The sequence below is a fragment of the Quercus lobata genome, chromosome 10 (genome assembly GCF_001633185.2).
Source record: "Quercus lobata isolate SW786 chromosome 10, ValleyOak3.0 Primary Assembly, whole genome shotgun sequence".
Taxonomy (NCBI): domain Eukaryota; kingdom Viridiplantae; phylum Streptophyta; class Magnoliopsida; order Fagales; family Fagaceae; genus Quercus; species Quercus lobata.
This window is the reverse complement of record NC_044913.1, coordinates 41127605-41241893: the sequence shown is the minus strand read 5'-3', so window position 1 is coordinate 41241893 and position 114289 is coordinate 41127605. Positions and strand designations below refer to the sequence as shown.

Genomic DNA, 114289 nt, shown 5'->3' with positions numbered 1-114289 from the left:
AAGTTGGGTCTCTATTTGTGTGTCCAAGACTAGTTGGCCATCTAAGAGAGACGTTGATGAAGTTGGTTCTATACTTGATAATAGAGCTAAGTATAATGACAATTTGACAAACATGGTTGCTCAAAACAAAATGACACCATTGAGGCTGAATTCGGATGTGGATGAGTATATTTTTGCATTGTTTAATGAAAATATGAAGCCTGTACCCACATCTAAGAGGAATTTTGGGGCTATATCAACCTAATGGTATGCCAGTGTATTCCCATTTGAGTCATTGGTGGAGTTACTAGTTCTTTTGCTGTTGAAAGATATAATCAAATTGGGCTTTTGTTAATTTTGCACAGCTCTAGAGCCGATTGAATTGATAAAGAATGTAGAAGGCGGAAGTGCATAGAATCTAAAGCTGATTAGTTTGTTATTGAAAATTGTACTTTTTATTTTTTTCCTAGAGGAGGATGAATAGAGAGCACAGAACATGTAAGTTTGAGGAAATTGGACATGTTATACTTGTACAACATTGTTTTTTAGGTTGTCTGGCACATTGTTAATTTGCTATTTTGTACTTCGATTTTCTTTTAAATTGTGATTGTTAATATTCAGTTGCTTTTTCTAAGTTTTACTATAGTTTTCTCCTTTACTTTTCTAAAGGTTTCTACATCCTCCTATTGGAAAGAATGAAAAAAATTGATTAAAAAAAAGAACCTATAAACACGTGCATAGCTTATGTAACCAAACTAGTGTTCATAATTCTTTTGCTTAGATACAATATTGTTCTCTGTTTAGTTATTACTTCACACCCAAACACTTTTTTCACACCATCCATAAAATATGGACACCACTATTCACATTCTACACATGATGCGAAAGAGTGTGTGCAACTGTTTATTGTTAAATTTGAAGTACTCAAAGCTCTTGTTTCTCTAAGCTTTAAGAAAACGTAGTTTTTATCCCTAAAGTTTAAAGTGTTTGCTTCTAATCCCTTAAATTACATGACAAAATTAAAAATTGACACGACATGACTCATGAGTCCATAGGGACTAATGACTTTTGCTTTCAAGTTTGTTAGGGATCAAAATCTAATGTTTGATGGTTCCCTTATAACGTAAGATACAATATAAGTCACATTCCCATCAAATTCTATTCCAAGAACCTAACATTCTGATATTTGGTATTTTAAAATAACTGTAAATGGTTAATTCATAACTATCTTAGTAATAATAAAAATTTAAACAATGAGTTCTCCCAAAATGCTCACAAAAATAAGGGAAAACTTTCATTCTTATGGTTTCACCATTGTAGTAGTAAGGAGTGGGATGTCTTGCACCCACTCATTTGTAAAGCGTATCTGATTTGAGAGGTTGGTCTACCCAAGAAGAAGATGAGGAAGGTGCTTAGAATCTGATGAGCACTCGAGTGGGAGAAATAGCATTCTAGGAGAGGATCAGCATGGTGGGAGGAAGCTTCTTGAAGGGTATACCTTCCACCTCCGCATTGAATGCTCTGTAACAACCTTATCAGCTGCATTAATGAAGAAGTGACCCCTGAACAGTGTCTTCACAACTAGCAACCCCTTCTTCCACCTTCAGCAGAACCATAATGGGACAAGTATCCAGGGAAGAGTTTTCGGGCGAACAAGTGGAGGGCTAGGATGCCAAGAATGAGGATATATAAAGGGAAAGAAACTCTTCAGGGAGGGGGGGATTTTTTGATCTGAGAGAAATAAAGTGAGAGATAGAAAAATGAACAGTGTATTGCTTGATAAAATTAAAGCAAGACATATATAAAATGATAATAAAAAAAATAAAAGAGATCAAATACATATCAATAATCCTTGGTTAAATTGTAGTTGCAGCTCTAAGCAAACTTGGATATGGTTAGAAGCCCTTAGTTGTTTGAGAGGCATTGGGGTAATTTTTTTTTCTTCCTTTGATGGGCAAGATAAATATGCATTAACCCTTGGTTTGGGAAACATGTTACTAAAGAATGCAAGGAATGTTCAGTAACTTTCATCTAGATGGTGTGTGGCAAACCCAGAATTATTTATCATCATGTAGGAAAACCTATTTAACTTGCCTGTAGCTGATAGAATACGATTGTTATCTAGAGATGTCCAAAATTATTCTAGGTATTTGATTGGCTTATTTATTGATATGGATAAAAATAGTGCTTACTCATATTAAGGCATAAGCAGGCAAAACTATCAGCTTCCATTGCAAGCTGACGATTACAGGTAAAACCATTAGCTTCCATTGGTAGTTGTTGACAAGAGGAGATCTGATAGGGGTAGTGAAGGGAATCGACAGGTAGTACCAAAAGGCTGACGGCATCAATAAGCTGACACCTATAAAGCTGAAGGGAGTGCAATAAGCTAACGATCCTGATAGTGGTTTGCTTGCTACCCACGATTGCATATATAAGGAAAAGTCTTGCCCTCCACGTTTGGTGCTACTCAAAGGGATTCCTATAAGGAAATGATTCCGCCAAATACGTCCAAAGAGACTCCTATAAGGAAAAGACTTCTAAACCAAAGAAGAGAGGTCAATCCCCTACTACTGTAAAAGCACCAATACCCTCGCAAACTAAGGTACGCATAATTTACCCTCTCTGGCACTCTAGAGTTGTGAGAAGTTCTAACTTGACCTTCGAAGGGTATTTGGTTGGCACCACACCGGTGCTCTCTGCGAGGTCTTCTCTTTTTGTTGTGCAGGTGTCGTTTCGAGTGTGTAAAGATCGTGTGGCTCACTGGTGACATTTTTGGCATCATTAGTTGGCGTCGTCTGTGGGAAACGACTTCACAGTAGATTTGTAAGTCATAGCAAATGCTTCCCGGACAAAGAGCTGCATGGTACTTACTTAATCGATGGCGACCACCAACAACGTTCAGGGAGACGAACCATGCGCGGCGGCCCTTGAGAGACAAGTGCAGACCCTTGCCGCGCCCGTGGAATGCCGTACTAAGCAGAACCACGATTTGGAAGAGCAGTTACGCCAAAGGAATGCGGGACACGGCACCTAGGAAGAAGACCAAGAAGGTACTAGCGTCGAGCGATGAGATTGAGAGGGAACAGGAGGTAGCAATGCCCCAAGCAAACCGGAGTGACAAAATATGAGCCTTCCATCCCTCACGGATACGGCTCCACCACATATTGTCGCAGAGATACAGGCAATAAAGGAATAGATACAGGTTATGATGAACGCCCTCAAGGGACGAGTGTCCAGCAATCTTGACGATCTTGTTAACCGAACTGACTCACCGTTCACCGCCTCCGTCAATTCATTCCCTCTACCGCATAAGTTTCGCATGCCGCAGATAGATAGTTATGACGGAGTCAAGGACCCTCTAGATCACCTAAAGACCTTTAAGACCTTGATGCACCTTTAAGGAGTAGCAGATGAAATCATGTGTAGGGCCTTCCCTACAACGCTGAAGGGCCCAATGCCTTAGGATTAGATTGACCAACAATTTTGACGTGAATCAAATATCGGCGTTTTGGCTTGAAAACTTGTAGATAGCACATTAAGAGGTCCAAGAAACAAATGCAAGAAAAAAAAATTGTATCAATTTTGTACGAATATGCCCAAGGGTCAGATTGGTCATGATTTTTTACCTGAATAAAATCTCAGAATTTTTGCATGAAAAAATTGTAGAGAACGCATGAAGAAGTCCAAGAAACAAATGGAAAATTCTTTAGAATGAAAAGAAAAAAAATAGAAAAAACTGGTAATAATTTTGTGTGGTTTAGTCGATTGACACCCAACTCCATCAGCATTTTTAAGGAGCTAAGCACTCAGTTTACTGAGCACTTCATCGAGGGACATAGGTATAAGAAGTCCACGACGTGCTTGATGAGCACCAAGTAGCGAGAGGATGAGATGCTGAGATCCTACATAACCCGCTTCAATAAGGAAGCACTCTCGATCGATGAAGCTGATGACAAAATACTTGTAGTAGCCTTCACGAATGGATTGCGGAAGGGTAATTTTTTGTTCTCCTTGTACAAGAACGACCCAAAGACCAAGTCGGAAGTACTCTACAAGGCCACCAAGTACATGAATGCTGAAGATGCGTTGTTGGCTTGAGAGGAAAAGCCTAGGAAGAGGGAGAGACAGGAAGACACATGGCAGGACCAAGGACAGAAGAAGGCAAGAACAGGAGGCTGAAGGGATGAAAGGCGCTCTAAGCCCTTAGGAGAAAGGTTCACAAGTTTCACTCCATTGATCGCCCCGATAGATCAAGTCCTAAGGCAAATCAAGGATGAGGGGGCTCTGACATTCCTCGAAAAGCTGAAGGGAGACCCCAACAAGCGATCTAGAGACAAATATTGCCGCTTCCACCGTGATCACGGTCATGATACAGCCGATTACTATGATTTAAAGCAGTAGATTGAGGCCCTTATCAAACAAGGAAAATTGTAGAAGTTCGTCAATAAGGAGAGAACAGATCCACCCCCTCAATAGTAGCACCCCCGATGGGATAATGAACGTCCTAGACCCCCCATAGGGGACATAAGAATGATCGTAGGGGGAATAGCGACTACTGGGTCGTCCAAAAAGGCCCGCAAAACTTACCTTGGGATGGTCTAGAATGTTCAGTTAACGGGCTCCGTACCAAAGATAGCATAGAGAGAAGGCTCCATTATTGGGTTCTTGGAAGAAGATGCGCGACGTCTTCACCACCCGCATGACAATGTGCTTGTTGTCAGCATACGAGTAGGAGACTACAACATGCATCGGGTGTTGGTCAACAATGGCAGCTCGCAGATTTCCTATACTACTCGGCGTTCCAGCAGATGAGGATTGACAAGGAACGATTGGTTCTAACGAATGCCCCGCTCGTTGGTTTTGGAGGAACAAGGGTGTTCCCTCTGGGCGCGGTCACATTATCTGTAATGGTAGGCGACTACCCTCAGCAGATCACCAAGGATGTAACATTCCAAGTGGTCGACTGCTCATCTGCCTACAATGCTATCATCGGACGACCCACCCTCAATTCGTGGAAGGCTGTAACCTCAACCTACCATCTGATGATTAAGTTCCCTACCAACTATGGAGTGGGAGAGCTACGCAGAAATCAGGTGGTTGCACGCGAATTCTACGTGGCCATGATGGAAATGGATGACCACTTCCAAGCTATGAACATAGAAGAACATTGGATGGTGACGAAGCCCGTAGAGAAGCTTGAAGAGATACTTCTTGACGACTCCATTCTTGACTGAACGACCAAAATTGGAACCCTCGCTAATCCCGCGGTCCTCCAAGAGCTCACAACTTTTCTTAGAAATAATCGGGATGTATTCGCCTAGAACCACGAAGACATGCCAGGGATAGACCCTTCAGTCATGGTATATAGGCTAAATGTGTCACCCTCCTTTTCACCCATCCGAAAGAAGAAACGGGTGTTCGCCCTAGACCAAGATCAGGCCATAGCAGAAGAGGTCCGCAAACTACAGGATGTGAGTTTTATTAGGGAGGTTTATTACCCCGATTGGCTGGTGAACGTAGTGATGGTTAAGAAAGTTAGCGAAAAGTGGAGGATGTGCGTGGACTTCACCGACCTAAACAAAGCGTGCCCTAAAGACATCTATCCTCTTCCCCGGGTCGACGTTCTAGTAGACTCTACGGCTTAGCATCAGTTGTTAAGCTTTATGAACGCCTTCTTGGGTTACAACCAAATTCGAATGCACGAAAATGATCAGGAGAAAACTTCGTTCGTGACTAGCCAAGGCCTCTTTTGTTATAAAGTGATACCATTCGACCTAAAAAACGCGGGTGCGACGTATCAGAGGCTTATGAACAAGATGTTTGCGCAGCAAATCGGGAGAAATGTCCAAGTCTACGTTGATGACATGCTAGTAAAAAGCTGAAGGGAGGAAGATCACTTGGAAGACCTCAGGGAAACATTCAACACCCTTCGCTCTTACAACATGAAGCTTAATCCAGGAAAGTGCGTCTTCAGAGTGACGGCAGGAAAATTCCTAGGATTCATGGTGTCCCAAAGGGGCATTGAGGCCAACCCGGACAAGATCCGGGCCATAATGGAGATGGCGCCCCCAGGAAATGTGAAGGAAGTACAAAGCCTCAACGGCAAAATAGCAGCGCTGAATAGATTCATGTTGAGGGCAATGGACAAGTGTTTACCCTTCTTTCGCACACTAAAGAAATCTTTTGAGTGGACTGCCGAGTGTCAGCAAGCATTTGAGGAATTAAAAGCTTATCTATCTTCCCTGCCGTTGCTAAGTCCCTCGTAGCCAGGTGAAGAGCTTTTTCTCTACCTGGCCGTCTCCCCTGCCGTTGTCAGCGTCGCCTTGGTCAGAGAAGAGGAAAGAGTGCAGAACCCCGTGTATTACGCTAGCCGGGCGCTTTGCGGTGCCGAAGAAAGATACCTGCCCATGGAGAAACTCGCCTTCACATTGGTTACGGCAGCCCGCAAGCTCAAACCATACTTTCAAGCCCACACGGTGATTGTCTTGACTGACAAGCCCTTGATGAGCTTCAATGAATCGGTGTGTTTTTCTTGATTTGAAAGAAGCAGATCTTCATTTCATGATTCAATGTGTTTTTCTTGATGAGCTTCAATGAATCCGAGCCTTCTATTTATAATGAAGAGATGAAGAACGATAGATGGGTATGTTAGATGAGAATGGTGGATGAAAATTGTCAGTGTGAATGGTAGGTGAGAATGTTTGGCATCGAATGGGAATGGTAGGTAGGAGACTAATAGGCACTAAATGGGAATGGTAGGTTCAATTGGTAACTCAATGTAACTTCAAGTTTAGGATATGCTTATGAGGATTCTTTTTTTCTTTGAAAAGGAAGTCTTGATGAAGTCTGAAGGATATCCTAGAAGGAATTCGGACTAAATGGATGAATCTCAAACTTTGATTTTGAGAGCTTGAGTTTTGGACAATGCGCGATCGGCATAATATACTTGGAATTAATCATTGGAGAATTGGCAAGCAACATTAGAAGATTTAGAAGCATAGAATTAATTAAATGAATCCTCACAAGCATATCCTAAACTTGAAGTTACATTGAGTTACCAATTCAACCTACCATTTCCATTTGGTGCCTATTAGTCTCCCACCAACCATTCCTATTTGGTACCAAGAATTCTCATCTACCATTCCCACCGACAATTTTCGTTCACCATTCTCATCTAACATACCCTTCTACCGTTCTTCGTCTCTCCGCTATAAATAGAAGGTTCGGATTCATTGAAGCCCATAAAAAAAAACACACTGAATCATGAATTGAAGATTTGCTTCTTTCAAATATTAGAATCCTCCTTCTCATAACCATTTCTTGCTATAGCTTTGTCATTCTCAACACCTTGCAACCATTATTACATTCGTTCCATAAACACTTATTTTTTTCAAGGTTCGGTGCAATATCTTTTGAAAGCGTGGTATTTTTAACTACTTATGCCTCTTTCTCCTTTTGTCCGTTAGTTTCACATGAAGAACACGAAGAATAAAGAATTTCTAACACACTTATAGTCAGAGATTCGTTGTAATTATGTTTCAAGGGTCTTCGATCCATCCTTTAGCCAAATTGAGAGACATTGGTGTTCGAGTCGAAATCACATCACTACAATTCCAATCAACAAATCTTTCAGGGAGATCGAATTAGATGATCACTCTTTTGTAATTTTAGAGAATTGTACCACATATTCATCAATACAAATTCATATTTGTGAAACTATTTTACTTGTTTGATTTTTTTCAAACTCGAAATTTAGTCGTTTACAAATTCTGGCACACCCAGTGGGACCTCTAGTGAGCATATGAAATCTCATCTTTTGGGTTCTCTACGGTGGGAGAGAAATCATGCGACCAACTTCTTATGGAGGAAGAATGAGATTTGCCCCTATGAGGTGTTCTAAGGTGGAGATGTCCTTGTTGACGACCTTGTTTCTTGCAAGAGGGTCTAACGAGATGATTGTCTGGACCTTGGCTTCCTTGGTTGATTGAGGTCGAAGTTGATTGCGGGTTTTAGATTGGCTATGAGTGATTGCACCAATGTAGTTGTCAGTGGTAACAACACCAGGTCTAACTTTAAGCGGGAAAGGTTTCTCCCCAAAAAAAAAAAAAAAAATTTAAACTGGAAAGACTACAAATATGTGGGATAAACTAATTATCCCTAATATATATAACTGAAACCTTTGACTTTTTATTGACCTCTCCAGAGCTTGCCACATCATTATCATTTTTTTTAAAAAATAAAATTATTTTTATTTAGTCTAAACTTAACAAGGAGTGAAACTCTATCTCTCTAACAAGTTCAACTTAAACTCAAACTCATCATTATCATTTTTTTTTAAATAAAATTATTTTGTTTAGACCAAACTTAACAAGGAGTGAAACTCTATCTCTTTAATAAGTCTAACTTAAACTCAAACTCAAACATTGATAATTTATCTTCAAATTGCGAGGTTGATCATGAACACTATAAAAGCAGTGCAAACCCTAATATATATTTTTTAAAACCGAGTAGAGGTATGAGCTATTTTTCTGTTATTTTTTTCTCCTCTACTTTGTAAAAAAAAAAAAAAAATTTATTTTATGGTTTTTCATGTATTTTTTAAAAAGTGATTATTCTTTTGAATGTAACTCATCTTTCTCTTATATTTCTCTATTGTTTAGTTATATATATTTTGTTTTGTTTCAATAATTTCTAAGCAGTGAATCATCTGATTCTTTTATATCTTTTGGTATTTCTTCAGAAGTTTTAATATCTGAATTTTTGAGTTATTTTTTTTGCAATATATTGCACGTTTAAGCAATAACTTCTTTATCAAATTACAATACAAATTGAAGTCATACAAGAACAAATCATACAATGATGTAATTTCTTAATCAATTTAAGATTTTATAAAATTATTTTAGTCTAACTCACAAATAAGTAGTTTCCATATATATTACGAGTTAGCGACTAATTACAAATATTTGGGTTTTTAAGCCCAAACCGAACATTGAGTTGGAAACAAACAAAAAGCCCAAAGTCGATAGTTAGGTTTAATTGGGGTTTTTTTAAAAAATAACTATAAAACACATACTATATTATAAGTTAGACAAGGTTTCAAACTTATTGCATTTCTAGCAATTCGAGTCTAGTGGACTCGATTTACCCAGAAAAATGACGTGGACAAAATAGGAAATCGAGTTTGCTGAACTCGATTTCTATACATAGAAATCGAGTTTAATAAACTCAATTTCTGTGTACAGAAACCAAGTTTAACAAACTCGGTTTCTATACATAGAAACCGAGTTTATTAAAATCGATTTCTATGTATAGAAACCGATTTCAATAAAACAAACTGAGAATGCTCATTTCTGCTCAAAAAATCTCAACATTACACCCAACAAAAAAAAAAAAAAAAGAACATAAGACCCAGAAACCACATAGAAGATCAACCCAAAAACCACATAGAAGATCAAATGAGAAAATGATACCGGTTGTTGGGACGGCGACGGCGACGGAACGGAGGGGCAACGGCATCGGAGCGGAGGGGCGATGTCGACGGAGCTGCAGGTATGAACTGTGAAACCCCACTGGTCATTCTCAGCTCAGACCACCCAACTTCATTCTTTCCTCCCCTCCTCCACATTTGACCTTTTCCCACCTCCATCCATCTTTCCTATATCCATCTACCCAAAAAACACTCAAGTTGTCGCAAAACAAAAAATGGGTGCCGTGGCACGTCTACGCCATGAATTGGAGCGTCCGCCGCGACAAGAAGTACCGTCTAACCATCGCGAGCCTCCTCGAGCAGTTCCCCAACCGGGTCGAGATAGTCCAGCTCGACGACTCCAACGGCGAGATCCGATCCGACCCGAACCTCTCTTTCGAGCACCCGTACCTGCCAACGAAAACCATCTTCATCGCCCCTCCGCTCCGATGCCGTCGCCCCTCCGTTCCGTCGCCGTCGCCGTCCCAACAACCGGTATCATTTTCTCATTTGATCTTCTATGTGGTTTTTGGGTTGATCTTCTATGTGGTTTCTGGGTCTTATGTTCTTTTTTTTTTTTTTTTTTTTTGTTGGGTGTAATGTTGAGATTTTTTGAGCAGAAATGAGCATTCTCAGTTTGTTTTATTGAAATCGGTTTCTATACATAGAAATCGATTTTAATAAACTCGGTTCCTATGTATAGAAACCGAGTTTGTTAAACTTGGTTTCTGTACACAGAAATTGAGTTTATTAAACTCGATTTCTATGTATAGAAATCGAGTTCAGCAAACTCGATTTCCTATTTTGTCCACGTCATTTTTCTGGGTAAATCAAGTCCACTGGACTCGAATTGCTAGAAATGCAATAAGTTTGAAACCTTGTCTAACTTATAATATAGTATGTGTTTTATAGTTATTTTTTTAAAAAACCCGTTTAATTGGCGCAAAAAGGTTTCGATTTAATTTTCGAGGGTTGGGTTGGGTTTCCGCCATTTATTACTTTTTATAAAGTAAAATATCTGATAATTTTATTTCATTTTCCATTTCTTCACACAGAGCGAAAGAGAAACACCGAGAGAGAGAGAGAGAGAGAGAGAGAGAAAGAATCAGAAGAAAGAGAAAGAGAGAGAGAGTGATAGAAATGGCTTCGGGGTTTAGGGGAAAGAGAAAAGAGGAGGAGGAGTACGCATCGGAAGGCGAGCTTGAAGGCCAAGCGCCCCCTAAGAAGAGAACCTTCAACTCCAACTCCAAGAAGGACTCTGACGATGACTCTGCTGACAACATCGTCGTTTGCGAGGTCCTTATCTCTTTCTCTATAGCTTCGTATCTTTGTTTCTATGTATGTATATATTTCTAGGGTTTGTAACCTAAATTGCTTTTGTTTTTGAAATAATGTGTTCGTTTAGATATCGAGGAATAGGAGAGTGACGGTGAGGACTTGGCAAGGCAAGGTTGTTGTGGACATTCGTGAGTATTACAACAAAGATGGCAAGCAACTCCCTGGCAAAAAAGGTCCCTTTTTAATTATTATTTTAGGATTCATGTTTCAATATTTGGTTTTGTTGAATTGGGTATGTGTTGGATTCTGTTTGTTTGTTACTGTTGGTTATTTATGTCCAGATTGACACTTTTATATGCTTTCCTATAAATTTGGGTACTGCTTAGGGTTTTCAATACTGTTTTGTGTGATGGGTTTTCTCTTAATTTAGTAGAAAGTATAGGGACGCAGCTTCTGTGCCATAACTTTGAGGTGCTTGATTGTGAGTGGTGGAGAAAAATTGTTGGGTTCATATGGAAGTAATTGTTCATCACTGACAGCCGACCACTTCATCAAGTTGTGGTAACTGGTGTTAATTTGGTGAACAAAATGGAGTCTTGTAGCTCAGTAGAATTATTTGACATCCTTTACAAAGAGAGCTCACTTGCTGTAACAATTGACTTATGGAAAAAAAAAAGTATCCGTTGAGCCAGCCCTATTTTAGAGTGCAATCTATCACTTACTTTTGCCCAGGAGACATCCTGTATAAAACATCACTTCTAAATCACAATCCTTTTTCTAATAATGTTAGAATGACTTTATCAGATTGTGTAATGGGCAATAGGCTTGGCCTTCTGCGACCATTAAAGATCAATTAGTCACAAGGGATAGAATGGCTACATGGGGTTAGAAGGGTGACATGCTGTGGGTTTTTTATTTTTTTGTTGGTATAAACAAAATGTAATCAAGAGATCATATCTTTTTAATGTTCTGTTACCAGGAGAATGTGGAGGGAAATTTTGATCAAATGTTGTTGTGGTAGGCTCATGGCAGGTTGACAGCTGAAGTGATGAGCTAAATTAGTTGAACAACCTTAAGGATGATAGTTTGCAAATTCTAATAAGTAAATTTGCTTGGGTTGTTTAAATTTATCATATTTGGACAGATAGGATTGCGACAATACATAATGGGAGAGATGGAACTGAAGCAGAATTGTAGAAATAGTTAACTCAATTGTGCAAGATGTTTGAGGAAGAGTAACAGCTAAGAAGAAATTCAGGATTTTATCTTGGAATAGAATTCTTTGCTGAATTTGGAGAATTCTTTTAGATGTGCTGCTCAAGTAGCTGTTGTATTTTAATGTTAGGTATGGTTTTGCTTCTGTAGGTTGAGTTGTGGGTCTGGCTTTATTTTGCTGCTTTCTTGCTTTGTTCTTGTTCTGTGGTAGGTGCCCTTCGCAGCTTGGTGTTAGTTTTGACTTGGGTTTGTTCGGGGTTTTGAAGGCAGTTTAGCATTTTCTTGTTGGTTAGTCTGGACTCAAGTTTGTGTTTGTCGGTTAGCCTGGACTCAAGTTTGTGTTTGCTGCTTATGCAGCTTGTACTGTATTTTGATCAGTGAAGTTTTTTCATTCATAAAAAAGGAAAAAAAATGGCAGAATGCCTTCTTATTCCTATAGATGACCCTCCTTTTGATCTCAACATTTACCGATGTTGGTAGTATGTTGTTCCTTGGCACCAATTCTTATATGTTTAAAAACCTCTCTTGTATTACATATCTTGGAAAATTTATAAATAAAAATAGTAAACCAATTACAGAGACCATGAAAACTTCTATTGTATCATGATATATCAGTTTTTTTACATTCAATCAAGCTTACCATCTTCCAGCACATATTGTAGTACATTGAACTTTCAGTATCTATATCTCCTGAGCATTTCACAGTATTGCTCAACTCTAGCTTAATCTTGGAGGAGAGCACTGCTGGTTCTGATCAATAATTATCATGAAAGTATACAGATCTTTTTTATTTATTTTTTCATTCTTAATGCATTTGCCTTTATTTCTACTTTCCATTTTAGACTCCAATCCAATAGCATCAGGTTTTGAATTCATACATTGAGTTGGCAAGGAGCACCCTAGTATTTCTTTGTTGACTTCCTCTAATTGGACTCAGTTATTGGGACTTCAATGTTGTTTTCACAGGGTAGGGGTTGGGGGGAGTATCATTTTTCTTTCATCCCTCTAGTGTACTTCCCATTTTCATCATGGGTTGTGTCTTTCCATATTTCTTCCAATTAATTTTATTAGTTTTCAGGGGGGAAAAAAGTATTAAGTCAGGTATTTCATCTTGTCACCTGACCCTGTAGAATGACAATGTCAGCCTATAATTATAACTTGCTTTCTATGAAAAAGTCACAAACCTTGTGAGTAGCCAATCTTAATTTAGGGTTGTTCCTTTTTGTTTTCTTTTCTTTTAGTGATTGGGATTTGTGACTGATGTGTGTTTCGGTTGGTTTTTTACTCTTGAGGCAAGTATTCATTAAAATTAATCAAGAAATAAAGACTCTTTTTTTACTATCCCAAATTGTTTTACACATGATTAGCATCTAGGAAATACATATTTCTCTCTTTTGGAGAGCCTAATAAAATTTAAGATTGCTTGTAAAGCAAAGAAAAAAAAAACTTTTTGAGTTAAAAAAGGCTTTTTCATAACACATCTTCCTTTCAAATGGGCTTTGTCACATTATGTCTCTTTTTAATAAGTTGTGAGTTGTCTTAAGTACTTTTGTGTTTTCCTGTTAAAAAAACTACGACCCACATTGATGTTCTTGTACTTGTTTTCAGGAATCTCACTTACCATGGATCAGGTATGTGTCACTTTGCTTTTGCTTAGTTTAGTGGTTTATGAAGGCAATTCACTCATTGATTCTTTTTTGTGCAGTGGAATGTACTCCGAGATCATGTTGAAGAAATTGACAAGGCTGTTAATGAGAGTTCGTAGGGGGGTTTTGTTGATATTAGGAAAAAATGTTAGCCTGTAGGGTTCTTTTGTTTTTGGCGACCAGAAACTTTGGATGAAGTATTGATGTTTTGTGCTTGCCCGGGGATGATAACTTGGATTGTGGTTGCCAACTTTATGGTTGGATGTAATGGAAGTGAACCTTTGACTGATGTATGTAATTACTTAATCAACTATTTCAATGAATAGTTTATCTATGTTTAATGGTTGAAGGAGTAAGTTTAAAAAGTTTAATTAGTGTTTAAACATTATTTGGATTCTTGGGAATTTAGGCTATACAATCTCATGATTTATTAGAAGTCCATACAACCTTAAGGGGTTGGTCTGGTGGTTCCAAAGGTCTCGCGAGATCTATAAGGCCTTAGGTTTGAAATATTTAGAGTCTTAGACAGCAACTTGGGTCTACTCCCATGGGATCCCTTCTTGTAATACTCGGTGTGTGGAATAGGGATTATACCCATGAAAGAATAGTTAGGTTTTTAAAGAGAGTTTTGGACACCCCCATTACCAAAAAAAGGTCCTAGAATGTTCACTTTTTAATGGGAATTTGTTAGATCTTTTAGTTTGACATTATATGTTGCCAAATAGGTTTTTGGTAATGATTTTTTATTTTTGCATATTCGTTTTGTGTCATGCATTTTTCATATTTTGTGAGATAAATGTTCTAAAAATATATGACAAAAATTTTAAATTTAGCTTATCTTGTAACAATGCATTTCTATAGTAGTTATAGACAATTGCATGGCAAGTAGATCGGTGATAACGTGTTAATTATGGAAATAATAGAGGGGGGCTTTGAATAGAATGGAATGATGAAGAATGATATGGTGAAAGCTTGATTAATATGTTGAAAATTCATAGTTGGCCTAAAAGAATATGGATGTATGGTACAGTTAATGAGTTATAAGCCAACGGGGGCTTGGTTTAGCTGGTAAGGCTCGGACGCTTCGTCTAACCCAACTAGGTTTGAGTCCTGCTGCCAGCAGGAGTCTGTTGGTGGGCATCCAAATGAGTTGGTTCGCACCTAAGTCCAACTCTAGCGCCTTACCCGGGGGCTAGCATAACCTAGCAAACCTCTATTTTTTTTAATCAAAAAAAGAAAAAAAAAAAAAAGATTAATGAGTTATACAATGTCCGGCTCCCATTAATAAGAGTATGCAATATGCTCAAAAAAATAATAATATAAAGAATTCTTGCAGAACACCCGACTCATTTGTTAGCAAACAAAATACGCTTTAGGTGTTGAGCAGTATGTATCTTAGAATGAAGAGTCTTTGTTATTTCAACTAGTGTAATTTATTTTCTTTCTGTTTAATGAAATTTTAGTCTTTTTATAAAAGAAAATTAAAGATTGACTTTTATAATTCGAGCCAACTATACCAGCAATAGCTAATTTCAGTCTACCAAATACAAAGATCAACTCCCACTAACCAAAAAAAAAAAAAATACAAAGATTACCCAGGATTGGGATATAATATTATTAGTTTATTACCAATAGTCATGTTTTGCATGCATATCTGTTTGCTCTAATAATCATACTTTCTTAATAGCTTCAAAGAACTACAAAAATGTAGTTACGAAATAATGCTTTCTTAAAAGAAATTTTTTTTTTTTTTTTTTTTTTTTTTTAATGCATAACTTTTCTTGATGAATAAGACTTACACTCACAGCAAACTCAAACGTCTAGGTTTTTTACTGTATAATTGCAAAAGACCAGTTGAGACAAAGTTTTACAGCCAAGTATCAACTAAAATTGCTCTAAAAAAGAAAAAAAATAGCAACTGAAATCCCCAAACAAAACACCAAAGTGAGTCTAAGATTTGACTCTTGTGTTGTGTGTTTAAAACACAACCCAAGTGCCCAACCAATAAGTCAGCAACAACATAAAAGTGTAATTTGGGTCACTTACGCTTTGTTTGTTTCAATGTAAAATATTTTTCGTAAAATATTTTCCCATTTTCAAGTGTTTGATTGCATGTAAAATATAGTCAAAGTTGTAAAATATCTTCCTTTGACTAAAACTTTGTTGTTAAAAACTTGTGAAATATTTTACCAAAAAAACAAGTGTAAAATATTTTACTAAAATCTCACAGCCTCACACTCGAGTCTCTCCCTTTCTCATACTTTACTCATCATCTCTCACACTAGCCCAAACCAGCAACAACACCTAACAGCCACTCTCTGCCTCCACTCCGCTAGCACCTTTCGCCGCCCTTCACCTCCATTCTGGTGGCACCAACATCAGATTTCGGTCTGTTTTGTCATTGGAGAAGTCGCCGTGAGAGGCTCGAGGTGAGCCTTATCACCGCTGCTCGTTGGTTGGATCTGGTTTTGAAAGCTACAAACGCCACTGCTAAGATCTCTTATCTAGACTGTGGGTGACTGGGTGGGTTTGTGGGTAGTGGTGGTTGGGCAGGCTGTGGTGGCTAGTTGGCTTTTGTTATTTTTTTCTCTCCGATTTGTGATTTAGGTGGCTGGTGGTGACTATGGTGATTGGGTTTGTGGTGGTTGGCGGTTGTTAGTTTGTATTTGCATTTTCTAGTATTGAGGTCAATCCAAACACTTGAAAATTTTTTCCTGCAAATAGTTACATGTAAAATTTTTTACATGTAAAATATTTTACATTTGAAAATTTTTTACGTCGAAACATACAGAGCGTTAAGAGAAGTTGGAAGCTGATGAGTTGTGGTGAAAGAAATCAATGAAAGAAGAAAAAACAAAACATAGAAATGCCTCCTCACCCTCACCCTCAGCCCCCAATTCCCAAACCCTAAAACTAAAACCAAAAAATTAAATTCTACTTCTTCTACGGCCACCGTAAACCCTCCCAACACCGCCCCACCGTCCGCGGTGGCCTCTTCTCCAACCGCCAATCCCTCTCCCTCCATAAACCCTCTCCTCCCCCCAATCCCCAACCATTCAATCTCCACCACTGGGACCCACAACATTCTCCCCCCACCAACACCACCAAAAACTCTTCACCCTCCTCCTCCTCTTTCATCTGCCTCTCTCCGATCGCCCGATACATCACCGACTCATTTCGCAAAAACCAAAACCACTGGGGCCCACCCATCGTCTCTGACCTCAACAAACACTGCCGTGTCATTCCGGACCTTGTCGCTGAAGTCCTCAAATCCCAACCCGACCTGAATCTCGCGTCCAAGTTCTTCCACTAGGCCTCCAAACAAAAAGGCTTCCACCACACTTTCGCTTCCTACAATGCCTTCGCCTATTGCCTCAACCGCTCTAACCGTTTCTGCTCCGCCAATCAATTGCCCGAACTCATGATCTCCCAAAACAAACCCCCCACCGAAAAACAGTTCGAAATCCTTATCCGATTCCACTCCGACGCCAATCGGCCCCTTCGGGTTTTCTAGGTGTATCAGAAGATGAAGAAATTCAATGTCAAGCCTTGGGTTTTTTTGTATAATAGGATCATTAATGCTTTGATGAGAAATGGGTATGTGGATTTGGTGGTTTCGGTTTATGATGATTTTAGGAATGATGGTTTGGTTGAAGAGAGTGTTACTTTTATGGTTTTGATTAAAGGGTTGTGCAAAGTTGAGAGAATTGATGAAATGTTGAAGGTTTTGAGTAAAATGAGGGAGAATTTGTGTACGCCGGATGTGTTTGTGTACACGGCGATGGTGAGGGTGTTGGTTGAAGCAGGGAATTTGGATGGGTGTTTGAGGGTTTGGGAGGAAATGAAGAAGGATAAGGTGGAGCCGGACGCGATGGCTTGTACGACTTTGGTTACCGCATTGTGTAAAGGTGGGAGAGTGGAGAAAGGGTATGAGTTGTTTAGGGAGATGAAGGAGAAAAGTTGTTTGATTGATAGGGCGATATATGGATCATTGGTTGAGGCGTTTGTGGCAGATGGGAAAGTGGGGTTTGCTTGTGGTTTGTTGAAGGATTTGGTGGATTCTGGGTATAGAGCTGATTTGGGGATTTATAATTCGATTATCGAAGGTTTGTGTGGTGTGAAGCGAGTTGATAAGGCTTATAAGGTTTTTCAGGTCATGGTTCAGGAAGGTCTTGAGCTGGAGTTTGTGACTGTGAATCCAATTTTGGTTTTGTATGCAGAGATGAGAAGGATGGATGAGTTCTGTAAATTGTTAACCCAAATGGAGAAATTGGGATTTTGTGTCATTGATGATCTTTCAAAGTTCTTTGCTTTTGTGGTTGGGAAGGAGGAGAGGACAATGATGGCTGTGGAAGTATTTGAGGACTTGAAAAAAAGAGGTTATTGTAGTGTTTCCATATACAATATTCTTATGGGGGCACTTCATAAGAAGGGGGAGTTCAAAAAGGTGATATCACGCTTTGATGAAGTAAAGGAATCAGATTTTGAACCTGACTCATTGACTTATAGTATTGCTATTGAATGTTTTGTTGAGATTTGTGATATTGAAAAAGCATGTCTGTGTTATAATAAAATCATGGAGATGTCTTTGGTTCCTTCTGTTGCTGCTTATTGTGCTCTTGCTAAAGGGCTCTGCAAGACCGGAGACATTGATGCTGCTATGATGCTTGTTCACGATTGCTTAGCCAATGTTACGAGTGGCCCTATGGAGTTTAAGTATACACTTTCTGTTGTCCATGCCTGTAAATCAGGTGGAGCTGAGAAGGTGATTGAGGTACTGAAAATGATGCAACAGGGTTGTCCTCCTGATGAGGTTATATACTCTGCTATCATCTCTGGCATGTGTAAGTACGGGACAATAGAGGAGGCAAGGAAGGATTTTTCGAATTTGAGAGACTGCAAACTTTTAACAGAAGCCAATATGATTGTCTACGATGAAGAAGAAGACTGCAGACTTGGTGGTGTTTGGATTGAAGTTTTTTGGTCTAGAGTCCAAGTTGAAAGCAAAGGGTAGTACACTGCTGTCAACTTGAACATATGCTGTTAGGTTCAAGTTTCATTGATTTGCCTTGTTGGTAACTAGTCAAATATATTCGTAAAAGAAAGAATCTGCTTGAGAGAGCTCAACTCTCTATTTCTACCCCTTTTCAAGAAAAATGTCACTGAATGAAAGTTCACCAATTTGCCTCTGCCCAGAAAGTGGTGAGAGGTGTGTTAGCTCTCTGATCAGAGAAATTCACATTGAGAGGGCAAAGGTACAATTCATTCTTGCTTGCACCTTTGGAGCTTTTCTGTGGTTTCCTTATCAGCTGTGTTTTTACTCAAAAAGAGTAATGCCGAGGGATTATGTTGTGATTGGTGCTAATAAAGGTGATTTTAATAGTGAACTCAATATGGTGTCCTGAAGCTAATTTTTCCGAATTGAGGCTACTGCATGACTTGGGATATTTTGCCCGAACAATATGTATATTTGTCATATATTTATCCGATAATTATGAGAGGAAATTATGATGTAGGAATCTGATTACAAGATATAAAGAAGCTCAAAGGAAGAAAATGTATCTTCCAAATACGTTTTAGTAGATATAATATCAAGGATGAGCTTGAAAATTTGTGACAAAGATTTATGTATGAGACAACATATCAGACCCGAAGAAAGAATTTTGTGTCAAGAAAAAGATACAAAACCCACTTAACTGCACAATTAAAACCTTTCATTAAAATATCTATTACCTCTAAAATGAAGAATAATTAACATATCAGCTAAATAATGCAGGGGTGCAAACATGACTGTATGGGGCACTGCACGGTGCAATTTTCCCAAAACCCTCAACGCACTGCACTTTTATAGAACAGACACCATGTGATGCAGCGCATTTTGGTAGGTTTTCATATATATTACAAATATATACTAAATATATTTAACATATGTTAAATTTTAAAAAAATAATATTGAATATGAAATAAAACACACACACACACACACACACACATATATATATATATATATATGGGTGCGGTTGTGTAATTTTCTTAATGATGAACCGCAAACCACACCGCATCACATTGTGTTGTGCGGTTTTTTCACCTCTACCTACAGGTCAATGTGGTTACTCCATTTTGAAGGTAATTTTGGTCAGTTTAGGTGCGCTCCAAGCTGTTTCATGAACACCCCTAATTGCTACTCCTTAATTTCTACCCTTTTCCTCCCACAATTTTTTTTTTGTGGAAAAATTTTCCTCCCACAATTCTTAGTTTTTAGAATTCAAAAGGCATGTTGTATGAATAGATAATTATGAGAATATTTATTCTTAGTGAATTAGTTCAAAACTTTTTTTGAATTCTTGACGCAAAAGAGGGCAAGGCCTAACTCCTTAAGTATTTGAAAAGGCAAGGACCCCAAGAAAAATTCAAGTTTGAGGCCAAGAAAAAGGGGCTCAAGATTAGGAGCCAAAGCAGACCAAGCAAAAAAAGAAGTGAAATTAACCCAATAAAATAGAGAATAATTAACATATCAAGTAAACAGTGCAAGCCCTTCTAAAAAAAGAAAAAAGAAAAATGTAAACAGTGCAAGCAATTGCCAATGGAGCTTACTGAAAACCAGTACTTTGCATCAAAAGATGAAAACATGGACAAGCTCCCCAACTTCAAAAAATTCATTGCATACCATATAGTCAGAAATTCATTCTTGGTATAGGCAACAATCTCATGTCCCTTACTTTAACAACAATACTAATAAAGGTAATAAATAAAAAGCTGTTGCATGAAAAATTATTAAACTAAGGATAATTAACAACTCCAACATGTTATTCTGCATCACATGTTACAGAGGCAAGCAACCTTTCTGTTGATGTCATGGAACATCAAGGTGACGAAATTGCTTGAGAGGAGTAAAACTTCCACTGACCACTGCAAATCAAGAAGCATGCTGATGACGTTGAAAATTGTCACCAATGAGTCACACCGTACTCGCGACTCAAAGCGAACCTGCACACCAAGAACGAACGGAAGAAGACCTTTAGAGAGCACCGATGTGGTGCCGGCCAAACACTCTCCGAAGGTCAAGTCAGAATTCGTCCTTTTTCCTCTAGAGCGTTAAAGAGGGTCAATTTTTCGTACCTTGATTTGCGTGAATGTTACTCCTTTTATAGTAATAGAGAGTTGGCTTTTCTTCTTGACCTCCAGATCTTTCCAATGTGGGACTCTGATACAATTTCCCTTATTGGATCTTAGGGCTTTTTCTAGGCAATAGAGATTTTGGATCATGGGCCCTTACTGCACCTGTGAGCGATGGGCCTTCGAGGCGCGTGGGACCATCTTTACACAGGCCCAACAGTTTCAATCCGTCCGGCCCATTAAGGTCGGCCCATCAGACCATTTTATCATCTCCAGTTGCCTCCTTCACCCCAATGGTCCGTCCGCTTTAGGCTAAGGATCAATGGGGTGACGATCCCAACGTGGTGTATGACGGGTCCTTTTATGACGGAATGCACTCCGTGATACGTCAATGTTTAAACTGGTCGACGGATTCATGCAAGATGTAATGACGGTTGCAGATAGATAAATCCGTCAGAAGAAGATTCATCAAGTTGACGGTTACATGAAGGGTACAATCCGTCGATGCGTACTGACAGGTTGTCAGCATTTATTGAGCATGCCACGTGTCAATCTCTGATTGGCCGTTGTATGGGATCGAAGTGTCGCTTCGTCTTCCATGCATCTTCTATATATATATAAGGCGCCTCAATCCCATTTACACAATTTTCAACCAGAAATCGTCTGTCAGAGCGAAACCGTCAACTTTGTCAGAGCACCCCGTTGAGGACGAGCATCCCCCGATTACAACAACCGGCACCCATCCTCCGCCAAGGGAGGTAAGTATTTACTTTCATACAATAATCAAGTTACATTTCCGTCCAAGCATTGTTGTTAGGATTACTATACCCGTCAATGTTTTCAAACCCGTCAGTCTTAGGTTTCATCGTCAATTGTAGGAAATGTCTATTGCGTCAAGTAACCAGTCGGTGGTTCGTGACGGGGCGGAATACGAAGATGTATACCCGTCCGGTCATAAAGACCAAGAGAGCCCCGGCGAAGATAGGAGTCCGTCTGCCTCCTCTTCGTCCTCAACAAATGAGGATGTGGAGATAGTCGAAATGGAGGGTTCTGATGACGACGGGAATCAGAAACCGGAGTCCGTTGTAGGTGCTGATGGACTAAGGCAGTTCATCACGCTGCCAGAGTGGACAGTGCATAGGTTCACATCCGTCATCAGGGAGAGACATTTCAGTACTTTCAGAACCAACTTTCAAATACCAGACTATGTTTCCATCCGTCTACCCTATGTGTCGGAGAAGTGTTACTATGAAGGGGTTGAGGGTGTCGGAGTATACGAACAGGCGTTGAAGGCAGGACTTTGGTTCCCGCTCTCAACACTTCATAGAGAACTCTTGCACTATCTGGGGTTGTCCGTCACACAGATATCCCCTAACGCTTGGAGGGTCTTCATAGCCATGGAGATTCTGTATAGTGCCATGTCGAATGGAGAAAGGAGACTGACGGTCCGTGAATTTCTTCACTGTTACCGTCCAGACGAGATTTCTGGATCAAGGGGAATGTATAGTTTTGCTAGTCGGAGCCCCTTGTTGAAGGTGATCTTTGAGACCCCAGACTCAAACAGAGACTGGAAGAGTCGTTACTTCTTCCTTGAGGGTGACAGATGGATGAACCGTCCAAGGGAGACGGAGTATCTGCCCGTTGACACAACCTGGGCAATGATAAATCAATCGCGTATGCACCCGTCTTAATTTTGCAATGCTTTTCATATCCGTCCATTTTTTTTGTATGTCTTAGTCGTCTCTCTCTCTGCAGGTAGACGGCGCCCGCAAGTTAGCCTTGAAGAATTCAGCTTCCTTGAAAAGATTTGCAGAAAAAGTAAGCCGGAAGAGAGGACCTGGGCCAAGTTAGTGAATCCGAAAACAATACACTGGTATTGTGACGGTCCAGAACCTACACGCGAGGCCATTGCATACGACGAAAGAATACACAAACGTAAGTCCGTCAGCTTTTACCTTTGAAAATAGCCTTTAATTTTGAGAACATACTCATCCGTCCTGTATTGCAGAAATGGACGACGCGAAGAGAAGGGCAATGATAAAAACGCTGGCCGTCGAGCAAAAGAAGACGGGTGAGGTTGTAGTTCCCAAGGCGCCGGGGTCGTCGGCCAAGAGGAAGCAACCGCCGAAGTCCGACCGTCCATTCAAGCAGCCGAAGGTTTCATTGGAACCCGTTGTGGGCCTGATGGCTGAGGGTTCTAAAGCCGTCACCCCAGCCAAACACAGATCTGGTAAGGGCTTCATGCAAGCCCCACCCGTCAGCGAGGAGAAACCCCCTCCCCTTCTCCGTGACGACTCGAAGTTTGCTTTGGAGAAGCTTTCGTCGATAATTTCCGCAGAAGACTACGAGGACCTGGGGAATCATTCGACGGAGGCAATGGGGGAGACGGGTTTATTCACCGTTGGACAGGTAACCTTTTTATCCGTCAGCGTTTGTCCGTCCGCTCTTAGTTTTATATTTAACCCCTCTTAATTTTGTTTATTTCAGTCCTTGGTTATGATGAAGGGCTTGATGGACCGTTGCCTCAACCGTGAAGCGGCTCTGGAACGTGTTCGGTCAAAAGCTGGGCAGACGGAGGAGGAGCTTAAATTTGAACTGTCTGAGAAGACCAGAAAAGAGCTTGAACAGAGGACGGAAGAAGCTGGGAAGGCCTTGAAGGGTAAGGATGATGAAGTGAAGGATTTGAAGAAAAAGCTCCGTCAGGCCAGGGAGGACGCCGTCAAAGAGTATCGCGACTCTGAGGCTTTGCTGAAAGAGCTTGGGGGATCGTTCCTTCAAGGTTTTGACGATGCACTCCGTCAGGTAAAAAAGGCCTACCCAGATCTGGACGTGTCCATGATAACACTCACTGATCAAGATCAGACGTCTGCTCTGCCCGTCGCCTCAGAAAATACGGAGGACCTCTTTGGAGACGAAGCAGCTCAGGGTGACGGAGAGTCCGCTATGCCGAATGAGGTTCCTTTAATCGGACCCGTCTATGACGTATACGATATACTATCCGTCCACTTTTATGGGCAGTTTTTTATCAAGTCGATGGTCCGTTCACCTTGTGGTGGTTATACCGTCCAATTAATGAACTTATTAAATTACTCACCGTTTTGGGTGATCCGTCCACTTTGTGGCGGCTACACCGTCCGCTTTATGTATGTATATAATTTATACAACGTTTTGGGCGATCCGTCCCCTTTGTGGCGGCTGTACCGTCCACTTTATGGACTTGTAGAATTACTCACCGTTTTGGTGATCCATCCACTTTGTGGAGGCTATACCGTCCAATTTATGGACTTGTATAATTCTCACCGTTTTGGTGATTCGTCCACTTTGTGGAGGCTATACCGTCCAATTAATGAACTTATTAAATTACTCACCGTTTTGGGTGATCCGTCCACTTTGTGGCGGCTGTACCGTCCATTTTATGGACTTGTAGAATTGCTCACCGTTTTGGTGATCCGTCCACTTTGTGGAGGCTATACCGTCCAATTTATGGACTTGTATAATTCTCACCGTTTTGGTGATCCGTCCACTTTGTGGAGGCTATACCATCCAATTTATGGACTTGTATAATTCTCACCGTTTTGGTGATCCGTCGGACGTTCATCTTGTAGATTTCAAGTAATCATCTATGTAGGATGGTGACACCCGTGTAAGATGGTCCGTCCATCTTGTGGACTTTATTTTGTGTCCGTCTATCTTGTGGACTTTTAACTAGCATTCGTTAACTTTGAGGACAATTGTAATGACATCCAAGTAGAAGAAGATGATAATTGTATCTAATTATAGAGATGCGTAAAGGAAAAGTGCCTGCCCCCTTGGGCTTAAAAAAGGCACGACAAGATTGTAGCAAGAGAAACACAGTTTAAAGAAAAAACTTATAAATAGTTAATAAAAGCCAAATGGAAAATTGGTTGCCGTTCGCCGTGTTACTATCACTGGTAGTATTTCCTCAAATGTTCAGCATTCCATGGATGCGGTAGCTTCTCCCCCTCTGTAGTCTCCAGGTGGTATGTTCCTTTCCTTTTCCATGCCGTGACTCTGTAAGGTCCTTCCCAGTTGGGGCCGAGTTTTCCCTGTGTAGGGTCTCTAGCTGCACCCATGACCCTCCTGAGTACCAGGTCTCCTACTTGGAAGTCTCTGTGTCGGACCCGGGAGTTGTAATGTCTGGCCATGCGATCCTGGTATCTTGCGATCCTTTGCTCCGCCGCCGACCTTACCTCATCTATCAGGTCCAGCTGTAGCCTCATAGATTCGTCGTTCCTGCCTTCGTCATGGTTGTGAACCCTGTAACTTGTGAGACCAACTTCTGCGGGGATGACCGCCTCACTCCCGTATGTCAGTCGGAATGGCGTCTCTCCTGTCGGAGTCCTCGCCGTTGTCCTGTATGCCCATAGTATGCTCGGTAATTCTTCGGGCCATATTCCCTTTGCCCCCTCGAGCCGAGTCTTGATAATCTTTAGCAGGGATCGGTTCGTGACTTCAACCTGGCCATTGGCCTGAGGATGGGCGGGTGATGAGTAGTGGTTTTTTATTCCTAGCTGTGTGCAGAAATCCCGGAAGTGGCCGTTGTCGAACTGCCTCCCGTTATCCGAGACAAGGACTCTAGGAATACCAAACCTGCATACGATGCACCGCCAAACAAAACTTCTAATGTTCTTTTCTGTAATGGTGGCCAAGGGTTCCGCTTCTACCCATTTTGTGAAGTAGTCAATACCCACTACCAAGAACTTTAGCTGCCTTACCGCCGTTGGGAAAGGTCCCATGATATCCAGTCCCCACTGAGCGAACGGCCATGGAGCCGTCATAGGGGTCAGCTCCTCAGCTGGCTGTCCGATAAAATTGCTGAACCTCTGGCATTTGTCGCAGCTTTTAACGTAAGACTCGGCATCCTTCTGCATGGTTGGCCAGTAATAGCCAGCCCGTACCAGTTTGTGCACCAACGACCGCGATCCAGAGTGGTTCCCGCATATTCCTTCGTGTACTTCCCTCATTACGTAGTCTGCCTCCTCAACCCCGAGGCATCTTAGGTAAGGGCGGGAGAAACCTCTCTTGTAAAGAATGTCTTTTATCAGGACGAATCTTGCCGCTTGGACTTTCAGCTTCCTCGCTGCCTCCTTCTCTTGTGGCAGTAACCCGTCCTTCAAGTATGAAGTTATCTGGGTGGTCCAGTTTCTTTCAGAGCGTATCTCCTGCATATTGTCGGGGTCTATTAGTGGAAAGAGTTGAACAAAGGAAAGTACATTACCCGGTGTCGTCACATGTTCTGCTGAGGCGGCTTTGGCTAGCCGATCGGCGAGCTCATTTTCTCCCCTGGGGATTTGGACGACCGTCGCTTTTAGCCCGTTAACTCTTGCCCTCACTTGATCAAGATATCTCTTCAACCTTTCCCCCTTGCATTCATAGTCTCCGTTTACTTGATTGGTCACGACCTGAGAGTCGCAATGGACGGCCACACTTTCAGCTCCGGCGGCTTTGGCTAGGTCTAGTCCTGCCGCCACCGCTTCGTATTCTGCTTCATTGTTGGTAATGGGGAAGTCGAGACGGACCATACATTCGATCTTGTCTCCTTCGGGTGACAGCAACACTATGCCGGCCCCTCCAATTCGCCGATTGGATGACCCGTCGGTGTAGATGCTCCACTTGGGGGGTTCCTCTGCCCCCTTGTCCTCGTCACGCGTAAACTCTGCTATGAAGTCGGCTACAGCTTGTCCTTTAATGGCCACACGCGGACGGTACTTGATATCAAACTCACTCAATTCTATTGCCCACAGCGTCAGTCGACCTGCGGCTTCAGGATTACTCAGTGCCCTTCGCAAGGGCTTGTCGGTCATTACGTTCACGGTATGGGCTTGGAAGTAGGGTTTGAGCTTGCGAGCCGCCGTGACCAATGCGAAAGCCAGTTTCTCCATAGGTTGGTATCTTTCTTCGGCACCGCGGAGCGCCCGGCTGGCGTAGTATACAGGCTTCTGTGCATTATCCTCTTCTCTAATTAAGGCCGCGCTGACGGCGACAGAGGAGACAGCCAAGTAGAGGAAAAGTTCATCACCGGGCTGCGAGGGACTCAATAGTGGTGGTGAAGATAGGTATGCCTTTAATTCCTCGAACGCTCGCTGACACTCGTCCGTCCACTCGAAGGATTTCTTTAATGTGCGAAAGAATGGCAAGCACTTGTCCGTGGCTCTCGACACGAATCTATTTAATGCCGCTATCTTGCCGTTAAGGCTTTGTATCTCCTTCACATTTCGCGGGGGGGCCATCTCTACTATGGCTCGGATTTTGTCCGGGTTAGCCTCAATCCCCCTCTGGGATACCATGAACCCTAGGAATTTGCCTGCCGTTACGCCGAATGCGCACTTTCCCGGATTGAGTTTCATGTTGTAGGATCGAAGCGTACCGAACGTTTCCTTAAGATCTTCCAGGTGGTCTTCCTCCTTCCGGCTCTTTACCAGCATATCGTCGACATAGACTTGAACATTCCTCCCGATTTGCTGCGCGAACATCTTGTTCATTAGCCTTTGGTATGTTGCCCCTGCATTCTTCAGGCCGAATGGCATTACTTTGTAACAGAATAGTCCTTGGCTGGTTACGAACGAAGTCTTTTCCTGATCGGCCTCGTGCATGCGGATCTGGTTATAACCCGAGAAAGCGTCCATGAAGCTTAATAATTGGTGTTGAGCCGTCGAGTCTACTAGGACGTCGACTCTTGGAAGGGGATAGCTATCTTTAGGGCACGCTTTGTTAAGATCGGTGAAATCCACGCACATCCGCCACTTGCCGCTCGCTTTCTTCACCATTACCACATTCGCCAGCCAATCGGGATAGTAGACTTCCCTGATGAAGCTTGCCTCTTGGAGTTTGCGGACCTCTTCCGCTATTGCTTGGTCTCGTTCCGGTGCGAACACTCTCTTCTTTTGTCGGACGGGTGGAAATGAGGGCAATACATTCAATTTGTGTACCATGACCGAGGGATCGATTCCCGGCATATCGTCATGGCTCCAGGCGAACACATCCTTATTGCTCCTCAAGAAAGCTACGAGTTCTTGACGGATTGCGGGTTTGGCAAGCGTTCCGATCTTGGTTGTTCTGTCCGGATTGGAACTGTCGAGAGTTATCTCCTCCAGCTTCTCTGTGGGTTCCGCCACCGTTCGGTGCTCTTCTATGTTCAAAGCCTGGATTTGGTCTTGCATCTCCATCATAGCTACGTAGCATTCTCGTGCGGCAACTTGACTTCCGCGTAGCTCTCCTACCCCATACTCCGTTGGGAACCTGATCATTAGGTGGTAAGTTGACGTTGCCGCCTTCCACGAGTTGAGCGTAGGCCGTCCAAGAATAGCATTGTAAGCGGACGAGCAATCGACCACCAAGAATGTCACGTTCCTGGTTATCTGTTGGGGGTAATCTCCTACTGTCACCGGTAATGTTACCGAGCCCAAAGGGAATACCCTACTCCCTCCGAAACCAACGAGCGGGGCGTCTGTCGGTATTAGCAGCTCCCTGTCAATCCTCATTTGCTGGAATGCTGGATAGTACAAGATGTCGGCCGAGCTGCCGTTGTCGATCAACACTCGGTGCACGTTGTAGTCTCCTGTCCGCATGCTGACGACGAGGGCATCGTCGTGTGGATGATGTAGGCGCCGTGCATCCTCCTCCGTGAACCCAACAATAGGGACTTCTCTGTCTGCTATCCTTGGCACTCTGCCCGTCGACTGGACATTCTGTACCATCCGAAGGTATGTTTTGCGAGCCTTCTTTGACGATCCGGTCGCAGTAGTTCCTCCGATTATCATTCTTATGTCTCCTATTGGGGGTCTTGGTCGCTCGTTTTCTCGGCGGAGTTGTTGTTCCTGCGGGGGTTGATCCGTTCTCCCCTTGTTGACGAACTTCTGCAGCTTCCCTTGTCGGATAAGGGCTTCGATTTGCTGCTTCAAGTCGTAGCAATCGGCCGTGTCGTGGCCGTGGTCACGATGAAAGCAGCAATATTTGTCTCTGGACCTTTTGCTGGGGTCACTCTTCAGCTTTCCTGGGAACGTCAGGGACCCTTCGTCCTTAATCTGCATTAGGACTTGGTCAATCGGCGCGTTTAGCGGGGTGAAACTTGCGAACCTTCCGCCCATGGGTTTTGGACGTCTGTCCTCCCTTCGGTCTCCCATCCTTCCTTTCTTCCGCCCCTGGTCCTGTCGGGAATCCTCCTGTCTGTCTCTTTTCTTGGGTCTATCTTCTCGCGATAATAGTGCGTCCTCAGCGTTCATATATTTGGTGGCCCTGTAAAGCACCTCCGACATGGTCTTGGGGTCGTTTTTGTATAGGGAGAACAAAAACTTACCCCCCTTCAGCCCATTCGTGAATGCTGCTACCAATATCTTGTCGTCGGCTTCGTCGATCGAGAGCGCTTCCTTATTGAAGCGTGATATGTAGGCCCGCAGCGTCTCCTCCTCTCGCTGCTTGATGTTCATTAAACAAGCCGTGGATTTTCTATACCGATGTCCTCCGATGAAGTGCGTGGTAAATTGAGCACTTAGTTCCTTGAAGGTGCTGATGGAGTTGGGTGCTAGTCGGCTGAACCAAATCCTTGCTGCGCCCTTTAGGGTAGTAGGAAAGGCCCTGCACATAATCGCGTCTGCCACTCCCTGAAGATGCATCAGGGTCTTGAAGGTCTCTAGGTGATCTAGAGGGTCCTTGACTCCGTCATAACTATCCATATTCGGCATGCGGAACTTATTCGGCAGGGGGAAGGAGTTGACGGTTGTTGTGAAGGGCGAGTCAGTCCGGTTGACAAGGTCGTCAAGATCACTTGACACTCGACCCTTGAGAGCATTCATCAATACATCCATCTGTTCCTTAATCGCCTGCATCTCCACGATGATGGATTGTGGAGCTGTATCCGTCGGGGAAGGGATGTTAACGTCCCGTTGCACTGGTCTGCTCGGGGCGTTACTCTCCTGCTGTCCGTCCTGATCTCTCCTTTCAGCGCTGGTCCCTTCTTGATCCGCTCCTTGGTTATTGACCACCGCATTCTTTTGGTTCAGCTGCTCTTCTAGGTCGTGGTTTTGTTTGGTTAGGCGCTCCACGGCTGCGGCGAGCGTCTTGACCTGTTTTTCAAGGGCAGTCGTGGGGGCTTCTTCTTGAACGTCATTCGTGGTTGCCATTGAGCGTGTGAGTACCATGTAACTCTTTTGTCTAGGAAGCGATTAAGCGCTACACTTTCCCACAGACGGCGCCAACTGATGACGTTGAAAATTGTCACCAATGAGTCACACCGTACTCGCGACTCAAAGCGAACCTGCACACCAAGAACGAACGGAAGAAGACCTTTAGAGAGCACCAGTGTGGTGCCGGCCAAACACTCTCCGAAGGTCAAGTCAGAATTCGTCCTTTTTCCTCTAGAGCGTTAAAGAGGGTCAATTTTTCGTACCTTGATTTGCGTGAATGTTACTCCTTTTATAGTAATAGAGAGTTGGCTTTTCTTCTTGACCTCCAGATCTTTCCAATGTGGGACTCTGATACAATTTCCTTTATTGGATCTTAGGGCTTTTTCTAGGCAATAGAGATTTCGGATCATGGGCCCTTACTGCACCTGTGAGCGATGGGCCTGCGAGGCGCGTGGGACCATCTTTACACAGGCCCAACAGTTTCAATCCGTCCGGCCCATTAAGGTCGGCCCATCAGACCATTTTATCATCTCCACATGCCATAATTAAAATGGGGAAAAAAATGAACTTCTTATCAAAATGATGGGTTAAATGTCCATAGGAGTCCCTTTTTAAAAAAATTTTAAAAAAATTATGTTATATATTTATTTCTAAATTAATACTGCTAAACCTGGGTAATTAGCCATTTGATGTCCGAAGAGCCCTATTTTCTTCCACAAACGTGCATTTGAATATGTAAGAGCAATTGCATCAATGCTTGTAAAATATAAAAAAAGTGATAAAATTTACACAATATAACATGAAAAGCTCTCACATCAGCTTGTCTATAGTTATGCAAATATACAAAGGAACTACAGTAACCGTGTAAATATACATGGTTACTATAGTTTTGTATAAATTATTTTATTAATTTCCTTTACTTCTCTCTTTTTGCTCTCTTCTTGCCAGTTGCCATAGTCCTAAAATAATAAAAAATGCAATAGAATGAATAGTTTATTAAAATAAATGTTTAGAATAGATAAACTGATGTGTGTATTTTATAAAAGTGATGGTGTAAAATAGAAAAAGTAAGTTCTTTTTGTAAAATAGATAGAAATTTTTAGAAGTACTGATACAGTTGCTCTAATCATACACTTCCCAAAGCATCTAGGAGGAAAAACTCAAGAGAAAGGCTTTTTTACTCTATACCAATTAAGTCTAGAAAAATTCTTCTAAAAAAAAAAAATTTAAGTCTAGAAAATAAAATTTCATGATTTTTTTTCACAACTTCTAAAGTAAGATGTTCTAATTGGTGTTGATATAGGTTGGGTTAGTAATAGATTCATACAAAAGTGTAGTTATTACAATCACAACTTATCACATAGCAATCGTAAAAAAATAATTATTTAATGTCTATTTGCTAAGCTGTTTTACATATCATTTAAAATAAAATAAAAAAATGAAAATATTCGTTAACACTCATTTTACTTACACTGTTTAACATAATATCCACAATTGCAATTGATGAGCTGATGTACAAATTTTAAAAGGTGAAAAATGAAATTTTCATATTTAAAACATGAATGTATATGTGAAAAATGGATGTCAAAGAATCATTAGTCTTTCCTATAGACATGATCACTTGCTACATCTATACATGTCCATTTGCATAATAAAATTTATAGCTAATTGACAATTAGTAATTGTATATGAAAACGTGTTCGTTTGATATAATTTTTCAATAATGTTCAGTGCGAATACGAAATAGTTCGAACATCTTACCTGACAAAGCTCGCATCGAATAAACATTAGTGCCTCTGCATTCGAATCCTATGTCGTTGGACTTGATGGTTTTTTTCCCACCTAAGGTACAGCTGAGGAAAGATCCTGAAAAAAATGTCATCAGCGTGTTTGTAATACCGTATCCTCCACCTCTTCCAAAGCACAAGCGGCCCAATGACCATCCCAAAGCCTAAAACAAATCCCAGTTCAACACACAGGTAATTCCAGTCAATCAAAGGCCCAGATTTTAAGTGAATATCTTCAAATGGAGCTGGCGGTCTTCTGTCTGCAGATCCGCATTCTGCCTTCAAAGGTTGCCCACATAATCCTTTGTTCCCTTCATAGGAATCTTCTGAAAATGTTGCAAATTGCTTGATATATGGAATTGGCCCAACCAATTGATTAAATGAAAGGTTTAAGACTGATAGGAAATTGAGACTATCTGCAAGTTGCATAGGTATCCCACCGGTAAGCTTGTTGCTTGACAAGTCCAATGACTCAAGTTTACTTAATTTTCCTAGAGATGGTGGGATTCGGCTTGTGAAAGCATTGTGTGACAAGTTGAGACCATACAACGATTTAAGTACTTCTATTTCTTCTGGTATTGGCCCATCAAGATTGTTGCATGAAAGATCAATTGAAGTGAAAATAGTCGGAATCTTTTTCAACTCCCTCTCTAGACCCTTAATGAAAATTGCTATTTCATCTTGATAATACGCTTCAGTGATTTCCGAAGGCGTATTGGATCCAACCGTGAAAAACGTCTCTGCACTAGCCACAAAATGGAGGTAATTGAGCTCTGACTGGACTTCATTATTAGCTATCATTGCCTTTGAGTTAGCGATGGATTTTATTGATAACTTACCACTAAAGTTATTTGAAGCAAGGTCTACAATTTGAAGTATCAACCAAGTTGCATTCAGCCCTCCACAACCAACAGAACCATAAAATTTGTTTGATCTCAAGATAAGGACACGCAAACTGGATATGTCTTTCAAGTGACATGGGAACTCATCTTGTATCCGGTTGTTCCCAATGTCCAATAACTCCAAATTTATGCAATTGGCAAGAGAATTTGGTACCATCCCTTCTAGTAGGTTTCTATTGAGACTCAAAGTTCGTAAACCACAATTGCTTGGAAATACATCTGATATTTTGCCAGTGAGGTTGTTTCTCCTTAGATTTAGAACCTTTAGAGTTTCACTCATTGCAATGAGGCAGTGGGGAATTGTGCCACTTAAGGAATTATTAGACAGATTTAGAATTTTAAGAGATGTAGCATTGCATATTGCTTCAGGGATATGCCCATTAAGTTTATTGCTTGAAAGAGATAAGAATTTAGTGTAAGAAAGAGAGTTACCAAAGCCAGCTGGTATAACAGAGCTAAAATTATTCCATGACAAGTCCAGATACGAACAAGATGGTAGGGGAGTTGGGAGTTGCCCTTGGAATTGGTTGGACCGAAGGTCTATTATACCTAATGATGAAAGATTGAGTAGAGGTCCTTCAAGGTAGTTATATGAGAGATTTAAATGTGTAAGATCAAGTTCCCAAATCCAGTTTGGTATCTCTCCATGTATCTGGTTTCTAGAAAGGTCTAAATATAGTAAACTGGTTTGGTTTCTCAAGAAACTAGGAAATGTTTTTAACTTGAGAGAAGCCAATCGCAATGACTCAATAAAGGAAAAGGGGGATAATGAAGAATTCGTTCCATTATATTCAATCAACAAGCCATTGTCAGAAAGATCAAGCTCAATAAGATTTGTCAACTGAAACACATTAAGTTGAAAGGAGCCATTAAAATTATTTGAAGAAAGATATAGGATCTTAAGATATTGGAGTTTACCAATAGAAGTGGGTATGGGCCCTTCCAAATAGTTCCTACTCAAATCAAGCCATTCCACTGGGAAAGAAGAATTGGAAAATTCATGGATTTGACCAGACAATTTGTTATTGGACAAATTAAGGAACACCAGACTTGGAAGCTCTTTCCAGTGAGTGAAAGTAAACTGACCTGTCAAATGATTATCAGAAAGATCTATCATGTCCAGATTCTTTGCCATGTTGAATGATGGGATTGGTCCGATGAAGCTGTTTGATGACATATCAAAATCAACCAATTGAGTAAGATTTGCCATGAAGTTTGGGATAGATCCAGTGAAACTGTTTGATGATATGCATAAAACAAACAATCGGGTAAGATTTGTCATGGAGTTTGGCATTGATCCAGTGAATCTGTTTAATGATAAGTCCAAATGAACGAATTGAGGAAGATTTGCAATGGAATTTAGGATAGATCCAGTGAAGCTGTTTGATGATAAGTCCAAATGAACCAATTGAGTAAGATTTGCCATGGAATTTAGGATAGATCTAGTGAAGCTGTTTGATGATAAGTCCAAATGAACCAATTGAGTAAGATTTGCCATGGAATTTGGGATAGATCCAGAGAAGTTGCACCCTGAGAGATCTATTTTGGACAACCTTTTAAGGTTGCCAATAGAATCAGGAAGTGCCCCTGAAAAGCTTGTACCACTAAGCACCAGCGACTGAAGAGAACCATTTGGATGAAATTCAGGCAAAGAACCGAGAATTTCATTAGATGATAAGTCTATCGTCTGCAAGGTTGGAATCTGGAAGATCTTTTTCGGAAATTGTCCATTCAATCCACAGTTACTGAGACACAAGGATGTTAAATTTCTAAAATAGGAAAAAAATTCTGGAACTGGAGCAGAAAAATTGTTCCCATCGAGACTAATAATTGAGAGAGAGTGAAGCTTGAGTAAGGAGGAATCTGGAGGCCCCTGAAGATTGCAACCTATCATGCTCAACACCCTTAGATTTGGGAGTGAAGATGATACGGCCTGGCACCACTCATTCCCTTGAGATGATATATTAACACCATCCAGATAAAGTTCTGTAAGCGACGTAAGGTTGTGAACTAACGAAGCTAAATCTGGATTCTCAAGTTTCAGCATACAGATAGAAAAAGCAGACAAATCGAGAGAAACCAACCTTGTGAGACGTGAAATCTCAATGGGAATCTGCCCCCCAAAGCTAGCATATGATAGGTTTAAATACCTCAAATTCGTCAGATTTCCAAACTCTGGAGGAATTGGAGAATCGACGAGTTCGTTATCAGCCAAATTCAGGTTTTGGAGATACTGCAAGCAGAAAAGGCTACTTGAATTGTCAAGTCCGTCAGAGATTGATTCGTTGGCCAAGTTGAGGCCAACAACAAGTCCCCCATTGCAGGTGACCCCTTCCCACGAACAGCAATCAGTACTTTCAGTCCAATGCACTAGTTTTGTGGACCCAGTTGTGTCGAATTTGAGGTTTTTCTTCATATCGAGCAAATAGGATCGCTGATCACCGCGACATTGGCCAGACACCACAAAGACAGGAAAGTTGACAAAAAGTGAGCATATTGGTATCAAGAAGAGCCATGAAAAGAACGGAATTTTCATTGGGAGGTTGTAATAAGAAACACTCATACAATCAAGAATTGAAGAGGTGATGATATTAATCTCTGGCTTTGGAATTTACATATAGCTTTTTTGAACTGTGGCTCAAGTCTTGGAAGACCAAAAACCACTCGGGTTTGGCACGGCAGTCAACAAGAGTGTAGAATGGGAGGTAGGTGACAGCAACATCACTTCAATTGGAATAATGGTGACAAGCTCATGATGTTCAAGAAAAAATTGGACCTCATCATTTATTTCTGACAAATTTCATATTCAACAGAATCAACTCGTAGGTGGTTCTAGCGCACACAATGTTGTTGAGTTGTTGTCACTCATTGCTGCTGATTTTACAAATCATTCCTAAACATTTTGCCTGCCTACAAACTTTTTTTTTTTTTTTTTTTTTTTCTATTGGAATCTTATTAACCAAGGCTTAGGATAGTTTACTTTGTATGTGTTTGGATTTGGATGAACATGCACTGGCGTTTTGAGTTTTCCTCCTTTCTTTTTCTTTTTTTTTTTTTTTTTTTTTTTTTTTTACGCGTTTCAGCTTCAGAGGACAAAGTGCATTGTTTATGAGACCCACAACAACTTTATTCAGAAAAAGAAATATTAAAAATGGGTCCCACAACACTATTGATATAATTAAAAATTATTTTGCTACAGTGTCTTCAGTTTTCAGCGAAATAAGCTATATCTAAACGACCTTTTATTGATGGTTAATCTTTAGTTTTGGAGTGTGAAGACTAAAGACCCATGGAAGTGGCCTTTTAAACCTGTGGCTGAAGTCTTGGAAGACCAAAAACCACTCAGGTCTGGCACGGTCAACAGCGTGTAGAATGAGAGGTAAATAACCCCAACTTTGCTTTGATTGAAATAATGAGGATAATTTCTGACGAGCTTCATATTCAACACGGTGGCTCTAGCGTAGGCAACGTTGTCAATCATTGCTACTGATTTTTACAAATAATTCCTAAAAATTTTGCCTGCCTACAATTTTTTTCTATTGGAATCTTATTAACCAAGGCTTAGGATAGTTTACTTTATTGATGATTAATCTTTGGTTTTGAAGTGTGAAGACTAAAGACCCATGAAAATGGCCTTTTAGACCTGTGGCTTAAGTCTTGGAAGACCAAAAACCACTCGGGTTTGGCACGGTCAACAGAGTGTAGAATGGGAGGTAAATGACCGCAACTTTGCTTTGATTGAAATAATGAGGATAATTTCTATTCAACACGGTGGCTCTAGCGTAGGCAATGTTGTCAATCATTGCTACTGATTTTTACAAATAATTCCTAAAAATTTTGCCTGCCTACAATTTTTTTCTATTGGAATCTTATTAACCAAGGCTTTAGGATAGTTTACTTTATTGATGATTAATCTTTGGTTTTAAAGTGTGAAGATAAAGACCCATGAAAGTGGCCTTTTAGACCTATGGCTGAAGTCTTGGAAGACCAAAAACCACTCGGGTTTGGCACGGCAAATCAATAGAGTGTAGAATGGGAGGTAGATGACAACAACTCTTTTTTGATTGGAACATTGAGGATAATTTCTGACGAGCTTTGTATTCAACACGGTGGCTCTAGCGCAGACAATGTTGTCAATTATTGCTACTGATTTTTACAAATAATTCCTAAAAATTTTGCCTGCCTACAATTTTTTTTCTGTTGGAATCTTATTAACCAAGGCTTAGGATAGTTTGCTCGTGTGCCAAAACAACAAATATCCATATCAAGTGAATATATATAGTGTCGGTTTTCCGTGAAATATGATGAATAAAAAAATGGTGAAGAATCTATGAATCCCTTAAATTTTCAGTGGACTGTTGCATTTGAGGTTCTTCTATTCGTTAATTAAATCATTTATTACCTACTTAAAAAACACACACATACAAGGAAAATAAAAAGAAGTCACTATACATCCACACATAAAATGGTGTATTTAACCCTGTACAGAAGGCAAATTGTAACTTCAAAATAAAAACTGTTTGAAGAGGGCTCCCTATCTGACATGACCAAGAATTCTGATTTTTTTTAATAAATCTTCCTCGTCCCAATAAAAATTAAAACCAGTAAACTAACAAATATTATTTTTTTCAATTTTCTAAAGCAGAGATAGAGATGCTTTTCAATGCTCTCATTACAAAAAACTTTTCACTTCAATCTTCTCCACCCTAGACCAACCTTAAGACATAAGAGACTTACAGATCAATGATCAATACTTTCTTCCTTTCTTTACCCAAGAATTGTATAAATTTTCAGGCTGTAGGCAATATATTTTGACCAAAAGAGGTGTTAATAAACCTGTAATTCCCAGTATCTTGATGTAGCCTTTAAAATCTTAAGGCTCATCTCTGTCAACTGAACTTGTAAATTCATGGGAGGGTGGCTGTGTCCTGCATCATTTCTGAATGCCAAGGAAATGAAAACATTATCCCATTTAAGTCAGATAACCATCCTTCAAATAGAAGTCATCTGTCTTGAGAATGACAAAAGAATAACTTAACAATTGCAATTAATATTAGTAATTTGCTGAAACCATTCCAAGTCCATGTGGTGCCCAACAACCATCAAAATCACAATTAGACGAAAATTATATTTATGATTCAAAGGTGCCTCATTCCAAGTATAATCAAAGGAGAGCAAGGATACCGAGAGATCCCATGTCAAGCACTCTTGGCAAGATCTGTAACAATACAAGGAAAGTAAGCACTGATAAAGCCAATAACAGTGTAAAGAACTAGTGGCCAAGATGATCTCAAGAAACTATACCTCTCCTAATCGAGCATTGATCTTCAAGGGCACAATATCATCAGCCCGGGTTACACCCACGTTCACAATCGCAGTAGCTGCACCTGCCTCATGAGCAGCTCTGTGGAATTCAATGTTAAAAGTCTTTCAGCTAAAGAATAAAATACTAAGAGAAAAATGTGTGGGTGGCTCCTTCTCTATCAGCTTTATTGCTTTCTAAATCAGAATCTTGATACTAAAATCAAACAGTCTTCTAGTACTTAATTAATCTGAGCTATACAGGATATCAAAAAGTGATTATAACATATATGTATTCAGACATCAAACTGTGTAGTTACTCTAGCCCAAATAAACATTGATATTAAAAACCATTCAATATAATCTTTGAAACGCATGCGGGCTAAAATTACTCTGCAGTTTGAGCTTTAGCCACAAACTAGTACAAGCTTAAGTAAATTCAATTTTTAATATGCACATGTAAAACAGACATAACTGTACAACAGAGGATGCATCAACAGCATTGACTTAATCCCAACAATTCAAATAGAAAATAATCATAAATTTAGTGTATTTAATTCTTGCGAAAATACATTTGCAACTGCTGAACTATGATTATGTGCTGTTAATTCATATATCGTTGCTCACTCTCTTCTTGACAGCGGTCCTTTATTCAATTTTCTATGCTGCAGGTTTTGCATACTAATTAGGATAGACCAAGCACAATAGAGAAAAGATATTTCCTTATGTAGAGGTATGCAGCAAGCATTGCCTGTGTAATATTAAACTTTTCACTCACTTCAATGTGAAACATGTGTACAAAATAAATATGTACCTGAGAAGCCGGAAAGCAGACATGGTCATCATAGATGATCCTAACACAAGAAATGCGTCACATCATTTTGCAGCTTCCATTGCCTTATCAGCTCTAAATTGAGTTTCCAATGTACTTAAGAAAAGTTATGAAATGTGTGTAAAACTGCTGGATGCAAATGAGCAGTACCCCCCCAAAAAAAAAAAAAAAAAAAAAAAAAAAAAAAAGAACAAACAAAATGGAAATAAAGGCCCTCATTTTATTGCATGTAATGTAATCACCCAGCTTTCAAACAATTTAAATAAATTTATAGACCTACAATGCATACTCAAGATGCAATCTCCCCTTTATTTGTACATAAAATATATAAGAACTTTTCCATAGCTTAAAGGGGACATGTGTTCATTTGAAGGGAATAAACAGTATCAAATACTTATTTTCTAGCATGAAGATCTAGGCCATTTTTCTGAAGTTGAAAACTGCTTTCGGATCTTTCTAACTTCTTAATTCTTTTTTTTTTTTTTTTTTTAACTAACAATAACTATAATGTCCAGACCCAGTCAATTCCATTATAGTTGTGTGATGGTGCCTTTGCCAGCTTGTCACATGGATATGCACCTGCGGGCCACATTCATGATCCTACTTCTGTTAAATTATGAGTGCTTTCAGAAAATGTAGACTGAAAACTTTTAATTTTATAAATGCAAAAAAAAACTTACATCAGGTTTGAGGACACCATTGCATTTTTGGCAAGTAGGGATATGAAAATCCTCTTCCCAAAACTTTTCGTCAATTTCAATATCACCATCAGGCCTTTGCTTCATGCCAAAACTCTTGTCCGAACCAGGGTTTCCATAATCAAAACTTTCAATTGCTGCTGCCCACTGCAGTAAAAATTGAAATCTTGCTAATCAGTCATGCATCCCAAATAATATAAGAGAAAGAAAACAAGGGTTTGTGGCCAGATGAAACATTAGATTTTATATTCCAGGCATAGACAGACAGTTAAAGGATTCATAAATTAGAAGGCCAGAAAATCTAAATTTACAATGCAAAAGGATAGATCTTGCCTACAATTATGTTTTTAGATTGTGAATATAGCATTGAATTCTTCTCAGAAGAGCACAGCCTTCCATTGGACATAGATTAAGGCTCACTCATAAATCTCCCTTCTTAAGCATAAAGAGAAGATGACAACGTTCTGAGCCAAAAAAGGTGACAATGTGAAAGTAACAAATTATGTGATATGAGAAGCCTAGATTGTTGCAACTCCAGGAAGAATAAATTACTCAAAATTAACCTTTGGATTGAGCTCCTTCACTTGATCTTGAAACGAATTCCGACAAAAAGAAAATCCACAATCTAGACAAACTACAGTATACACAGTCCCATGTAGTTCAAGTGGGTTGCTACCAGCTCGATGATGCAGCCTGAAACAGAATAAATGATAAAACTAACCCCATTGGCTTTGCTCCTGACACAAGTAGAGTTACACATTTGAAAGAAAAGGACATACAACTGCTAGTTACCTGTCAACGTTTTTTGTAATCATAAAATTTATCCGGCCAGCTTTCTCTAGAGATGCTAAAGCAATATGAGCCGCACCAGGCTGTGCTGCAGTAAACCGTCTCCATCCAGCATAACTCCTTGCCCAATACCGCCTGTGGGCCCGACTTGATCGGAGAAACTCCTGTTGAGAAATTCACAATACTAACTTAAGAAAACTTGATATTTAGAAACACAAACAGCAGTAATTTACAAGATGAACATTCAGAGCTTTGATCAATTGCGTCAATGTTTTGTGAATTAATTTTAACTCTTCTTCTCCCTCCACTCAATCTTAAAAACAACGGCATGTCTTTAGAAAGGAATCGGAAATAGTCACTATAAAACATAAGATACCAGTATCATAATCCAAATTAACACTCCCTTTGTCACATAATGAGTGACCCAGTTGGAGCATGCACAAATTTAATAAAAAACAGAAGAAAAAATAAAACAATCTTTTTGTATAACTTTCCAAATTTTTCCCATTAAGATTAATCAACACATAAATTGAGGGACATGCATTAGATGTATTGTGGGAAAGAAATTCCTTGATAGTTGGAATGGAAATATATTATGGGACAAAAAAAAATGCGAATTGAGCACTCATTATGGAATTGAGGAAGTAGTAACTAATGAAAATATGCCAAATTATTGGGGCCATTGGTTTGAATAAATGATTATTTTCAAGTTCTTAGCATGTTCATTGAGTTCTGAATAATATTAAATTTATCCAAATATAACTTATATGCTACTAAGCCGCCCTATTTAGTCTTTCTCTTTTCAATAAACCTTCAAAATTAAATGTGTGATCCCTCCTTATTAAAAATTGATTTAGGGTGTGACAACTTGCAGCTGAACATATATAGGGAAAGAAATTAAGGAGAAGAAGATTTAATGCCAAGAACATTGTAGCAAAACTGGCGCCTTTTGGTGTTTCCAACACAAACATCCAAGGCTCAAATCCCTTCTCCTCCAAACTATTGATTTATCAAAATAAATAAAAAGGGAGGATTTAAGAGAGAAGATGAAACGGGTTGGAGGGATGGAACAGATCAGAATATAAGAAAAGCAAGAAAGTAGAGAGGAGAGTATATCCAAGAGGATTAGGGGTATAGAAAGCGATGAGATATAGAGAAATATCATACCAAGAAAAAGAGAGCAAGATGAATAAGGGAGCAGTGCACCAGAAAAGAAGAAATGAGATAGCAAGGCAAGAGGGGAGACCAAAAAAAAACTAAACATATAGAAAAGTTAAAAAAAAAAAAAAAAAAAAAAAAAAGTACTCATCTATTTTACTCTACTGAATCAGAAAGATGCCTTCTAAAGGCTTTGCAGTACTTGGGGAACAGGAAAGTATACTCTAGATCTATAAATTGTCCTTATAAAAAGATACATCAAGACCTACATCTCCTACTTCAAGCATTGAAGAAAGTTTTAAAATATAAATATTACAGAAATCACTAAAACATTTTCCTAATATATCTAAATACTTTTGTGGGGTAATCGTAATACATAAAAAAACATACTGCTATAGGGGATAAATATCACAGCACATGCCTTCAGATCACCTGATGAGTAATTGGTTTGAAACCAGAACTATAAGTGCCATTGGGGCTGCAACATGATAAAAAAATAAAAAAATAAATAAGCCGATATTATTTAAAAAGTAGAAAAATATTACCATTTAGGGAAAATAAGGAAAAAAAAAAAGATTTGGCATTTGATAAACTTTAAAAGGAAGCATCACTTTACAGGTATGATTAATTCCACCACAAAGCCTTAAAAATATATTTAGTGTGACATATTGAGAGCAAGAACACTTTAATCAACCCAAAGCCCACTCCAAAAAAAAATAAATAAATAAATAAGGTTTGTCTTTTTTTTTTTGACTAAACACAATAAGGTTTGTCTTGGGACTTGGGTTAATGCTAAACCACATAATTAGATGAACCAGAGGCTTATGCAGTTATGTATATTCAATTTAACAGAAGTGTGATTTTTTTGTCCTGTGATAAAATCACAAATGAGAAAAAAAAAAAAAAATATATATATATATATATATATTGAGATAATAGGTGAGTCTACCTCTAACAGGGGCTTGCTGAACAAATTTGTATGAAAACTGAGATAGCTAGATCTATTCATTTTCTTTGCTGATGACAACCAGCTACCAAAATGCAGCATAGGCCACAAACATCATATAAGAGTACACATATTAAACAGTATTGGAAGCCTATAAAACCTTTGATATTCATATGGATAATTAATATGATTTGAAAGGTACAGCAATAGTCAAAAGAAAATGCGGATTGACTGGATCAATGAGACAATTGAGAAGAAGTATCAACTATTACAAACAATTATGCAAAGTAATTGAAAATGTTTTGGGTAGAGTCTATATATGCCAACGAACAAAGAGCACATGCTTAATGTGATCAATATTAGGTGCTGCATCAGCAATATTAAAAGGTCTTTATTAGAAACATATAAAACACAAAGGTAGAAACATCCTTTAGTTCTGTGTGCTTATGTGAAATAGTAATTTGGGAAAAGTTTCAAGAAATTTGTGGATCTTATAAGCTTACAAGATCCAAAGAGGAGGTAGAACCTTCTATAATCAGGAATTCCACATTCTGTACTGATTCCAGCCCCCGTTAATACCATGAGCTTGTTACTGCATGATAGCAAATAACCAATGAAACAGAATCTGGCAACAAAACTACTAAAAAAGAGATAAAAACTAAGCACTAGGATTCATAAGATAAACTTCATAAGAAACCTGGAATTTTAAAATATAACTATATATGAGAACATCTAAGATTGACCTTTGATCAAAGAATTGATATAAAAGGTTGACATCACTAGTTCTAGGAGGATCTGAATCAGGAACCAACTTCTTGTCCCTCAAAAAGTTTGAAGGTGCTCTTTCTCCTCTCTCTGATGAGGTCCCAGGAAATGAGACCCGGCATGAAGTTTTAACAGACTTTATAGAGCCCTGAAACAAAATGACTCTTCTTCCTCTACTTGGAGATTTCCAATTACTGTGACTTGATTGAGGAAAACCTAAAAATAAAAAAGAGTTTGCTAGCACTTAATATCACCCATTTATACAGAACATAAGTAAGAAATTTATCTAATAACGCTAAAGAATTTGGTGGATGGCATGGGCATACTTGCCTGTCATAATACTCCCCAGCACTTCACTTGCACTTCTAGAGGTCTGCTTATCCAAAGTGAATAATTCAGCATTAAAAAAATTCAATCCATAACTGAACAGATTCATAGAGAAATGATGCCAAAATTACATATCAAACAGCACAGACGACTTTTCTTGTAGACTCAAATGGATAGGCATATATGAATTTTGATGAAATTTTATTCAAAGAAGCTTCTGCAGAATGTACATTTCATTTGTCCACTATAATAAAATCTCCAATCATTATTTTTGAGAACTAAAAGTTATCAATATACTCCTCAGATATGTTCGCATAAGATTGTGAATGGAGTTCTTATTTGCTTTCAATTCAACTATTTGGTACAATTCCTTTTTGACATTATTTTTTTCTATACTCAACATTTGATGTAATCTAGACCAATCTAAAATGCACCTAAATAAATTCTTCTCTTTGGAGCTGTGTACAAAATAATTTGACAATGATGAAAGATTAATATTATTAGTTTATTACCAATTGTCATGTTTTGCATGCATATCTGTTAGCTCTAATAATCATGCTTTCTTAATAGCTTCAAAGAACTACAAAAATGTAGTTATGAAATAATGCTTTCTTAAAAGAAATGTTTTTTTTATTATTATTATTTTTTTATGCATAACTTTTCTTGATGAATAAGACTTACACTCACAACAAACTCAGAAGTCTAGGTTTTCTCCTATATAATTTCAAAAGACCAGTTGAGACAGTTTTACAGCCAAGTATCAACTAAAATTGCTCTAAAAAAAAAAATAGCAACTGAAATTCCCCAACAAAACACCAAAGTGAGTCTAAGATTTGACTCTTGTGTTGTGTGTTTAAAACACAGCCCAAGTGCCCAACCAGTAAGTCAGCAACAACATAAAAGTGTAACTTAGGTCACTTAAGAGAAGTTGGAAGCTGATGAGTTGTGGTGAAAGAAATCAATGGAAGAAGAAAAAACAAAACATAGAAATGCCTCCTCACCCTCACCCTCAGCCCCCAATTCCCAAACCCTAAAACCAAAACCAAAAAACATAAATTCTACTTCTTTTACGGCCACCGCAAACCCTCCCAACATTGCCCCACCGTCCGCGGCAGCCTCTTCTCCAACCGCCAATCCCTCTCCCTCCATAAACCCTCTCCTCCCCCCAATCCCCAACCATTCAATCTCCACCACTGGGACCCACAACATTCTCCCCCCACCAACACCACCAAAACCTCTTCACCCTCCTCCTCCTCCTCCCTCATCTGCCTCTCCCCGATCGCCCGATACATCACCGACTCATTCCGCAAAAACCAAAACCACTGGGGCCCACCCATCGTCTCCGACCTCAACAAACACTGCCGTGTCCAAGTTCTTCCACTAGGCCTCCAAACAAAAAGGCTTCCACCACATTTTCGCTTCCTACAATGCCTTCGCCTATTGCCTCAACCGCTCTAACCGTTTCCGCTCCGCCAATCAATTGCCCGAACTCATGATCTCCCAAAACAAACCCCCCACCAAAAAACAGTTCGAAATCCTTATTCGATTCCACTCCGACGCCAATCGGCCCCTTCGGGTTTTCTACGTGTATCAGAAGATGAAGAAATTCAATGTCAAGCCTCGGGTTTTTTTGTATAATAGAATCATTAATGCTTTGATGAGAAATGGGTATGTGGATTTGGCGGTTTTGGTTTATGATGATTTTAGGAATGATGGTTTGGTTGAAGAGAGTGTTACTTTTATGGTTTTGATTAAAGGGTTGTGCAAAGTTGAGAGAATTGATGAAATGTTGAAGGTTTTGAGTAAAATGAGGGAGAATTTGTGTACGCCGGATGTGTTTGTGTACACGGCGATGGTGAGGGTGTTGGTTGTTTGATTGATAGGGCGATATATGGATCATTGGTTGAGGCGTTTGTGGCAGATGGGAAAGTGGGGTTTGCTTGTGGTTTGTTGAAGGATTTGGTGGATTCTGGGTATAGAGCTGATTTGGGGATTTATAATTCGATTATCGAAGGTTTGTGTGGTGTGAAGTGAGTTGATAAGGCTTATAAGGTTTTTCAGGTCATGGTTCAGGAAGGTCTTGAGCCGGAGTTTGTGACTGTGAATCCAATTTTGGTTTTGTATGCAGAGATGAGAAGGATGGATGAGTTCTGTAAATTGTTAACCCAAATGGAGAAATTGGGATATTGTGTCATTGATGATCTTTCAAAGTTCTTTGCTTTTGTGGTTGGGAAGGAGGAGAGGACAATGATGGCTGTGGAAGTGTTTGAGGACTTGAAAAAAAGAGGTTATTGTAGTGTTTCCATATACAATATTCTTATGGGGGCACTTCATAAGAAGGGGGAGTTCAAAAAGGTGATATCACTCTTTGATGAAGTAAAGGAATCAGATCTTGAACCTGACTCATTGACTTATAGTATTGCTATTGAATGTTTTGTTGAGATTTGTGATATTGAAAAAGCATGTCTGTGTTATAATAAAATCATGGAGATGTCTTTGGTTCCTTCTGTTGCTGCTTATTGTGCTCTTGCTAAAGGGCTCTGCAAGACCGGAGACATTGATGCTGCTATGATGTTTGTTCGCGATTGCTTAGCCAACGTTAAGAGTGGCCCTATGGAGTTTAAGTATACACTTTCTGTTGTCCATGCCTGTAAATCAGGTGGAGCTGAGAAGGTGATTGAGGTACTGAATGAAATGATGCAACAGTGTTGTCCTCCTGATGAGGTTATATACTCTGCTATCATCTCTGGCATGTGTAAGTACGGGACAATAGAGGAGGCAAGGAAGGTTTTTTCGAATTTGAGAGACCGCAAACTTTTAACAGTAGCCAATATGATTGTCTACGATGAAGAAGAAGACCGCAGACTTGGTGGTGTTTGGATTGAAGTTTTTTGGTCTAGAGTCCAAGTTGAAAGCAAAGGATAGTACACTGCTGTCAAGTTGAACGTATGCTGTTGGGTTCAAGTTTCATTGATTTGCCTTGCTGGTAACTAGTCAAATATATTCGTAAAAGAAAGAACCTGCTTGAGAGAGCTCAACTCTCTATTTCTACCCCTTTTCAAGAAATGTGTCACTGAATGAAAGTTCACCAATTTGCCTATGTCCAGAAAGTGGTGAGAGTTGTGTTAGCTCTCTGATCAGAGAAATTCACATTGAGAGGGCAAAGGTACGATTCATTCTTGCTTGCACCTTTGGAGCTTTTCTGTGGCTTCCCTATCAGCTGTGTTTTTACTCAAAAAGAGTAATGCCGAGGGATTATGTTGTGAATGGTGCTAATAAAAGTGATTTTTATAGTGAACTCAATATGGTGTCTTGAAGCTAATTTTGCCGAATTGAGGCTATTGCATGACTTGGGATATTTTGCCCGAACAATATGTATATTTGTCATATATTTATCCGATAATTATGAGAGGAAATTATGATGTAGGAATCTGATGACTTAGATCTGCCACAAGATATAAAGAAGTTTAAAGGAAGAAAATATATCTTCCAAATTCGTTTGAGTAGATATACTACCAAGGATGAGCTTGAAAATTTGTGACAAAGATTTATGTATGAGACAACATATTAGACTAGAAGGAAGAATTTCGTGTCAAGAAAAAGATACAAAACCCACTTAACTGCACAATTAAAACCTTTCATTAAAATATCTATTACCTCTAAAATGAAGAATAATTAACCTATCAGCTAAATAATGCAGGGGTACAAACATGACTGTATGGGGCACTGCATGGTGCAATTTTCCCAAAACCCTCAAGACACTGCACTTTCATAGAGCAGACACTGTGTGATGCAGTGCATTTTGGTCGGTTTTCATATATATTACAAATATATACTAAATATATTTAACATATTAAAATTTTACAAAATAATATTGAATATAAAATAAAACACACAAACACACACACACACATATATATATATATATGGGTGCGGTTGTGTAATTTTCTTAATGATGAACCGCAAACCGCACCGCACCGCATGGTGTTGTGCGGTTTTTTCATCTCCACCTGCAGCACGGTGTGGTTACTCCATTTTGAGGGTGATTTTGGTTGGTTTAGCTGTGGTCCAAGCCGTTTCATGAACACCCCTAATTGCTACTCCTTAATTTCTACCCTTTTCCTCCCACAATTCTTAGTTTATAGAATTCAAAAGGCATGTTTTATGAATAGATAATTATGAGAATATTTTATTTTTAGTGAATTAGTTCAAAACTTTTTTGGAATTCTTGACGCAAAAAAGGGCAAGGCCTAACTCCTTTAGTATTTGAAAAGGCAAGGACCCCAAGAAAAAGGCAAGTTTCCAAGAAAAGCGGGCTCAAGATTAGGAGCCAAAGCAGACCAAGAAAAAGAAGAAGTGAAATTCACCCAATAAAATAGAGAATAATTAACATATCAAGTAAACAGTGTACCTTCTTTCGTCAAAAAAAAAAAAGTAAACAGTGCAAGCAACAGACATGACTTGCCAATGGAGCTTATTGAAGACCAGTACTTTGCATCAAAAGATGAAAACATGGACAAGCACCCCAACTTCAGAAAATTCATTGCATACTATACAATCTCATGTCCCTTACTTTAACAACAATACTAATAAAGCCATAAAGGTAATAAATAAAAAGCTGTTGCATGAAAAATTATTAAATTAAGGATAATTAACAACTCCAACACGTTATTCTGCATCACATGTTACAGAGCTAAGCAACCTTTCTGTTGATGTCATGGAACATCAAGGTGACGAAATTGCTCGAGAGGAGTAAAACTTCCACTGACCACTGCAAATCAAGAAGCATGCCATAATTAAAATGGGAAAAAAAAAAAATGAACTTCTTATCAAAATGATGGGTTAAATGTCCATAGGAGCCCCTTTTTAAAAATTAAAAAAAAAAAAAAAATTGTGTCATATATTTATTTATAAATTAATACTGCTAAACCTGGATAATTAGTCATTTGATGTCTGAAGAGCCCTATTTCTTCCACAAACGTACATTTGAATATGTAAGCACTTGCATCAATAAAAAAAAAAAAATATATATATATATATATATAGAGTGATAAAATTTACACAATATGACATGAAAAGCTCTCACATCAACTTGTCTATAATTATGCAAATATAGAAATGAGCTATAGTAACTGTGTAAATATACACGATTATAGTAACTTTGTATAAATTATTTTATTAATTTGCTTTACTTCTCTCTTTTCTCTATCTTCTTGCCATAGTCCTAAAATAATAAAAAATGCAATAGAATGAATATTTTATTGAAATAATTGTTCAGAATATATAAACTGATGTGGGTGTTTTGTAAAAATGATGATATAAAATAGAAAAAGTAAGTTCTTTTTGTAAAATAGACAAAAAAATTTAGAAGCACTGATGCAGTTACTCTAATCATACACTTCCCAAAGCATCTAGGAGGAAAAGCAGGGGAGAAAGGCTATTTTACCCTGTACCAATTAAGTCTAGAAAAATTCTTCTAAAAAAAAAATTTAAGTCTAGAAAATAAAATTTCATGATTTTTTTTTTTTTTCACAACTTCTAAAGTAATATGTTCTAATTGGTGCTGATATAGGGTCTGTTTGGGATCCGCTTATTTTGCTGAAATTGAAATTTTTTTCTGAAAAAACTATAGATAAAGATAAAAGTTAGCTGAAATAATATAGTGAGACCCATGAATAGTACTAAAAAGTGCAATGGAACCCATAATAGTACAAAAAATAAGCTGAATAGTAAAATAAGTGGGCAAAAATAATTTTTACCAAACGCACACATAGGTTGGGTTAGTAATGGACTCATACAAAAGAGTAGTTATTACAATCACAACTTATCATATATCAATCATAAAAAAATAATTATTTCATGATAAAATTTTATCTTGCAAATAGACATGAAATAATTATTTTTCATAAACTCGAGCTCAATCACTTGCTACATCTATATATGTCCATTTGCATGATAAAATTTATAGCTAATTGACAATTAGTAATTGTGTATGAAAATGTGTTCGTTTGATATAATTTTTCAATAATGTTCAATGCGAATATGAAATAGTTCGAGCATTTTACCTGACAAAGCTCGCATCCAATAAACATTAGTGCCTCTGCATTCGAATCCTATGTCGTTGGACTTGATGGTTTTTTTCCCACCTAAAGTACAGCTGAGGAAAGATCCTGAAAAAAATGTCATCAGCGTGTTTGTAATACCGTATCCTCCACCTCTTCCAAAGCACAAGCGGCCCAATGACCATCCCAAAGCCAAAAACAAATCCCAGTTCAACACACAGGTAATTCCAGTCAATCAAAGGCCCAGATTTTGAGTGAATATCTTCAAATGGAGCTGGCGGTCTTCTGTCTGCAGATCCACATTCTGCCTTCAAAGGTTGCCCACATAATCCTTTGTTCCCTTCATAGGAATCTTCTGAAAATGTTGCAAATTGCTTGATATATGGAATTGGCCCAACCAATTGATTAAATGAAAGGTTTAAGACTGATAGGAAAGTGAGACTATCTGCAAGTTGCATAGGTATCCCACCGGTAAGCTTGTTGTTTGACAAGTCCAATGACTCAAGTTTACTTAATTTTCCTAGAGATGGTGGGATTCGGCCTGTGAAAGCATTGTGTGACAAGTTGAGAACATACAACGATTTAAGTACTTCTATTTCTTCTGGTATTGGCCCATCAAGATTGTTGCATGAAAGGTCAATTAAAGTGACAAGAGTCGAAATCTTCACCAACTCCCTCTCTAGACCCTTAATGAAAATTGCTATAGCATCTTGATAATTCATTTCAATGAATAACCTTCCAGAGACTATCTGCATTAAAATCGTTTCTATTCTAACCACAGAATGGAGGTAATTGAGCTCTGATTGGACTTCATTATTAGCTATCATTGCCTTTGAGTTAGCGAAGGATTTTATTGATAACTTACCACTAAAGTCGTTTGAAGCAAGGTCTACAATTTGAAGTATCAACCAAGTTGCATTCAGCCCTCCACAACCAACAGAACCATAAAATTTGTTTGATCTCAAGATAAGGACGCGCAAACTGGATATGTCTTTCAAGTGACATGGGAACTCATCTTGTATCCGGTTGTTCCCAATGTCCAATAACTCCAAATTTGTGCAATTGGCAAGAGAATTTGGTACCATCCCTTCTAGTAGGTTTCTATTGAGACTCAAAGTTTGTAACCTACAATTGCTTGGAAATACATCTGATATTTTGCCAGTGAGGTTGTTTCTCCTTAGATTTAGAACCTTTAGAGTTTCACTCATTGCAATGAGGCAGTGGGGAATTGTGCCACTCAAGGAATTATTAGACAGATCTAAAAAATAAAGAGATGTAGCATTGCATATTGCTTCAGGGATATGCCCATTGAGTTTATTGCTTGAAAGATACAAGAAACCAGTGTTAGAAAGAGAGTTACCAATGTCAATTGGTATAACAGAGCTAAAATTATTCAATGACAAGTCCAAATACGAACAAGATGGTAGGGGAGTTGGGAGTTGCCCTTGGAATTGGTTGGACCGAAGGTCTAGTATACCAAATGATGAAAGACTGGGTAGAGGTCCTTCAAGGTAGTTATATGAGAGATTTAAATGTGTAAGATCAAGTTCCCAAATCCAGTTTGGTATCTCTCCATGTATCTGGTTTCTAGAAAGGTCTAAAATTAGTAAACTGGTTTGGTTTCTCAAGAAACTAGGAAATGTTTTTAACTTGAGAGAAGCCAATCGCAATGACTTAATAAGGGGAAAGGGGGTTAATGAAGAATTCGTTCCATTATATTCAATCAACAAGCTATTGTCGGAAAGATCAAGCTCAATAAGATTTGTCAACTGCTGAAGAAACACATTCAGTTGAAAGGAGCCATTAAAGTTATTTGAAGAAAATAATAGGGTCCCAAGACTTTGGAGTTTACCAATAGAAGTGGGTATGGGCCCTTCCAAATAGTTGCTACTCAAATCAAGCCATACCATCGGGAGAGAAGAATTGGAAAATTCATGGATTTGACCAGACAATTTGTTATTGGACAAATTAAGGAACACCAGACTTGGAAGCTCTTTCCAGTGAGTGAAAGTAAACTGACCTGTCAAATGATTATCAGAAAGATCTATCATGTGCAGATTCTTTGCCATGTTGAATGATGGAATTGGTCCGATGAAGCTGTTTGATGACATTCTAAAATAAGCCAATTCAGTAAGATTTGCCATGAAGTTTGGGATAGATCCAATGAAATTGTTTGATGAAAAGTCCAAATCAGACAATCGGGTAAGATTTGCCATGGAGTTTGGGATTGATCCAGTGAAACTGTTTGATGATAAGTCCAGATAAACCAATTGAATAAGATTTGCAATGGAATTTAGGATAGATCCAGTGAAGCTGTTTGATGATAAGTCCAAATGAACCAATTGAGTAAGATTTGCCATGGAATTTAGGATAGATCCAGTGAAGCTGTTTGATGATAAGTCCAAATGAACCAATTGAGTAAGATTTACCATGGAATTTGGGATAGATCCAGAGAAGTTGCACCCTGAGAGATCTATTTTGGACAACCTTTTAAGGTTGCCAATAGAATCAGGAAGTGTCCCTGAAAAGGTTGTATTGGTAAGCACCAGTGACTGAAGAGAACCATTTGGATGAAATTCAGGCAAAGAACCGCCAAGTTCATTAAATGATAAGTCAATCGTCTCCAATGTTGGAAACTGGAAGATCTTTTTCGGAAATTGTCCATTCAATCCACAGTTACTGAGACACAAGGATGTTAAATTTCTGAAATAGGAAAAAAATTCTGGAACTGGGGCAGAAAAATTGTTATAATTGAGATGAATAATTGAGAGAGACTGAAGCTTGAGTAAGGAGGAATCCGGAGGCCCCTGAAGATTACAATCTGACATGCTCAACACCCTTAGATTTGGGAGCGAAGAAGATACGGCGTGACACCACTCATTCCCTTGAGATGATATATCTACACCATCCAGATAAAGTTCCGTAAGCCACGTAAGGTTGTGAACTAACGAAGCTAAATCTGGGTTCTCAAGTTTCAGATAAAAGGTAGACAAATCGAGAGAAACCAACCTTGTGAGACGTGAAATCTCAATGGGAATCTGCTCCCCAAAGCCAGCATGTGACAGGTTTAAAAACCTTAAATTCGTCAGATTTCCAAACTCTGGAGGAATTGGAGAATCGAGTTCGTTGTAAGCCAAATTCAGGTTTTGGAGATACTGCAAGCAGAAAAGGCTACTTGAATTGTCAAGTCCGTCATAGATTGATTCGTTGACCAAGTTGAGGCCAACAACAAGTCCCCCGTTGCAGGTGACCCCTTCCCACGAACAGCAGTCAGTACTTTCATTCCAATGCACCAGTTTTGTGGACCTAGTTGTGTTGAACATGAGGTTTTTCTTCATATCGAGCAAATAGGATTGCTGATCACCACGACATTGGCCAGACACCACAAAGACAGGAAAGTTGATAAAAAGTGAGCATATTGGTATAAAAAAGAACCATGAAAAGAATGGAATTTTCATTGGGAGGTTGTAATAAGAAAACACTCATACAATCAAGAATAGAAGAGGTGATGATATTAATCTCTAGCTTTGGAATTTACATATAGCATTTTTGAGCTGTGGCTCAAGTCTTGGAAGACCAAAAACCACTCGGGTTTGGCACGGCAGTCAACAGAGTGTAGAATGGGAGGTAGAATGGTAGATGAACGCAACTTCGCTTCAATTGGAATAATGGTAGTAAGGCCATGATGTTCAAGAAAAAATTGGACCTCATCATTCATTTCTGACGAATTTCATATTGAACAGAATTATCACCTACCGTGGTTCCGTACACAATGTTGTTGAGTTGTTGTCATTCATTGCTGCTGATTTTACAAATCATTCCTAAACATTTTGCCCGCCTACAATTTTTTTATTTTTTATTTTTTTATTTTTTTCTATTGGAATCTTATTAACTGAGGCTTAGGATAGTGTACTTTATTGATGAGTAATCTTTGGTTTTGGAGTGTGAAGACTAAAGACCCATGAAATTGGCCTTTTAGACTTGTGGCTGAAGTCTTGGAAGACCAAAAACCACTCGGGTTTGGCACGGCAAATCAACAGAGTGTAGAATGGGAGGTAGATGACAGCAACTTTGCTTTGATTGGAATAATGAGGATAATTTCTGACGAGCTTCGTATTCAACACGGTGGCTCTAGCGTAGGCAATGTTGTCTGTCATTGCTACTGATTTTTACAAATAGTTGGATAGCTGAAAATGCCTGCGTTGGCGCGTTTTTTTTATTTTTTTATTTTTATGCACGCGTTTTCTGCTTTTTGGAGACAAAGTGCACTATTTAAACCGGTTTACTGTTTATATACTATTTACGGGACTAATAATCACTTTATTCAGAAAAAAAAAAAAAAAAAAAAATGGATCTTACGGTACCATTTACACATTTAAAAAATTTTTACTACAGTGTTTTCAATTTTCAGCAAAATAAGTTATATCCAAACAGACATTTTTATTAACCAAGGCTTAGGATAGTTTACTTTATTGATGATTAATCTTTGGTTTTGAAGTGAGAAGACTAAAGACCCATGAAAGTGGCCTTTTAGACCTGTGGCTGAAGTCTTGGAAGACCAAAAACCACTCGGGTTTGGCACGGCAAATCAATAGAGTGTAGAATGGGAGGTAGATGACAGCAACTTTTTTTTTATTGGAATAATGAGGATAATTTCTGACGAGCTTCGTATTCAACACGGTGGCTCTAGCGCAGACAATGTTGTCAATTATTGCTACTGATTTTTACAAATAATTCCTAAAAATTTTGCCTGCCTACAATTTTTTTTCTATTGGAATCTTATTAACCAAGGCTTAGGATAGTTTACTCGTGTGCCAAAACAACAAATATCCATATCAAGTGATATATATAGTGCCGGTTTTCCGTGAAATATGATGAATAAAAAAATGGTGAAGAATCTATGAATCCCTTAAATTTTCAGTGGACTCTTGCATTTGAGGTTCTTCTATTCGTTAATTAAATCATTTATTACCTACTTAAAAAACACACACATACAAGGAAAATAAAAAGAAGTCACTATATATCCACACATAAAATGGTGTATTTAACCCTTTACAGAAGGCAAATTGTAACTTCAACATAAAAACTGCTTGAAGAGGGCTCCCTATCTGACATGACCAAGAATTCTGATTTTTTTTAATAAATCTTCCTCGTCCCAATAAAAATCTAAACCAGCAAACTAACAAATATTATTTTTTTCAATGTTCTAAAGCAGAGATAGAGATGCTTTTCAATGCTCTCATTACAAAAAACTTTTCACTTCAATCTTCTCCACCCTAGACCAACCTTAAGACATAAGAGGCTTACAGATCAATTATCAATACTTTCTTCCTTTCTTTACCCAAGAATTGTATAAATTTTCAGGCTGTAGGCAATATATTTTGACCAAAAGAGGTGTTAATAAACCTGTAATTCCCAGTATCTTGATGTAGCCTTTAAAATCTTAAGGCTCATCTCTGTCAACTGAACTTGTAAATTCATGGGAGGGTGGCTGTGTCCTGCATCATTTCTGAATGCTAAGGAAATGAAAACATTATCCCATTTAAATGGCTCATTAAGTCAGATAACCATCCTTCAAATAGAAGTCACCTGTGTTAAGAATGATAAAAGAATAACTTAAAAATTGCAATTAATATTAGTAATTTGCTGAAACCATTCCAAGTCCATGTGGTGCCCAACAACCATCGAAATCACCATTAGACGAAAATTATATTTATGATTCAAAGGTGCGTCATTCCAAGTATAATCAAAGGAGAGCAGGGATACTGAGAGATCCCATGTCAAGCACTCTTGGCAAGATCTGTAACAATACAAGGAAAGTAAGCACTGATAAAGCCAATAACAGTGTGCAGAACTGGAGGCCAAGATGATCTCAAGAAACTATACCTCTCCTAATCGGGCATTGATCTTCAAGGGCACAATATCATCAGCCCGAGTTACACCCACGTTCACAATTGCAGTAGCTGCACCTGCCTCATGAGCAGCTCTGTGGAATTCAATGTTAAAAGCCTTTCAGCTAAAGAATAAAATACTAAGAGAAAAATGTGTGGGTGGCTCCTTCTCTATCAGCTTTATTGCTTTCTAAATCAGAATCTTGATACTAAAATCAAACAAGTCTTCTAGTACTTAATTAATCTGAGCTATACAGGATATCAAGAAGTGATTATAACATATATGTACATGGAAACGACTTATTCAGACATCAAACTGTATATTTACTCTAGCCCAAATAAACATTGATATTAAAAACCATTCATCCCTCCTGCAATGTCAATATAATCTTTGAAACACATGCAGGCTAAAATAACTCTGCAGTTTGAGCTTTAGCCACAAACTAGTACAAGCTTAAGTAAATTCAATTTTTAATATGCACAAGTAAAACAGACATAACTGCACAACGGAGGATGCATCAACAGCATTGACTTAATCCCAACAATTCGAATAGAAAATAATCATAAATTTTGTGTATTTAATTCTTGTGAAAATACATTTGCAACTGCTAAACTATGATATGTGCTGTTAATTCATATATCATTGCTCACTCTCTTCTTGACAGTGGTCCTTTATTCAATTTTATATGCTGCAGGTTTTGCTTACTAATTAGGATAGACCAAGCACAATAGAGAAAAGATACTTCCTTATGTAGAGGTATGCAGCAAGCATTGCCTATGTAATATTAAACTTTTCGCTCACTTCAATGTGAAACATGTGTGTACAAAATAAATATGTACCTGAGAAGCCGGAAAGCAGACATGGTCATCATAGATGATCCTAACACAAGAAATGCATCACATCCTTTTGCAGCTTCCATTGCCTTATCAGCTCTATCCTTGGGAACATTATCACCAAAGAAAATAACCTTCAAAGTTACCACGTAAAACAGAAGTATCAAAAAGACCACCTTAATTGAGTTTCCAATGTACTTAAGAAAAGTTATGAAATGTGTGTATAACTGCTGGGTGCAAATGAGCAGTACCCAAAAAAAAAAAAAAAAAAAAAAAAATTGAACAACACAAAAAAGAAAAATGGAAAAAATGGCCCTTATTTTATTGCATGTAATGTAATCACCCAGCCTTCAAACAATTTAAATAAATTTATAGACCTACAATGCATACTCAAGATGCAATCTCCCCTTTATTTGTACATAAAATATATAAGAACTTTTCCATAGCTTAAAGGGGACGTGTGCTCATTTGAAGGGAATAAACAGTATCAAATACTTATTTTCTAGCATGAAGATCTAGGCCATTTTTCTGAAGTTGAAAACTGCTTTTGGATCTTTCTAACTTCTTAATTCATTTTTTTTTTTAACTAACAATAACTATAATGACCAGACCCAGTCAATTCCATTATAGTTGTGTGATGGTGCCTTTGCCAGCTTGTCACATGGATATGCACCTGAGGGCCACATTCATGATCCTACTTCTGTTAAATTATGAGTGCTTTCAGAAAATGTAGACTGAAAACTTTTAATTTTATAAAAGCAAAAAAAATCTTACATCAGGTTTGAGGACACCATTGCATTTTTGGCAAGTAGGGATATGAAAATCCTCTTCCCAAAACTTTTCGTCAATTTCAATATCACCATCAGGTCTTTGCTTCATGCCAAAACTCTTGTCCGAACCAGGGTTTCCATAATCAAAACTTTCAATTGCTGCCGCCCACTGCAGTAAAAATTGAAATCTTGCTAATCAGTCATGCATCCCAAATAATATAAGAGAAAGAAAACAAGGGTTTGTGGCCAGATGAAACATTAGATTTTATTTTCCAGGCATAGACAGACAGTTAAAGGATTCATAAATTAGAAGGCCAGAAAATCTATATTTACAATGCAAAAGGATAGATCTTGCCTACAATTATATTTTTAGATCGTGAATATAGCATTGAATTCTTCTCAGAAGAACACAGCCTTCCATTGGACATAGATTAAGGCTCACTCATAAATCTCCTTCTTAAGCATAAAGAGAAGATGACAACGTTCTGAGCCAAAAAAGGTGACAATGTGAAAGTAACCAATTATGTGATATGAGAAGCCTAGATTGTTGCGACTCCAGGAAGAATAAATTACTCAAAATTAACCAAACTAACCTTTGGATTGAGCTCCTTCACTTGATCTTGAAAATAATTCCGACAAAAAGAAAATCCACAGTCTAGACAAACTACAGTATACACAGTCCCATGTAGTTCAAGTGGGTTGCTACCAGCACGATGATGCAGCCTGAAACAGAATAAATGATAAAATTAATCCCATTGGCTTTGCTCCTGACACAAGTAGAGTTACACATTTGAAAGAAAAGGACATACAACTGCTAGTTACCTGTCAACGTTTTGTGTAATCATAAATTTTATCCGGCCAGCTTTCTCTAGAGATGCTAAAGCAATATGAGCTGCACCAGGCTGTGCTGCAGTAAATCGTCTCCATCCAGCATAACTCCTTGCCCAATACCGCCTGCGGGCCCGACTTGATCGGAGAAACTCCTGTTGAGAAATTCACAATACTAACTTAAAAAAACTTGATATTTAGAAACACAAACAGCAGTAATTTACAAGATGAACATTCAGAGCTTTGATCAACTGCGTCAATGTTTTGTGAATTAATTTTAACTCTTCTTCTTCCTCCACTCAATCTTAAAAACAACGGCATGTCTTTAGAAAGGAATTGGAAATAGTCACTATAAAACATAAGATACCAGTATCATAATCCAAATTAATACTCCCTTTGTCACATAATGAGTGACCCAGTTGGAACATGCACAAATTTAATAAAAAACAGAAGAAAAAATAAAACAATCTTTTTGTATAACTTTCCAATTTTTTCCTATTAAGATTAATCAACACATAAATTGAGAGACATGCATTAGATGTATTGTGGGAAAGAAATTCCTTGATAGTTGGAATGGAAATATATTATGGGACAAAAAAAAAATGTGAATTGAGCACTCATTATGGAATTGAGGAAGTAGTAACTAATGAAAATATGCCAAATTATTGGGGCCATTGGTTTGAATAGATGATTATTTTCATGTTCTTAGCATGTTCATTGAGTTCTGAATAATATTAAATTTATCCAAATATAACTTATATGCTACTAAGCCTCCCTATTTAGTCTTGCTCTTTTCAATAAACCTTCAAAATTAAATGTGTGATCCCTCCTTATTAAAAATTGATTTAGGCTGTGACAACTTGCAGCTGAATATATAGAGGGAAAGAAATTAAGAAGAAGAAGATTTAATGCCAAGAAAATTGTAGCAAAACTGGCGCCTTTTGGTGTTTTCAACACAAACATCCAAGGCTCAAATCCCTTCTCCTCCCAACTATTGATTTATAAAAATAAATAAAAAGGGAGGATTTAAGAGAGAAGATGAAACAGGTTGGAGGGATGGAACGGATCAGAATATAAGAAAAGCAAGAAAGTAGAGAGGAGAGTATATCCGAGAGGATTAGGGGTATAGAAAGCGATGAGATATAGAGAAATATCACACCAAGAAAAAGAGAGCAAGATGAATAAGGGAGCAGTGCACCAGAAAAGAAAAAATGAGATAGCAAGGCAAGAGGGGAGACCAAAAAAAAAAAAACTAAACATATAGAAAAGTTTAAAAAAAAAAAAAAAAAAGTACTCATCTATTTTACTCCTTTACTGAATCAGAAAGATGCCTTCTAAAGGCTTTGCAGTACTTGGGGAACAGGAAAGTATACTCTAGATCTATAAATTGTCCTTATAAAAAGATACATCAAGACCTACGTCTCCTACTTCAAGCATTGAAGAAAGTTTAAAAATATAAATATTACAGAAATCACTAAAACATTTTCCTAATATATCTAAATACTTTTGTGGGGTAATCGTAATACAAAAAAAACATACTGCTATAGGGGATAAATATCACAGCACATGCCTTCAGATCACCTGATGAGTAATTGGTTTGAAACCAGAACTATAAGCACCATTGGGGCTGCAACATGATAAAAATAAATAAATAAACAAATAAGCCGATATTATTTAAAAAGTAGAAAAATATTACCATTTAGGGAAAATAAGGAAAAAAAAAAAGATTTGGCATTTGATAAACTTTAAAAGGAAGCATCACTTTACAGGTATGATTAATTCCACCACAAAGCCTTAAAAATATATTTAGTGTGACATATTGAGCGCAAGAGCACTTTAATCAACCCAAAGCCCACTCCAAAAAAATAATAATAATAACAATAACGTTTGTCTTTCTTTTTTTTTTTTTTTTTTGCTAAACACAATAAGATTTGTCTTGGGACTTGGGTTAATGCTAAACCGCATAATTACATGAACCAGAGGCTTATGCAGTTACGTATATTCAATCTAACAGAAGAGTGATTTTTTTGTCCTGTGATAAAATCACAAATGAGAAAAAAATAATATTGAGATAATAGGTGAGTCTACCTCTAACAGGGGCTTGCTGAACAAATTTGTATGAAAACTGAGATAGCTAGATTCATTTTCTTTGTTGATGACAACCAGCTACCAAAATGCAGCATAGGCCACAAACATCATATAAGAGTACACATATTAAACAGTATTGGAAGCCTATAAAACCTTTGATATTCATATGGATAATTGATATGATTTGAAAGGTACAGCAATAGTCAAAAGAAAATGCGGATTGACTGGATCAATGAGACAATTGAGAAGAAGTATCAACTATTACAAACAATTATGCAAAATAATTGAAAATGTTTTGGGTAGAGTCTATATATGCCAATGAACAAAGAGCACATGCTTGATGTGATCAATATTAGGTGCTGCATCAGCAACATTAAAAGGTCTTTATTAGAAACATATAAAACACAAAGGTAGAAACATCCTTTAGTTCTGTGTGCTTATGTGAAATAGTAATTTGGGAAAAGTTTCAAGAAATTTGTGGATCTTATAAGCTTACAAGAACCAAAGAGGAGGTAGAACCTTCTATAATCAGGAATTCCACATTCTGTACTGATTCCAGCCCCCGTTAATACCATGAGCTTGTTACTGCACGATAGCAAATAACCAATGAAACAGAATCTGGCAAGAAAACAATTAAAAAAAGAGCTAAAAACTAAGCACTAGGATTCATAAGATAAATTTCATAAGAAACCTGGAAGTTTAAAATATAACTATATATGAGAACATCTAAGATTGACCTTTGATCAAAGAATTGATATAAACGGTTGATATCACTAGTGCTAGGAGGATCTGAATCAGGAACCAACTTCTTGTCCCTCAAAAAGTTTGAAGGTGCTCTTTCTCCTCTCCCTGATGAGGTCCCAGGAAATGAGATCCGGCATGAAGTTTTAACAGACTTTATAGAGCCCTGAAACAAAATGACTCTTCTTCCTCTACTTGGAGATTTCCAATTACTGTGACTTGATTGAGGAAAACCTAAAAATAAAAAAGAAATTTATACAGAACATAAGAAAGAAATTTATCTAATAACGCTAAAGAATTTGATGGATGGCATGGGCATACTTGCCTGTCATAATTCTCCCCAGCACTTCACTTGCACTTCTAGAGGTCTGCTTATCCAAAGTGAATAATTCAGTATTAAAAAAATTCAATCCACAACTGAACAGATTCATGGAGAAATGATGCCAAAATAACATATCAAACAGTACAGACTACTTTTCTTGTAGACTCAAATGGATAGGCATATATGAATTTTGATGAAATTTTATTCAAAGAAGCTTCTGCAGAATGTACATTTCATTTGTCCACTATAATAAAATCTCCAATCATTATTTTTGAGAACTAAAAGTTATCAATATACTCCTCAGATACGTTCGCATAAGATTGTGAATGGAGTTCTTATTTGCTTTCAATTCAACTATTTGGTACAATTCCTTTTTGACATTTTTTTTCTATACTCAACATTTGATGTAATCTAGACCAATCTAAAATACACCTAAATAAATTCTTCTCTTTGGAGCTGTATACAAAATAATTTGACAATGATGAAAGATAAAAGGGTCTCCACTTATAACTTATGGTTATAGCAATGATTTCATCAAATGTGAAGTAGTATTTTATAAATTCCAGTGCCCATTTCCAAACTTGAACCAACACATCATTCTCTTTCCTTCTCATCTCTCATCTCCACCTCAAAAAAAAAAAAAAAAAAAAAAAAAAAAAATCCTTAACTAGAAGTGTTATGATTCTCCTTCAAAACCCAGAAATGCCTACGCTACTATTGTTGAAGCAAATACAAATGGACCCTTTGGCTGCTCTTTGGTTTGGAAAATAGAATAGCTGAGTGAATCAAAAATACAGATGAACTTCATGAGCAATATTCATTATTTTTCACAAAAATCTTTTTTTATTTATTTATTTAAATATAGCAGAATGGTAAAGATTAGAGGAAATTAAAGAGAAGAAAGTATTGGAACTTACAGAGAAGAAGAGTGGGTGAGAATGCAAACGCATGAGCATAGAAGCCATTTGGTTGGTTGGCGTTTTGAATATCTGATTATTTCTTCAGCAACATTTAAGGTGGTCGGATTATGGCAAAAGGAGAAGAGGTTATTTCGTTGAGTTTGTGGTTGTGGGTCTATATTCCTTATTATTATTATAAAGATGTGTTTGTTTTTGACAATAGAAAGAATCATTGGAGAAATCGAACTGTTTCTCACTTTCTTTGTCTTCACAATTTGGTCCACTACCACTTGAATTGGGTGACACTTGTTTTCCCACGCTGCATAGGTCTCCACCCATCAATTTCGAAAAGTCAGGGACTTGTAATTATGACTTAATGCTGAATTAAGTTAGAGCATCCGCTCCCCTCATTAAAAAAAAAAAAAAAAGTTAGAACATCCTGAAAATTGCAATTTTACTCTATTTTTCTGTTTCAAAAAAAAAAAAAAAATCACTTTATCACTTATACTATATCATTTTACAATTCCAACATCCTAAAACTCTATTATTTTACCATTTTATTAAAATATTATTTTTTAAGTCCAGAAGGCAAACATAAAAAACATTTTTTTCATTCGTCCTCTCTCATTTTTTTCATTCCTCTCTCTCTTTCTCTCTCTCTCTCTCTCTCTCTCTCTCTCTCTCCTGTCTCACTTCTATGTTACTTATCTGAGTTTGATTATACTTTGGTTCGTGCCTGTGAGATCGTGGGTCTGTGCCTCGGTTGTGGATCATGGGTCTGTGCTCCAGTTGTGGATTGTGGGTTATGAATCGTGAATTCGTGATATGGGTTTTTGTTGGTTGTGCCTCGGTGGGTTTTTGTTGGTTATGGGGGTTAGATTTGTGGGTTTGATCGTGCTCGATGGCGTCGCCGTCGATTTGGCCATGGGTTATGGGTGTCACCATCGGTGTGGCCATGGGCCATGGGTTGTGGTTGTGGTGCTGGGTTTTTTTTGCTTGGGTTGCTGGGTAGCGATGGTGGTTCGGTGTCTGGCTACAGCGGTGGTTCGATGTCTGATCTGTGGTGCTGGGTTGGCTGTGTTATGGGTTGCAGTCTGGTAAAGCTTCAACAATGGAGAGACAGAGATGAGAGACGTGTGAATGAGAGAGAAAACTGATATTTAGATAAAATATTAATATTTTGGGTAAACTGAATATTTGGTCCTTATCCTTTGTACTATATTTCAATTTGGTCCCTAACCATTCAATTGTGTCAATTTGGTCCCTAACTTTTCAGTGCCGTGTCAATTTAGCCCTTATCGTTATATCTTGAATGAAAATTGCTGACATGACAATCGGTCAAAATAAAATTTTAGTTTATTGTCACATCAACGGAAGCTAATTTTTTTATTTTGACCATTAGACATATCATCAATTTTCATCCAAAAGATAACAGTAAGGACTAAATTGACAGTGTACTGAAAGGTTAGAGACCAAATTGATACAATTGAAAGGTTAGGGATTAAATTGAAATATGGTGTATAGGATAGAGACCAAAAACGTAGTTTACCCTAATATTTTCTTTTGCAATTGTGTTATAGTAGAATTGCACTGTAGAACAATTGCAAAAAAAATTGCAATTGTTGGCTTTTACAATTCCAGATGCTGAGGTTTGTGGGCTTGAAATGCCATATTTTCTTTGGCATTTGTAATTCCTAGTGCTAATGCTCTTAGTTAGTTATAGTAAATTAGTAATAGTAGTTTCTCAAAAAAAAAAAAAAGTTATATTAATAGTATATACGATAAGAATTGAGATGAGTTTCCATGCTGTAGTAGGAGTTCTGCATTATCTACTAGAGACTAGAGAACTCATTTACCTTAACTAAATTGTCATACAATTTTATTTTTTTATTTTTTTGGAAATCATACTTTACCCCTCTAAACTATATTTTTCTTACACTTACATTTTAAACTATAATAATACACACTTACCTTTCTAAACTATATTCTTTTATACACTTACCCCTCTAAATTATGAGATTGCACACTTATTTCCATGGGTAACAGTTTAGGCAAGTATATGCAATCTCATAGTTAAGAAAGCAAGTATTACGCAGGTAATAATTTAAGAAAATAAGTGTGTATTTTCATAATTTATGAGGATAAGTGTAAAAGGGTATATAGTTTAGGGAGTAAAGTATCTTCTCTTCTTCTTTTTTTTTTAATGAGAACTCTAATAGGATTTGTTTTTCTATTGATTATGCCAAATAAATATAATGTTTTTGGTGTTTTGTTTTGTATTTTTTTTTTCTTTCGATGGTTAAATAAAAAGATATTTTTCTTTTCGTTTACCTCTATAAAAAGAGCTAGGCCGGTATTGTTAAGCTAAGAGGGAACATGGTTTTTTTTTTTTTTGGTTAATATTGAAATTTGATTTGAAGCTTGGAACATATAACATTTTGATTATTCATTTTTTTTTTAAAACTACTTTGAGGAGTAATTTTTTTTAATAAGTCATTGTGGTTATGAGTGCTTTTTTAATATATGCGTATAGTTCGACTTTATTTTTTAAAATGTATAAAAATTTTATTTAATAACACATTTTAATGCACTTTAACCACTGTCTCACAAAAGCCATAAAAGACATAAGAGCATTCATATCAGTTCGTGCAAATTTTTTTTTCTATTTTAGTATAAGAACCTACTTGTTCTATGTTACTTAACCACTTTTCAAAAAACACACTACATATTATCTATTTTAAACTCTATTTTATTAAAATATTAAATTTTCTTAATTTTTTAAATTGTTTCTGTTTCTTCACATACCACAATCACTCTCTTCTTTCATCGTCAAAAAACATATGAAAATTTTTTTTAAAGGAAAGAAAATTTGAAATGTACAATAACTATGCTCGTGTATATTTACACAACATGCTATTTATGCGTATGTACATATTAGGGCTAATATTTTTTTTTTAATTGACCAATGTTAGAACAAAAAACTTACACAATTTTTCATGTGACAGGTTATGAGTGACAGAAAAAATATGGTAAGCTCATGTGGATCCAGAATTTTATTACACAGCTATTGTCACACAGGGATAAAAATTATGTAAGTTTTTTTTTGTTACTAGCATTTTTCTGAAATCTGTGGGCAGGCCCAACAACGTGTTAAAAAGGCCCTCATCATCTCCAACGAACGAGTAGAGTTAAAGTAATGGCTTTGCAAATTTGGTTCCCTCTCTTCAACCATTACCACAACCACAATCTCTGTAAACATGATAGATATGGTCCAACATTGATGTCTTCTCCCAGAACCCTCTTCTCAGTTTCATTGCCCAAAGCTTCTCTTTCATCAACTCAACAACACAGCTCAGATAGCACTCATTATTTGAATTTGAATATTAATAATAACAACACTCACAAAGCAACTCAACTTGGTTTTTTGAGCAAGAGGAGGAACCTCAACCTAGTAATTCTTGCATTGTTTTCAAATGGGTTTTTGCCAAACATGACAACAAAGCCCATTTTGGCTGAAGAATTGCAGCTCCAAAGGTACATAGATCCCAAGGAGGGTTTCACTCTCCTCAGACCCTCTTCTTGGATCAAGGTACTACCTTTCTTAGATTAAATTATTAAATTCGCAATTTTCTAAGAACTTAAAGCTTTTGGAATGGTTGGTAATTTATTATGGTTTCATAGCAAGAGGTTCCCAAAGCCTCTTAAATTCATCATTTTCTAATAGCTTAAGTTTTGGGACAATTGGTAATTTATAGTATGAGCATACAAACCAACAGACAGACACACTTTCAGTAATGTTGTTTGTATAATTGAGGTTGGTTTTGTGTGGATAGGTTGATAAGGCAGGGGCAACTGTTCTGTTTGAAGAGGCTAATAAGGGAAGTAACAATGTTGGGGTTGTGGTAAACCCAGTTCGTCTTACAAGCCTTGGAGAGTTTGGGACTCCTCAATTTGTAGCCGAAAAGCTTATACAGGCCGAAAGGCGCAAGGTAACTTTTTTTGTTTAAATGCTGCTTTCTGGTGGGTATTGTATGTAATTGCTTCAAATGTGGAAGAAAGGAGATTTAAATTGAATGAAGTTCTTTGTTGATTCTTAGTGAAATGGTAAAAGCAAATCCAAATGGACACATGAAAAAAAGAATAGGATGGGCAATAAAAGGGTAAAACCACATTTTTAAAGATTAGATATTTTCATAATTAGAGGGAGACCTTTGCTTTAGTTTTGTGCGAGCACTTCTGGCTGTTGTTTCACTTTTTCACTAGGTTAATTAATATTTCTGTGTTTTTCTCGCTTAATTAACACCTCGTTGTTCCAGATGTTTTCATCTTGGTTTAAAACTCTAATTGCACTGCCTGCTTAAGATTGAAACACAACTTGATATTTTTTGCTGTGTGTAAACTTGATCTTTTTTGTTGCGTGAAAACTTTTGGTTGGTAATTGAAGCACCACTATGGCTCTATCCATCTCAATGAGCCATCAAATGCAAATATCTTTATTCTTTCAAGATAACTTTATGCTTCATGCTTGGATGTAAATTATGTAATCACTAGTGATTATTTGGTGTAAATATTTTCAACTTTTGAATGGAAAGGATTTTTAAATAGATGGTTGGTTTAAATAAGAGGAAGAACTTTCATTTGGATAACTTGAAATGGTTAATTGTTTTTATCATAGCCAATGAGCTCTAGCTCAATTGGCACCTCATTCCCTTATGAGTTCTAGGTGGAGAGTGTGAGGTTATGGATTCAAGATCCATTGGATGCTTGTGTAACTTACCAATCCAAAATCATGTTTCTTTTACAAGTATCAGTTGAAACAAGTGGAAGGGGACAAGTAAAGCTTCTATGACAGAAAGTTTACATTAGGTTCTTTCATCAATCCAGATATTTTCACTTATTTTACCCATGTTCTTTTGAGCATGATTAACCCTTATTTTATACCAATTCCACTTTGGGGACCCAAAAGGCTTCACTGGTCTGTTATCTACATTTGACTGCTTTTGGGTGTAAAGTGCTATCTATGACTGATTGGCGGATTGAATGTCAGAACAGAACATAGGAAGTTTCAGTTGGAGAAACAATTAAAGTCAAGCATGTGCCACCTCAGTAATAGTCCTTGGATGTTTTTTTATGAGTCATGGCTTAATTATGCTTGGTTGAGTTTGCTGCATCTCTTCTCTCTCTCTTTTTTTTTCAACAGTTCTCTTGTTGTATAAGGAAATTCAAGGCAAACAGTCATGAGTCCTTTTCTCATATAGGAAAGTACAAATGATGCTGAGGTGATTTCAGTTGCGGAGAGATCTGGCCAGGGAGGCTCACAAGTGTATGAGTTTGAGTACAAGGTTGACAGCACCAGGGGAGGGATGAAAAGGATCTTCTCAGCTGTATTTGTGGCCTCTAAGAAACTCTACCTCTTAAATATTACTCACTCAGACAAACCAGATAGTCCTCTTGATGTCCACACCAGAATGATGTTGGAGCAAGTTCTTCATTCCTTTGATGCAGCACCCCAGACATAAAATCACAACATGTGTCATGGAAACTTCATTTTTCTATGTCTTTGCTTGATCTTCAAAAGCAAAGGTAATGCCAATCACTTGTCTTGTATTCAGTTTATGTTGGAAGCAAGGATATTGGAAGCTTGCTTGATGAAGTAGTAAATGAGTGTTCTGAAACCACATCAACATGATTAAAGCCTACTACACTTTTTCCCCAGTTCAATTCTAGCTTAAATATTCATTACTGAAATCAAAGGAAAAAAAGATGAGGTAGTGTTGAAAACTTGTTGCCAATGTTCTTGTGGATTCCACTAGTGAGATCTAGACATACATTCATTGATAAATATAACTGATACATATATGCATGCATATATTCATAGTTATAGCAGTTATTGGTCTACTTCATGGTTCATTCACTTGGGCCATGAAAATAACTTAAAATATGTGAATAATCACACTACGTAGTCGACCCCATTTAGAAATACATCTCGGTTCACCAATCATTTTTTTTATTCAGATGGAAATGCTCTAGAATGGAAGTAACCTTTGCTGGTAGATTCAAATGGCAGAAAAGTATCTTTTGTGGCATTCATCAAGAGAAGAATCATCCTTTAAGGATTTAACCATCCTTTCAAGTTATGAGAAGACCATGACGGGTATCACTAAATCCCTGATTATTCATTTTTGTTAATAAGAAATCAGTTAAATGGGCTTAAGTTGTAAAGTAACACAGGTGTGCTATTTTTGTCTAATATTTCTTATTCAAGATTTCTTCAGCAAATGCCTCTAGGCTTTTTGTAAATTGTATCATGTATTCCAAGTTTATTGGTCATTCTTTCAACAATAACAAAAAAAAAAAAAAAAAGGGTTTGTTCCAAGTTTGTTGACTTGTGCTGTGGTGGTAGTTGTAACATCCATATCTATAGCTGCTAGTGCTACTATCCCTATTGTTATTATTGAAGTAGAACAAGTTTGATACTAAAACTGATGCAGTACAAAATTCTCTAAAGAAGTTTGCAAGAGAAACAAAACTGAAAAATATGATAAATTAATAAATCAACACCTACGCTTATTTGGAATCTGCATCAGGTGGGATAGAAAACCTAGGAATTGGCATGGGTTGGCTAAAGTTGAACCATTAGAAAAACTCCAACTTAGATTTTATTTATCATAAACTTGTCTCCATCTGAGTACATTAACACGCATATATAGACTATTAGGACTAAATTCTAATTCTAATGACTTGGGTAAAAGCCTAATTATTGAATATGAAAGTAATCTTGGTTTAAGAAATTAAATAAAATACTAAAACCTAATTAGTCAATAGGAGCTAAGGAAAAAAAAAATATATGATTGACCTCTAAAATTGAATAAAACTAAATTAAAATAAAATCCTATTTGCATTTCCCACATCATACTAAGTATCTAGTGCAACTTGCTGCCTAATTGACCATGTTTTAATTATGTCAAATACCATTGCCGACTGAAGTAATATAAAGAAGACTTGTTTTGGGCACACACGAGGATTAAAAGCCTGGTGGACCATTGGATTTCACATTGCACCAAGTCTTGTCTTGATAGTTGAAGTATTCAAATTATGTGCTTAAAGATTAAATATAAGATCGAATATTCAATCAAGAATCAAAATCTTCCCAACCAACCAGTGACATTAAAACTACTCATTTGGAAATTTTATTAATTGAAAAAAGATCATTGCATCTTCGGATTCTAGCAAACCAAAAATATCCACGAAGTCTTAATGCCAATTTCAAACGATGGAATTTTGATACACTTTTCATAAGAATAAAGAGGTGCCTTAGTTGATGAGCCAAATAGAGCCATCAAGCTGAGGAGACATCTAATAGAACACTAATAAGTAATAAGGAATGAAATTAAATAAAATGTAAATTGATTTTTTTGAAATTTTTAGAAAATACAAAGGACTCGTGGCAGAAACTTAGGCCTTTAGTAGTTTCGTTTAGTATAACCAAATGACATACAATGAAGAGTTTTTAGGGGCTGAACTTCTCTGAAATTTGACTTAATAATAATTAATGAGATTAATTATAATATTAATTTTTTTAAGATTAAACAATATTTAAAAAAAATTAATGAGATAAATTATAATATTAATTTTTTTTTAGATTAAACAATATTTAAAAAAAATTAAAGGACAGTAGATGGATTTGGGCCTCTGAGCTTCAATTTTTATATTTTTACTGATATTAATTGAGTTTTTTAGATTAAACAATCTTCAAAAAGAGAGAGAGAAGAGAGAGAGAGAGAGAGAGAATGGATGGATTTGGGCCTTTGAGCTTCTCAATGTTTATATTTTTACCATCAGTGTATTTGCGTGATGCATTGTTTAAATAATAAAATGAATGTGTTTGACAAATAATAATAATATGAAATATATATATTGTGGGGGTAAAAGGCTAATAGGCCTATATCGATGTCTACACTGGACCAGGGGTCCAGCCCAAGGAAAAATCTCTCCTCGGCCATGGAGAATCCTCCTCGGATGGATATAGCAGAAGGTAAACGAGGCAACATATGATCAGTAGCGACACTCCATATCATTCCACAGGACAGGGAAAGCTCGAAAAGCAGGAAAGATAACGAAGAAAATAGAAGCGTCTAAGGAAAAGGCTGTCATTATTGCATTCAGTGCCTTATACCTGACACGACCATACTTCTATATCCTTACAATCACTCTCAACAACTGGAGGGAGGTGCTGATGGGACAAGCACTTACCCTAGAGACCCCACTGAGGAGGAAGAAAACGACTATAAAAAGGGGTAAAGAGGAAGAACAAGGGAGGGAGAGACTCCCTAACACACCAGAGGCACTAGAAAAAGCTCCTCGGATCTTGCCGATGACTAATTCTCTCTGGTAAACTTGGCCCATGAGGAATACCGTGATGGTCGTTGTCCACACACTAAAGCCCAGCTCTTTGGCCCACTCTCTACAAATTCATTGTATTGGGTTCACTGGTCTAAGGGTCCATGCATCTTGGGCTTGACTTGGAAAATATGTCCCTACAATTGGCGCCGTTTGTGGGAAGAGCTTATGCGTTAACAAGTGCAACGGCTAATCACGGTGGGATCAAGCTCCTGCCAGTAGGAGTCCATCAGGAAGACCGTTATGGCGGTGGTACCAGCTACACGAAAGCCTCCCCATTATTTCCTAAAACACACTGTTGTTGTCTTAATTCGGTTTCCACTCAAGCCCACACTTCGAAGCGTTGATTACGTGGGAAGGGTTGTTAAGCGAAACGTGCTCCTATGGTCTTCTGACGTCAGACGTGTGCCCCGAACACTTGACAAGGGGCTAATTCTCGCGGGCCTAATAGTCCAGTCCGCTAAATCCCCTACGGAGAGAGAAGTTGATGGCCAAACCAAAAGCATAAGTGCTAGACAGAACCAAGGTCTTGCATGGTCCTCGGACTCAAGCCTCTGGGGAAACTACACACTCTAACAGCTTAAGCCCAAGTACTAGACAGAACCAAGGCCTTGCATGGTCCTCGGATTCAAGCTTATAGGGAAACTACATACTCTAACAGCTTAAGCCCAAGTGCTAGACAGAACCAAGGCCTTACATGGTTCTCGGACTCAAGCCTATAGGAAAACTACACACTCTAACAGCTTAAGCCCAAGTGCTAGATAGAACCAAGGCCTTGCACGATCCTTGGACTCAAGCCTATGGGGAAACTACACACTCTAACAGCTTAAGCCTAAGTGCTAGACAGAACCAAGGCCTTGCATGGTCCTCGGACTCAAGCCTATGGGGAAACTACATTCTAATAGCTTAAGCCCAAGTGCTAGATAGAACTAAGGCCTTGCATGGTCCTCGGACTCAAGCTTATGGGGAAACTACATTCTAACAGCTTAAACCTAAGTGCTAGACAGAACCAAGGCCTTACATGGTCCTCGAAGTCAAGCCTACAGGAAACTAGCAACTTCAAGAAGGGCCTGAGTCTTAGGCATAATGGAGATATTACATGGTCCTCGGCCTTCGGCCTTATGGAAACTAACACACAATGGTGCCTTTCTGTGTTTAGACCAGGTACAGTCATGCCTCGGTCCTCAGACCATATACCCAAAACAAGTTAAAGTTACGAATATCATTGGAAACGCGGGAAAGAACCCTAGTACCTAGCGACCCCCTCGGACAGTTTATTTCGGATTACATATCCTTAAGCGATCATTCTGTCCACAATACGGAACGTGCGGCTGTTATCCAGGTTAGTCTTGTATAGTTAACTTATTTAAAGTTGGCACTGTTGTACTTGTTGATTTCGATAAATAACTCTACTGATGAAGGCATCGGTTCTAAGTACGGTTCAAAAGAAAAAACACCAATACATCCATTCACAAGATAATTATTACAAAAGAGAAAGGATACGTAAAATGCGATAAAATCATCTTTTATTAGATATAGAGATAGTACAATATACATAAAGGGGCTTAGACAAGCCTGTAATCATAAGCTAACTAAAAAGAATATATATATATATATATATATGTATGTATATATATATATAAAATACACGGGGACGATAGACCCTTCAATTTTGTTCTAACAATGACTAGGCAAGTCTGCATGGCACCAATGATGGAAGAGAAGAAAAAGCAGAGGCATTTGGGTGGCATCAGTGATGGAAGAGAAGAAGAAGCAGAGGCGTTTGGGTGGCACTAGTGATAGAAGAGAAGAAAAAGCAGAGGCACCTGGGTAGCACTAGTGATGGAAGAGAGGAAGAAGCGGGGATGCCCAATCCCCATACCTACTCTAGCAGTAACTGAGCAAGTATCATTCTTGCAGCAATCGAGCAAGTATCAGATTTTGACTGAAAGAAGAAGAGGCTCCTTTCTTGCCTTTTCAAGGAGAAAAAAGGCCTTGAGCCTTTGTCTCCCTTGTCCTGACCAGGCCATTCTGAATCTCGGAGATACCCAAGGCTTCTGAAGAGGGTTTTGTTCTTTCATCTTCACCCTAACCATGATCATTTCACTCCCAAAATCTCAGTCACTCTCATAGCAGGGACTTTAGGAACATTTGAGGAGTTAAAAACCTGAAAAACTCAAGGCTCTGCAAATAAAGGGGGACTGTCTCCCACTGCGCGTCTTATGTAGGGAACCAATCTGGATGCAATCAATTCCCCCCAAATCTCCAGGAAAAAATTACAAACAAGGTCAATCTCGCTCGAACTCCAAAGTAGTCTTCAGTCGTTGGATTTAGGTCACCTTGTGAAAGGGCTCTAATTAAAGTATGCCTTGTGCACCGAAATGACAGGGACGTGGCTTAGATAGACTAAAAGAATGTCTCACAGCCAGGAACGCGCCTCAAGCAAACGAAGAGACTCTGGCATTAATGGAAGGCAAGACTTGGGAAACCGTGACACAGGCTCGATGTCACAAAAACCCTCCTATCCGTTCAAGGAATCGGACAGTAGGATTTTGAGGGGCAATTGTGGGGGGTAAAAGGCTAATAGGCCCATATCGATGTCTACACTAGGCCAGGGGCCTAGCCTAAGGAAAAATCCCTCCTCGGCCATGGAGAATCCTCCTCGGATGGATATAGCAGAGGGTAAGAGAGGCAACATATGATCAGTAGCGACACTCTATATCGTTCCACAGGATTGAAAGCACGAAAAGCAAGAAAAGATAACGAAGAAAACAGAAGCGTCTAAGGAAAAGGCTGTCATTATTGCATTCAGTGCTTTGTGCCTGATACGGTCATACTTCTGTGTCCTTACAACCACTCTCAACAACTGGAGGGAGGTGCTGATGGGACAATCACCTACCCTAGAGACCCCACTAAGGAGGAAGAAAACGACTATAAAAAGGGGGTAAAGGGGAAGAACAAGGGAGGGAGAGACTCCCCAACACACCAGAGGCACCAAAAAAAGCTCTTCGGATCTTGCCGAGGACTAATTATCTCTGGTAAACTCGGTCCATGAGGAATACCGTGATGGTCGTTATCCATACACTAAAGCACAGCTCTTTGGCCCACTCTCTACAAATTCATTGTATCGGGTTCACTGATCTAAGGATCCATGCATCTTGGGCTTGGCTTGGAAAACGTGTCCCTACATATATATATATATATATTAAAGTATTAGCTAAATTAATACAAATTAGATAATACTTTTAGAATTGCTTTGCATTGATTATAATTTTTGGAATCAAAAATTGAAATCAAATAAATTAAGTGGCTTTTCTAAAAATTTATAATTTTTTTGCTAGTAGGGAGTAGCGGTTGGAGCCTACATTAAGTTCTGGCATAAACTAATAATTCGTTCCATGGCATAATAAACTATTATTTCGTTTAGATGAAATCAGATTCTATCTTATTATAATAAATATAATATGATTCGTTGATCATGCTTGATCTTTTTCAGCAGTGTGCAAGTACTGGAACTTCCCGAATGACTTTTCTTGATGGACTTGAAGAAAGGTTTAATTTATATGATATAATATGTAGCCTTTATGAATCAGTGGCATCCACTTCCTTCTGATCAGCCTTAATTAGTTTCAAGATTCAATCTCTCGTGCCTTAGAATATATGTATGCATATCCTAACAGCCAGCCTTGTGAGTTGACTAATGGCATAAGATGAGGAGAGATCCCAGTAACACTGGAATGGCATGCTTTGATTTATACTTTTTTTCCCCCTTGAAATCATGAGAGTGTCAACTATCACCAGTATTTTGATATCTCTCTTTTGGCATTTGTTAATGGGTGTCCTTATGTACCCGTTAAGGTTACATTAAATATATTAAAATACTTTTACTTATTATGAGTTCGAGATAGACAAAGAGTGGTGAGACACTTGTGTTGTGTGTCATGAAAGTATAGAAATATGATTGCAGCTTGACTAATACATTAGATGCTTCCTTATCGAATAACTTAGGAATTTGGACACCGATAAAATTGACCTAGTCATTTTTTATATGGTAATTACCATTTAACACCAGTGCTTTGACATAATATGCAACAGAATTAAGCAATATCGCATGTTCTATTTTCTGCCACAATGCATCTTCAAGCCAATGGAAGGAGCTTTGCATGTTCCCCAGCCCTCAAGTCATGATGCATGCATATATATATTGGATTTTCATGATTTTTAAGTAGCTCCACTACTGTCTGTTTTCCATGTCTTGAGGGTTATGGCTAATCAGTAATGCACGTTTGTCCATGCATTCTACTCCTTCAGGATTATGAAGATATCTTAAAGAAATTAATTTCCTGGAAGAGAGAGAGAGAGAGAGAGGGGGGGGGGGGTATTTATTTATTTATTGATACAATAAATTTAAACCTACGATATCCACCTTATGATATTTACTCTTATTATTAGGCAAAGCTACTGCCTACTAATTGATTTTTGTTGTTGGCAGGATTTGAACCTCAAATCTATTATTTGATGACAATAGACTTCGTTAGTTAATCTAACTGAAACTTACGACTTAAGAAAAGGGTTTGGCAAATTCTGCAATTATTAGATAGTCATCTTGAAACAAAAAGTATAAATATATATATATATATATATATATATATTTGGAACACAACATGATTAGGAAGATATTTGTAGATTCCAGTCAACTCAATTAGTAAACTCTCTGTTAATTAAATAAGAAATCTAGAGTTTAATTTTGTCTAGACCAAAAACTTATTTGTGTATTCTATCTTGATCTAATAATAAAAAGCAAAAATCATAAAAATGGACGTCATAGGTTGATGTTGGTGCAAACACAATAATAATGAAAATAACACAAAGAGAAGCTGAATAATACTTCTTAATATTATTTATTTGAGATTAGAAAATATACAATACTACTTGGATTGAGGCACAACACTCGCGTTCTTTAATGAGATTCAAGCCCTTAATTGGCTAAACTTTGTAGTCGGTGCAGACCTTCTCTGTCTTGCCCAGCAAATGTCATATGGCTAGAACAACCTTTGCAAAAAGTGTTCAAGCCCAAACCTTCACTAGAAAGAACACCCTTCTTTGCTGGATTTTTTTGGTGTCTTAATGTTGTTAACTTGTTATATTTCAATATCTTGGATGTCCTAGATATATATTATGGGCTAGAGTTACACAATTAATGGACGAGATAAAGAGTTTCTGAAGAAATAAATAGGTCCAACAACTAATCCATTAAGTGAATAGCTCTTCATTTTCCATAATAAAAATATCATCTACTCACTAATGAATAAGAAAATTATTCTAAAAAATAATAATAGAGATACAAACTATTTTACAAAAATTTTTACGAATTGTTACAATACATATCAACCTATTAATCACCACATTTAAAAGAAATAAACTAGTCTCTGTCTTTTCCAACGTGGGATTAAATATTTTCACTAACTTCTCATCTTCCATATTAATTTCCACATCTTTATATTTATATTATCATATAAATCCATTTTAATTAATTAATATTAAAATACTCCAACAGTTGATATAAAAAAAAAAGATAATCTAAGTTGATTTTTGGTCTTAGGGTGCAAGCTTTAGTTAATTCTGTTTTTAATTCTGGTTCCCATACGGCTGAGTAAGATAACTCAGATCCTTCCCAGCTCTTTTAAATGAAACGGACCAGTGAAAAGTATGCATTGCATTTGCATGATAACAAATTGATAGTGTTCAAACAATTTATGTGTTTGTTCTCAAAAAAAAAAAGTGTCCCAAAATTTCAAATTCATTCATGCCACATCTTGTTAATATAAAATTTGATGGGGTTGGTTTGACTTCATTTACATCTCAAAAGGAACACGAAAAGAAAAGGCAAAAAACGATTGAAGTAATTTTGTTTTTCATTTTCTAATCCTTTTAAGACTCAAAGACCCAATGAGTCTTAAAACCCGATAAGAATGATTTCATTATGATTTATGAGACGAATGAATTTAGTTAAAATATCATATTATATTATATATCATATATCATATATTATATAATAAAAGTTAAACTTAGAAGTTGTAATTGCAACAAATGACTGCTTCAAATTACAGTAATTTTTAAATAAAAACAATAATTTGTTTGTTCTTATCAATTTTTTTGGATAAAAAAAAAATGTTTTTAACAAAATATGTAACCTACATTCAACAAATGTAAACCTTAAAAAAAATATTAGCACGTGTATAAAAATGATTTTAATCGTTTGCACTATTTCATTATCTTAGAGACCTATATCAATTTGGTCTCATCTATCACACTGTTTGCTTATCAACAATTTTTTATTTTCATTTTTATCTTCAAGTATATCTACAACTTGAGTTTAGATCATAGGGAATAATTTGATGAGATTTTATATTAGAGTTTAACTTCAAACTCTACTATTTCTTAAATAAAATCAGTTGGAAAAAAAATTATAAATATTTGTATACTTTAAGGTTGACTACAATGAAAGCTATAAGTTCTCTTTTCCTCTCCAAGGTTATTTAACTTTATCATTTTTCTTTTTATATGTCATTATGTTCATGAAATACATCATTTTTTTTTTTAATCCTACAAGTAACTATATTGGAACACTTTGAAGTTTTTATTCCATAATAAGTATGATCAATCCTCATTACTTCTTGCATATATTCTTTATTCTTTTGCCTAAATTTTCTAAGGTGAAAAAAAATGAAAGTATTTGTGTTACTAGAATTTTGAAAATTATTATTTACTGTAAGCTTGAATTGCCACTTAGGTACTTAATTAATTAGATCTTCATCAACCATGATCTATTGGGATATGATTACAACAAAGGATTCTCAAGAGAGATAAAAAAATCGTAAAAATTAAGGTGTAGTTGACTTAGCAAGTTTGGGGGTTTGAGTGGGAAAAGAGTTTGAGCTGCTCTAAAATTTAAAAAATAATTAAAAAATAAAAAATAATCTTAACCAATGTTGGAAGATGTTTTATTAACAAATCAAAGTGATCGCAAGTTGCAACTAGTCAAAGAGTTTACGTGCTATTATTTCCTGACCCGTTAAAAATTCAAAGCTGATCACATGATGAGATATTTATTTAAAATAATTGGCCGCGATCTTGGACTCCCTGGATTCCATTGGAATGGAGATATTCTTCAAGACTCTTGGAATCTTTCCATCTTTGATATTTCCTGTAATAGTTGCATATAAATGTGAAAGGATATTGAGCAGTTACATATATTTTGTGTAACAGTTAAAAAATATAAAATTGTCTCTTACATGTAGTAAATTGTCATTTTCTGATGATCATTAATACTAAAAGCGACGGATTCAAGTTCGGAAATCACTTATTCAAAAAATAGTTGGAGGTAAAGTAAGGCAGCCTATTATCACTTTTTTTTTAACCTTACAGAAGTGTAAGTTTTAGTTTTGTGTATTGGGTACGGACTTTTTTTTTTGGGTATTATACACTCTTCACATAAGAGTTCACATATGGTCTTAGGAGAGAGTAAGGCACAGTATGTGCAGAATATAGTAATTTTCTTAAAAACGGCACACTTTATTATTGCAGCTTTTATTTTACTTTGGGAAGCAATATAGACCACGCAAAACTCAAAGAGTGTGAACTAAGAAGCGTATGGGAAAATAATCAAATAGAACACTTGACAGTTGTTATTAAAACTATTATTGGAGGGAACTAATTAACGAGAATTCAAACTTGGCAACAGTTTGACTTATATATCTATCAGCACCCTCTTTTCCTAAAGCTAGATCTTCGAAAATTCTAAAGCAGAGTATACAAAAGTTTATTAGTCAAACCCTTTCTTTCTTTCTACTCTCTATTTCATATTTGTTAAACCATCTTTGAGATCAATTTCCAAGTGATATCTTTGATATCATGAGGAACCACCAACAGGAGCCTGAGGCGCCACAAATGCCAGAAATGGATTCTGGGGAGAAGCGGCTCAATGAGCTGGGTTACAAGCAAGAACTCAGAAGAGAAATGGTAACTATTCTTTTATTTTGGTTATCTTACTACTATATGTATTTGTTTTTTTGCTCCTTATAAAGTTCTTTTTATCATTGCATAGATTTTCTTCTTTCTTGTTTGATTTGCTCCTATATAGACTTCTACTAATTGGGTTGCTCTAATTTGATGCAGACTTTGTTCAAAACACTGGCAATATCATTTTCAACAATGACCCTTTTCACTGGGATTACTCCCCTGTATGGTTCAAGTCTTCAATATGCAGGTCCTGCAAGTCTTGTTTGGGGGTGGGTGGTAGTATCATTCTTCACCTGGTTTGTTGGAATTGCAATGGCTGAGATCTGTTCCTCTTTCCCAGTTAGTACCTTTCCATCTTCCCCTGTTCATTTATTTATTTAAATATTACTATTTGAAAATATTAGGCAAAAATACATTTTTTGCCATGTTTTCAATTTGGTCCTCAAGTTTTTGTGATTTCATTTTGGTCCTTATATTTTTAAACTTGTCGTTATTTTGGTCTATGCCATAATCTCACTTACAGAAAATGCCTACGTGATTAATGAACTGCACTGCTAACTTAAAATTATTATTATTATTTTTTTTGTAAGTGAGATGATGATAAGGACTTAAATGACAATAAGTTTAAAAATATAAGGACAAAAATGGAGTTATAAATACTTGAGGACCAAATTGAAAACATGGCCAAAATATAGTGACCAAAACTGCCATGGAGATTTGTTCTATTTAATCATTTGCTCCTGAATTTAATATCTGCTCATAATCCAAATGCATATATCTATAAAAGCATAAGAAAGGAAACATGATGCAACTGATGGGCTGATTAGAAACTGATACTTGATGTTCCCTTTATGGAAATCAAAATTAAAAAGAATATATGAGGATTATATTCACATCAAAATTTCCAAAGCCATGTTAAATTCTATTGAGCATGACCTTGTTACAACTTAAACCTGTTGAGAAATCAAGTAGCTTTCTTATTTTCATCACAAGAGAATAGTTGTCAAATGTATGATCTTTACTGAGTGAAAACCAGATTTTTGGCTTTATGCACGTTGCAAGTATTTTACAAGAAACATGTTTATGGATCGGAAGATTAACAATCCATGTTCAGTTCCCAACACAACAGATAAACTCATAAAAGTTTTACTTTGTTTAGTGAAAAGAGGATAGCAATTAAACCAGTTTCAGGAGATAAGTGAGAATCTCTGGGAAATAGAACTCAAGATTAAATTTGAAGTAATCTTGTTGCAGAAAGTAAAATTTTCCGTCTTTACATCCAAAAACTTGTTTTGAGCCTGCTTTCTCAGCAACATTGTTAGAGCTACCTTATACGATCCAAAATTTTTTTTTTTTCTCCTGGCTTGCTAATATCTATTACAAATCATTATTCCCTTAATAATGGCTATGAATGCATTTTGCTGAAGTTTTAGATGACTGACTTTCTCTTGGTTGTGTGTTAAACAGACTACTGGTTCTCTTTACTTCTGGGCTGCCCATTTAGCTGGCCCCAAATGGGGTCCATTTGCATCATGGTGTTGTGCTTGGCTAGAGACCATAGGGCTCATTGCTGGCATAGGCACACAGGTACCTTTTTTCCTAATATTTTAGAGTTTGTCTATTAATGTTTTTGGTATATGATAAATTGGTAATCGTATTTAACTTCTTTTTTCCCTAACTGGGTGGAGAAGGCTTATGCAGGATCACAAACACTGCAAAGTATCATTTTATTATGCACTGGCACAAATAAGGATGGAGGGTACTTGGCTCCTAAATGGTTATTTCTATGTATGTACATAGCCCTGACTCTTATATGGGCATTTCTCAACACTTTTGCATTGGAAGTGATTGCCTTCATCGATATAATTTCAATATGGTGGCAGGTATAATCTATATAAGCTTGCTTATATGCCTTTTACAGTTTATACTCTAATTGATAATCAAGATGTGAACCATTTATACTCTAGTTGATAATCAAGATAATGGTGTTAAAAAAAGAGACAGCGAGCAAATATAGGATACAATCATTTTCACTCTTCCCAAGAGTTGTTCTTTTCATCCCTGTTTATGGGAACCTAATCTAGCATTACCTATGCTCCATTTCCTGTTAAAGAAATTTTTAGGCTATGCCAGAGACTAATCAAATTGGAAAGCGATTGAAGTGCAGAAAAAACTATATAGTAATGTCAAAGTCCATTTATCTTATAGCAGTTAAATTATATACATTCCTCTACTATAGTGTCATTACCAGAAGAGAAATCAAAATACAAAAATAACTGAGGTAAAAAATTGGTTGTAATCCAAAATGATAAAGAAATTAAAAGTTTATTTGCATAAAAAATTAATAGCATTTCTAATTGCCTCAAAAAATAAGAAAAGTTAGTCCGATTTTTAGTTGTAATACATAAACAATCATAAACTAGTCAATTAGGGCCTGTTGCAGTGGCATACGGACAAATCTTCAATCCTAAAGTGGCCTTTTATGACCTCATGCCTTATTTGGTTTCCAAAATTGAGGAAATGGAATCTTAAAATTTTCTGGGATGGAATGGTTGTAAGTTTCTATTCTTTTCCCAGGATTTTCTTTCCAACTATTTGTGTATCCTAAAAAAGATCTTCTTTCCAGCTGTCTTTATCACGGCAAAGTTAGGCATTAGTAATTAATGGAGTTCTAATCAGAAAATCTCATCCAGCTCAGTAAGCCTGACTGGCAGAACCTAGTCTTCCAATTTCTACATCAACTTTTATGGAATAATTAACATGTGAAATGTAATATTTTCAGTTCTAACATTTGGTTGCAATCCCTTTTTCAGGTCATTGGAGGGACAGTTATTGTTATAATGCTGCCCCTGGTAGCACTGACTACACAATCTGCTTCATACGTGTTCACGAATTTTGAAGTGGCAACTGGGACAACTGGAATATCAAGCAAACCTTATGCAGTCATTCTATCTTTTCTAGTCAGCCAGTACTCACTATATGGATATGATGCTGCTGCACATTTAACTGAGGAAACCAGAGGGGCAGACAAGAATGGCCCTATTGCAATTCTTTCCAGCATCGGGATCATTTCAATATTTGGATGGGCTTACATTTTGGCCCTTACTTTCAGCATTCAGGTATTTGTCATGATGACTAATTTTAGCCCGTGATTTTGGCCCTTACTTTCCAAACAAGTAATCAGACACTACTGCAAAGTTCAGAACTCTGGTTGTAATGAGTTATTTCAATTCCTCTATTTCTTTTATTCATTTTTTTGGCCCTAAATAATATTCCCTCTGTCCCATAATATAGATGATAACCTTAAACTTTTAGGCCATCCTAAGATATGTGAAATTTTCAAAAAATGGAAGTTCATTTTCCTATTTTCCCCTCATCTTATTTCAAAAAACAGAAAGGATTCTTGTCAAAAGTTATGCCACCTCTAATATAAATTAGAGGATATTTTAGGAACATCACTATATTTTTTTTCCTTTTTTATAATAACTGTGTCATTTCAAAAGTTTTGTCTATTGTGAGATGGAGGCAGTAGCATAAACAACAAAGTGAAGGTGTTTAGAGTTGCATTCAATCTTCCTCTTGTCATAAGTACTTGCTGCTTCTAGAAATTACTATGCAATGATATTAATGCAAATTGAGTAGCATAATCTTCTCACTTTCTGATATGAGTAACAATGAGGTCCACGTACACCGTATGTTTTTATATTGTCTTTTAATAGGGTCATTACCTTCTTTTTTTCCAATTATTCTCTGGATATTTTTCTTATATGATATGCTTTGCAATTTTTCACTCAGGATTTTGGCTACCTATATGATCCAACCAATGAAACTGCTGGAACATTTGTGCCAGCTCAAATACTCTATGATGCATTCCATGGTAGATATCATAGTGCTACTGGAGCTATCATTTTACTATTTATCATATGGGGTTCATTCTTCTTTGGGGGGCTCTCTATCACTACTAGTGCTGCCAGAGTGGTAAGCAGCTATCATTTTTTTACATAGTTATTATTTGCATTGGGAAGAATGGGGATTTGGAGGGGATGAGGGCTCATTTCTAGCTTGAGTTTTGGGAACCACTACCAACACCTGTTTTGCAGTAGCAAAACAAGTGAACTTTAGCAATAGCTTTCTATTGTAGTCCTTGTGCCAGCTTACATAAATCATGTGAAAGTATGTCGTTACATGCATTGCCATTGGGAATCTCCCATATATCTGCTGCTAAGCCTCAGTTTTGCATGTTTTCCTTACAATTAAGATTGAAATTCTGAAAGGAAAAAATCCTGGATAAATGTTATCCTGTGAACAGTAGCATCTCAAGTTGTCCATCTGCACAGGAACTATGTTATGAACAATAGACTTTGAGCTTCCAAGTGAAATCATTACATTGTTAAGGGTATAACTATGGTATTGTATATATTCTCTAGAAAGAGAAGCAAATGCAAAAACATTTAGAAGTTTTGAACTGTACTTTCTTTTACGCACAAGACAACATTACTTTCTTGTATGCACATCTAATTTCTAGACTTCATATTGTTAGAAATGTCAAGAGCAATATCCGTGTTGAAATATCTCTTAGAATTTTTCTGTTTATATTTCTGCATAACCATTTCACTGAACAATGTTATCCTTCAGGTATATGCTCTATCAAGGGATAAAGGAATTCCCTTTTCATCCATTTGGCGAAAAGTGCACCCAAAACACAAAGTTCCTTCAAATGCTGTGTGGCTCTGTGCAGCCATATGCATTCTTCTTGGACTTCCAATCTTAAAAGTGAATGTAGTCTTCACTGCCATAACATCCATATGTACAATTGGTTGGGTTGGCGGCTATGCAGTTCCAATCTTCGCAAGAATGGTTATGGCTGAGAAAAACTTCAAGCCTGGGCCATTTTATTTGGGCAAAGCAAGAAGGCCAATTTGCTTGGTTGCCTTTTTGTGGATCTGTTATACCTGTTCAGTCTTCCTTTTGCCAACTTACTATCCGATTACTTGGAATACTTTTAATTATGCACCAGTGGCATTGGGGGTAGGTTTGGGTCTAATAATGCTTTGGTGGATGTTGGATGCAAGAAAATGGTTTAAGGGACCTGTTAGGAATATTGATGGTCAGAATGGGAAGGTTTAACTTCTCTCTTGTATTGAACATTTTTGTTTGAATTCTTCCCATGAACTCCTTGTTATATAAATGGTTACCAAAAAAAAGAGTTACAAATTTACTGGTCAATGTGAATTTGTAATTACTAATTTCAGATTGTCCAGTCACACCACCAAGAAATCTTATTGGTCATTTTAGTCAAGATGCAAGAATAATCTGGCATTGCAATTCTTTCTACCAGAAAGTGAATTTGGTGTCCCAGTTGCATGTTTGGCAAGGAGTGCCAGAGATGATGAAAGAAAATAAAATCAATAGCTAAGTTTAAACTAATTGAATTTTATCCTACATGTAGTGACCCACTAAGAAGCACATACCAAAATATTTGATCACAGCCCAAGTATGGAAGTGCTTCTTTGTCGTGGTGGCTCATACAGCTCTTTGGGTTAAGAAATATTATTGCATAAGATATACAACTTAATAAATATGAGTCTGCATAAGATATACAACCTAATAAATATAAGTCACGTACCTAAGATACAATTAGCATTGTATCACAATATGCACTGCCAAAGATACAATTTGCATTGTATCAAAATGCGCTACAATGCATTGTTATACTGGATTATACACTAAGGAATTACTTCCCTAATCACATAATCTGGAGACTCGGGGAATTGCCTCAGCTGTGATTTCAACTCACTCCATTCTACCACTCACAAATTATAGCTTGCATTCTTTGACGGAACATCTGTAGACACTTCCTCATTGTCAACCAATTTCCTTGCATACTTTTGAAATGCATCAATATTCTCCGAATCCAAAGCCAGCTATCTTGGGTCACTTGCTGAATTGTGCACTAAGGAACTACTTTCCCATTCACATAATCTGGAAACTGTAGAGAGCATTTTTTCAGCTGTGATTTCAATTTACTCCATTCTTCCACCCACAAATTATAGCTTGAATTCTTTAACAGAACATCTCTAGAAACTTCCTTATTATCAACCAATTTCCTAGCATACTTTTCAAATGCATCAATATTCTCCCAAAGCAAAGCCAGATTTCTTGGGTCACTTTCACTTCTAATGTTATCAAGCCACTCCCTTGCTTCCTCCACCCTTGCCCAAAAGCATGAATCTTGAGTTAAACTTGCAAGCTTGCTCCTCTTATTATTTTCATCCACACTTACCTTTCTCTCTCTCCACCACCTATCAAAAATCTCATACCTCCTTTCCCTTCCTTGCTTCAAGTAATGGCCCTTGACATGATGCATCCCTGTCCGATAGTATTCTGCAATGTCCAATGGCTCAACCAGGAGTTTATAGAACTGTGAAGTATTGACCCATTTTGCTCGCCTATTAAAATCATAAGGCAGTTCATTGTTATCCAACATTTTGATGACATTATTCCAGAAAGAAGCAAGCTTGTGCCGGTTCAAGTTAACTTTAGCGCCCTTTTTTGAATTATCCCTTAGCTTGAAACAATCATAGTACCCCATGTGGTCATCAGACTCATCACAAGATGCTTTATACCATTCTATCTGAGCTCTGTAGGGATTAATTTTCGCTAAGCTAACAGCCAGCTTGGCAGCATTCAGGTTTGGTCTGAGACCCATTCGCCTTGCCGTCTTCAAGCAGTCTTTGACAGGTTTGGCAACTGTTTCCTATAGGTACAATAAAAGGAGAGATGGTTAATTCAATTCACCTCAAAGCAAAGGTAATAAGATTCTGTTTGAACATATTCAGGAACCACTCTGAACATATTGATGTGGTATTCAGACAATGATTGGCCTTTTGAACTAAATGAAAACTAAAGCTACTTGTCCATGTCATATTTGATGTAGTTTTCAGAAAAAAATTTAGGGACCTTTAGGGAGTACCTGTAATGGAGCTGAAGTGAATAATATGAACGGTTTCAGTTCGTAAAATATATGACACTTGGAGAAATTTTTGAGATTGATAGAATGCGCTACCTGGCTATATATCCCCAGGGACTGTAGTGAAATAGCAACCCCTGATTCATAGCTTGACTCAGGAATATCTGCTTGCATGAAGCTTCCCTGGTTCAAATACTGTAGGGAAACTTTCTCCACATAATCTCCATACTTGAGATGATCCTCAACACAACTATATGGAGAGCCAGTCATAAGCAACAAATGCATCATCTTGATAACAGACACAGCATTATCCACACAAATTGCTCCCTCTTCAGAACAAAACAAATAGCTTCCTAGTGGCCAAAATAAACTTTTTGCTACCTCTTCTCCTGCTTGTGCTATCACTTCCAAATGACACAAGACCAAGCGAAAGAGGTCCGCTTTATCTTCGTCGTGTAATTGGGCAAGCATGCCAAAGCGAGGACAATTCATGGACAAATGCCAATACTGCAGCAGGAAATGTAGCTGAGTAAAAGATGCTTGAGGAGCGAAGAGCATTCTTGGCATGATGTCATGTTTTGAGACTACATTACAAAAGTTACCACCCCATCTTTCTCTAAGGACAGCTTTGGAAAGTGACTCATTGCCAAGCATTGGAGAGCCAAAAGTGATGCATAGGACTTGTACGGGAGACGAGACAGATTGGAAGTAAGAGAGGAGCCAAAGAGTACAAAGTGTGGCAACTGTTCCTCCTAGAGAGTGGCCAGTGATGACAATTGGCCTGCTTTTCTCCATTAGTGCCAACATCTGAAGAAATCATTTGCATGTTTGAACTTTGTTACATGAGGCTTAAATCATGCAATTAATAACCATAGAAAATTAGAACTTGGGAACAATTTACATATTCTGTAAAAGTTATGAATGTTACCACGTAATGGATTAGCAGAACTTTCCTTCCAACCAGTTTGGAGGGTGATTCTAACTGTTTTTAATAGATTTAGCATAAAGTAGGACTAGTATTATACTTTAATTGCTTCTAATTTAATGACCAACCGTGTAGAGATTTGAAAGATTCAAAATTTTCCTCCAAATAGGTTTGGAAGAATTTCCTCTAATTTATTATATAACAGCTCATAACACCATCAACGTATATTATTTAAATAAATCACGGTACTAAAATTACATTCTCATCAATCGCCACCTAATTGGTTTGATGAATTTTCCCAGGTTTTGTGATAATCGTTTTCCTCTTTGAGTAGGTAATTAATAATTACTTCCTATATTTTGTAATATTAATTGGAGTGGTGATATTCGGCAAGGGAAAATGAAGAGCCGCAAAAGATGAATGAGAGAAGTCAAGAATGAATCCATGACGGTATTTTTTTTTTTTTTTTTTAATGCATGACGGTATGAATAACATGTGGGAAGCAAAAGTTGACCAAAGCGTGTGATTCAAGTTCTTTTTTCTGAAACGTGATTCAAGTTCTTTCACTATAGCATAGTTTATATATATATATATATATATATATATATATTTTATATAAGTAATAAAATAATGATGTTATAGGTCAATATGTGTTTTTGCAGGTGATATGTACACGATCAAATTAGGTAATTAGTTAATCGAGTTAGGTGAGCTTAAGGAATCACGTATTCTTAAGGGAAGAGTACCATATGAACCAATCAGTTCTTCACAATGTTTCTTCTCAAAAAAATAAAATAAAATAAAATAAAAGTTCTTCATAATATTTATTATTATGCTTCTAGCAATTTGAACAAAAGGGGTCATTAAATCAGGTGATTGGGCTGATATATATAATTTTTTCTGCAAACAACTTCTAAAGTTTTTCAATGTTTTCCATTGCTTGTTACACAACACTGGTTACACTAAGTTTTAGTCTCACCAAATATGTGTTATTTAACATACAAAACATAACGAAAAAAAAAAAAACATAATGAAATGAAACTCATAAAAAGAAAAATATACCTTTATGTAATGAGATTAAGTTATTGAATTTGATGATAAAAAATTATTAAAATGCTAAAAAGATTTCCTTTAAAAAAAAAAAAAAAAAAAAAAAAGAATGCTAATAAGATTTCCAATTGCGTTTGACTTGGTCCAAAAGTCTCGCTGACTGAGCACTTGGTCAATCAAATCTCTCTATGTTCAAAGTGGGTGGTTTCTTTTTGTTAGTGGCTTATTGCCCAACCAAAATAAATAAATAAATAAATAAAAATTTATATAACCAAAAAAAGTACTTTACCAAGTTTATATATTAATAACAACTTGGGCATCGAAGAAGAAAGTTTATAGTAACTACAATGGAAAACAATTTTAACAAAGTGCTCGTAAAATTCAAAAGGATTGGTTATAAAAATGGGATTTACTAACGTGTGACTTTAGGCATACATATAAATTATTTTAAGAAACTTTTTATGAAAAAGCGAAAAAGTAATTAACTGTTTTTACAGTTTTTTAATTCTCCATAAAAAAAATTTCAAAATAAATAATTAATGTATACTTTTATGGCACACATTAATCAGACCCTATAAAAATTGCTTCTGCTTCCTCGAAGCTTAACTTTTCCGCTATTTCAAAGTGTAGACAAAACTATGAAGAGGCCAATCTGGAAAGTGGAAAGTGGCCCCAACCAAACAATACTTAAGATTAAGAATAAATAATAAATAAATTAAAAAAAAAAACAAACAAACAAACATAACCACGAAAGTGGTGGCCACCACTTACGTGCCATGGCATCAAGTAAATACAAAACGATAACGGCGCGAAAAGGGATCGCCGACACTATTTTTATTTTTTTATGAACAATTCTAACTTTTATTAGCCGCCGCTTGTTGGTTTGTTTTTATTTGACCCTCGAGAAAAAATTAAAATTGGAATTTTCATGACATTTTTTGTTCTTTTTTAGGGAATTGTACCATCTTTAGCATCATCATTGAGAAAGAGAATTTTATATCACTGTTATGAGTAATTCTTAGATATTTCTGAAGTACGAAGAACGGTGTTCTCTTATCTCACATTTATGGTGAGTCTACCATGAATATAAAATGAGGAAACACCATTTATTCATACTCTAAGAGTACTTAAGAATTTTTCTACTGTTACATTTATAATAGTGACACCAAATATCAACTCCATTATTAATTAAAGGATTCTTAGTGTTTAAATAAATAATCAATCATAAGCAATCCATTTAATCACAATAAGAAAATACATAAAACTATACACTACCAAGGAAGGAGTTGCATTTTTTGGTGAATGAAGCCAATGCTTGTAATTTGACTATGCTACCAAATTTAGCAAATTTGATAAGTTTTGATCATAATATTAGAATCAAGTTATACTTGATGTAAATATTTTTTTTAAATTTTATATTATTAAAAAAACAAAATATTTTTAAAATTCTATCATTGTGTTATATGTTCTTTTTGTTTTTAACATGTACGGTCAATTTTGTGCTAATCAGACTATTAGTCACTATCTTATCTATAAACTCATACTTTGTGTTATTAAATTGAATTTTTTTTATTAAAAAAATCTCTTAAATTTTACTTTTTATATATGTGATATTTATTGATTTATAAGTAGACAATAATGGAATAAAAAAAATGATTTCAAATTTTCAACAAAAAAGATTAAATAACATAACATTAACAAAAATTGCATCAAGTGATCAAATGTAACTAAAACCTATATTGTACCATGTCTTCCTCCACCAACTGTATTTTTATTCAAGTTTTTAATTAGGAAATTCTAAGGACTGAATCTGGGTGCGCATGTATCTATGTATGCAGTATACCACTTCCTACCATTCTCACCTTACGTGGATTTGTTTATTATAAAAAGTCTTAGAAACCCATCAAAAACTTTTGACCATAATATAAAATTATAAATTAAGCACGGGGAATTGAGAAAATTTGTACCAAATAGGAGTTAAAAATTAAATTGAAGTAGCTGCCGAATTTTTTTTGATAAATTTGATGATTACACTTAAAAAAAAATAAGGGATTTGAATCATTTATGTTTTTTTTTTTAAAATATCAACGAGTTGAATTATAAAACTTTTAGTAAGTAACTTTGAAATTGTATACTACATTTACACCTAATAATCTTTAATTTATTCAGTAACATAAATAAATGATGATAACACACACATCGCCACCAGCATACAAGATATAAAGCCATGTGAATTTATTATAAAATACTAATAAAGTTTGTAAAACAAATCAAATCAAAGGTCATATAAAGTTTGTGGGAGCATTCTATCAAGATAAAATAAAATAAAAGTTTGTGGGAGCATCCACCAATTGAACAGACTCCATCCTTCTTTATCTTTCTAGTTACACCTGATTAATTTGTATTCTTCAGGCAATTAGATTGGCCACTAATGTGTGGCATTATTGATAAGGGTAAAAATGAAAGGAACCTTTCATAATTATTCTTTCTAACATAAAATCACCCGAAAAAAAAATGGAAGTAGTCGACACGGAAGAAAAGGCTCTTTCCTGCGAAGAGATTGGATCGAAGACTGAATTTGACCTTTCAACTACAATTCAAACAGACAAAGAGAATCGAATTGGAATCAATGGCTAAAAAATTTTGTCACAACTATATAAAAATTGTGACAATCACTTGGCCAAAAATGTGATGGTACAAAGATACAATCCAATTTTTTGCCTTTATGTGGTGATCATGGACAAAACAAGCTTTGGAAGTCACCAAGCAACATCTTCAAGAGGCTTTCAAAGGAAAATTGAAATTTGGTGATGAGATACGACATTTAGAATACGTAAAAATATATGACTCGTGTCCTAGACGGAAAATTATTAGATACTTCTTGACAATATTTCAATATCTTATTGGCTGCTGTCTAATACAATAGGGCCTCTCTCTCTCTCAAAATTTACCAATTACCAACCTTGTTTTTATGAGTGGCTTGCATTATTGAGATATCAATGCAAACAAAAGTTAAAAGTCTTTTTAAATAATTAATTCTTGTATATCTTTTGTTCACTATTTTTTTTTTTAATTTGCACGTTTTATATAATATGAATAATATGAAAGGAATATCTTGTGAGGAGGGTCCTCTTGGTGGATCAGAATTTAGAAATCAACTTTTTCAAGTTCATATCTCTACTTCCCTTTTCTCACACACTTTCACTAGATAGTGCTTCTCTTTACCTTTTTAATTTTATTTTTATTAGTATTACTTTCCTATGTTTTTCCCATTAATTATTTAGTGCTTCAAGTTGTTAGAACCTTCCCCCTCAAAAAAAAAAAAAGGTTGTTAGAACCTTCCCTTTTCACACCTTTATTATTTTATGGTGTTAGATGATTACTTAACAATTTAACGTTAAAAATTTCCTTTTGGGGCAACCTAATTAGTAATGCGAGGTAAAAATATAGACAGAAATAGAGTTAGCATGGTTCATATTATTTCCATTTATAAGAGCCCTTCTGGACCCAGATACCTTTTTTTGTTTTTATTTTTTTTCAAAAACTTATCAGTATCTCACCCTAGTTCAGTTGGCATTGAAGCCTCTTCTATCAGCATAGTCCAAAGACTCCAAACCAAAAAACAAAAACCTGCCAAGGTCTTTTATGGCTAAAGCTTTAGTTCCTTAGAAATTATCAAGACGCTAAATATATAATGACTACCAATTAATTTGATTATTAGCATATGAAATTGAAATGTTATGTAATACATATCAGCATGTAATTAACAATTCAATGAGAAGAAATACTAAATGGATGATCAACACAACGCAAATGCTCACACTACAAAAATGGTGAAAACATAGCACTCAGTCTAATTATCTTAATCAAGACCAACTTCAGAACAAAGAAAATAACAATCTTTTAAATTAATGATCGTGTTAACGGTCAAACACTAATCTTAATCAGTTACTTCTTCCTTTTCTTTTCTTTTTCCTGAATTCGTTCGGCCTATAAATCATTTCTGCTTATTTTGTTTTGATTTACATAGCAATACAGATTTCTCATTTACCGAATTATACACCCGCATACAAAATTTCAACTAGCAGTTATTTAATTTCAACAACAGAAATAGCTAACCTGGTTTTGGAAACTTGCAGAGATATGCATAGACAGGAAGAGCTGTAACAGGCCTGCATGCACCATTACAGGCTCCTCGCCTTCGTTGAGGCGGTGCAGCGGGATGAACAAGGCGTTTCCGTCGCTCTCCATTAATGGCACCAAGTTTCTGCAGCTGGGTTCCGAGTTCCCAACCGTTTGGTTGCCTGAGAAAGCAATATACCCAACATCTCCAATTTGCTCCACGAGAAAACCTCGCGGTGTACTTGTGTTGGAGATGTTGCAGAGCCTCCATGACTCCGATAGCAATGGTGTGGATGCTAAAAACGTTGCCAACATCTCACTCGTCTCAAACCTGCAGTCATATATGGTTAATTAATTGCTAATGCAGTCATATATGGTTAATTAATTGCTAATTGGAGCTTGGTCAAAAATTCATAGTATTTGGAAAGAAAAAAAAAGTACTAAGGTGGAGTAATTTACGATGAAGCTTCGGTTCCCATGGACTAGTTGTTGTTGTTCTCTCTTGGTGTCACAAAGTTTAAAGTCTTTGGTGAGAAAAAAAAGTTGATGAAAAGAGTAGTGTGAACTTGGAAGTGGTTGGAGGGGTTGAATTAGATATAAAGTGGGGTTGATTCTGTGGTGTTATTTTTCTAATGTTCGTACCAATATAATGATTCTTTTTTCTTTTCTTTTCTTTTTCCTTTTTTTGGGAAGCAAAGATAATGATTCTGAGTAATTCTAGTACTACTAAAAAAATCTCAATTTTGTCACAATTATTTTATGTGAAACGAGCGGAACGGTTGATTTCTTATTTTGGGTCCTAGAATTTTTGGTGATTCTTTGAGATGAGTATGGAGACTAGTACTGGGTTGGGTCAATTTGTCATTTAATGTGTGGCGGGTTCTGTTTGCAGCTATGATGAAGTCTTCACTTGGACTGGAAATTGCCGCGTGAGATTGTTTGCGGTCAATGGCACTTTCATTGGGTCGACGAGTCTCGCGTGTGGGGTTTTGCATTGTTTATTAAACGCGGTTGCGTTTGCGTTCTGTATGGGACTAACCTCATATGTATATATATATATATATATATATATATATATATATATATATATATAATATGAGGAAAGATAAAATGTTGACGTTTTTTTTTTTTTTCTTTTTTTTTTTTTTTGGGTGTGTGTGGGAATTTTACAATTTAATATGGTGTCAACTCTTTTTTCTTTTTCTTTTTTTTTTTTGTTGGTGGAGAAGGAAGTAAGTGCTATGGTGAAATGATATTAGTGATCATCGAAAAAAAAATAAATAAACAATTGATGGTGGGTGAGTCATGACTCATGAGTGACGCTAGCTAATACCATTTGGCAAACAATTAGAAGAAGAAGAAAAAATGCATTATTTAAAACTTTTTGAATTTATTTTGGCTGGTCTAATAAAATGAAATGAAATAAGAAAGTTTTCTTTATCTTTTTCCACTTACAGCAAATATCAATCTTGAAATAGTATTTCATATCAAATATCACTAGCTAGCCCTCGTTTGGATAGAATTGAAAAGCACACATCTGCGTCTGCATCTGCATTTTTTTTTTTTTTTTTTTTTGGAGAAGGTCATTTTTGTGGTTTTTATGCTTTTTTAGTGGGTCCTATATACTGTTCATAGAACTTACAAAACTCTTTTTTAGCAAAACTTTCATTAAAAATAGGTCTCACGGTACTATTCAAACATTTAAAAATTATTTTGCTACAGTGTTTTCAGTTTTCAGTTTTCAGTAATAAGCGGTATCCAAACACAAGTATTCAATCCCTTTTCAAAGTGTTACATTTTCCATAGAGAAAATAGGGGGTATTTAGTACTTGCACTTAAAAACTGAAAATTGTTGTTTGAAAATATGTGTGAAAATACGTATGAATGAAAAAATATGTGAAAATACATGTATATTGTTTAAAAACTGAAAACATGTATTTAAGTGGTATACCAAACATGCCTATATGTTTGGGTTGTATTTTTGCATTGATGGGGATTAATTTCCTGTCACCTAGGCACAAGTAGAGAACAAATTGAAATTCGCCAAGTGCTTTGATGACATTTAGGAAGTGGTAGCGTGGTACTTGAGCTTGACCACCATTGACTTGAGTTTGTCACTCCATGAGATTTTGGGTTTTAAATTTTTAGCAAAATACACTATTTTTGTCAGATAGACCACCACCACCACAAATGACAACTACAGTAATAGGCATTATGTTGCAAGTTGCAATAATGATATATATATATATATATATTTTGGTAAATAAAAATGGGAGATTTATGATTATATTACACCCTCGAGTAGGGCGTCAGGCGAACTGAATTTATAGTTACTGTTTTGTGTAGGGTTTTAACCCCACTAAGGATGCCCACCAATGGACTCCTGTGGGCAGCGGGACTTGAACCTAGGAGTGTTGCACGAAGTGCCCGAACCTTATCCACTTAGCCAAGCCCCCGTTGGCACAATAATGATATATACACAATAAATTTAGTAATTATTTTAATAATTTATTGAGGTAGTAGACTATGATTAATACAATATCATTTTTATTAGATCCACTATTAATATTATGTTTACTGTATATCAAACAAAACATGGCACCTTGACGGTTGTGAAAAATATTGTGAAGTTTGTTGCCTTTATAACTTATTGTTGTTGATTATATTACTGCTTCAAGTTCTACAACAGTAATATTATTCTTAAATTCAAGTTACAAATTTCAACTTAAATAATCAAGGGTTATGCTAACGAGTGCTTTTAGGACACTGGTTAAGAATTCAGTTAAAGAAAGTTTTTATGGGAAAAGAAAAAAAAGTAATTAATATTTTGACAGTTTTTTTCATTTCCCATAAAAGTGATGTCAGAACTTTTTTTAATTGGATTCTTAACTAGTGTCCTAAGGGCGCTCGTTAGCATTTCTCAATAATAAAACCCAACCCACAGTATTAATTATTGGATATTGAAATTTTGTTTAAACTAGATTGTAACACATGCTTATATACGGAAATATTCAACAGCAATATTAATGGGGTGATCTTGCCTAGGTAAGTGAAATGGTCACCTTGACTTTCATGTTGAGTATTATGAATGGGTCATTTGGCACCAAAATTAAGAAAATCAAATTAGACATTTGGTGCAAAATTATACTACAATTATAAACTAATTTGGATTTTGATTATGCTTCAACCTTTTATATGTTATATATGATTTATTAATTTAAGAGTTAGTCATATATAAAATATTAAAGTAGAAACTCAATTAAGAATCCAAATTAGGTTCTAAGTGCACTCCAAATTTGTGGCAAATATCCCTCTGATTAAACTATAATTTAATACTAAGTGTCATTCTAATTGAATTATAATTTAATGCCAAATATCTTTAGATTTCTTATCCACTTCAATTTCATGCCAAGTTTCTTTCCAATTATACCCTAATTTTCTGTCAATTATATTCATATATGCAAATTCTTTACTTAGAAATTATAAATAGACTCAATTCAAACTTTACAAAAAAAAAAAAAAAAATTGTTTCTATATAATACTGTGAATGTGTATAAATTGTGGTTATTTTTAATTGCACCTGTGTATTCATTTATTAAATGATGGACAATAATTTATTGTCTCAAATACTAATCCTTGTGAGTTAGCTGGTTTAGTTTTTAGAATTGCTATAAATTAAGTTGGATGACTAACAAGAGCTTTGTAGCTCAAATATTTACCAAAATCTAGCCATCCTTAGAGTCTATTTGGTTGTGGGTGGATAAAACATAGAGAAGGAATGGAAAAGTGAGATAATAGAAGATATTTTAGTTTTTTCTTATGATGTTTATTTGGGTTGGTATAAAAGTGGAGAGATAAACAACTCTTTTGTTTGGTTAAAAATAAAAAAGAGATGATAGAAAATGTAAATTATATAAATTTACTCTAATACCCGTAGTACTAAGAAAAAATAATAATAAATGGGGAAAAACTTATCGTAATATAGGGTGAAAAAAAAAAAAAAAAAAAAAAAAAGCAACGTTGAATAGGAGAGAAATGGTAAATGAGTAATTTCTTGTCTAATGCACTCCCTCTCTCCTATTAGGGAGAAAACCATTTCACCCCAAATGGTGGAATTGGAAAGAAAATTCTTAGAACCCACTATTTTTACTATCTCCTCCCCTCCCCTCCCCTCCTTGAACAAACACACTTTTTCCCCCTACTTTTTCTTCTCTCCTCTCTTCTTCCCACTTTTCTCCCCAAAAATATGAACCCTTAATAATTAGTTTGGTTTAGAATTAGAATCCTAATGCATGTTAAGTCCTAACTTGGGCTAATTAATTTGGGATTAAGGTAGAGTACACAACGAGCTATAACTTGATATATCCAGTGGGCCATTGCACCAAGATGCTTTGCGTCCAAATCTGACTAAGACCACATGATATGTGGCCCACGCATCTTTCACGGCTTTTACGATGTTACCTATAAAAGGCTTTTTTATCTTTTTGATTTTGGTGCTTGCTTGTTCGTATCCTTAAAATATCTCATTGATTTTACTTTTACTTTTCTTTTTCTTTTTTTTTTTAAAATTTATTTATTTATTTATTTTTTTAAGAATGAATGAATAATAAAAACGCACAGAAAGACCATGCATTTGACACAAAATTTTATAAACTTTATACAAAAATACAACTCTATATAAACAATTTTTAAAAATACTGTATGACTTCATAAACGTTTTACACAAATTCAAATCTTTACAAACCATTTAAGAAAATATGCTACAATTTACTTTAGGTCACAACAATTTTAGCTAATATCTTGACTTCAAGTCATAATCTTTATGATTATTTAGCAGCTTGAGCCTTGAATTGGATAGGAGTATAATGAGTGCAGGGCCGACTCAACAACTTTGAGGGCTTAATCGAAAATTTTTAGTGGAGTCTTTTTTATATTTAAATATTAAATTAAATAATATTTTTTGATTTTTATATATTTAAAATTTATTAAAATTAATTTATTACATGGTTCAATAAATCAGTATCACTATAATACAAATGAGTTGATATAATATACATCAAATTATTAATTGGTGTGATAACTTATAATAATTGATAAAGTAAGGGTCCATTTAGGATCCACTTATTTTGCTAAAATTGAAAATTTTTTACTCAAAGTGTTGTAGATAAAGGTAAAAGTTAGCTGAAATAATACAGTGGGATCCATGAATAGTACCAAAAAATGCAATTGAACTCATTAATAGCAGTAAAAATAAGCTGAATAGTAAAATAAGTTGGCAAAAATAATTTTTGCCAAACAGACACTTATTAGTTAATGTATGACCATGTGGCGTGTAGGGGCCAGCTATGAAGTCAAAAGTGTGAACGATGGACTTAGCTTATGGCTTTATGATGTACTGTGGCCTGTGGGCAAACTATGCACTGCAATGTGTACTGTGTAGTCTTGACCTATCAAGCTGTGTGCACTATCACTATTGTAGGTTGTGCATAACATTTTTTTTTTCCTTTTTAATCTTCCTCATTTTATGATACAATGGGGCCTTTTTAATGCATTTTATTGACCAACAAAAGTACTTAAATTTTTTGTAATTAAAATATATAAATAAATATATATTATATATATATATATATATTTACAAGTATGGGCCTTCTTTTATTTTGACGTCTTAGGCAATTGCATCAATTGTATCTATTGTTTAGCCGGCCCTGAATAAGTGCCATATTTAATCATGATTTTAATTTATGATTTTAGTATCAAGAGGATTGTAACTTGATTGGCACTTCTTTCTTGGTATTTTTAACATAGATGTCCAAATACAAATCTCACTTCTCCCAATTATTATATTAAAAAAATAATAATAATAAAAACTCCAAATTTTAGTTGAATAAGTTGAAATTGTCGGTAACCATAGGCTAATCTTAATCAACAGAACACATATTTCAGATTGAAGTTAAGTTTGTCCAAATTAAAAAAGGACTCATCATCGGATCTCACGCCTATAAGTGATTGTCATTGACCTAATCTGCTAGACACAATGTGTGTTCTTGGACTTGTTTGGTTACCAAAATGAGTTTTAGATGAGTGGCGACCATATCAAGGGGGTTACTCATTTGTTGATACAGATAATATTACTTATTTATCATTATTGGAGTAGCTTTGCTATTGATAGACTACTTCACCAGCAAGACCCCAAATAATAATAATAATAATAATAATAATAATAATAATAATAATAATAATAATAAAATTCTGGTTGGTCTCAGAGAAATGAATTGCCCTCTATTATAGACATCAATATGCTTCTTCATGGAGAGTTAAAACACTTTGTGAGCTTCTCTTAACACCAATGCAAGTCCTCTTAAAGGGTTGCATTGTGCCCCTAGTCAAATTTCCTGCATGAGAAGTTATCATCCACTTCTCCAGAAGGAAAAATTGGAAATCAAGTGTATAGATACACCATTGTCAGGGTGTGATCACACCTACAACACTAACATTTCTTTTGAGAGAGAGAGGCATGGGTTGCTATTAGGGCTGTAAACTGACTGAATTGAGCCAAATATTAAAAATTCAAGAACAGTACATTTAATTTTATTTGAAAAAGTGTTAAGTTTAAGTTTATCACCAAATAAAATTACATGTTCAACTTAGTTCATTTTCTATCAAACAAATTCGAGTTTGTTTACAAGTAACTTAATTAACTTATTCTTTTTCCACAGTAAACATTACAAATTTTTTTTACCACTTTACAAATCTATATTAATAATTAATTACTAAATTATAGTTAAAATCATATTTTTTGAGTTAATTAGATAAAATGATTTTTTTCGTTTATGAAACATTAAAAATTAGATTCATCAATATTAATTGCATTTAAAATACTAAATGAACTATATATTTATATTATCAATAAATCACTAATAATAATTTAATATGTTATTAACTTATTTACGAACTTTTAAATTCAATCTCAAGTATATATTTATATATATTTTTATACATATATACATATAAATATATAATACTATATATATATATATATATGCAAATCGAGCTCTATGCTCATAAGTGTATTCACAAACACATTGTTATGGTGTTTGACTCGTTTAATAATCAAGCCTAAACTTGATTTTGAAATCAACTCATTTACTAAATAAACGAATGTAAATAAGGTTTTTTCCAAACTAAGTCTATATGATATTATAAAGAGTTCAATTCATTTACCGTCATAGCTGTCATTTACCAAAAGCACCATCATTGATGGAGGAGGGTTGCCTAAAGATAGGGAGAGATGTGGGGTAGGTGTCAGACAGAATGGGGCACAGGTGGGGGAACAAGAGATGTTAGAGAAACAAAAAATGGTTCTTCCATTCAAAATGAAATCATGACTTCCACCTCTTAAGTTCAATTTTTTCAATTTAAATTGTGAGTTGAAGTCAAGTTTTCAAATGTGACACCTTTCTATTTACCTCAGCCTACCAAGTCAGCATGAAAATCTTAAATTCAAGCCATGATTTCTCCAATGGCTTACTTCAAGCTGTTCACAAAGCAAAAGTAAATAAATTGATAGTCCAATGACAATGATATCATTTGTGGTGTCTTCTATTTGTAACTCGAACCTCATCCTCCTTTCCCCATTATCTACCTATCTCAAATAGAAAAATAACTTCTAAGCTAGACCTCCCCATACATCTTAGTCTATAAGCATAAAAAGAAGATGATGCTTCAATTTCTTCGGGTTATTTTTTTTTAATAATATAAATTATTTCTTGTAGCTAAAGATTAATTGCATGCCTTCCATGGAATGGAAGAGCTTTGATTTTTGAGAAAATGTGGAGACATTAGGCAAACTTTGATAGTTCTTTTGTACTCATAAAGGAAGAGGAGGCTCTCACTCTGTCATTGTAAGAGCCAACTTCTTCGGCTTGCATGGTTAGACTTGATTCAGTCCAAAACTTTTGTTTAAGAACCCCAAAAAGAGGTGGATTGGGATATAACTTATAAAATTATAACTACTGTGCTTTTTTTAAAAAAAAGTTGTAACTACTATAGTAATTTTATCTTTAAAAAAAAAAAAAAACCAAAACAAAATTATTATATATACTATAATTTCATACTACAACTTTTTTATTTTTCTTTTCTGGTTCTGACTGTACAAACACTTATGCAGAAAACAAAGCAATCAACAGAAAAACTGATTGTTTTCTCTGAGGATGAATTCAAACATCAAACCGGATTAACAGAGAGCAAGTCAGACAAGCATGAAATCTTGAGATGTTACTTTAATGCGTTCAGATATCAGTTCAATATCTTATGGCACATAATAAGTGTTTTGTAGAACTTAGGGGTGTCAAATGGGTGGGTTTGGGGTGGGCATAATTAGGTTGGATACAGGGATGTAGCCAGGAATTTGTACATGGGGGGGCCAATTCGAAGGTTGAAATTGACGACAATGAGTATCATCATTGTATGGATAGTCTATATTTTTAGGTTGATATAGACCTTCTTTGAGATAAACTCGTCGGATTTCATCTTGTTTGTTGATAAGGAATTCACATATTTGTTTACGTGATCTGGATCATGATCTATTTCTTCAGATTGAATTCTTGAACATTTGAAGGGGTGTTCATCAGTCATTGAAATATCAACACAACATCTTTTTTTTAAAGAATGCATCAATTGTTTTTTGTTTGCTCATAATTCTTTTAGCTTTAAGAATATGACTGAAAAATTAACCTGAAAAGAACTTTAAAAAATAAAATTTTAATTAGAAATTTCCACTATAATTTAAACAGTCAACCCATTTTTAATACGACTTTAATTAATAATAACCCCTCAAACAAAAACAAAAATTAAACACACAAATATTGGTACACAACATAAACCAAACAATTTAACAACACCTACAACCACATCCACAGCAACATGATATCTAACTAATCAAAAATAGGTAATAAATCAAAACAATTTTACCTTAGAAACTTTGTCTTCACAAAGTGCAAAGATGGGTCACCCATGTGGCAATGCTTACTACCTTTGCCTCCAAAAGATCTTCCCTTCAAGACTCATCACAAACAATCTCCCCATGCCTTCAATCATGTATTTCTCTAAAAATCTATGAAAATATAAAGAGCATGTGAATATTTAGATGTAGATAGTTGAGCGAGAAAAAAAAAAAAAAGACACTAAAAAGAGATGAATCATGAATGTCTAATGCTTAAGAAAGAGAAGAAAACTCACCAGGCAGTCACCAAGTTCCAAAACTAAAGCTGAATCAATTGATGAAGAAAGAAAAAATTGTTCAGAATTTTTTTTTGGACTGTGAGGACAGAGGACTAGAGTTTTGAGGGCTAGTAGGCAACGGTACCAGTGCTGAAAGTGTATCAAAGAAGACAAAACAACCAAGTTCTAAAACTAAAGCTGAATTAGCGAATGAAGAAAGAAAAAATTGGTCAAAATTTTTTTTTTCTTTTTTGGACTGTGAGGAAAGAGGACTGGAGTTTTAGGGGTTGGTATTAGGCAGCGGTACCAGTGCTGAAAGTGTATCAAAGAAGCCAAAACAAAAGAATAAGAAGTAAAAAGGGATAATGGATTTCGTGGGTCAGGGTAGGGTTTTTTTAGAGGGAGAGAAAGTGTAATTTTGTAGTTATTTGGACTTAGAGTATTTAAATGAAGGTGCCAGCAGCTTTTTGTTTTATTTGGAGTACCTAAAACTAAAGCTAGGGCTGGGCTTTCTCAAAAAAAAAAAAAAAAAAACTGGGGCTGGGCTGGGAGAATAATTGAGAAATGGGTAGGGGGGCCGGTTGTCCAATGTTGGGGTGCCCATTTATTTTTTCTTCATAGTCTAATGGAATTTTTTTTTTTTTTTTTTGCAGGGGCCACAGCCCCCCCCCCCCAAGCCACTATGTGGCTCCGCCCCTAGTTGGATATATAAAACTCATTTACCCATTAAAACCCATTTAACTAATTGCTCTAACCCAAATCCAACTCAACCCAATTATTATGGGTAAACCCCAAGTCACCCAATTACCAAATTATTAAAATTACCAAAATCCCATTAAAGTGAAAACCCCAATTACCCAATTATCAAAATTACCAAAATGCCATTAAAGTGAAAATCCCAACACTTTCTTGGATTCTTTTACCACTCCCTCTAGTCTCCACTCTACTTTCTTGGGAAAAAGAAAAAAACAAAGAAAAACTTTTCTTGGATCTAAAATTTCTTTTTCTTCCTTAGCAAAATCAAAAGATTAAGATTCTTTTTTTCTTCTTCAGCAAAATCAATAGCTGAATTTAGCTAAGAACCCAAATATGATTCATGGGTTTGTCCCTAAATGAATAAAAACTGTAATTTTCCTTCGTTTTCTCAGCAACCAAACACAGCCTAAGACCTCTAATTATTAACCCAAATAATAATAATAATAATAATAATAATAATAATCAAAGCCAGAAATTCCAATCTTAAAGCCAACCCACAACCACAAAAATAAAACGCACAACAACCCAAGCCAAGAAAATCAACCCACAACCACAAAGGAAAAACTTAGGCAAGATTAGCGAACGAAAGAAAAAAACTCAGGCGAGATTGGTGAGGAGTGGAGGAAGAAAGAAAAAAAAATGAAAAGGAGAAGAGAGATCGGTGCTGGGCAGGCGAGATTGGCACTGGGTAGGCGAGATCGGCGAGGTGGGCACTCGACTCCATAGCCTTCGACCCCATTCTCTCCCCCTTCCTCTCCCCATCCTTCTCCACCACTTCATTCTCCTCCACCGCCCTCTCCTCCATAGCGTCGTGGTGGTTTTGAATGGAGAAGGCGGATATGGTTCCTAAGAAGCAAGACTCAATGGTCTCAATGCTGTGTTTGTTATGCCTCATTGTTCTCTGTGAGAGCTAGAGAGAGAAAGAGAGACAGCAAGTGAGAGAGAGAAGTGTTTGGAGGCAGAGAAAATGAGGGAAAATTAAACGTTTGAGGGCTTTTTTTTTTTCTTTTTTTTTATAATGTTATGGGAAGGGCTGGATTGAATTTGGGTATATTTTTTTGGGTTAAATGGGTCTTAATAGGTTTTTAGTTAAAATCCAATAATCACTGGGCTTAATTGGGTTGAAACCCATTTAACCCAACTAATAATTGGGTGGGTTTGAGTTCAATTACAGTGAGTGGGTTTGGGTGGATAAATGGATTTGGACTTACTTTACCATCCCTAGTAGAACTATAATAATGGTTTTCTTATCATAGTCTATTATGATATGATTAGCTATGAGAGACTTTAGGAAAAACTAGCCGTAGATCCACACGATGCATGAGAATATAAATATTATGTAATGAAGTGTAATATATAAAAAGTAACCATTACTTCAAGTATTGTCTATTTTTTTTATTAAAAAAAAAAGGTTTTTAAAAGTTTTTTTTTTTTTTAATCTTTTTATCTCTACAAATATATCATTTTATTATTATTATTTTTTTTTTTTATGTTTGATTAAGATTTTTTAAGGTGAACCATATTCTTCTAACTTCTATTGTAGTGTATTATATTTGCTTAATATACAACTAAACATTATAAGTTTCAAATTTATTATTCAAATTTCTCATCTATTAAGGAATAAAGAAATTATCATAATCATCAAAACTCATTACAAAATTACAATGTTATTTTAACCAAAATTAAAATGAAACTAAAGGAATAAATAATAGGCTTTATAATAATTTATTGCTCAAACAATTGGTAGGCATATTCAAATTCATGTTTCCAAAAAAACTAAGTATTAACCCAAACAAAAATTCAACCAAAGCTATAAGAGGGAAAGAGAAAACTTTTTGATGGGATATTAAAAAAAAAAAAAAAAAAAAAAAAACCACAATACCAAAACACATATTAAAAAAAACCATCAACCTTAATTAGATTTATAAAAAATAATAAAAATTCACCAAAAGAAAGTAAAGAGAGAGAGAGAGAGAGTATTCACAGTTTTGTGTGGGAAAAATATTGATTGAATGGGAAAATGATATCAAATTTACAAAATAAAATGGGTAGAAAAAGAGTCAAAATATAAAAAAGAGAAATGAAATATAACAGTAAAGTAGTGGGAAGATAAATAGACAAAAGGAAATGGAAAGTTTGGAAGAAGTGTAACAGTAGGTTTATGAACTAACAGGGAGAAGAACTTTTAGTAATACATAGATTTACTTCTCTAATTGATAGAGCATACTTCTCTAATTGTTAGTGTTCTACCAATGATGACAAGGTTGAAATTGGGTGTATGATCCCTTGTAACAACTATAGTACATGGACGGAGCCATGGTTGGACTTGCCCCCCCCCAAAATTTTTTTTAAAATATTATTATATATATGGGTACTAATTTTAGCAATTTTTATTTAAAGAAAATTACACTTTTGATCCCTTAAAAATATTATTGATTCTTTTAAAAGTATTGTTATAATCACAAATTTTTCTATAACATTTTAACAAACGGTTAAGGTAGCAAATTCTTATTAGTTCGCATTTGGGCTCACCACTTACATTATCAGCAATTTGTAAAAAAGTTTATAGTTCAAACATTTTCCACATTTTAAAGACCAATAAAAAATGTTTATAATTCTAAAATCTAAAAAAGAAATATACAAGCCCAAAAAAATTAGTACAACAACAAAAATTATCAACAGTAAACTAAAAAAAAAAAAAATTTAAGTCTAGTCAACCAATTTTATTTAAAACAAACAATTTGACCTGAGCAACTAAGTAGCAACAAAGTTGAAAACCAAAGTCACTGCACACAACCAACAGTAAAACCGCCCCCTTTTACTCTAAGTTCTGGCTCCGTCCCTACTACAATAGCTCCAATTTTTCTAAACTGCATCAATATTAACCTCCACTCAATCGGATGGAGGCTACTTGATGTAGACACAAAATATAGGCCTTTAATTATACATACTTAGAGCATTCACATCAGCTCTTGGATAATTGTGTATAAATGTGTAAAATACACATTTTGACTATTTTTACACATTTTGAAACAAAAAACACACTACATCAATCTTTGTAAAATCGTGTAAACCCGTGTATAATTTTCAACGAGCTATAGTACCCGTGTAAATTTACACGGGCACTGTAGCCCATTTATAACTTAAAATAATATTATATGTACAGTAAACAAAACCTCATTTTCGCTCTTTTTTTTCTCTCTCATCTCATTGAGCACACCAACGCCTCTCTCACTCTCAGCTTCCCTCTCCCTCTTGAGTTCTTCCTCTCATATTCTTTTGCTCATTCTCATCACCGAATTCTTTTGCTCATTCTCATCACCACGGGAAATAAAATGTGATCGGTTTAGGAGTTTTGCAGTTCCGATGAGGAGGGTGGATCATTGGGTTGATGAAATCTTCTCTATTGATAGACGTTGGGGTTGATTTCTCTAAAAAAGGTATGGGTTTTTCTCATTGAGATTTTAGAGTTTTTTGGTTTCAATCAAGATTCTTGGGAGTTTCTCTAAACTAATTTTTTTTGGGGTTTCTTGTTTCAAATTTTTTCTGGTTTGGGGTTTTTTTTTTATGGATTCTTCGGAGCACACTCGAAGTTATTTTTGAGAGCTGGTGTGCTGTTTTAGTACCTCCATGGGATAGTTCTACATAAACAAGTTTTAATTTATGAACTTTGTTCTTGATAGGTCAAAAAAGTTTCAATCTATGTTTTAATTTATGAACTTTGCTCTGTTTGATGTTCATAGTTACAGAGTTCTAGCTGATTTACTGTGTGGATATTTGGTTGTTAGCTTCATTGCCGTGATTACCTTGTATTTGGTTAGTTAGCTGCTAAGATTTTGTGCCTAGTCAGTGTGTATGTATAATTGGATTGGTTGTGTAGTTTAGCTGGTTTTGTCAAGTTGTTGTTTGGGGTAGCTTGCCCTGTATTGTAGCCTTTGGCTATTGTGGCTGGTTTTGTTGCTTAGCAAAATTCACTAGATTATCGGGCGGGTGTATTGGGTCTTGTTTGGGCAGCGTAAACTAGTCATTATCCATTTCCACTAACATTTCTTAGATTAGAAATCTTCAACATACAGCCTAAACTACTCATTTTCCCCAACCAAAAAGAAAGCCATATAAATGTTGTGGAACAGGACAAAGAAGACTAACCCTTAATAGAATCAGTATTAGCACTAAGTAGTTGCAGCTAGAAGCACTCACCAACACAGAGATGGTGATTAGGAGCTCCCTACAACGTCCAATCTTCAACTTCTGCCTCTCACTGCGTATGTCTCTGCCTGTGGAGCAATTTTAATCTAGGACTAATCTTTAATTTTTTATTTTTATTCTAGGACTAATCTTATAGGTTGCAAACAGTATAGCTAACTGCTTGTCTTTCTGTCTCTCTTTTGAAAGCCAAATTTGATGAAATCAATCTTTTTTTAGTTCATGTCTCTGCCTGTGGAGCAATTTTAATCTAGGACTAATCTTTAATTTTTTATTTTTATTCTAGGACTAATCTTATAGGTTGCAAACAGTATAGCTAACTGCTTGTCTTTCTGTCTCTCTTTTGAAAGCCAAATTTGATGAAATCAGTCTTTTTTTAGTTCTTCATTTGAGAATAATTTGTGGGAAATCAGTTTAAATTTTGGTTTATTTTTGAATTCTGTTGAATACTTATTATTTCTAAGGTTGAATTTCATGTGGGTTTTATCTTGTGTTTGAGGTTTGAGGTTGAATACTTATTATTTCTATGGTTGAATTCCATGCTCTCAATTCTATTGCTTTGAGGTTTGATTTTCTTGTGTTTGTACATGAATTGGTCAATGAATTACACCATAAGGGTGCTTGGTTATGAATTAGACCATAAGGGTGTTTCATCTATGCTTGGTTGTGATTGCTTGGTTGTGGTTGAATTCCATGCTCTCAATGCCTTTTCTTTTTTGTTTTCAATTTTGTTGCTTATTAGTGCTGCTTCTGAATTACTTTAGTGTTTGTTAGGTGATGGACTCACAAAATCAAAATCCCTTCTTCCTCGACATTTTACAAGACAATGAACAAGGTTTTGAGCCTTTTGACAGTAGTAATTTGATGTCCACTCCGCATTTAGATGTCAATGTCCATCAATCTCCACCCCAAGTTGAAATGGGACAATCTATACCCCCTATTGCAAAAAAATCAACTACTAAAAGAGGTCAACGGGGAATCAACTTCATCATAGATGAAGACATTAAGCTAGTGTCGGCGTGGCTCAATGTTAACTTAGATGCTGTGACATCCACAGACCAAAAACACACAACATTTTGGGAGAGAATTTGGTCTACCTTCCACAATGACAAGAAATTTAACCGCACTAAGGATTCTTTAAATAGTCGGTGGTCAACAATTCAAAGGGAGACCAACAAGTTCTGTGGATGCTTGGCCCAAATTAAGAACCGGAATGAAAGCGGTAAAACTGAGCATGATAAGGTATTTCAACTAAACATTTAATATGTATTGTACATCAAAACACTTTTAGTTTTATGATTCTTATTATTTTCAATTTTTTACTTTTGTAGATTGAAGATGCAAAAACTATGTATCAAATTAATTGCAAAAATGCATTTCAATTGGAGCATTGTTGGAGAATTTTGAGGAATGAAGCTAAGTGGTTGATTCTAAGAGATAATTTAAAGGCCCGCACAAGACAACCAGCCACACAACCAGCCATACAATCCTTTGCAAGCTCAATAAATGTAGATGAAGATAATGAAGAGATGAACTCCGGCGAAACCTTGGAGAGACCTATAGGCAAGAAGGCCGAAAAGGAGAAATTAAAGAAAAGAAAGAATTGTGATGACGTGATCCCAACACTTTCCTCCCAATTGGACGAAATCAATGAAGAAAAGAGAAGAATGCATGAGGAGAAAAAGGAAAGTATGCACATTGCATTAGAAGAATGAAGAGAGGCAATGCGCATTGTATCCGAAGAACGAAGAGAGTTGATTCGTATCAAGGAAGAGAAGAATGAAGTAGAAAAGAGGAAAATGGAAGATGAACTTATAATGAAAGATACAAGAACTATGGATCCTGAGCAAAAAGAATACATTCGTCTACGTCGTTTGGAAATCTTGGAGAGGTTAAGGTCTAAATATGCATCATAATGGAATATTATTATTGACAATATCTAATCAAGTAATTTTTTGTATAGTGCAAAGATACTAGTACATAGTTGACATAGATGATTTGATGTTAGACATCTCTTTTGTAGTATTTACTTGTGCAAGGAACATGATTATTCAATCTCTAATCATGTTAGATATATTTTTGTAGTCTTTACTTGTGCAAGGAAATAGATGCAATGTTGTAAATTTTGTATTATGCACGAAGAATAGCACTTGATTATTCAATTTAATTTGTGATTCTGTTCTTGTCATTCTATTTTGGGTGAAGCAATGTCTCTGTTGAAGGTGGTTGTACTTGCTGATTTTATTGGTTGTAAATGTTATTTGAATGTAAATATGCTATTTTATTGGTTGCTGATTTTATTAGTTGTATATGCTATTTTTCTGCACTTTCTCAACAGGTGGCTATACTTGCATTGTGTCATTTTTCTGCATAATGTTATTTTTCTGCATAGTGTCATTTTTCTGCATAATGTTATTGTTTTGCATAGTGTTATTGTTCTGCAGTTTTATTTTTCTGCATACTGTTATTTTTCTGCATAGTGTTATTGTTCTGCAATATTATTTTTTTGCATACTGTTATTTTTCTGCATAGTATCATTTTTCTGCATAATTATTTTTCTGCATAGTGTTATTTTTCTGCATATTGTTATTGTTCTGCAGAGTGTCATTTTTCTGCATAGTGTCATTGTTTTGCATAGTGTCATTGTTCTACATAGTGTTATTGTTCTACATAGTATCATTTTTCTGCATAATGTTATTTTTCTGCATAATTATTTTTCTGCATAGTGTTATTGTTCTGCATAATGTTATTTTTCTGCAGTGTCATTTATCTGTATAGTGTCATCGTTTTGCATAGTGTTATTGTTCTGCAATGTTATTTTTCTGCATATTGGTATTTTTCTGCATACTGTTATTTTTCTGCATAGTATCATTTTTCTGCATAATGTTATTTTTCTGCATAATTATTTTTCTGCATAGTGTGATTTTTCTGCATAGTGTCATTTTTCTGCATAATTATTTTTCTGCAGTGTTATTGTTCTGCAGTGTTATTTTTCTGCATATTGTTATTTTTCTGCATAGTATCATTTTTCTGCATAATGTTATTTTTCTGCATAATTATTTTTCTGCATAGTGTTATTTTTCTGCATAGTGTTATTTTTCTGCATAGTGTCATTTTTCTGCAGTGTCATTTTTCTGCATAATGTTATTTTTCTACATATTGTTATTTTTTTGCATAATTATTTTTCTGCATAATGTTATTTTTCTGAATTCTGCAGACATGATTTTCTGCATAGTTCTGCATTACTTTTCTGCTGTTAGCAGGGGGTTAAATACCCCTATTTGAGATAAAGAAAGAAAAATTATTGTGATGCATGGTTCTACATTATTGTTCTGCTGTGTTTTAAATTATTGAATAACTATAAATTATGAATGGACTTTTACCAAATGAATTATTAGGTATAGAATGTCAATGTATAGTAGAAAAGGTGTTTGCTTTAGGCTACCTATACTGATTTACTAAGCAAATAAGCTTTGTTGAATAGCTACAGTTGTGTTAAAAATGACCAATGATCAGGATAGTATCTAGTGCAAGTTTACAACTAAACTTGAGTTGACAAACGTGACCTAAGGGTTTGTCAACTTATATACGGCTTTTTGTTGTCTCAATTTTTTGGAAACTTAGTAATATTAAACTTAGAAAATTTCAAATTCCAACGAAGGTTCACATTTAATAAAAGTAGTAATGCTTAGAAATTTAGAATTACAAATTCCTACGACTGGCCTTGTAGTTGCCATAGATGCTCAACGAGATCTGCTTGAAGTTGAGAATGAATTCCTCTATCTCTAATGGAATTATGACATTCAATGAATTGCATAAGGTTACAAGTGGGATTATGTGACACCGGTTCGGGTCCATTATCGTTAATTTGATCATAATCAAAGTCATTTGCTCCAAGTTAAGTATGTCGCTCATCTTCAACGATCATATTATGCAATATTATACATGCCATCATAATGTCCTTAAGCGTTTCAAGATGGAAAAAACGTGCAGGCCCATGCACAATTGCAAATCGCGTTTAAAGTACTCCAAATGCACGTTCGACATCCTTCCTGACCGCCTCTTGTGCGGAAGCAAAATGTTGTCTTTTACGGTCTTGTGGTGTTGGAATTGTTTTGACAAATGTTGCCCATGATGGATATATACCATCTGCAAGCTAGTACCCCATTGAATAGTTATTACCATTTATCGAGTAATTAACCAGAGAAGCCACGCCCTTCAGCAAGCTCAGAAAATACAAAAGACTGCTCTAGGACATTGATGTCATTGTGAGACCTCGGTAACCCAAAAAATGCATGCCATACCCAAAGGTCATACGACGCCACAATTTCCAAAATTATCGTTGGATCATGTGTATGACCAATATATTGACCTTTCCACTTACTTGGACAATTCTTCCATTTCCAATGCATGCAATCGATGCTCCCTAGCATTCCTGGAAATCCACGATGTTGGCCAACTGCTAACAACCTTGCAATGTCATTGTTGTTTGGTGACCTCAAGTACTCTTCAGAAAAGATTGAAACTACCGCTTTAACAAATTTTTTTAAGCTTTTTATTGTAGTGGTTTCTCCAATCCTTATGTATTCATCCATGAAATCAGCCGACACTCCATAAGCAAGCATTCTGATTGCAGCGGTCATCTTTTGAAGGGAAGACAACCCAAGTGTGTTAGCCGCATTTCTTTTTTGAACAAAGTATGGTTCAGTAGCTTCAACTCTTGAATGGATACGTAGAAAAAGAGAACGACTCATTCAAAACCTCCTTCGAAATACATTAGGAGGATACACTGGTGTTTCAGCAAAATAATCATGGAAAAGCCTATCATGACCTTGCAAAGGATTACGCCAGATAAACCTGCAAGGTTGAACCGAACGATAACGTGATGTTGATGCTCCTTCATTCTTTAGTTCTTCTATGGTAATAGCTAGAGTAAGCTCCGTCTCATCATCATCAGAAGATGAGTCAAATGGAGGCTCATCATTTGGAAAAATAAAATCAATGTCATAATAGAAATCCATTAAGAGAGAACAAAAACCGAATGGAATAGATAATTTTGTAGAAGTAGGTGGAAATTAGAGAGAAAATGGTCACATTTATAGAGCAAGAATGTGACTTGAGTTTGAATTTCAAAAATTTGACCTTTAGGTTTGAATTTACCATTAGGTTTAAAGTTAAAAAATATGACCATTAGGTTTGAATTTATCATTGGGTTTAAAGTTAAAAAATATGACATTTAGGTTTGAATTTACAATTTGGTTTAAAGTTAAAAAAAAAAAAAAAATGACCTTTAGGTTTGAATTTACCATTGGATTTAAAGTTAAAAAAAAATATGACCTTTAGGTTTGAATTTATTATTGGATTTAAAGTTAAAAAAAATATGACCTTTACGTTTGAATTTACAATTTGGTTTAAAGTTAAAAAAAATATGACCTTTAGGTTTGAATTTACCATTGGATTTAAAGTTAAAAAAAATATGACCTTTAGGTTTGAATTTACCATTGGGTTTAAAGTTAAAAAAAAAATGACCTTTAGGTTTGAATTTACCATTGGGTTTAAAGTTAAAAAAAATATGACCTTTAGGTTTGAATTTACCATTGGGTTTAAAGTTAAAAAATATGACCTTTAGGTTTGAATTTATCATTGGGTTTAAAGTTTAAAAAAGTATGATCTTTAGGTTTGAATTTACTATTGGGTTTAAAGTTAAAAAAAAAAAAATATGACCTTTAGGTTTGAATTTACCATTGGATTTAAAGTTTAAAAAATATGACATTTATGTTTGAATTTACCATTGGGTTTAAAGTTAAGTTTGAATTTACCGTTTGAATTTCAAAATTATGACCAGTAGATATAACAATAAAAATTATGATCGTTGGGTCAAAAAAAAAAAAAATGACCGTTGATCGAAGACATCGATTCAACAGTATCAATTCGGTCACCGATTCTAGTAATACGGTGGTTGGAGACATCAATTCGGCGGCGGTCGTCGGAGACATCGATTCGGCGACGGTCGTCGGAGACATCGATTCGACGGCGGTCGTCAGAGACACTATTACAACAATCGGCCCACAGGTGATGGCGGTACAATGGTCGGAGACACCAATCCGGTGGGCCATCAAACCTCCACCACAAGCGGCTCTATTGACCGAGCCACCGATGTTGGTAGTTTACTAAAAATATAAGTTTAAATTAAAAAAGTATAACCATTAGGGAAAATAATAAAAAATTGATAAATAATGAATATTTTATTAAATAGTCTTGTAAAATAGATAAACTGATGTGGGTGTTTTGTAAAAATAATGGTGTAAAATAGAAAAAGTAAGTTTTTTGTGTAAAATAAACAGAATTTTTTCCACGAGCTGATGTGGTTGCTCTTAGAGCACTAGCCCTCAGTTGCTATTTTACTTCCTAATTCCTTAAAAACAAGCTCCATCCCAGTTGTTAAACCCAAAATTTTTCCCACCCCGCTACAGTGAGGTTGCAAATATTCACAGGTTGTATAAAAAATATTATTATTTTATTAGTCCTTTTTTCTCTCTCCTCTGACTCTCCCTCATCTCATTATTCTTTTTCCCCTTTCTTGCTCTCTCCCACTCCTCTCCATTCATCTAACTTCTCCATCTCTATGTCTTCTCTCTCTATTTCTCTCTTCTCCATTTCCCACTCTTCTCTCTCTATTTCTCTATTCTTTTTTCCCTTTCTCGGTCTCCCTCTCTCTGAATCGGTGATTGCTGGTTCAGTGGTGGCGTTCCGATGGTGGTGGAGTTAAATCAATGGGCGGGTTTGGTGGTAGCAGATCGGCGTGGCAGATTGGCCTTTAGGCTTTAGGTGGCCAGGTTTGGTGGTGGCAGATCGGTGTGGCTCGCGTGGGTCGTAGGCCTTGGGCCTTGGCTCGTGGCTCGCATGGGTCGTGGTTTCTTGGTCGTTCGGGTTTTGAATATTGGTCTTAGGTCGTGGTGTTTGATTGGCGGTGGTGGCTGGTGATTCGGTGGTGGGTTTGGCAATGGCAATGGATGTGGATCTCGGTGGTTGTTTGTGGTTCTGTGGGTATGGAAATTTTGTTTAAATTTTTGGGTCTGTGATGAGTTAGTGCTGTAGTGGTGATGACTGCTGATTTGTGGGTTGTTGTGGTTTGGCGATGGTGGCTGGTGTTGTGGTTTGTTTTTTTGTTTTCTTTCTTTTTTCTTTTTTTTTCTTTTTTTTTGGATTCTGTGGTTTTCAGTGGTTGTGGTGGTGATGGTTTTGGTGGGTTACTGGTGGTAATGGGTTGTGGTGGTGATTGCTGGCTGTGGGTTTAATGGAGAGAGAAGAAGAGAGAAGTGTGAAGTGTATATTATATTATTATTTGATGGTTGGTTTATATTATTTTAATGGGATGAATCTAAGGATATGTTTGAATTGGATTTATTGTTGTTGAAATTGAAAACTAAAAATATTGTAACAAAATAATTTTTAAATGGGTGAATAGTGTTGTGGGATCTATGAATAGTATGTGAATCGTGCATGAACAATATTTTTGTCCCCTGTATAGTAAAATTACTGTTCATGTGCAGGAGAAAAAAAAAGACTGAAAATGTTGTTGCAAAACGTAGATGGTAGATGTAGGATTAAGTTGAATCCAAATGGGTACTAAAAATAGAAACTAAGATGTGAAGTGAGTTACGAAATAAGTTGATAAAATAGATAAAGTGGTGTTTAAAGATGTAAAATATATATTATTTTACATTCTCAAATACTAATGCTCTTCTGGGCGTAAAAGCAAAAACAAGACGGCTGACTCTATGGTCTTAAGGATGAAGCCTACTAATAATTAGGCTTGAAATCCTATTGAGCCCAATCATTTAATAATTAGAGTTTATTTTATGTAGTTTGTTATTCGATATTTAAGCATAATTTTAAGGTAACTTTTTGGATTGATGTTCACTCCTACAATGCTTGGTGTCCTACGTTTTATCCCCTTTTTTTGCGTTGGCTTTTTTTTTTTTTTTTTTGGTTAAAAATTTTTTTTTGGTTTAATTTTGGTATCATTTCATTAGGGTTTTTTAATATACATATTTGGCTATTCTTTATTGGGGTAATTATACTCGCTTCTCTTGAGATTTAAGAAAATGACACTTCATTCTAAACTTAAAGGTAAAAAACACTTTCCTACATTGATATGACCAAACTTTGTTAAATTGATATTAAAAATGTTATGCACTAATTTTCCTTTTACTTAAATGATAGGGTTCCAAAATTATTATCCATTACGGAATTAAAATTCATTGTTTTGAATTTTAAAATATTCAAAAGGACTTTTGCTTTTTGCTTTTTTTTTTCTTTTTTCTTTTTTCTACTGGCTGAGAAGAGATTTATTGTTGTAATTTTTTGGTGCTTGATAAATTTTGCATTTTAATTATAAATTTATTAGTTTTTTTTTTTTACTAATTATGATTAAACTTCGTTAAAGAAAATCTTATAAAATTTTAAAATATTCCATTATTAATATATAAACAAAAAGGGGAAATGTTATTTTCTTCAAACGAAGTGAGGTGAATTGTTTTTTTCTTTTAGTTTTGGTGGAGTGTTATTTTCCCAAATCTCAAGGAAGTGGAGTATAATTACCCATTCTTTATTTAAGCACAATTTTCAATTTTGTAAAAAAGTGTTTTTCTTAATGGTAATAAAGTTTTCTTCAGTTTTATGATTGGTGCCGACTTAAGCTATGCTTGGTGCTAATTCCAAGTAATACTAGGTGAAGACTCATAGGTTTTATCCCTTATATGATATTTCAATGTTTATTTTCCAGTAAAATTTGTTTTCTGTTGTCAAGCTGCGTCACTGCCAATAAGTG

The 114289-nt window shown here is 36.1% G+C and overlaps 9 protein-coding genes, 1 long non-coding RNA gene and 3 pseudogenes across 13 annotated transcripts; 6 read left to right on the top strand and 7 right to left on the bottom strand.

The window, feature by feature from the left end:
• Positions 1-10471: 10471 nt before the first annotated feature.
• Positions 10472-13958, top strand: LOC115965990 (RNA polymerase II transcriptional coactivator KIWI-like). The gene is made up of 4 exons (XM_031085325.1): positions 10472-10744; positions 10854-10959; positions 13550-13572; positions 13647-13958. The coding sequence occupies exons 1-4, from the start codon at positions 10589-10591 to the stop codon at positions 13704-13706; spliced, it is 345 nt and encodes a 114-aa protein (XP_030941185.1). The 5' UTR covers positions 10472-10588; the 3' UTR covers positions 13707-13958.
• Positions 13959-16519: 2561 nt separating this feature from the next.
• LOC115964763 lies at positions 16520-19025 on the top strand (annotated as a pseudogene).
• A 1152-nt stretch (positions 19026-20177) lies between these two features.
• LOC115963227 lies at positions 20178-32251 on the bottom strand. The gene is made up of 2 exons (XR_004085757.1): positions 31608-32251; positions 20178-20496 (listed from the first exon to the last, which is right to left on the bottom strand). It is a non-coding gene; the product is annotated as an uncharacterized LOC115963227 (long non-coding RNA).
• A 53-nt stretch (positions 32252-32304) lies between these two features.
• On the bottom strand, positions 32305-35071 carry LOC115964762 (receptor-like protein 7). Its single transcript, XM_031084015.1, has 2 exons — positions 32473-35071; positions 32305-32378 (listed from the first exon to the last, which is right to left on the bottom strand). The coding sequence occupies exons 1-2, from the start codon at positions 35069-35071 to the stop codon at positions 32305-32307; spliced, it is 2673 nt and encodes an 890-aa protein (XP_030939875.1).
• Positions 35072-37559: 2488 nt separating this feature from the next.
• On the bottom strand, positions 37560-42809 carry LOC115963924 (annotated as a pseudogene).
• Positions 42810-44341: 1532 nt separating this feature from the next.
• LOC115964760 lies at positions 44342-46712 on the top strand (annotated as a pseudogene).
• Positions 46713-47870: 1158 nt separating this feature from the next.
• Positions 47871-53327, bottom strand: LOC115963921 (receptor-like protein 7). 3 transcript variants are annotated; one of them, XM_031083164.1, is made up of 4 exons: positions 52952-53327; positions 51843-52769; positions 49417-51770; positions 47871-48122 (listed from the first exon to the last, which is right to left on the bottom strand). In XM_031083164.1, exons 1-3 carry the CDS (start codon positions 53129-53131, stop codon positions 49443-49445), a joined length of 3435 nt encoding a protein of 1144 aa, XP_030939024.1. In that variant the 5' UTR covers positions 53132-53327; the 3' UTR covers positions 47871-48122; positions 49417-49442. The 3 variants fall into 3 exon arrangements, with proteins under 3 accessions (XP_030939024.1, XP_030939023.1, XP_030939025.1); XM_031083163.1 differs by having other exon boundaries at positions 49417-52769; XM_031083165.1 differs by lacking the exon at positions 52952-53327 and having other exon boundaries at positions 49417-52312; positions 52423-52551.
• Positions 53328-54416: 1089 nt separating this feature from the next.
• LOC115963922 (NAD-dependent protein deacylase SRT2-like) lies at positions 54417-62076 on the bottom strand. The gene is made up of 11 exons (XM_031083166.1): positions 61805-62076; positions 60891-60933; positions 60562-60799; positions 60344-60409; positions 59318-59363; positions 57731-57891; positions 57502-57631; positions 56913-57077; positions 56145-56272; positions 55300-55399; positions 54417-55213 (listed from the first exon to the last, which is right to left on the bottom strand). The coding sequence occupies exons 1-11, from the start codon at positions 61850-61852 to the stop codon at positions 55160-55162; spliced, it is 1179 nt and encodes a 392-aa protein (XP_030939026.1). The 5' UTR covers positions 61853-62076; the 3' UTR covers positions 54417-55159.
• Positions 62077-64939: 2863 nt separating this feature from the next.
• LOC115963923 (psbP domain-containing protein 2, chloroplastic-like) lies at positions 64940-68159 on the top strand. 2 transcript variants are annotated; one of them, XM_031083167.1, is made up of 4 exons: positions 64946-65375; positions 65620-65775; positions 67045-67369; positions 67802-68149. In XM_031083167.1, the coding sequence occupies exons 1-3, from the start codon at positions 64983-64985 to the stop codon at positions 67303-67305; spliced, it is 810 nt and encodes a 269-aa protein (XP_030939027.1). In that variant the 5' UTR covers positions 64946-64982; the 3' UTR covers positions 67306-67369; positions 67802-68149. The 2 variants fall into 2 exon arrangements, with proteins under 2 accessions (XP_030939028.1, XP_030939027.1); XM_031083168.1 differs by lacking the exon at positions 67045-67369 and having other exon boundaries at positions 64940-65375; positions 67802-68159.
• A 9665-nt stretch (positions 68160-77824) lies between these two features.
• Positions 77825-83434, top strand: LOC115965374 (amino-acid permease BAT1 homolog). The gene is made up of 7 exons (XM_031084577.1): positions 77825-78208; positions 78365-78547; positions 79676-79795; positions 79900-80091; positions 81022-81327; positions 82004-82186; positions 82844-83434. The coding sequence occupies exons 1-7, from the start codon at positions 78101-78103 to the stop codon at positions 83333-83335; spliced, it is 1584 nt and encodes a 527-aa protein (XP_030940437.1). The 5' UTR covers positions 77825-78100; the 3' UTR covers positions 83336-83434.
• Positions 83435-83748: 314 nt separating this feature from the next.
• On the bottom strand, positions 83749-92019 carry LOC115965507 (lipase-like PAD4). Its single transcript, XM_031084752.1, has 4 exons — positions 91735-92019; positions 91273-91606; positions 85275-85985; positions 83749-84965 (listed from the first exon to the last, which is right to left on the bottom strand). The coding sequence occupies exons 1-4, from the start codon at positions 91752-91754 to the stop codon at positions 84162-84164; spliced, it is 1869 nt and encodes a 622-aa protein (XP_030940612.1). The 5' UTR covers positions 91755-92019; the 3' UTR covers positions 83749-84161.
• Positions 92020-106233: 14214 nt separating this feature from the next.
• On the top strand, positions 106234-107171 carry LOC115964759 (glutathione S-transferase T3-like). Its single transcript, XM_031084014.1, has 2 exons — positions 106234-106698; positions 106788-107171. The coding sequence occupies exons 1-2, from the start codon at positions 106234-106236 to the stop codon at positions 107169-107171; spliced, it is 849 nt and encodes a 282-aa protein (XP_030939874.1).
• A 2481-nt stretch (positions 107172-109652) lies between these two features.
• On the bottom strand, positions 109653-110099 carry LOC115964758. The gene has a single exon (XM_031084013.1). It carries the CDS (start codon positions 110097-110099, stop codon positions 109653-109655), a length of 447 nt encoding a protein of 148 aa, XP_030939873.1.
• Between the last annotated feature and the right edge of the window lie 4190 nt (positions 110100-114289).

Bases quoted from the DNA above. Each gene is read 5' to 3' on its own strand.
- LOC115965990 (XM_031085325.1), top strand. From the start codon at position 10,589: ATGGCTTCGGGGTTTAGGGGAAAGAGAAAAGAGGAGGAGGAGTACGCA. The intron at 10,745-10,853 runs GTCCTTATCTCT...GTGTTCGTTTAG, and splicing joins ACAACATCGTCGTTTGCGAG to ATATCGAGGAATAGGAGAGT. The intron at 10,960-13,549 runs GTCCCTTTTTAA...ACTTGTTTTCAG, and splicing joins GCAACTCCCTGGCAAAAAAG to GAATCTCACTTACCATGGAT.
- LOC115963922 (XM_031083166.1), bottom strand. From the start codon at position 61,852: ATGGCTTCTATGCTCATGCGTTTGCATTCTCACCCACTCTTCTTCTCT. The intron at 60,410-60,561 runs GTCAATCTTAGA...GCTATCGTGCAG, and splicing joins TATCAATTCTTTGATCAAAG to TAACAAGCTCATGGTATTAA. The intron at 59,364-60,343 runs GTTCTACCTCCT...ATCATGTTGCAG, and splicing joins GGAATTCCTGATTATAGAAG to CCCCAATGGTGCTTATAGTT.
- LOC115964762 (XM_031084015.1), bottom strand. From the start codon at position 35,071: ATGAAAATTCCGTTCTTTTCATGGCTCTTCTTGATACCAATATGCTCA. The intron at 32,379-32,472 runs GTAAGTTATCAA...TTTTGTGGCTAG, and splicing joins TGCTTCAAATAACTTTAGTG to TGCAGAGACGTTTTTCACGG.
- LOC115964759 (XM_031084014.1), top strand. From the start codon at position 106,234: ATGGACTCACAAAATCAAAATCCCTTCTTCCTCGACATTTTACAAGAC. The intron at 106,699-106,787 runs GTATTTCAACTA...TTACTTTTGTAG, and splicing joins GTAAAACTGAGCATGATAAG to ATTGAAGATGCAAAAACTAT.
- LOC115963921 (XM_031083163.1), bottom strand. From the start codon at position 53,131: ATGAATGATGAGGTCCAATTTTTTCTTGAACATCATGGCCTTACTACC. The intron at 52,770-52,951 runs GTAAATTCCAAA...CGTGGTGATCAG, and splicing joins ACAGCTCAAAAATGCTATAT to CAATCCTATTTGCTCGATAT.
- LOC115965374 (XM_031084577.1), top strand. From the start codon at position 78,101: ATGAGGAACCACCAACAGGAGCCTGAGGCGCCACAAATGCCAGAAATG. The intron at 78,548-79,675 runs GTTAGTACCTTT...TGTGTTAAACAG, and splicing joins AGATCTGTTCCTCTTTCCCA to ACTACTGGTTCTCTTTACTT. The intron at 82,187-82,843 runs GTAAGCAGCTAT...GTTATCCTTCAG, and splicing joins CTACTAGTGCTGCCAGAGTG to GTATATGCTCTATCAAGGGA.
- LOC115963923 (XM_031083167.1), top strand. From the start codon at position 64,983: ATGGCTTTGCAAATTTGGTTCCCTCTCTTCAACCATTACCACAACCAC. The intron at 65,376-65,619 runs GTACTACCTTTC...TTGTGTGGATAG, and splicing joins GACCCTCTTCTTGGATCAAG to GTTGATAAGGCAGGGGCAAC. The intron at 65,776-67,044 runs GTAACTTTTTTT...TTTCTCATATAG, and splicing joins TACAGGCCGAAAGGCGCAAG to GAAAGTACAAATGATGCTGA.
- LOC115965507 (XM_031084752.1), bottom strand. From the start codon at position 91,754: ATGGGAACCGAAGCTTCATC. The intron at 85,986-91,272 runs GTTAGCTATTTC...TGATTTCTTCAG, and splicing joins CTGCAAGTTTCCAAAACCAG to ATGTTGGCACTAATGGAGAA. The intron at 84,966-85,274 runs GTAGCGCATTCT...TTGTACCTATAG, and splicing joins CCCTGGGGATATATAGCCAG to GAAACAGTTGCCAAACCTGT.
- LOC115964758 (XM_031084013.1), bottom strand. From the start codon at position 110,099: ATGACCGCTGCAATCAGAATGCTTGCTTATGGAGTGTCGGCTGATTTC.